The sequence below is a fragment of the Lepus europaeus genome, chromosome 7 (assembly GCF_033115175.1).
Source record: "Lepus europaeus isolate LE1 chromosome 7, mLepTim1.pri, whole genome shotgun sequence".
NCBI lineage: Eukaryota > Metazoa > Chordata > Mammalia > Lagomorpha > Leporidae > Lepus > Lepus europaeus.
The window spans coordinates 9,696,781-9,800,145 of NC_084833.1; the positions used below are offsets into that span (position 1 = coordinate 9,696,781).

Consider the following 103,365-nt stretch of genomic DNA (forward strand, 5'->3'; position numbering starts at 1 on the left):
CAAGAGGTGGAAGTAACCTAATGTCCGTCAACACATAATGGAATGTTATTCAGCCCTCAAAAAGGAAGGAAAAGCCCACCATATGCTGCAGCACGGATGAACCTTGAGGGGTTTTTTTTTTTTAATTTATTTATTTGACAGGTAGAGTTATAGACAGTGAGAAAGAGAGAGAAAGGTCTTCCTTCCGTTGGTTCACTCCCCAAATGGCCGCCACGGCCGGCGCTGGGCCGATCCGAAGCCAGGAGCCAGGTGCTTACTCCTGGCCTCCCATGCGGGTGCAGGGCCCAAGCACCTGGGCCATCCTCCACTGCCTTCCTGGGCCACAGCAGAGAGCTGGACTGGAAGAGGAGCAACCGGGACTAGAACCCGGCGCCCATATGGGATGCCGGCGCCACAAGGTGGAGGATTAACCAAGTGAACCACAGCACTGGCCCACCTTGAGGGTATTTTACTAAAGGAAATGAGCCAGTCGCAAATAGACATTGCATGATTTCCATTTACCTGAGATGTCAACAGTAGCTAACTGGTTTTTTAAGATGTAATTATTTATCTGAAAGAGAGATGTCTTCCATCTGCTGGCTCACTCCCCAGATGGTCACAAGAGCCAGGGCTGGACCAGGCAGAAGCCAAGAGCCTGGAACTCCATCCTAACCTCCCTCGTGAGTGCAGCGGCCCAAGCCCTTGAGCCATCGTCCGCTGCTTTCTCAGGCGCATGAGTAAGGAGCTGGGTGGGAAGTGGAGCAGCCTGGAAGGCACCAGCACCTGTGTGGGATGCTGGCGCTGCAGGTGGTGGCTAACCGGCTGTGCTGCCAGTGTGGCCCTGAGAGTAGCTAGCTTTGGTGAGCATGTAGAGCTGTGTTTCTGCTTCCAGAGGCTGGAGGTGGTGGAAAGTGGAGACAAGGCATAGAGTTTCAGTTTTGCAAGGTGGCAAAGTCCCAGAGATCTGTTGCACAACATGGTGGGCACAGTGAATGCTACCGTGCTGAACTCCTAAACATGGTTAAGGGGCAGGTATCTGTCCTGGCAGTTAGACAGTGGTGAGATGCCCCCATCCCATGTCAGAGTGCCTGGTTTGAGTCCTGGTTCCACTTCCAAAACAGCTTCCTGTCAATGCAGACCCTGGGAGGCAGCAGTGATGACCCAAATAGCTGGGTCCTTGCCACCCACATGGAAGACTCCGATGGAGTTCCCAGTTCCCAGCTTCAGCCTGACCCAACCCCAGCAGTTGCAGGCATTTGGGGAGTGATAGGAGATAAATAAGTTTTTTGAATGGTTACAGTGACAAATTTGCTGTCTTTGGCTGCAACACTAAACCATAAGAGGCCGGGATGCTGGGTCTTCCTTCTGGCTCCCGCATTTCTGTGGCTTTGCCTTATTCTGGATCTTCCACCACTCCTGGTAGAATTGGTCAGTTCCAATCGGGTCTCGCCCAGGGTAGACGAAGCACATCACCACCACCCCAGATTCTTCTTCAACTCCCCCAGGGCACAGTCTCCTCCCGGGATGTCCTGCACTGCCGGGGTGCCAGCCTCTTCATGGTTGCCATGGCAGCCAGGTTCTTTAAAGCCAGCTGGGGGGCATGACGAGGGAAGCAAACAGCTGCACCAAAGGGGTGCACCTTGCCCTGCACTGGAGCCCGGGTCTGTCCTGCAGGCTGGGCACGGAAGCGCAACCTGGGACGACATAACCAGGACAGTAAGGGGCAGAGGCCGTGTGTCCAAGCCAGCACCGCCAGAGGGCGTGCCTGGTGGCAGACTTGGTGCCCTTGCGGTATCTCCTCGCTGCAAGGTGTAAGGCGGTAGCGCCACATCATCTGATGAGCTAACCATAGCTACAGGTTGTGGAGACCTGGAACCAAGCCATGCCTGCAGAGGAAGAATTATGTAAGGGACCAGGGAAGCTACAGGGAGGCCACGGGGCTGATTTAGCTTCCTCCAAGTAACCGAAAGGCCACCTCCCTGAACGTGAACCCATGAGACCTGAGTGACACCCATGTCGCCAGCCCTGCCTGTCCAACACCAACAACTTCGCCTGGGCTCAGGATGCAGCAGGGAGCCTCAGCACATGTGACGCTGCCCTCGTGGAGATCACAGTCGGGGGGCTCTGGGTACAGTATTGGGGTGTTGGGATACTAGAGAGGGGGTCCTGGCAGGGACACAGGAGCAGAGGGATGAGCAGGAGGAAGACAGCCATGGGAGAGTCTACTTGAAAACAATGAGGACGGCCCCTGTCGGATGGGCACTGGAGTGGGCACTGAAGCCCTCCAGTGCCAGATCCCTTGGCGACAGAGCTGGGGACCTGAAATGTGGATTCCGATGAGATCAGGGGACACTTTTCCCATGTGTCTGCCCCAAGGAGAAGCTGGCATCTAAGGGTCTCTGGAGCAAAACAGAAGTCCAGATTTCTACAGGAGTGGTCTTCAAAGTCATTTTCCTCTACCATTCAGTTAGAAAATTTTAAAACCTAAGCACGGGGACCAGCACTGTGGCGAAGTAGGCTAAGTCTCTGCCTGCAGTGCCGGCATCCCATATGGGCACTGGTTCAAGTCCCAGCTGCTCCTCTTCCATCCAGCTCTCTGCTATGGCCTGGGAAAGCAGTGGATAATGGCCTAAGTGATTGGGCCCCTGTACCCACGTGGGAGACCCAGAGGAAGCTCCTGGCTCCTGGCTGTGGATCAGCCCAGCTGCAGCTATTGTGCCATCTGGGGAGTGAACCAGCAGATGGGAGACTTTTCTCTGTCTCTCCCTCTCCTCTGTAATTCTGCCTCTCAAGTAAATAAATAAATCTTAAAAAAAAATTTAAAAAGATACCTGAGTGTGGGGGAGGGCACTTGGCGCAGCTGTTAAGTGGCTGCGTGTGGGAGCCCTTGCTGGAGTCTCAGACCCTCTGCTTGAGTCTTGGCTCCTCCACCTCCGATTCTGTTTCCCCCTGATGTGCACCCTGGGAAGGCAGCTGATGATGGCCCAAGTGCTCGGGCCCCTGGCACCCATGTGGAGGACCAGATGGAGTTCTTGGCTCCTGGCTTCAGCCTGGCCCTGCCCCAGCTGTTGTGGGCATTTGGGGGGTGAAACAGTAGATGGAAGATGTCTGTCTCTCTCTCATGAAAATAAAGAAATTATTTTTTAAAAGAAAACACAGCACTAGATGGGCTTTAATGATAAAAATATTATTTATATAATTATTAAGTTAATTATTAATGAATTATATAATTAATAATTATAGATATGCATTCTGGAAGAAATGCATATTCCACTGTGTCAAATAACTATTCTAATATAATATCTGTGAGCTTTTAATTTACTGTCATATAGTAATTCTCTGAGACAAAAAGTATGTAAATGGAACATGTTTTTCTTGTGACCATAAAGCTCTAAATGCTAAAAGTTTCTTTTCTGGATTTAGTCATTCCAATTATTACTTGTATTTAATTGATAAAAACAACATAAAAGGGGTCGTGGCTGTGGCTCAGTGGGTTAACGCCCTGGCCTAAAGCGCCGGCATCCCATGTGGGTGCTGGTTCAAGTCCCGTCTGCTCCACTTCCGATCCAGCTTTCTGCTATGGCCTGGAAAAGCAGTAAGAAGATGGCCCAAGTCCTTGGGCCCCTGCACCCGCTTGGGAGACCCAGAGGAAGCTCCTGGCTCCTGGCTTTGGATCCGCGCAGCCCCGGCTGTTGCGGCTAATTGGGGAGTGAACCATCAGATGGAAGACCTCTCTCTTTCTCTGTGTCTCCTCTCTCTGTGTAACTCTGACTTTCAAATAAATAAATAAATCTTTAAAAAAATAAATAAAATAAAATATAATATAAAACATTTTAAAATACATTTTAAAATGTAAAAAATGGAAATGAATCTCAGTGGTCTAAATAGGCCTTTTTTAAATGTTTTCATATTTGTATGAGTGGTGCATCAGTGTTACTAATTGATAGAAGGAGACTGGGCTCAGCATAAGACGTACTTCCATCATTCCCCTTTTCCTTGTTTCTGTCTCTGGAGGAGCAGGAGGCCGTCTCCACCCCTGTTGGTGCTGACTCTGAGGTGACTCACCCACAGGAAGCAGGAAATGGAGCCTCAGATGCTGCGCAGTGGTTAAGAGACCTCTTGGGATGCCGACATTCCACAAGGAGCCCGGCTCCACTCCCAACCCCAGCTTCCTGCTGATGTGCACCCTGGGAGGCATCAAGGGGTAGTTCCTATACCTGGGCACCTGCCATGCACTTGGGGGGCCTGGATGGAGTTATTTGTCCTCAGAAGAGCAGGTGCAGGGCTGCCAGGTTCCTCTCCTGGGGCATCTGGAGGCTCTGTCTTAGACAAGGGAGATGCAGAGAAAGCCCCTCCCTGAGTTTGTGGAAGTCAGCCCGGTCATTCCAAATTCTTGCACTGCCTTTTGCTGCCCACAGAAAGAGAATAACTCAGGAAAGTCTAAAGAAACAGTTGGAGGGAGGCCGGTGTTGTAGTGTGGTGGGTTAAGCTGCCACCTCTGATTCCGGCAGCCTATATCACAGCACATATCAAATCCTGCTATTCCATTTACCAATGAGATCCCTGCTAATGTGCCTGGAAAAGCAGTAGAAGATGGCCCAACATGGGCCCCGCCACCTATGGAGGAGGCCAAGCTTTGGCCTGGCCCAGACCTGGCCATTATGGTCATTTGAGGAGTGAACCAGGCAATGGAATATATCTCTCCCGCATGAACACCTGCATGGGCTCTCTCTCGCTCCCTCTCTTGCTCTCTCTCTCTCTCTTTCATATATATATATATATAAATCTTACCACTAACAGAAATACTTGGAGAACAAGAAGAAGCCTGAGGAAGCTGTATTGTGAGGTAGTAGCGTGGACCCCAGACTTAGAATCATAAACCCTGGGCCCAGTTTTTTGGCTTAAAGAGCCTGGGTCTCCATGTGGAAAATGCAGGCGTTGAAACAGCTGTCTTCTGGGATTCCTCCTGCTATAAAGATGTGCGGGGAAGCCAAGCATTCAATCTCTGGGTTCAGGACTGCACCCATGCTGGAAGTCCACTAGGGGGCAGTAACTGCCTGCATTTGGATCCATGGCCCTTGAAATCGGTGACGCCTTTATGGGAAAAAAAAGGAGGGTGCATAGGATAAGGAATCTCTTTGGTTTTCCCCTGAATGCCAAGTTACTGGACAGTAAAGGCTTGGAAGTCAGGGCCATTTAGGACAATAAGAAAAAATGAGATTACTTTTTGGATCCACCTGAATTTCCCTACCCTTGACCCTGGACCCTGGACCCAAAGGAACCCTTTTTCCCTAATGTGTTAAACCTGGAGGTCAGAGCGGGAAGGCTTGCAGCTGGGAACTGCAGTTGGAGAACAAAGACAGCACAGCGGAGGTTCCTGGCTGTGTAATGACAGTGATCTCTGACGTTCCTCCCGGCAGCAGCGTCTGACTCCAGTCCTGCTTACCCAGCCAGGGCACCAGGGGCTTCTGCTCCCCCGTGCTGGTCCCAACCAAGCACTCAGGCATGCTGGTGGGTTGACTTTTGAAATCGATGGAGCTTAATTCTTCAAAAGCTTCCGCCTAGGCCGGCGCCGTGGCTTAACAGGCTAATCCTCTGCCTTGCGGCGCCGGCACACCGGGTTCTAGTCCCAGTTGGGGCGCCAGATTCTATCCCGGTTGCCCCTCTTCCAGTCCAGCTCTCTGCTGTGGCCCGGGAAGGCAGTGGAGGATGGCCCAAGTGCTTGGGCCCTGCACCCGCATGGGAGACCAGGAGAAGCACCTGGTTCCTGGCTTCAGATCAGCGCAATGCGCCGGCCGCAGCGGCCATTGGAGGGCGAACCAACGGCAAAAAGGAAGACCTTTCTCTCTGTCTTTCTCTCTCACTATCCACTCTGCCTGTCAAAAAAAAAAAAAAAAAAAAAAAAGCAAAAGCTTCCGCCTCAGAATGAGATTGAGTTACATCTCATTAAATCCGATGAATTACATCTCAGGTTGAGTCCCCTAAAGCAGCATGTGTTAGCTTATTGACACTATAACAAAATACTAGAGGCAGCGTACCTATAGGGAAAGAGGTTTACCTGGGCTGGCGGCTTTGGAGGTTCGAAGGCCGGGATCAGGTAGGCTCCCCTGGTTCACCCCCTTCTCGCTGGCAGAGTCCAGTAGCAGCAGAACATGGCTTGCCAAGAGAGTGAGCTTGTACCTGCCTTTGTCTCTGACCTTGTCAAGGCACCAGGATTTGGCCTAATCCAATCTGATCACTTCCCAAAGACCTCACCTGTAAATACCATCATCTTATTTAGCTTCCACCCTCTTAGTTCCTTTATGCTAAGACTTTGGGGGTTAAGTTCCCAAAAGCATTCAAACTAGAGCCTTCTGCCTGCCTCCACACCAAAATACATGTGCTTCTTGCACACAGCACACAATCATTGCACCCCAATAGCTCCAAAGTCATCATTCAGCTCAGCATTCATTCAGAAGTCCAAGGTCTGATCTGAGACCCCAGGCAAATTCCTTGAGCCGTGAGCCTTTAAAAGTCCAAGTTACACACTGCCAAAATATAACAGCAGGATAGGCACAGAGCACATTTATCCACTCCAAAAAAGGGGCTGGAAATAACTGAGCCAAAGCAAGACCAAAACCCAGCAGGACAAACACTGAATTTTTTTAAACATTTACTTATTTATTTATTTGAAAGGCAGAGTTACAGAAAGAGAGGGAGAGACATAGAGAAATCTTTCATCCACTGGTTCATTCCCCTAATGGTCACATGGGCTGGAGCTGGGCCAGGCTGAAGCCAGGAGCCAGGAGCTTCTTCTGAGTCTCCCATGTGGGTACAGGGACTCAAGCACTGCTTTCCCAGACCATTAGCAGAGAGCTGGATGGAAAGTGGAGCAGCCAGGACTTGAACTAGTGTCCATATGGGAAGCCGCAGAGCAGACTGCAATTTAACTCATTATGCTACAGCACTGGCACCTACATTGAATCTTTTTTATTTTTTTATCTTTTTTTTTTTTTTGGACAGGTAAAGTTATAGACAGTGAGAGAGAAAGGTCTTCCTTCCATTGGTTCACTCCCCAAATGGCCACTATGGCCAGCACTGCGCCAATCCAAAGCCAGGAGCCAGGTGCTTCCTCCTGGTCTCCCATGAGGGTGCAGGGGCCCAAGCACTTGGGCTCCATCAGAAAAAGCACCACGCTGGGACAGTCTGGAGAAATAGACCAGCAAGAGGCATGAAAGGCGATGCAGAGACCCCACTGGGAGCAGCACCTGCCTGACTGTGGGACAAGGGGGACAGTCCCAGGCTAAAGGACTTTCCAGTAGGATTAAGCAAAAATGAGCAAAGAAAGTGGGAAAGTGGGCAATTCTTCCACCCAAAGATAGTACCAAGGGAAAAACAGAAGCGTTAAAAAAGACGGAGGGGAAAGAAGAAAGCGCGGACAAGGACAGTCACTGATATCAGGTTCATTGATGACGCCTGTTTGCAAAAACTACCTTTGTAGCAAAGCTCTTCCAGGTCAGCAGGCTTACGTTTCCAGGAGGCTCCTGCCTCCGTCTGGTCTGTGTCGCCATTGAGCAACCCCTAAGGTAGAGCACGCTATAAAGAAAAGATGACTACAGGGCTCCTGATGCCGGTGCCAGCGTGGAGCCAGCACCTGTGCAAGGCCCCCTGCCTGTGTCCCAGCACAGCAGCGAAGAGGCCAGGAAACAGGCCATGGACAGAAGGGGCCACGCATGCGGATGACCCCTCTTTATAACAACCCACTCTTGTGGAAACTCTCCCACTCCCGGGAAATGGACCTGAAGCCCCTCCAAGCACGGTGACCCCTGACCCAGTCACCTCCCACTGAACCCCACCCCTTAGGTCAGCACCACGACCTTGGGGACCAAGGTGTGTGTGTGTATGTGTATGTGTGTGTGTGTCCATCAGCAGACAGACCACAGCCAAACCATGGGCATCCAGGCAACACACACTGACCCCAACGCCACCTCTTGCCTGTGCAAGTTTGGTGTCAAGAGAACACTGGGTGTCAATACCAAGGGTGTAATCGCTGAAGTGAAACTGAGTTGGGCCTTGTGATGCAAGGAAGCAGGCTGATCTGGGGGAAATAAGGCTAGATCGCCGGCGATCCTGGAAATTAGGGATGCACACACAGTCTTACTGATGTGACGGCAGTGTTCTATAAGTAATTCTGCTTATTAGGGAAGACAACACAGCAAGCAGGGCACACACCGTCCTTGTGTTGTTTCTGGACACAGCAAACAGCCTCACACGTCTGCCATCATCCACAGACTGTGAAAGACATTAAAATGGCCAGTTTTATAAATTTGGTCTCCATTCGGGGATCTGCTTAGGGGTTAGAAGTTCATAAAATCAGAGGCCAGCACTGTGGCAAATAGGTTAAGCCTCCGCCTGCAGTGCCATCTTGTGTCCCACTGCTCCTCTGCTAATGGCCTGGGAAAGCAGTAGAAGATGGCTGAAGTGCTTGGGCCCCTGCCCTCACGTGGGAGACACGGAAGAAGCTCCTGGCTCCTGGCGTGGGATTGGCCCAGCTCCAGCCTCTGCAGCCTTCTGGGGAGTGAACCAGTGGATGAAGACCTGTCTGTCTGTAACTCTGCCTCTCAAATAAGTAAATAAATCTTTTTGAAAAAAGAAGGATTAAAGAAGCAGTTATATAAATCTCCTGCTTTGTCAGTATCTATATTAATGAACAGGTAACTCAGCAATGCGTCATTACTGAAAAAACTGTCAGTGTAGTTGAACACATCTCTTTTTCTACAAGTTAATTTGCACATTTCAACATGGGGCCTAGGCTAGGAAACTGTCATGTCTGAGATCTTCCCTGAAATCTATTCCACCTTATTATTCATCATTAAATCTTCTTTTAAGATTGATTGATTAATTTGAAAGGCAGAGTTACAGAGAGAGTTAGAGAGAGAAAGACAGATCTGCTGGTTCACTCCACAATTGGCTGAAACAGCCATTGCTGCTGTCAAAGCCAGGAGCCTGGAACTCCATCTGGGTCTCCCACATGGGTGCAGGAGCCCAAGCACTTGGGCCATGTTCCACTGCTTTCCCAGGTTTGTTAACAGGGAGCTGGGTTGGAAGTGGAGCAGCCAGGACTCGATCTGGTACTCAAATGGGATGCCAGCATTGCAAACAGTGGCTTAACCTGCTGCACCAAAGTGCCAGTCTCTGGTCATCTTTATTGCTAAGAAATGGTAATATTTGGAAAGTTCGTAAGGCATTTACCCTAAAAGTCTTGAGAGAAGGCACACTGCACTAAATAGAGATGCAGTTCAGAAGAACTTCCCACCTCTGTGATTACCCTAAACTTCTTCATCAGTAAGTTGGGAAATTAGCATTGTAAATATTTCCCCTCTCACTCATCATATATAGTAATACCTACTGGTGCTATATTTTCTACCTGACACATGAATAAGAAATATACAAACATATTTAATACATTTAGTATTTTAACATGTTTAGTATTTTCTTTATTTTTTATTTTAATTTTTTTTTTATTGTTTTGAAAGGCAGAGAGACAGAGACAGACAGAGATTTGCCATCCCCTGGATCATTCCCCGAAATGCCCAGCATGGCTGGGGCTGGGCCAGGCTAACATTAGGACCCCAGGACTTAATCCAAGGCTCCCATGTGGGTGGCAGAGACCCAAGTACTTGAGCTAACATTCGCTACCTCCCAGTATGCACTAACGTCGGCAGGAAGCTGGATAAGAAGCAGAGAAGTGGAACTCAAACCTTCCATACTGATATGGGATGCAGGTATCCAAGCGGCCAAACACCTGTCCCACCTTTAGCATTTTCTATATTTAAAACCTAGAAGAGTGTATTTATTCTTTCAGAATGAAATTAAAATTTGCTTATGGGGCAGTGTTGTGGCACAGAGGGTTAAGCCACAGTTTATGACACTGGAATCCCATATCAGAGTGCTGATTGGAGTCCCAGCTGCTCTGCCTCCAATCCAGTTACCTGCTAATGCGTGTGGGAAAGCAACAGAAGATGGCCCAGTAGTTGGGTCCTTGCCACCCACCACGGAAGACCCAGAGGTCCTAACTCTTGGCTTCAGCTTGATCCAGGCCTGGATGTTGCAGCCATTTGGGGAATCAGCAGATGGAAAATCAATCTCTCCTCTCCTCTCCTTTTCTCTTCTCTCTCTCTCTCTGCCTTTCAAATAAAAATAAGTAAATCATTTTTAAACTGGTTTAAATAACTCCAGTTTAGTTTTTTTTTTTTTTAATGGGATGAGGTGGGCTTCTCTCTCTCTTTTTTTTTTTTTTTTTACTTATTTGAAAGAAAGAGGCAGATAAAGGGGTTTTCCCTTCACTGGTTCACTCCCCAAATGGCCACAACAGCCAGAGTTAGGCCAATCTGAAGCCAGGAGCCAAGAGCTTCCTACAGGTCTCCCACGTGGGTGCAGGGGCCCAAGGACTTGGGTCATCCTCTACTGCTTCCCCAGGCCATAGCTGGATAGGAAGTGGAGCAGCTGGAACTGGAATCAGCACCCACATGAGATGCTGGCACTGCAGACCAGGACTTTAACCCACTGTGCCACAGCACAGGCCCTCCAGCCTAGTTTTAAAAAGAAAAAGACTGTACTGATGCCCTTTACAGAAATTTATTTGCAATTCTATATAAAAGTTCATGCAGGCTTGCAAGTTTGCCAAAGCACTTTTTGGTCTGAATTATGAAATTGTGCTTTAAGATCTCTACACAGAACACTAATCCATAATCAAAAACTAAAAATAAAAGCACTCTGTTTATTTTTGCCCTTTTTGAGAGGAATTGTGGTGGAAGAGTTCTTCTCCTTGCCCCCTCCAACAGTGTCCATGGTCTACCCACAGGAACCTGGGACTGTGACACCCTACATAGCAAAGGGAAATTGGGGCTCCACAAAGAATAAAGGCTGATAATCAACCGGGTATAAACAGGAAGATAAGGTGGGCATTTGGCTTAGCAGTAAAGACGCCAAGTAGGATACCCACACCCCATATTTGAGTGCCTGGGTTTGAGTCCAGGCTCTGCTCCCAATGCTGGCTTCCTGCTGGTGTGTGCTCTAGGAGGTAGCAGGTGACAGCTCAAGTAGCTGAATGCCTACCACCCATGTAGGAGACCCAGATGGAGTTCCTGGCCCTGGCTTTTTCCTGGTCCAGCCCTGGCCATTGCAGGCGTTTAGGGAGTGAACTAGCAGGTGGGAACTCACTTTCTCTCCCTCTCAAATAAATAAATTAAATTAAAATAGAAAGATGTCTGATATTATCCAGGCATTTTTTAAATTAATTAATTCATTTATTTGAAAGTCAGAGTTACACAGAGAGAGGAAGAGAAAGCGAGACCTTCCATCCACTGGTTCACCTCCCCCCCACCCAGATGGCAGCAATGTTCAGGGTGGGGACAGGCCAAAGCCAGGAACCAGGAGCTTTTTCCAGATCTCCCAAGTGGGCGCAGGGGCCCAAGCACCTGGGCCACCCTTCTCTGCTTTCCCTGGCACATTAGCAGGGAACCAGATGGGAAGTGGAGCAGCCAGATCTCAAACTTGTACCCATGTGGGATGCCAGCATCACAGGCAGCAGCTTTACCCATTTCGCCACAGTGCCAGCTCCATCTTTATTTTTTTAACTGACTACTTTCCTTTTTAGAAATATATCTGTATTGATTTATCTTTATTTGGTTTAAAAGATCTTCCATCTGCTGTCACTTCCCAAATGCCCACGACAGCCAGGGCTGGGCCAGGAGCTCAGAACTCACCCCAGGTTTCCCACATGAGTGGCAAAGATTCAAGCACTTGGGCCGTCATCTGCTGCCTCCCAGGCACATTGGCAGAAAGCTGGACCAGAGGCAGAGAAGCGGGGACCAAAGCAGCCACTGCGATGTGGGATGAGGGCACCCCAAGCAGTGACTCAACCACTGGGCCAAACGCCCACCCATCACAATCGGCTGTGAATGTGGCCAAGGGAGGCCGAAGGGGAGGCTGGGACAATCAGACTCAGCCCGCCGGTGCCGGCTTTGAAACGGGAGGCGCCCCCGCCAGGGAACACAGGCTGGGAACAGCCATGAGGATGTGGATTCTTCACTAGGATCCCAGGAAGAATTTCCCAGAAAGGAACACAGCCCTGAGATGCCCAGGTTAGCCAGGGAAGACTTCCAACCCACAGGGCTGTAAAATAATAAACACGTTCTTCTGAAGCCACCACGTGCGTGGTAACTTGTAGCAGCAAAAGGAGACACTCAGGAATGAACAACAGGGAAAGCGCTAGGCAGGGACATGGCACAGGGCATTGATTGTCCCTCGAGCCAGGCTCGCACCTCGTTGGCTGCTGGGGTCCGAGCGTTTTCCCCAAAGCTCTGTGTGCTGCAAGTTTGACCCCGGGTAGTGCTGTTGAGGGGGTGGAATCCTTGAGAGGCGGGGTGAAGAGGTCATGGGGTCACGGGCACCCTGTACTCCCAAGGGATTCATGCAGCCAGTTCCTTTCCCTTTCCTCCACTACGTTGTGACACAGCCGGGGGGGGGGGGGGGGGTCCCTCACCAGGACCCTGGTGCTGTGTGCTTTGGATCCTCCAGCTACAAGAACCCAGAGTCAAATAAATCTCTCCATAAAAGTACCCAGGCTTGGGGATTTTGTTACTGCAACAGAATTCGGATTTTCCTACATGATTCCTCCTCTCACCTATAGGATACCACATTCACCTTCATCCCAGAGGGTTATAAAAATGGAACTTTCTAGAACATAGAAGATCTGCAACTGCCTCCATCCTAACTTGAATGATAGGAGAAAGCATTACCCATTCATGGACACGACTCGGTGGAGCCAATCTTGGGGACAGAGGGGCAGTGGGGGAGTGGCTTAGCTTGATCGGCCAACTCTAACAAGGTGCCTTAAACTGAGTGTTTATAAATAATGGAAATCTATAGAGGCTGGCAAGCTCAAGGTCAAGGTGCCGGCAGACTTGGTGTCTGGTGAGGGTTCGTACTCTGCTCCCGCCTCGTTGAGTCCTTGCCAGGTGGAAGAGGGCGGGGCTGCTCCCCTGCTGTCTCCTTTGCGAAGGCACTAACCCCACTGCAGGACTTAGTCACATCCCCAGAGGCCCCACATCTCCACACTGCCACACCAGGGGTATACAAACACCCAGACCACAGTAGGGAAGAAATGGACGGCACTCTCAGTGCACCGCCCAACGCAGGACGATGACCCAGGGAATGCTAGACTTCTAGCCAGTTTATAACTTACCTATGTGACTGTTCCTCCTCCTTGAAGGGTCTCCCATTCGGCTTCACCCTGCAGTGTGATAACAAGGGGACCACCCAGTAAAGAGCAGGAACTTGAGGCAGCCTGAGTGGGTAAGACGCTGCTGGGAACCTCACGTCCTTCCCAGGAGTGCCTGGGCTCTAGCCCCAGCTCCACTCCTGATTCCAGCTTCCTGTGTATGCAGGCCTGAAGAGGCAGCAGCTGGTGGCTCAGGCGCGGGTCCCTGCCATCCATGTGGAGACCAAGACTGAGTTCTGGGCTCCCAGCTTCAGCCCAGCCCGGTCCGTGCTGTTGTGGGCACTCGGAGAGTGAAGAGCAGAGGGCTCTCTCTCTCTCTCTCTCTCTCTCTTCTCCCCCCTCTCTCTAACTCCCTCCCTCTGCCTTTCTAATAAATACATTTTAAAAAAAGAAAAAGACATGATCTCAATCCTGAGCCAAATCTGTTAATTTAATCATTGGAGACTTCCCAGGCCAAGGTCTCTCCACCTCCCCCTGTCTTCCCACTGTCTGCAGAGCTCTGTGGTTTGAGTCTTAGCTCTTCTAGGGTTTCAGATGGAGACATCAGATGCTCTTCGTCCATCCTTCAGCCAAACGTCCCTTTCCATAACGGACTCTCCTGAGCACCAGAGGACGGGGATCTTCAGGTTAGTGTCAAAAGGATTTGTGTGTGTGTGGTTTGAATATGGAATGTATTTTTAAGTCAAAGTATGCAACCAAAAAAACCTACAGAAAACAGATTCTCCCATCACAATCTGCTGCTTTACTAAATAATATTTTGAAAACACATTCCTTCAATCACTATAAAGTTTTTAAAATACAAAAGAAATCTGTAAGGAAGTCTAGTAGACCAGATGCTGTTGTTGGGACTTGTATGTTTGTTGGTGGTGATGTTTTCAGTACGTCCCACACCACCCACCTCCACTCAAGCCACCTTGTCCACAGTACACTCCACTGCCTCCACCACCACGGCCATAACCACCCAAGCCATCAGGAGGGCCGTATCCTCCCCTGTCATTGTTCCCCATCCCCATTCTGCCAACAGATCCATACCTCCCCGATTACCCATTCCATCTCTGCCATAGCCTCCCACTCCAGAACCTCCGATTCCAGAGCTGCCGGTAGAATTCAGGAAGAGTTCTATGTGTCGATGGTGCACACTATTTTTATCTTTAGATATGGCAGCTACTGAGTCTTCACATATCACAAACTCTACATTTGCTTCTCCCGTTGTTCTGCCATCATCTCCAATATCACTATGAACTTGTACTGGATTTAGTAGTGAGAAGAAATTAGCAATGTCATTTTCAGTTGCATAAAAAAGTAATGCTCTCATATATACAAAATGACCACCATAAAACCCTGAACTTGCATCACCAGCTCCACAAGAGCCATGTCCTCCCATACCACCTCCGTCTCTCATTCTATCATCAAAGCTCTCGTTTCCATAGCCATAATTATTACAGCCACCACAGTCATCAAAACATCAAATCATCCAGCTCCCTAATAACCCCCTCTACTTCCTATTGTTCTATCATATGCTCCCGGTCGCTGTCCCAGCAGTCTTCTTGGTGGGTCTTGATTTCACTCCTGCTACTTCTAAAGATCTCAATAGACCTTGAAAGAACCGAGCTATTTCCCCTTTGCTGCAGTCAAATGGCAGTCCATGAAGCTGTACCACCCCATCACTAGTGTCATTTGGACGATCAACCTTAATCCACTGAGAACCCGCCTGTGCATGTGCACCGAGGACACAGGTCCTTGGTTCTAACTGAGGGAAAGAGGAAATTAATGCGTCAGCACAATGCCAGGAGTTTACCTAGACTCTGCTAATGCAGACACAAAAGAAAAATCAGACAGATATCACGGTCCTCATCCCCCTACCCACCACAAACACTCAGAGAGGATGGGAGCCTCCATCAGGGATGGGCCCTCGCCTACAGTAGCACCAGCTTCCACAAACATTTCCACACCTCCTACTGCCAACAGAATCTGGTGAACACTTAGCTTGCCAAGCAATCAGAATACACAGCTAGTTCTGGAAATGACAAGTGTTTGGCCTAGTGGTTAGACTTTAACAGGGAGGCCCACGTCCCATGTCCAAGGTGCCTGGAATGATCTCGGCTCAGCTCCAGGTCTAGCTTTCCTACCAGGTGCAACGTGTCCCAGTCTTGCCTTTTCCCGTAGCCTTATTCCTTCATATTTTCTTGCTTTTGGCTAATGGTGCATTGTCCATCTCCTGCTCTAGAATGGAAACTCCACGAAAAACTGGAGCCTGCGCCGCTGGGTCCTCGGCACCTAGAATAGTCCTGGGCACGTGACAGGTGCACAACTATTGCTGAGTGAATTGGGGGGGGGGGGGGGGAATTAAAGTGCATTTTCCAAACATCAGAAATATCTCACACAGGGAGATGATGGGGCTCCCCAACAAGTTACACCCCTGCCCCAGAACCTGTGAATGTGCTCTCACTTGGAAAAACAATCTTTGCAATAGAATTAAGGGTCTTGGACCCTAAATCCAGTGGCAAGTATCCTTAGAAAACACAGAAGAGGAGATGGCAAGCAGATAATGGGCTTTGTTCAGGGTTCACGTGTTCCATCTGCCGGTCACATCCAAGACCAACAGTGCTCGCCAAGGCCTTCCCATGCAAAGAAAAGGGACAGTGGAAGAGAAAATCAAGGGGCAGGGGACAGGGAATAGCCCACAAGGAAACAGAAGAAAAGGAAAGTCCAAGGCAAATGTAAGAACTCTGCAGTCGGTTGGTCAGTAAGAGCGGCTCTGGACGAAACAGCTCTGACCTTGGGGAAGAGCCAGACAGAGGGAGTTCCTGTGTGCAGTTAGGAGACGGCAGCCAGCGAGGAGGGGGGGGGGGGGGAGGGGAGGGGGACAGCAAGCGCTTTCTTCCTGAGCCCACACCCTTGGTGGTTCTTTCTTTTTTGATTCTGTTTTTTTTTTTTTTTTTTTTCTCCCCCGCTTCCTCTTTCCTGTGCAGGCTTCTCTGGGGCCCTCGTGTTGCTCCACAGCTGGGTTGCTTCTGCTCACCTTGTCAGAGAGGAGGGACGGTGTCTGTGTCCCACAGGGTGCACGGGGACAGAGGGCCCCCCATGGTACCTGCTGAGGGTGGAGGGCAGGGTGGGTTGACTTTTCTGTACCAGGACCATGGAGGACACAAGTGGCCAAGGGGACAGCATCTGGGACAGAGATTGGGAGGGGGGGTCTTTATATTTCCCATTGCTTTCCTTTTTTTTTTTTTTTTTCAAGATATATTTCAAAGTCAGAGTTACAGAGAAAGGGAGAGAAAGAGAGAGAGAGAAATCTTCCATCTGCTTGCTGACTCCCCTAAGCCAAGAGCCAGGAACTCTATCCTAATCTCCCACATGGGCGACAGGGGTCCTGGTCTTTGGACCATCCTCCACTGCCTTCCAGGGCCACAGCAGAGAGCTGGACTGGATGGAAGAGGAGCAACCAGGACTAGAACCCGGCACCCATATGGGATGCCGGCGCTGCAGGTGGAGGATTAGCCAGTGAGCCACGGTGCCGGCCCTTCTTTTTCTTCCCAAACACAGAGAGGAGCAACAATTAGTGTGAAGAGAGATGAAGAGAGGAAAATAGCAGGTGGAGGTAAGAAGGTGGCGCTCATGTTATACAAATGGGAGGCTCACATGATGATCGGGCATAAAAGGTCTTTATAGTCCCTGCAATGTAGAGAAAACTTTACTCCGAGTCACATACAGGGGGTGGTCAGCAAGCTGACAGGGCGCTAAAGATGTACCAGAGTTAAGACTAGCTGTGCAACTCTGGGATCCCATATGAGCACTGGTTTGAGTCCTGCCTGCTGCACTTTGGATCCAGTTCGGCTCCTGCTAATGTATCTGGGAAAGAAGATGACCCAACTGCTTGGGCCCTGCCACCCACCTTGGAGACCCAGAAGGAGTTCTAGGCTCCTGGCTTCAGCCTGGCCCAGCCTGGCCCAGCCCTGACTGTTGCAGCCATTTGAGGAGTAAAACACTGAATGGAAGACTCTCACACACTGCCTTTCAAATAAATAATCATTAAAAAACAAATCTCAGGTTGGACTCCATCTTTAAGAGTCAGTGTTTTTCACCATCAAGATTGGAAGTGGCCACTGAAAATGCGGATGATGGGAGTCAGGCAGATGATGGGAGTCTTGGCAAGTGGTCTCTCTCAGGCCTCTCTTACATGGACACTAACCCACTCACTTCACCTCCAGGACCTACTCACCTCCCAGCAGCATCAGCCTGCAGGTTGGGTTTCAACTTACTCCTGGAGAGGACACAGTCAGATCCCAACACCTTTCTTTCAAATGCAGATGTAAGGTCAACTTGCTTGGCACTAACACTAAGTGGATCAGCAAGGGCTGGGAAATGATTGTGGCCATCCTGGCCTGTGAGGCTGTGAAGACACAAGAAGGGACAATGTGAGGTCTGGAGGGGGGGTTCAAAGCACAGGGACATCCTGGTATCACTGGCTTAGAAACCCTGAGAAACTGGCCTGGGCTTTGTATCAACACCCCCATCCCATATCACACTGTCAGCTTCGAGTCCCGGCTGCTCCACTTCCAATCCAGCTTCCTGCCGATGCCACTGAGAAGCAGCAGATGTGGCTCAAGTACTCGAGTCCCCTCCTCCCAACTGGGCAATCAAGATGGAGTTGGTGGTTGGTGGCTTTAGCTTAGCTTAGCTCCCACTGTGGGAGTCATTTGGGGCAGTGAACCAGAGAATGAAAGCTCGCTCATTCTCTCTTACCCTCTCTCGCTCTCTCTCTGCCTCTCACTCTGCTTTTCAAATAAATCAATTATTTTCCAAAAAGCCTGAGAATCTCCTGCTTCTCTTAATTTCTGTCTTTCTCTCTCCCCACTCCCTCCTTCCTTTGAACGAGCTGTGAAAGCCCTTGGCAACTATCAGGGTGGTTTGGGAGGGTCCCCAAAGGCTCCCATGCTGGAAGCTGTCTCCGGTGTGCTGGTGTTGAGTGGTGGAACCTTTTTAAGAGCTGGCACCTAGGGGAAGGCAATTCCATCAGAGGCACCGCCCTCAGAAGGGAGCCTCATGAGACTGAACTGGTTCCTAGGAGGATGAGTTGCTACACACAGAGTGAGGCTGGCCCCTCCCAGGTCTAACCCTGTGAGCTCCACGGGGTGCTCTCCCCATTGTAATCCCAGTCACCATGAGGCCTTCACCAGCATGAGCAGAGGCCAGCACCATGCTCTTGAACACCATACGTGCTACACTAGTCCCCTGTAACCTTATAAAGAACCAGCCTTGGGTATTTTGTTTCAGCAACCATTTGAGAAGACCCTGCCTGTAACAGAAAGAGCACTGAGCTAGGATCTGGGTGATGCCCCAGCTCCATCTCTAACGGGGAGACAATCTGGTGCAGCCAGGAGACAAAGAGTGGGACAGTCAGGGGCCCGGGCCACGGAGGTCGGCCGAGGAGGGAAACGTCCCTGGTTCTGTGTCTGTTTCCGCATCTCTGTGAAACACTGCTCTTTATCTCATGGCGAACTTGTGCAGATTCGGTGAGCAAAGCCCTTTACGCTCCCTACTGACACAGAATAAGTATTTTGTACTCCCGTTATGATTTACTCTACTCTGGTTACTAGGAATTACTTTGGGGAAATAAGCTCACCTCTGTGAACCTCAGGTGTCTTCAAGAATCAGTCACTCTGTTTCGTGGTTAAAAATGCATGCCTTGTAGGTACATCCTACATCAAAATGTGTGTCTGCTTTCCCTCTGCCTGCAAGGCCTTGCTCCTCTCTGTTTGCTTTGCCGTTTGAACCTGTTTCAGACAAATGAGTGCAATGAGATGAGGTCGTTAATTCTCTGGAGCCAGACGTGTGTCAGCCTTCCTCTGGGGAGAGGGCGGGAGGGAGCATCGCTCAGTTCCTACCTGGCCAACAGTCACCGGTGAAATGACCTTAAAAACGTGTCCTGCCTTCCCCGGGGACGTCTTGGGGTTCGAGTGAGACGACAGGGTAGGCATTTGGTGTAGCGGTTAAGACACTGACACCCGCATCCTGTATCAGAGCTCCTGGGTCCTAAGGAGTCCCTGCCACTCCAGATTGAGTTCTCAGCTACTGGCTTCAGCCTGGACCAGGCCTGGCTGTTGTGGGCATTTGGAGAGTGGACCAGTAGATGGAAGATCTCTGTCTCTCTCTCTCTCTCTCTCTCTCTCTCTCTCTCTCTGTCTCTCCCTCTCTGTAACTGTGCTTTTTCAAAGAAATAAAATAAACCTTTTTGAGAGAGAGAAATGGTGAGAGCCTGGGTCGTGCATGTAACGCAGCAGAGGGGACCAATCTAAGAAACTTTACTTGTTGACCTTTTCTTCTATTTTCCTGTTTTGGAAGGAGTTGGCTTCACCCACAAGCAGAGCCTCCGCTGTCACCATTTCACAACGAACGGTTGTAGCTGCTTCACTGGTTAGACCATGTGGGTGGGCCGGGGGTGGAGGAGGGAAGAACCAGGGTGGTCTCCTGACTGGGTCCAGCAGGGAAGGGAGGCAGCCCCTCTGGAGCGGAGCTGGGGACAAGGCTCTCAGGAGGGTGGTAGCTGTGCTGTTTGCACCTTCAACTCCCCATTCTTTACACTGATATTTACTGGATAAATAAGCCAAGGACTCACACAGGGCTGACCCAGCCTAAGCGGAGCCGCCGGCTGCACATCCCACCTAAGAGCCACGCCTTTGTCCTTTCTGGCTTTACCCCTTGAGGATCTCTGAAATGAAAACGTAAGCTCACAGCCAAGAGACATTTGGGACATAAACAGGACACAAGACAGTGTTCTGGGAAAGGCCTGGGCGATGGGAAGCTCGGGGGGATGGTTGTACCTTGTGGGCTGCAGCCTGGCCTCTCCCTGGAGGGCCTCTTTGCTGGGCACAAGAATAAAGCACCACCTAGTAGTCACCCACACCCTGTCTCTGCTGTGTTTCTGGGGATCCATTCAGGGAATGCGATGAAATGGACAGGAGGGACCCCAGCAAGCCAAGGACAACGGAGGCCACCTTGACCTCCAGAGGGCCTGGGGTGAGAACCAGGTCTCCTCCCACACAGCACAAACAAGAAACTGCCTGTCCTACTCCGGTCTGGCGACAATGACAAAGCCTCCTTGGATCCAGGGAGGCTCCTGCTTCTCTGCCTCTATTTGTAATCAGGAAGGCAACCACCTGGGGGCTGCTCTGAGCCATTCCAAAGCAACTCTTCCTTACTGCAAATAGGGCAATCACGGGCAATAGCCGGGTGCTCTTTGAGTCTGGTTTTATAACCCTTGGGGTGTAAATAACTCTGAGAGAGGGAACCGAGTCGCTTCATGTGTTTTCATTACCCAAGAAGCCCCTTGGCATTCCAGCCAGTCCTACACCGTTGCATTCTTTCCTGTGCCTTCCAGCCAGAAAACAAAACTGACAAGTTGTCCCATCCCTGTTCACCATGTACCAGCCTTCTAGACACATCTTGTGATCCTCAAAGTAGCCTCTGTCTACTTGGGAACATCAGTTTGAACTCAAAGGACCTGCTGCTTTGAGAGGGCCGCGTTTGATCCATTGTCCCATTGTTCTGGGCACTTTCAGTCTTGTTTCCCAATTGGATCCAAAGCTCCTTGAAGACTTGTATCCTCCTCCTGCCCTATTTAACGACGTACGGGATCTTCACCGAGTTTGTGTCAACCAGAGGTGGTTCGTCTGATGTTTGATGTGGGAAACCTCAGGCCCAAAATATTGAGATGGAAGCCTTAAGGAAGAATTTCCTTGGCACAATCCATGACTTTGTTTGAGAGGCAGAGAAAGAGAGCTCCCATCTCCTAGGTTACTCCCCTCCTAGTACTCTCCCCAAATCCCCATGTTGGCCTTGAGCCGGGCTGGGCTGAAGCCTGGAGCCAGGATCACATTCTAGATCTCCCACACATGCGGTAGGAACCTAACAACTTGTGCTATCACACCTCCCAGCATCTGTTTTAGCAGGAAGCTGAGGTCAGGAGTCTGAGTTAGGAATTAAACACAGACACACAATGGAACTGGGAGATGCAGGCATCTTAGCCGCTTCACCTAGGCCAGACGCCCACTCCTAGGACATTTTTTTTATTTTTAATTTTTATTTAGTTTTTAACAGATTCAGTGTGATGTGCAGACACAACTCTAAGAACGTAATGATATTCCCTTCCTCCCTCCCACCCTCCCTCCTTTTCCCTTTTTGTTTAGTTTTTGAGACCCCAGGACATTTTTAATTGATTTCAACAGCAATGCTTGGGAAGATGTGGCTCCAGGATGAACTTACTCTTAGAATCTCGTTTGCCTATTAATACTTGCAGCATTTAAGAACTTTGATCAAATCCCCCCTCACTCACCCAGAAAGCTACACCTGGATTGAATGTGGCTGGGGGAGGTGAGCAAGAAGGGAGCCCTACTTCCTGCACCCCTTTCCTCTTTTTTTTTTTTTAAGATTTATTTATTTAAAAGTCAGAGTTACACAGAGAGAGAAGGAGAGGCAGAAAGAGACAGAGAGGTCTTCCATCCACTGGTTCACTCCAAGTTGGCTGCAATGGCCAGAGATGCACCAATCTGAAACCAGGAGCCAGGAGCTTCTTTCAGGTCTCCCACATGGGTGCACGAGCCCAAGGAATTGGGCCATCTTCTACTGCTTTCCAAGGCCACAGCAGAGAGCTGGATTGGAAATGGAGCAGCCAAGGACATGAACCAATGCCCATATGGATGCTGGCCTGCAGGCAGCAGCTTTACCTGCTACACCACAGCACTGCCCCCCCCCCTTTACTCTTAGGACAACAGTGGGGACATGTGATGGTTCTCTGGGACTGTCCATCCTCTGTTCTTTGTGAGAGTCCCTCCCTCCTCTCTACCTAATCCCAACCCACCAATCTCTTCATAGAGCTCACATACGAATCCCACCTCTTCCAGGGCGTCACAGTTCCTTCTACAGCTCCCCAAACTGGGCTCAATGTTTCTCTAAGTCCCTGGGCTAGTGGACCAGGCAGTTCTTATTTCTGTATGATGCATTAAAAATTTACTAGGATGATGAAACACTCAGAAAAGACTTAGAAAACACAAGCCCTGTTTTCAGTATTAGAGCCACCAGACAAAAAAAACTGTGATTCAAACTGCTATGAAACTTTCTAAAGAGTTTCTCTTAACTTCTGTTCTGACTTCTTCCTAGACTGGCAACAAGCAGTCTGGGATCAGCTCCCATCCCAGCACATGGTGTGTGTAGCACTGGTCTAGCCCACCTTGAAATAATATGCTGTGTTTTACTAAAATAACTTAGCTGTTACAGTAGTTATATATTTGTCTCCGGTTTTTTAATGTGTATCCTTGCCCTAACCCTTACTCTCCCCAGCCAGCACTACTTCCTCCTCCTCTTCTCCCTCTGCCATCCCCCTCTTGTTTTCCCCAGAATCCCAACAGCAAACAAACTGGATGCCTTGGCCTTTTTGCGAGCTCCTTTATCTCTGTGTGTCGCAACTTCTCCAAAGAGCAGGTGGGAGCAAGCCAAGAACATGTTGAGTAGGAGTCGTGCCTCGTGGCTCGTACACTGGGGCAGAGGCAGTGTTGACAGCCACTAACATAGCTGACATTGCTGCAGGAGAGATAAGAGACACTCACTCTTTGTTAAGTAACCGCAAGATGTGTTTCCAGCTTCCAGCTCCCGTGGCAGACAGATTCCGCCCTGGGTGCCTCTAGCTCACCCCTATGGCACAGCATAGATGCCCACTATCCATGAGGCTGCCCATCTCATCCCCACCTGCCTTGTCTCTTGTGGATCCCAGCTCTGGCTCAGCCACCTTACTAGTCTGTGGCTTTCCCGGTGACCCAGCCTGCAGGCTCCTCCTGTGGTCGTTTCTTAATCTCCACTGTCTGGTTGGTGCCTGCCCTGCCCATCTCCAGGCTGGGTGGCAGATAACAGATTCAGTGGCATGTTCTTTCCTTCAGGCCCACTCCGTGGTCTGTGGTAGGCAGTAGGATAAAGATAAGAGCCAAAGAGAAGAGTTGTCTCAGAGAGGGAACAGATGTGGGGCAGGCGTCCCACTTGACCCCTGTCATATGGCGTGGAGCCACCTAATTTGGGGGAAGGAATCCCAGCAGGCAGTGTGTCTGAAGTGTGTTCCTGGGGTGGAGAAAGAGAATTGCAGAAATGGTTACGGGATGTGCAAGGGATGAGAGCAAGGAAGGTTGAGAGACCCAGCCAGGCACCAGGAGGATGGAGCTGTGGGTATCCAGAGGTGACACAGACGACCATATGGAGAAGGAGGTTGGCCCACGCCTCTGTTAGTCTCATGGGACCCCTGCAGGAGCCTTCTGCCAGTTCTCTCCACCTCCTCTCTCGTGAGCCTCTGAAGGATTAGCTCAGGTTTATCTCTGCTCCACTTCACACTTCCCCCATTGATTCCTATTACACAGAGAATCAAATCCAAACTCCCCACCCAGCCTCAATGTCCAGCATGGCCGGCCTCTGTGCTGCCTTCTCCAGTTCACTGCCACCAGGAGTGGGAGGGGAGCGAGAGCAGAGTGGCAGAGGGCCCAGGTCCCATGTCACTTTCCCCAGGAAGCAGGGTCCCTCAGGCTCCATTTGCTTGAGGAGACACAACTTCCATTTTCCACAAGTGAACCTAAGCTTGGGCATCGTCCTGTGAGGCTACAGCTATGCAAACCATTGCAGTTGGTGAAATGTTTATCACATGCACCAAGCAACACAGACAGCAGAGGTCAGCAAACTACACCCCAGGCCAGACCAAGCCCAGGATGGGTTTTGCACAGCACAAAAGAAGCTAAGAACAACTTTTACATTTTTACTTCTTTTTAAGTTCTTTTTATTCTTTTTTTTTTTTTGACAGGCAGAGTGGACAGTGAGAGAGAGAGACAGAGAGAAAGGTCTTCCTTTTGCCGTTGGTTCACCCTCCAATGGCCGCCGCGGTAGCGCGCTGCGGCCGGCGCACCGCGCTGATCCGATGGCAGGAGCCAGGTGTTTATCCTGGTCTCCCATGGGGTGCAGGGCCCAAGGGCTTGGGCCATCCTCCACTGCACTCCCTGGCCACAGCAGAGAGCTGGCCTGGAAGAGGGGCAACCGGGACAGGATCGGTGCCCCAACCGGGACTAGAACCCGGTGTGCCGGCGCCGCTAGGTGGAGGATTAGCCTATTGAGCCGCGGCGCCGGCCTAAGTTCTTTTTATTGTTGTTGTTATTTATTTGAAAGGCAAAGTTACACAGAAAGAAGGAGACACAGAGAGAGAAAGAGAGAGAGATCTTCCATCCACTGATTCACTCCCCAAATGGCCACAGCTGAGCCAAGCCAAAGCCAGGAGCCTGGAACTCCATCCAGGTCTCCCACATGGGTTCAGGGGCCCAAGCACTTGGGCCATCTTCCACTAATTTCCCAGGCACACTAGCAGGGAGCTGGATCAGAAGTGGGGCAGCCAGGTCTCAAACCAGCACTGAGAAGGGATATTGACATTACATGTGGCAGCTTAACTGGCTGCACCACATCACTGGCCCTTTTTTTTTTTTTTTTTTTAGATTTTATTTTATTTATTTGAAAGAGTTACAGAGAGAGGTAGAGACAGATAGAGAGGTCTTCCATCCACTGGTTCACTCCCCAGATGGTGGCAACGGCCAGAGCTGTGCCGATCCGAAGCCAAGAGCCAGGAGCTTCTTCCGGGTCTCCCACATGGATGCAGGGGCCCAAGGACTTGAGTCATCTTCTACTGCAATCCCAGGCCATGCCAGAGAGCTGGATCAGAAGAGGAGCAGCGGGACTAGAACTGGGGCCTATATGGGATGCTGGCCCCTCAGGCCAGGGCTTTAATCCGCTGCGCCACAGCACCAGCCCCTGGCCCTATTTTTACTTCCATTTTATTATTTTGTTTATCTGAGAGGCATAATGAATATTAATTTGCATATCTATATATATTTTTAAATGTATTTATTTTATTTGAAAGGCAAAGCAATAGAGAGAGGGAGGTACACAGAGAGAGATCTTCCATCCACTGGTTTATTCTACATCTGCTGGGACTGGGCCAGGCTGAAACCAGGATCCAGGAACTCCATCTTGGTCTCCAACATGGGTGGCAGGGGCCCAAGCACTCGGGCCATCTTCCTCTGCCCTCCCAAGTACAATAACAGGGAGCTGGACCAGAAACAGTGCCTGGACTTGAACTGACACTCCAAAATGGGACGCTACCAGCACAAGCGGCCGCTTAACCTACTGTGCCACACCACAGCCCCTACACCTTATCTTCATGTAAGATCGCATTGGCTGGCTACTGCTACACTAACATCACTGAGGAGGCTACCACGATATCTAGGGACTTAAAATCGTAACCTCTATTCTCACAGATGTGGGCTCAGCAGTGGCCCTGGTCCCTCCACTCTGCTTCTTGCTTTAGATCTGTAGGTTGGTGAGGACAGCTTTGCCCCTGGGAGTCAACAGCTCCCCGGGGAGCCTCTTCTCATGGCTGCACCAGGGCACACTGCCACATCCACCCTCACATCACTGGCCAAAGCAAGTTGTACAGCCAACCCCAATCAATGCATGGGGTGAAGAATTGGGGCCAGTAATGCAACTGTATTTGTCCTCCACAAAAGCTTTAACTTTAAGGGGGATATTGGGGTTGCTTTGGGGCATCCAGTTAAGCAGTCAGAACTTCTTATCTGGAATATCTGGAGCTCAGAAAGATCTAGAATGCAGACCTAGGCTCAGCTCTTCTGCACGAAGTGGCAAGCAAAGCCCCACAGGTGACTGCACCTGGATGAAGTAAGAGCATCACCAAGGTGATCAGCCCAGGAAGATAATCCAATGAAGGAGATTTAGACAGGGAGAGGCAGAGCGGCAGGAATAAGAAAGGAGAGAGTTTAGAAACTGGGCAATGCAGGGGCAGGCGTTGGGCACAGCAGCTAAGACACTGCTTGGAATACCCACATCTCCTATCAGAGTGCTTGGGTTCAAGTCCTGACTCCACTGCCAATTCCAGCTGCTTGCTAACGCTCACCTTGGGAGGCAACAGGTTATGGCTCAAGTACTTGGGTCCCTGCCACCCATGTAGGAGACCAGGATTCGGTTCCAGGATCCTATCATCAGCCTGCACAGCCTTAGATAGTGCACATATTTGGAGGATGAAATGGCAGATGGAAAATCTGTCCATCTGTCTTTGTTGCCTTTCAAATAAATTTTGAAAGAAGGCTAAAGAAAGCTGGAGAATGCAAACAGTACCGAATGTGCCAGACTTCTGCTCATGGAACATCACCCTTAGAGGAGGGACTCCCGGCAGCTCTGACGGGGCCAGATCCCACTTGCCGTAGGGTGCGGCAATGCTGGGTGGACCGGGGCTTTTCTTTCGAGCTGCGTAGCGCCAGGCATTTCTTCTGCTCCATCCCACACCAGATCTGTACCTGCCACTTGCATCAGGAGCAGGGATGACTTGCAACTCTGTTACAAAACCGGGTAGAGAAAGGGGGTGGCTAGGAAAGGCTGCTGGGCTCGGGGAGGATGTGAGGATATCTATTTAGACGCATCTGGTTCCTGCCCTGCACGAAGCTGAATCCCTGGCCGGTGCCCTTAAGGACCTCACCACAGGGGGTGAGGGGGGCAGGGGGCAGGCAATACAGAAAGGACGATCTCAGGGGAAAGATCATGAACTAGACCTTCCTCTGCCGGCTCCTCTACTCAGGACCCACCAACCCGAAGTCGGTTTGGTCCTTGTTCACGACACTGACCTGAGGACCCTGACCTCCAAAGTGAAAACATGGCTTTGTGTTACATAAAATAATCCTCCTTTTCCGCCCGTCACGATGTCTGGGCGGCCCCCTTTGGCTCCTCCTGTAGCTGCTGAGACGGGTGTCACATCCTGTGGGCGTCAGCTGACTGCAGAGAGCGCCTGCTGACTTCAGCTTTCCTGATGAACCAGCGAAGCTGTCAGATGTCTCTTCACCCAGAGAAGCCAGCAGCCCCTTCTGTTTTGAAATCCATGTGTGGCAAGACTCTGACTCACTTCCCTCAGCCTACTGAGTCCCACTGCTTCCTTCTTAATCCAGACTCTGGGGCACCCTCCGCCCCAGAACTCACTGCCCGGGGTGGGCGGACTCTCAGACTGACAGGGAGCCCACCTGCTCCTGATATAACAACTCTCTGGGTAAAAAAAAGTATCATGTGTTTATTTGAAAGGCAAAGATACACAGAAGGAGAGGCAAAAAGAGAGCTCTTGAATCTGCTGGTTCACTCCCCAACTGGCCACAATGGCCAGAGCAGGGTCAGGCAGAGGCCAGTATTCTGGAGTTCCAGCTGGGTCTCCCACGTGAGTGGTGGGGACCCACCTACTTGGACCATCCTCCTCTGCTTTTCCAGGAGCATTAGCAAGGAGCTGGATTGGAAGCAAAGCAGCTGGGACTCAAACAAGTGCTCATTTGGGATGCCAGGCGGGCATAGCAGACAGCAGCTTCACCCAGTGGGCCTTAATCCCTCCTGAGGGCAGCATCCACCTGTTAGAGGTGCCATCACCCCCCAGTAGCACCACACTGAAGACTCGTGGGGGACATCCAAACCGTAGCACCTGTGCCTCACATCTCTGAACCTCTCTCTCCACTCACCTAAAGCCTGAAGTGGACATTTGGTTAACCATAGAGCCCCATGTCTTGGCCCAGCCACACAGCAGGGCACTCGGCATTGTGTTCGGCAGAGGTTCTTAGTCCCCTTTGTGTCCCCGAGACCCGGGAACAGCAGAAAGGCTCCTTTGTTCCTCTCTCCCAGGGTTGTTGTGCTCAGATCCTCTGCTCCGGCTTCATCATCTTGCTTTGACCCCATGATGGTTACTGATCGTTCCCTTCTGGTTTCCCCCACTGTTCTCTTATCTCCAGTTTTTTTCTCTTCTTGTTACCTCTGTCCTTTTCCTGTTCGAATAGCATTGATGTCTACCTGCCCTTTCTTCACCGTTCTTGTTCCTGAGCCTTTAATTCCCACTCCCGTATGGAGCTGGCCTGGGGCAATGCCAGGTCTTCGGCTTCCGTCCCTGTCCCAGCTCCCCCCACCCCCCCCCCCCCCGGGAAGCTCCTACTCCCTGGCTGCTGAAGCTCCCGTTCAGTGCGCCTCTGCGGATGGGCTGTGACCCTGGCTCTAAATTGTCCTTGGATCAGACCTGAATGCAAGCAACCAAACAGTTGTGGCTGCAGTTCTGATGGCTCGCTCTTCTCGGGGGGGGGGGGGGGGGGGGAGCCTGCACATGCATCCTGCAGTATCTCTTTCACTTCCTGGGAATAATCTCCCTTGCTCAGCTGTCTTGCTTGACCTCTGCTTAGTCTTCACTCCCCGTCTCCAGCGAGCCTTTCCACGCATGTGATTAGAAGCCTGAGGCTTCTTTCTCATCCTCTTCAGACCACCTGCCAATGCCAGTGCTCTGCCCTACCCGTTCTTCCTCTCTCTTGCCTGAAGACTGAGGGGGTACTCAAGGGCCTAGACGTGCCACTGAAGGCACACTTGGGTTTGATATGGGTTTAACTTAATAGACTAGACGTTTCCTACCACAGAACCCTGCCCGCCCTCAACTACTCCTCACCCACCCAGAATCATGAACCCTGTTTGCTCCAGCACCTTCAGACTTTGGCCCATCCTGTCCTTTTTCCTCTTAAAACTCTGACAGCACATCCCCAGTTCCCGACACCATCACCCCACCACTACCCCTACAGCTTCAATGCCCCCGTGCCTCTCCCAGTACAATTCTAGCCCCTTAAGCAGGAGCCAGCTGGAGCCCCAGGTCCCCTGAAAAGCCCTCACTGCTGTTCTCTGCCCCCAGTAGCCTTCTCTGCAAGGCATAGACCTTACATTGTCACCACTAACACCCAACGTGGCCTGGGCAGTTTTATTTACTTGAAAGGATGTTTTTTTATTTGTCTTTCCCCATCTCCACCATATTGACACCCAGCCAAGGGTGCCCTTACCAGATTCAAGCAGGTGCTGACACCATGTTCTTTTTTTTTTTTTAAGATTTATTTATTTATTTGAAAATCAGAGTTACACATAGAGGAAAAGCAGAGAGAGAGAGAGAGAAAGAGAGAGGTCTTCCATCTGCTACTTCACTCCCCAGTTGACCACAACAGCTGGAGCTGCACCAATCCGAAGCCAGGAGCCAGGAGCTTCTTCCAGGTCTTCCATGGGGGTTCAGGGGCCCAAGAACTTAGGCCATCTTTTACTACTTTCCCAGGCCATAGCACAGAGCTGGATCAGAAGTAGAGCAGCCAGGAGTTGAACCAGAGCCCATATGGGATGCTGGCACCGTAGGTGGTGGCTTTACCCACTATACCACAGCGCCAACCCCACCATGTTCTTAAATTCCCAAAACTGGGGCTGACCTGTGGCACAGCAAGTTAAGCCTGCAGCACCGCATCTTATATGGGCACCAATTCAATTCTTGGCTGCCCCGTTTCCAATCCAGCTCCCTGCCAATGTGCCTGAGAAAGCAGCAGAGGATGGCCCAAGTGCTTGGGCCCTTACACCCACACGGGACACCAGGAAGAGGCTCCTGGCTTTGGTCTGGCCCAGCTCTGACCATTGCAACCATTTGAGAAGTGAACCAGCTGATGGATGATCTCTCACTCTCTCTGTCTCTCCCTCTCTCTTTGTAACTTTGTCTTACAAATAAAATGAACAAACCTTTAAAAAAAAAACCTCAATAAAAAATTCCCAGAACTTTCTTCATTGATACTCAACCCCAGGTTTTTTGCTATAGCCACAGAAAAGTGACAAACACGGCCATCCTATGTTGCTGCTGCTGACCACATGCTTGGTCAGGAGACTTAGGCGTCCTTGCGTCCCTGCAACAGACATGTAGAGCTGTCCAGACCCTAGTGCAAGCACAGGACTGGCAATCCCGACTCAGAGATGCCAGCCCTGCCATCCTGGGGCAGAGGAACACCTTCGTCCTGCTGCCACACTGAGAAATCATGACCACCGCCTGGCGTGGTGGCACTCCTGTATGAGCTGCTCACCGGGCCTCTATGGGTCACCCATTGCTGCTGCAACAAACCGCCACAAAACTGTGGCTGAAATACACAGATCAATTATCTGTGGCAGGCAGAAGTCAGCAGGGCCGAGCTCCTCCTGGAGGCTGCCCAGCCATGTTCACTGGGGACTCGCGGCCACGTCACCAGGGTTCTGCTTCCGTCTTCAGATCTCCCTTGGCTGAGCCTGCTGCCCACTTCTCACAACCGTGTGCTTACAGACAGCATACCCAAGTAACCCAAGCTAATCTCCTCCATCTCAAACCTGTAGCTTCATTGTATCTCTGAGGCCTCACTGGGCACATGAGGCAACATATTCACAGGTTCTGGGATAAGGACATCAACATGTCTGGGGGCTACCACTCAGCCTCCCACAATGCCCCACAGAGGGACAAGCACGGCCATCACATTAGTACTTGGGAACTAGTCCAGACTAACGGGAAAGATGAGAATGTAACAGAGATCTCTGTCCTCACCGCTCAGCTATGTCCAGTGTAATGTCCAACATTGCACCATATTTGCTGCCTATTGTTTTCAAGTATTAAAACAAAATATTGACGATTCAGTGAAAGCCCCCAGGGTAGATCTCCCCAACTTTTCCTCTTTTCAAGGGAGTTCAGAAGCCAGCGTTGTGGTGCAATGGTTTATAGTGCTGGCTGCAATGTCAGCAGCTATTGCACAGCAGAAGATGGCCAGGTTCTTGGATCCCTGCCACACATGTGAGAGACCAGAATAGAGCTCCTGGATACTGGCTTCTGCCTAGCCCAGCCCTGGCTGTTGCAGCCATCTGGGGAGTGAACCAGTGAATGGAAGATCTCTCTCTCTCTCTCTCTCGCCCCCCCTCTCTCTTTCTCTCTCTGCCTCTGTGTGTGTGTGTTTCTCCCTCTCTTCTCCATCACTCTACCTTTAAAATAAACAAATACTAAATCTTTTTTTAAAACATGTATAAAAAGAAAATTCAGGCATTTTCTTAAATTTAGCAATACCACCTGTAGGCATACCTTCATATTTTATATTTTAGAGTCTCTTCGCCAAATACAACTCGAAGTTGAAGTCTAATCAGTTACAGGTACACATGATGCAACCCCACAGTAATCACCTTCAGGAATGTTCCTTGGCTCCACCCCTCCTGCCCCGGCCGCCACTCCACTCAGAGAGCGCCAGTCCCAGGGTGGGGGTGACGTGGAAGTTGTTTCCTTCGAGACAGCGGTTGCCACACAGAGGAAAATTCTAATACATGACATAGCCCCTAAATGCCTGGCAACCACCTCACGTGAGGCTCAGCAGGAGGAAGACAGGTGGCGCAGGGCTGGGGGAAACCCTGGCTGAGTCAGCTCCACACTCAAGCAGGACGATGGCTCCCGCGGGGGAGTTCCACCTTGTTCTTTGTGGAACTTAACTCTCCCCTGAGATGCAGGCCCAGGGGAAGGAGTCAAGCCTTAAGGCACTGGCAGAACTTACCCAAGAGGAACGGGAGGAGTGGGAGGCAGGGGTGTCAAGGACACTGCTGGCATAGGGAATAGCTCCTGCAAAGAAAAGGTGGCCTGGGGCATGTGTCTGGGCTGAAGCATGGAGCAGATGAGAAAGGGGGCGGATCAGATCTTTTTGGGCCCTGTGTGACCCCCTGCAGAGCCTGGATCTTACCCTCCAGGTGATGGGGAAGGTGGGCCTGACGTAGGGGAGGGGGTCAATTTACCTGAGTGCGGATTCTGGCCATGGTAGTTGATTGATGTTTATGTGGGGGAGACAGACATGAAGATAGGTAGGAATAGGTGAGCTGGAAGATGTTCCTAATAACGTCTGCCTCTAGTCCTTCATTGTAACTCCACCCCTTACCCATCAATCTAGTATACCCACTTTCCCATGATGCACCTGGGTCTCATCCATGCCCAGGAAGGAGGAGACGCCATTATGGCTGTGTGAAGGAGCCATGAAACTCCCAGAAAGCCTCACACACACTAAAACTCACCCAGGCCGCACTCTATCTGTATATTCAATTAGGGCACCACTCCCTACCCCATAAAAGAGACTGGGAGTAGCCTGTTTGCCTTTTGGCTTCTTGGCCCTTGGTGGACCTTCTCTAGCCTCTCCCCATCCCCATGGTCCTCACAGGCGATCCTCTGGCCCACTCACAATAGTGTCTCCCTGTGTGGGGCAGCCTACTCTCACACGGGAATGGATATTCACTCTTAGATAAATCCTGCTGTCACTTGCAAGCTGTATTTGTGCCTCTGCTTTGAATTTTTATCTCTGAGTGGGCAAGAACTTGGAATAAGAAAATAGAGATAGGCTGGCACCACGGCTCACTTGGCTAATCCTCCGCCTGCAGCGCCGGCACACCGGGTTCTAGTTCTGGATGGGGCACCGGATTCTGTCCCGGCTGCTCCTCTTCCAGGCCAGCTCTCTACTGTGGCCCAGGAAGGCAGTGAAGGATGACCCAAGTGCTTGGGCCCTGCACCTGCATAGGAGACCAGGAGAAGCACCTGGCTCCTGGCTTTGGATCAGCACAGCGCATCGGCCGACTGTAGCAGCCATTTGGGGGTGAACCAACGGAAGGAAGACCTTTCTCTCTGTCTCTCTCTGTCTAACTCTGCATGTCAAAAAAAGAAAGAAAATGGAGATACAGAGGTCCATCTGATGTGACCCTTGGGAGGTCACTCGGGCTCTGTGATCCTGCCTCCTTGGTAGAACCACCACAGCTTGCTGAGACAAGTCCCCGAGATGATGTAGTAAGAACTGCCCGGAACGGAGAATCCTGGCACTCAATGTCCTTTGCCTTCCTGTTTGTTGCTGTTACTAGAGGCGTCCACCCAGGGAGGGGCAGGAGCTTTTTCCTGGCTCACTGCCAGGTTAGAGAAGCGAGGATTTGTAGCCGCAGGGCTCTGTGGGCAAATCCTTTCTTGGCTCACCCTACAGAAGGTTCCAGGAAAGTCGCCAGGCGGCGCAGTGTGTGGTGGGAATTTCCCAGCAGCTCAGCCTCCCAGGGAGCCACAGAGCAGAGCTCAACAAAGCAGTCCCAGAGGCCAGGACTCCCAGCTTTCTGGGCTCCCCAGCCCTACCTCCGGCCCCCATTGCTGCCAAGCGGGTCTCACAGCAGAGCCTTGATCTTAGGAATTCGGGGCCTTTCCTTACTCTGTGTCAATCAGGGCAGAATCCACCTCTGATTTGTCTTTGTCTCCCAGTCGCACCTCCCCCATCCCCCAGGCACGCTAGCCGAAGCCCGCCCTGGAAGTCGGGTGACTTGGAGCTGCTGGCAGCCTCTGGGGGAGTCTCTTGTGGAGCTGGGTGCTTGGGGGCCACTTGCTGAATGCTGCATGTGAAGCAAGCCCATTAGTGACTCCCCTGGGCCTCTCACCTGCCAGGATTACTCATGTTTCTGAGAACCGGCACAGAGGCCAGCGGAGGGGGGCAGCAGCTTCCCCGTGAACACACAGCATCCTATTCATGGCTGCGAGCTCAGGGTACTGGCCCTGGGGAAGAGGTTAGGGTTCTGGGACAGTTAGCCCAATCTCCTGGCTTGATTTGCCATCCACAGCTAGTGCTGTCTCCTGCCCCTGCCCTGGCCACCAGCAGTGTCAGGAAAAGCTTCCTGGCACCCAGTTCCAGGGGAGACAACTCAGCCTAGGAACTGGAGCTTAGGGAGACCCCCCGCCCCCTGCCCCACTCCTGTGGTGGGGAGAGCAAGTACTGGCCTTCATTGTCATAAATTCCAATATCCCATCTGTTTTAATCCTAGTTCAAGTTCGCCTCGTGACTTTGTGGGTGGGCACAAGTCACGGGGTTAGATGGAAACAGGTTCTCTGGTGATCTCCCCTTGGTAAGAAACTGTGGGCCTCAACCCAACTGAAGCCAGGTGAAGGAGTCTAAGTGTTACCGGTGAATGGCAGGGTTCTTGTCTTCGCGCAAGAAAGAATTCAGGCGTGAGACAGAGAGTAGTGGAAAGCAAAGTAGCAAAGTTTATTAGGGAAGGGACATCCGTAAGAACAGATGGGCACCTCTCCAGACAGAACCTGAGAGAGCGCCCAGTCGCTCAGACTGGGGGGGAAGATCGAGGTTACATGGTTGAGTGGAGAGATTACACCTGACCAGGCCAGGCAGGCGGCTCAGCATGGAGGCAGAGGGCTGAGCCCGCAGTCCGGTTGAGGCCAGGGGTTTTTAAGGAGATGGGTCTTTGTCTTCACACATCTCCTCCTGAAACAAAAGACTTTATGGATGTAAATAGAACAACTCCTATCTGAGTTTTCTCCCTGAAGTTATCAGACAGGGGGAAGTCTGGCTGCCCCACCCCTTTAGAGGAAGGGCAGGGAGGGCGTTTGAAGTGCAGATACTGGGCTGCACCTGGAAGGTTATCAGGCAGAAGGGGCGGGGACCCCCACCTGGCAGGTTATCAGGTAGGAGGGGCCAGGGCAGGATGCGAACACTGGGCTGCCCCTGAAACGATGACTTTGAGATGCATATGCTGGACATAGACGTCTTCCCTTTAGACCTTAGTCACACACACATGAGCTCATACCTGACTTCCTACCTGACATAAGCATGAGCAGCAGCCCTGTGCAACTCTACCTTCCGGGCAGAGAAAGCCAGAACATCCTCATTCTGTGAAATCCACCCCCAGCTTGTTACCAAATTCTGCTCCTTATCAACAGTGCTGGATCAGAATCCCAAGGACAAGGTTTGGGACAAGAGTCGCCTCTATCTGTAGATGAGGAGGTAGCAGATGGACGTCTCGAGAACTACCACCCTCCCCTAGGAGGGCAGCTCAGGGTTTGTAAGGAGTTTGGAGAGGGAGGCGGCACCTGGGAGCCATGACCCACAGCTCATCAGGAAATAGAGATGGGGGAGCAGGAGCAAACAGCCAGACACTGAAATTGGTTGCAGGCCTAGTAGCAAAGTATTTTTTATGAATTTCAAATATCGGTGCAGTTTCTTAAGAAACATACTGAGGGAGAATTGATAGCTTGATCTTTTTTTTAATTTTATTTATTTGAGAGGTAGAGTTGTAGACAATGAGAGGGAGCAACAGAGAAGAAGGTCTTCCTTCTGCTGGTTCACTCCCCAGATGGCTGCAATGACCAGAGCTGGGCCGATCTGAAGCCAAGAGCCAGGCGCTTCTTTCCAGTCTCCCACATGGGTGTAGGGGCCCAAGGACTTGGGCCATCTTCTACTGCTTTCCCAGGCCATAGCAGAGAGCTGGATTGGAAGTGGAGTAGCCGGGACTAGAACCAGCTCCCATATGGGATGCCAGCACTACATACTGAGGATTAACCTACTGCACCACGGCACCAGCCCCAGATAGCTTGATTTTTTTAAGATTTATTTAGGGGCTGGCGCCGTGGTGCAGCAGGTTAAAGTCCCAGAATGCAGTGCCAGCATCCCATATGGGCACCAGTTCGAGTCTCAGCTGCTCCACTTCCCATCCAGCTCTCTGCTATGGCCTGGGAAGGCAGAGGAAGATGGCCCAAGTCTTTAAAAAAAAAAATTATTTATTCATTTGAAAGGTAGAGCAACAGAGAGAGGGAGAGACAGAGACAGAGAGAGGTCTTCTCTGGTTCATTCCCCAGCTGGCCACAACAGCCGGAGCCAGGTGGAATCCAGGAGCCTGGACTCCATCTGAGTCCTGCGCCATCTTCTGCTGCTTTCCCTGGTGCATCAGCAGGGAGCTGGATCAGAAGTGGAGCAGCCGGGATTCAAATCAGCCACTTTTACACCAACTTCATTATCTATTCCTAGATAACAAACCTCTGAAAATACAGTGGCTAACCTCATCAATTTTTTTTTTTTTTTTTGACAGGCAGAGTGGACAGTGAGAGAGACAGAGAGAAAGGTCTTCCTTTTCCATTGGTTCACCCTCCAATGGCCGCTGCGTCTAGCATACCACGCTGATCCGAAGGCAGGAGCCAGGTGCTTCTCCTGGTCTCCCATGCGGGTGCAGGGCCCAAGGACTTGGGCCATCCTCCACTGCCTTCCCGGGCCACAGCAGAGAGCTGGCCTGGAAGAGGGGCAACCAGGACAGAATCCGGTGCCCCGACCGGGACTAGAACCCGGTGTGCCGGCACCGCAGGCGGAGGATTAGCCTAGTGAGCCTCGGCGCCGGCCATCAATTGTTCTTATAACCTATCAGTCAGCTGGGCTCAGCAAGTCAGTTCTCATCTGGAGTCTCATGAAATTGCAGTCAGATCACCGTGAAACCACAGTCATCTGAAAGCTTCCTTTAAAAGAAAAAAAATATTTAGCCGGCGCCGCGGCTCACTAGGCTAATCCTCCGCCTTGCGGCGCCGGCACACCGGGTTCTAGTCCCGGTGGGGCACCGATCCTGTCCCGGTTGCCCCTCTTCCAGGCCAGCTCTCTGCTGTGGCCAGGGAGTGCAGTGGAGGATGGCCCAAGTCCTTGGGCCCTGCACCCCATGGGAGACCAGGAGAAGCACCTGGCTCCTGCCATCGGATCAGCGCGGTGCGCCGGCCGCAGCACGCCAACCGCGGCGGCCATTGGAGGGTGAACCAACGGCAAAAGGAAGACCTTTCTCTCTGTCTCTCTCTCTCACTGTCCACTCTGCCTGTCAAAAAAAAAAAAAATATTTATGTATTTATTTTGCAAGTCAGAGTTACAGAGAGAGAGAGATTCCATCTGCTGGTTCACTCCCCACGACCACCAGATGGCCACAATGGCCAGTGCTGGGCCAGCCCAAAGGCAGGAGCTTCATCAGGGTCTCCCACATGGGTGGCAGGTACCCAAACACTTGGGCCATCTTCCACTGCCTCTCAGGCCATAGCAGGGAGCTGGATCAAGTGTGGAGCAGCAGGGACATGAATCAGCACCCATATGAGATGCAGACATCACAGGGGACCACTACCAGCTATGCCACAAAGAAACCCCTGAACGTTGTTTTTTTTTTTTTTAATTTTATTTATTTTATTTGAAAAGCAGAGAAAGGAAGAGAGAGAGAGGCATTCACATCTGCTGGTTCGTTCATTCTCCAAATGCCCACAACAACCAGGGCTGGGCCAAGCCAAAGCCAGGAGCCAAGAACTCACTCCAGGTCTCTCTTGTGGGTGCAGGGACCCACGTACTTGAACCAACCCCCGCTGCCCCCAGGGTGTGCATCATCAGGAAGTTGGAATCAGGAGCAGAGCTGGGACTCAAGCCCAGGAACTCTGGTGAGGGGGACACAGGTGTCCTAAGCAGTGTCTTCACTGATGCTCTACGTGCCTGCCCCGGAAGGTTCCTTCACTTCGTAGTCTGGCTCCTGGGCCAGGGTAGCTGGGACAGCTGGAGAAGGTCATGCATCTCCCTTTCCATGTGTTCTCATCACTTGGCTACCTTGGGCTTCCTCCCAGCATGGTGGTCCTAGGATGGTTGAGCTCCTTTCCAGACAATTGGCTTTGTCTTAAACAAGTGTCGGTAAGAAGTGCTCCATAAGAACCCGCAAGGATGGGGCCGGTGCTGTGGAGCAGTGGGTTAAGCCGCCGCTGCAGTGCCAGCATCCCATATGGGCACCGGTTCGACACCCTGCTGCTCCGCTTCCAATCTAGCTCTCTGCTAGCTCTCACTGGGAAAGCAGTAGAGGATGGCCCAAGTCCTTGGGCTTCTGCATCCACATGGGAGACCTGGAAGAAGCTCCTGGGTCTTGGCTCCTGGCTTTGGATTGGCACAGCTCTGGCCGTTGCGGCCAACTGGGAAGTGAACCAGCAGATGGAAGACCTCTCTCTCCCTCTGCCTCTCCTTCTCTCTCTGTGTAACTCTGACTTTCAAATAAATAAAGAAATCTTAAAAAACAAATAAACAAAAAACCCTGCAAGGCTTCTTATAGCCTTGCCTGGAAGGATCTGGAATGTCACTTCACTTCTGATGGGAAGTCTGCAACAAGGTTGGGAAGGGGTCATTGAACTCCTGATGTGAGGAAGGGAAGGCTGTTGGTACCCATCTTTGGATTCTATCTGCTCTGTCATCTTAGGGCCATAAGGTGATCTCAGCATGGACATGCCTGAGCTAATCTGTAGCAAGGGAAGGAGGAAGAGTGTGGCCTTTGACTCAGCCCTGAAAAGAAGGAAGTGAGCAAGGAGTGGCAGGAGAATAGGGGCTTGCAGAGTCCACAGAAAGGTATGGGTGCCGAAACACTGAGCTGGCCCTAGGGGCTAACCCGGAGGGGGGCTCTGATTCTGTGAAACTTAGCAGAGTTGTAGCCAAATCTCCCTCAAAACCCACGGAGGATAAAAAATCACCCTGGGAAGTCCTAACCAGGGCAACCCATGGTTGGAACGGTGATGATGAACTGTGGACAAAACGAAATAACAGAAAGGGTAGGCGTTTGGACAGTAGTTGAAGTCACTGCGTGGCACGCCCGCCTGCCATATGGGAGTGCCTGGTCCAAGTTCCAGGTCCTCTGCTTCTGGTCCAGCTTCCTGCTAATGCACACCCGGGAGGCAGTGGTGATGGCTCCAGTGCTTGGGTTCCTGACACCCATGTGGCAGATCCGGGTTGAGTTCCTAGCTGCTGAACTTGACCTGGCCCAGTCCTGGTTGTTGAGGTCATTGGAGAAAAAAAAAAAAAAAAAAAAAACAAGGGATAAAACCAGTGAATGGAAGACCTCTCTCATCTGTCTGTATGTCTATCTGCCTTACAGATAAAACAATGAAGATAAACAAAAAATTTTTAAGTTGAGCAACAGAAGCGCTTTGTGATGCGTGCTCTCGTATCTCTTTGGAGAGCTGCTCTTCCATCCATCTTTTCAATCAGGGATTGGCTAATTGCAACCTAGGGGCCAAATCCAGTCCTGAGCCTGATCCTTTACAGCTGGGAATTTACGATGGTTTTATGAGATTATAAAAAGAAGAGGGGAAAGAGGAGGAGGGAAGTGGTCTTCAAAACCTAAAATACTCACTCTTCAGCCCTCTGCAGAAACAATTTGAGGCCCCCTGTTCAAACAGGGCATATGTTACAGCTGACAGGAACCCTGGGAACTTGCTCTGTCTGCCACAAGGTATGAGGCGGATGAACAAACCAAGAAGGCAACTTTTAGCACATGAGTTTTATTGAAAAGAGCAGAGGGAAAGCAGCCAGGAGGGGCGCCTTCAGCAAAACGAAACTCTTTGTGTCTCTTTCATTATCCCAGCTAGGTTAAAACAATGTTCCACATTACCCCCTCATTCTCATTTTCGCGCTAACGGACTCAGGTATAGCTCCTGCTAGTGCTGGCGAGCTGGTGTCTCAGCTGGTTTTAGCTTGGCAACAGGAAAGTCATTTCCTCTTCAGTCATCTCCCACTCCTGAGTTCTTCAAGGAGCAAGTCCCAGAAGGGGACTGGTACATCTTGAATGCCCCAGGAATCTTTGCAGGGACCAAAGGAGGCACAAGTATCTGGCTAGCATTGTACAGTGTTGTTTTCATTTCCTTGTATTTACGGCAACTCTGATGATTTCTCATTTATTAGGTAAATTTCACTGATGTATAAACTTGCATCAAGCTTAAAGTGAGGCAACTTAAAGAAAAACATTAGATAGAAAATAGTAGAGGTAGTCTACTGATACAGCAAAGTGACGATGGCAAATGAGAGACGGAGCCCAAACACGGTCCAGGATTCAGTCTGCTTCCTCCTCAATCCCTCCATATCATTCCCGGCAGGCTTGTCCACTCACAAGGTGCTAGGGTCTGAATTTTTAGTGTCTCCCCAAAACGCCTGGTTGAAATCTAAACCCTAAAAATGACGGGGTCAGTAGGTGATGTAGTCATGGGGCAGAGCTCTTATGAATGGGAGTGGGGCCATAGAGATGAGACACCCATCATACCTCCCCGACGTGAAGACACACAGAACGCCTCACCCATGAACCAGGAAGAGGGCCTCACCAGACACCGGATATGTCAACACTTTTTCTTTTCTTAATTTTTATTTATTTGAGAAACAGAGAGACAGAGAAAGAGGCAGCGACAGACAGAGACCTTTCATCCGCTGGTTTGTACCCCAAATGCCCACGACAGCCGGGTCTCAGCCAGGCAGAAGCTGGAGGTAGGAACTCCATCTGGGTGTCCCATAGGGTGGCAGGGACCCAAGCACCTGAGCCACCATCTGCTGCCTCCCAGGGTGCACTGTAGCAGGTGGCTGGAGTCAGAAGTGGAGCTGGGATCTACACCAGACACTACCGTGAGACGGAGGAGTCCCACGCAGCGTCTCAATCCATGTGCCAAATGCCACGCCTGACAGTGCTTTGACTTCCCAGCCCCAGAACTGTGACAAATACATTTCTGTTGTTTATAAGACACTTGGCGTATGGCCTCAGTCCATAATCAATGTGGATGCCGCAAAGCGTAAAAGAGCTTTATTTGGGGGAGATCTCAGGGATGGCAATCCAGGAGACACAGATTTGCATAAAGCCAAAAGAGTGTTCTGAAAAGAGAACAAAGGGGGCACACGTTGTTTTGAAAGAATTCTGATGGCTGCAGGTGAGCGCTACATCCACGAGGCCGTAGCAGATTGGTCAACGTGCAGTGATGGCTGCAGGCAGCTGAGCCAGTGCAGCTGTCAGAGGCCTCTGGGCTCCACTTAGAACGCGGTCTCTGACCACAGTGATTCCAGCCTCGGTAAAACTGTCCATGGTTTCACAATTGGCTTGTTTGTTTTGTTAGTTTTTAATTAATTTATCCATTTGAGAGACAGATGCAGAGAAAGAGAGCTGCCACCCGCTGGTTCACTCCCCAAATTCCCACAACTGCCAGGACTGAGCCGGGCCTAGACCAGGAGCCAGGAACTCAATCTGGGTTTCCCATGTGGGTGGCAGGGACCCAACGACTTGAGCCATCACTGCTGCCTTCCAGGGTGTAGATTAGCAGAAAGCTGGCATTGGGAGCAGAGCCAGGACTCAAACCCAGGGACTCCAATATGGGATGCAGGCATCCCAAGTAGCATTTTAACCACGGCACCAAATGTCCACCTCTACAATAGGGTTCTTTTTTTTTTTTTTTTTTTTTTATTTTTTTTGACAGGCAGAGTGGACAGTGAGAGAGAGAGACAGAGAGAAAGGTCTTCCTTTGCCGTTGGTTCACCCTCTAATGGCCGCCGCGGTAGCGCGCTGCGGCCGGCGCACCGCGCTGTTCCGATGGCAGGAGCCAGGTGCTTCTCCTGGTCTCCCATGCGGGTGCAGGGCCCAAACACTTGGGCCATCCTCCACTGCACTCCCTGGCCACAGCAGAGAGCTGGCCTGGAAGAGGGGCAACCGGGACAGGACCGGTGCCCCGACCGGGACTAGAACCCGGTGTGCCGGCGCCGCAAGGCGGAGGATTAGCCTGTTGAGCCACGGCGCCGGCCTACAATAGGGTTCTTATAAGGATCTGTAAATCTAAGGTTATGAAGATCTCCCTCTGTGTTTTCTTCTAAGGATTTTGAACTTCTAGCTCTTACCTGTAGGTCTTGGATCTGCTTTGAGAAAATTTTGTACACGGCGTGAGGAAAGGATCCAATTGCTTGCTTTGACACACTAAAAGCCAGTTGTCCCGTGATTCACTATTACTGACTAGTGTTGGCAGCCTTTCTGAAAAGCCAGTTGGCCTTATTTGTGCAGGATTATTTCCATTGATCTACACCATTCACCATTAAGGCGTGGGAGAAAGAGACAACTAAACACAGCCTTAACTCCTGAGAGAGACAAATTCAATAAAGCAGAACACTCTTCTCATTGGACCTGATTGATGTGGGCAGGAGTTTTTAGATTTATGACGGAGTTTGAGTCAAAATATCCTATTCGAATCTGGAGCATTGTGGCCATGGTTTCTATTTTATTCGCAGCAGAGAAGTTTGCCTGGGAGGTAGCCATACATCTACTGAGGACTGTCTCTCCACGTTCCTTCCAACTGGCTGTCTACATCAGATGGACGGAGAGGTCCTGGCCTAGAAGGCACCCTCCCCAGCAGCTGGTCACTCTAGCGTTTTGTCAGTGCCCCTCCTGCCAATCCTCCATAGGGCTTCCTAAAAGAAAAAGCACCGAGTTCAACCGTATGGTTTGAGGGGGACAAAAACTCTTGGTGGTAGCAAACGGCAGACCCAAGGGCTGACATGGGTGTTTGGCTGAGGTCACCTTGACATTGGCGTCTGACATTGGTCTGAGCTGAGGTTGCCTTGTGCTGTGTGACCTACAGCTTGCTGACAGCTGGCGGGGCGGAGACCAGCAGCCAGTACACCCACTGCCCCCTCCACACCTACCCGGGGCAGGGAGGCTGTTTGTGGCCGTGAATAACCTCTTTCTTTGCACTCTTCCTCCAGATTGGTTTGGCGGCACAGCTCAGCTGCTGCCTTGGCTCTCGGTCGAAATCATTGCCGCTGGGCCTGAAATGTCCTAGCGCCATTAGAGAGCAGGGAGACAGTCCTGGCCTCTGAGTCATCTTGGGGGCGTCTTCTCTGCCTTTTGGCTGTCCTTCCATACATGCCTGGTTGCCAGACGGCTGGCTCTGAGGGAAGCCACTCACTTGGGAGTGAGGGAGGAAGAGAGAGACCCTCTTCGGCGTCAGAAGTATGAAGTCCCTGGTGAAGTCCGTGGCCAAACCCCGGTGTCTCTCTCAGGTCCCCCGGCCCTCAAGGCGCACACTGTGACCGTGGTGCTGACGTGTGGCCCAGCCCTGTGGACTGCTGGGGGCTCGTACGCTTTGGTTCAGGGGAAATAAGCTGAGTCTGGGTGGAGAAGCAAAGCTGACAGTGGAGGCGGGCTGAGGCCAGCTGGTCTGGTGTCCATGCTAGTGCTGAAGGCAGACTTTCACTTCCTCTGGAAATACAAAACACTTGACCGCTGAGGCTTCTGCAGTGTGCGTGTGTGTGTGTGTGTGTGTCTTCATTGCCCTGGGGATTTTGGAGCACGGGATTTCCGAGCAGCGAGTCAACTCCAATCAGATTACACGCAAAGTTAGAGCTTTCCAACCCGGGAGGGCAAAGGTGACAACCCCAGCAAGGGTAACACCCAGAAACACAAAACACACTGAAACCTGATGAGTATGTCAGAAAATATGCATCCTCACCCTAGCACTTGGGCCGTCTCTGCTGTTTTCCCAGGTGCATTAACTGAGAGCTGGATTAGAAGTGGAGCAGCCAGGACTCGAACCAGTGTTCATATGGGATGTCCACGTTACAGGCAGAGGCTTAACAGCTATACCACATCAGTCCTCCTAAAAAAAATTTTTTTTTTTTTTGACAGGCAGAGTGGATAGTGAGAGAGAGAGACAGAGAGGAAGGTCTTCCTTTTTGCCGTTGGTTCACCCTCCAATGGCCGCTGCGGCCAGCGCATCTCGCTGATCCGAAGCCAGGAGCCAGGTGCTTCTGGTCTCCCATGCGGGTGCAGGGCCCAAGCACTTGGGCCATCCTCCACTGCCTTCCCGGGCCATAGCAGAGAGCTGGCCTGGAAGAGGGGCAACCAGGATAGAATTCGGCACCCCAACCGGGACTAGAATCTGCTGTGCCGGCGCCGCAAGGCGGAGGATTAGCCTGATAAGCCACGGCACCGGCCAATAATTTTTAAAAATTAATTTAAAATATAGCTCAACATATCACTACAGATTTGTCCCAGGCAGTCCACTCCCCAGTCCTCCCCTCCTCCCAGAACTTGTTTTCCTGCCCAGTGGAGCTGAGCCTGGAGCGAGCGCACGGGTTCACGGGTTTATGTAAGCACATTGTTGACCGTTGCTCAGATTTATTGACCATGCCTCTTTTTATGATGTTTTCAGCACTCAGAGTCACGGAGCCTCTGCTCTCATCTCCCTGGGGGAGGGGGCCGTGGGCAGGAACAGCAAATCCACTCTCTTCCCTCGGACCAAGCCTTGTGTTTGCTGTGGATGTGTGGGTAGCTGAGAGATGATTGTTCTTTCTTTCTTAGGAACAAACGCTCCTTCAGGGGCCACTGCTAGCTGGGATCTGATCCTGCCCAGGCCCCAGCATGGGCTGCAAGCCTAGAGCGTTTGGTACCGCCCACCACTTCCTCGGGGGACAGAATAGGGGTCTCCTTATGCAGCGAGACCTCCTCCCTGAAGGGGATTCTCCAGCACCTCTACCCGCACGGTGGGCACCCATGCGCATCCAAGCCTTGCAGACCTCAAAGCCGTTTGCTCCCAAAGCTTAATCTCCGAGCCCTCCCCTGCCCAGAAGCCAGCCCTGCACCTCCCCTACAAAGGCTGGGCCTGGTGCCGTAGGATCCACAAGAGGCTGAGATTTCCCTGGCAGAGGCCCCTGAGCAGGGGTGAATGAAATGAGGTGATTCCTCTAGGGAGCAGGGTACAAATCCACACAGCACACTGCCCCCACCCCTGCTCAGGGCCTATGGAAAGGAGTTACATGACGAAGGCAGCGTCACAGCTATGACGGGTGACAGTAACTTAGTGGGTGCTGTTGGGTGCTGGGGGAGCCACGCGCACTCAGAGACAGTTGGAGGTGCTCCTCATGCTGGGCGCCAAGCTGTGTTGCAAAGGGACTGGAGATTAAAATGCAAAGTTTTGCATGCAAAAAATAATAATAATAATAATAATAGTCAAATTAAAATAAGCAAAAACACAATGACCTAGAGGTAAAAAAAAAAAAATTTACAATCTACAGTCATGAAGTGTATGAAGAGCTAAAGTAGAGTAAAAGGTTAACAGCCTGATAGAAAAATACACTAAAAGGGGCTGGCATTGTGGCATAGCTGGTCAAGCCGCCGTCCACATTGTCGGCTTCCCATATGGGTGCCAGTTCGAGTCCTGGCTGCTCCACTTCCAATCCAGTTCCCTGCTAAAAGCAGCAGCAGAGGAGATCCCGAAGAAGCTCCTGGCTTCTGGCTCCTGGCTCCTGGCTTCAGCCTGGCCCAGCTCCAGCTCTTGCAGCCATTTGGGGAATGAATCAACAGCTGGAAGATCTTTCTCTCTGTCTCCCCTCGCTCTTGGTAATTCTGTCTTTCAAATAAATAAATCTTTTAAAAATGCACTAAAAGTACAGTTTACAGGAGAAGAAAGGCAAATATTTTAAAACTATATTTAAAAAAACACTCAACCTCACTTTACAGTAACAGAAATGCAAGTTGCTCCAAGAAACTATTTCAAGCTGATCAGATTGGCCCAGATCCACAAGTTCAACAAAATACTCTCTTGTCCAGGGTGTGAGAAAGCCCAGTCTCACAGGTTGCTGGCGGGCGTGGGAAATGACACAATCCCTGTAACAGGGACTTGGACAACATCTAGAAAAACGCCTGTGTTTGCCTTCGGATCTGCAGCAATCCCACTTCTAGGAATCTGCGGCTCTCCGAGCAGCATACGAAGCTACTGACGCTGTAGCAGCCGAAGCCCAGAGAGAAGCCAAGTGTCCCTCAGAAGGATTGGAGAAATAAACATCCACACAATGGAGCACTTCACAGCCAGACAAAGAACAAAGATCTCCGCAGACAATTCCAGTGGGATTCTCAGGACACTTTGTCAAGGAAAAGAACACGGTGGAGAAAAATGTGCATTATGTATTCTTTAAGAAGGGACAATAAAAATATAAGCAAAAATGTAAATTATAAATCCTTATAATTAAATTATAAATATTAGTGGCTTAAAAAAAGAAGGAGTAAGTTAGGCAGGAAAAAAAGATGCTAGATTCCTTTTAATGTCTTTTTTTATTTGACTTTGACCACACGCACATTTTGTATTAATTATAAAACTAAATAAAATGATTGGAAGCAAAATGAAATAAATACCTCCAACTATGTAATGAATTGGTAGCATAAACACAGAGAGGAACTAATCCAAGTAACATTAACAAACATTAATTTGACTGTAACTTTTTAGTGGAATTTACCCCCAAGAAAGAAAACTACAAAGAGAAAATATTAAGCTGTTTTCAATGACTGTTTAGTGGCAGTCTTGGGGTTGTTACCCTAAAATTGCTGTGTACGTGAAGGAGAAAATGTTCCTTCGGAAACGGAGATTTAGAGCATGGGCGAGCTGTAATTCAGATGCGAATCCTGTAAAATTAAGCAAAACCTCCCAATTCTGAATTGAATCAAAAGCCTCAGAATGAATTCATATTTCTTCTTAAAAAAGAACGTCCTACTTCTGTCCTCTGAGAAGGCCTGGCATGACAACACAGGAATAATGAGTACTTCTACTATCCAGATGTGGCTTCTTTTTGTTTGTTTGTTTTTAAAGATTTATTTTGGGGGCCGGTGCTGTGGTTTAGTGGGTTCAGCTGCCATCTGCAGTGCCAGCATCACGTATGGATGCCAGTTCGAGTCCCAGCTGCTCCACTTCCAATCTAGCTCCCTGAAAACAGCCTGGGAAAGCAATGGAAGATGGCTCAAGTGTTTGAGCTCCTGCACCCACCTGGGAGACCTGGATGAAGTTCCTGGCTTCTGGCTTCAACTACTGGCCCTGCTCCAGCCATTGGGGAGTGAACCAGTAGATGAAGATCTCTCTCTTTTCTTTTCTTTTTTTTTTTTTTTTAATTTGTTTGACAGGTAGAGTTAAGACAGTGAGAGAAACAGACAGAGAGAAAGGTCTTCCTTCTGTTGGTTCACCCCCAAAATGGCTGCTACGACTGGCACTGCGCCAATCCGAAGCCAGGAGCCAGGTGCTTCCTCCTGGTCTCCCATGGGGGTGCAGGAGCCCAAGCACTTGGGCCATCCTCCACTGCACTCCCGGGCCACAGCAGAGAGCTGGACTGGAAGAGGAGCAACCGGGACTAGAACCTGGTGCCCATATGGGATGCCAGCACCACAGGCAGAGGATTAACCAAGTGAGCCACAGCGCCAGCCCCAGATCTCTCTCTTTGTATCTCTCCCTCTTCCTCTCTGACTCTGCCTTCAAATAAAGAAATAAAACTTAAAAAGAAAAGTTGATTCCTTAACCAACAAAACAAAAGACTTGTACACTAAAACATTAAAAGACACAAAAACATTAAAAGACACAAAAAAAAACATTAAAAGACACAAAAAAATAAAAAAATTATGTGTGAATTGGAAGAGTTAATGTTGTTGAAACTTCAATAACACTCAAAGTGATCTACAGATTCAATGCAATCTCTATTACAATCCTAATGACATATTTTGAAATTCATATGGCATTTCAAAGTACCCCCAAATAGACAAAACAATCTTGAAAAAGGATAAGGCTAGAGCTCTCACACTTTCTAATTTCAAAACATATTACATGGGGCCAGCCTGTGGTATAGTAAGTTAAGCATCCACCTGCAGTGCCAGCATCCCAGATGGGTGCCAGTTCCAATCCTGGCTGCTCCACTTCCAATCCAGTTCTCTGCTGTGGCCTGGGAAAGCAGTGGAAGATGGCCCAAGTCCTTGGGCCCCTGCACTCAAGTGGGAGACCCAGTGAAAGCTCCTGGCTCCTGGCTTCGGATCGGCACAGCTCCAGCCTTTGGGGTCATTTAGAGAGGGAACCAGCGGATAGAAGACCTCTCTGTCTGTCTCTCCCTCTCTCTGTCTGTAACTCTCCCTCTCAAGTAAATAAATAAATCTTTTTAAAAAATATATTACAGGCTGGCGCCGTAGCTCACTTGGCTAATCCTCCGCTTGCGGCGCCGGCACCTCAGGTTCTAGTCCCAGTAGGGGTGCCGGATTCTGTCCCAGTTGCTCCTCTTCCAGTCCAGCTCTCTGCTGTGGCCTGGGAAGGCAGTGGAGGATGGCCCAGGTCCTTGGACCCTGCACCCCCATGGGAGACCAGGAAGAAGCACCTGGCTCCTGGCTTCAGATTAGCACAGCGCGCCGGCCGTAGCAGCCATTTTGGGGGTGAGCCAACGGAAGGAAGACCTTTCTCTCTGTCTCTCTCTCTGTGTCTAACTCTGCCTGTCAAAAAAAAAAAAAAAAAATATATATATATATATATATATATATATAACAAAGCTACAGCAGTCTCAATAGTATAGTATTAACATATAGAGGGAAGAGCCCAGAAATAAACCTCACATTAAAGATCAAATCTTCTTTTCCCGTTTGAGTACCCAGATTACACAATGAGGGAATGACGGTCTCTTAAATAAGTGGTAGTGGGAAAACCGGGTATCCATGTGCAAGAAAATGAAGACAGACCCTTATCGTACACCATTTACAAAATTAGCTCAAAAGATTTGAAGACCTAAGCACAAGACCTGAAATTATAAAACTCAAGACAGTAAATAAGGGAAAATCCTCATTGGACTGGGCAAGATTTCTTGGCTTTGATACCAAAATCCTAGGCAGCAAAAGCAAAAATAGACAAATGGGACTATATAAAATTGAAAAACTGCTACACGGCAACGAAAATCATCAACAAAATGAAAAAGCAACCTACAGAATGGGAGACAATGCCTACAAGCCATGTATCAGATACAAGGCTAATATCCAAAGCATATGAAGCAGATGTAGGTGTAGGCACTATTGGAACAGTGGTTAAGACACTGCTTGGGGCCGGCGCTGCAGCTCAATAGGCTAATCCTCTGCCTGCGGCGCCGACACACCGGGTTCTAGTCCCGGTCGGGGCGCCAGATTCTGTCCTGGTTGCTCCTCTTCCAGGCCAGCTCTCTGCTGTGGCCCGGGAGTGCAGTGGAGGATGGCCCAAGTGCTTGGGCCCTGCACCCGCATGGGAGACCAAGAGAGGCGCCTGGCTCCTGGCTTCGGATCAGCGCAATGTGCCAGCTGCAGCGTGCCAGCTGCGGCAGCCATTGGAGGGTGAACCAACGGCAAAAGGAAGACCTTTCTCTCTGTCTCTCTCTCTCTCACTGTCCACTCTCCCTGTCAAAAAAAAGAAAAAAAAAAAAAAAAGACACTGCTTGGGTGCTTGGGACATCCGCATCCTATGTTGGAATGGCTGGATTCAAGTCCCAGCTCCTGACTTTGAGCTTGGCCACTGAGGGTATTTAGGGATGGCAGTGCTCACTCTCCTTCTCAAATTAAAAAAAAAAAAGAAAGAAAGAAAAAAAGGAAAAGGAATGAAGAAAATCCTGACATGAATAAGCTACAAAATGCCTGAAACTTGAAGATGTTAGGCCAAGTGAGAAGAGCCGACCACCAACAACCAAATGCTATACGGCAACTTGCATGAGGTTTCTAAAGCAATCTTGAGACAAAAAGTACAATGGTGGAAGCCATGGTGGCATGAGGAAGATATGGGGAGATGTTCAACAGGTGCGAGAGAAAGATGTTCTAGACAACTGTACAATAATGTACCCAGAGTAAGCAACACCGTGACACACACTTACAGGGTATAATGAGGGTAGTTTCCTGTTACATATTTTTACCGCATATTTAAAAGACGTACATAGTGCCTATGCTGTAGAGGCTGGTCCTTAGCCTCAGGCTGGGTATCCTACCTTTCCCTGGAGAAGAGGCATCGAAGGAGGTGGAGTCCCCGGCTGCGGCAGCAGGGCCACAACGGGCCAGGAGACCACAGTGGCTGGAGCCCTGCAAGAAAGCAAGGGGCAGATCCAAGAAGGAAGGGGGCTGGGCACTGTGGCCAGGAGAGGCAGCGGGAGCCGTGGTTCTTGCACCTGAACACCCCCAGATGTCTGCCTGTGATATGGGGCCCAGAATAGGCAGGGAGTTGGATTAAACCCTGCCCAAACTCTACTCTGTTTGTATATTCAATTGGGGCTCCCCCCTACCCCATACAGGGGACTGTTGGACCTGGAAGCCGTCTCCCCATGGGTAGCTCTCTGGCTCTCTCATGGCAAGCATCTCGCCTGAGTGCATTCTCGCTTCCTCACTTCAAATATAACCTGCCTTCATGTATGCACTTTACTTAGGTCCCAGCTTTGAATTTCTATCTCACGCTGGGGCGAGAACTTGGAATGGAAGCTGGAATATACATTCCCACAACACCCGACTACTCCTTGAATTGACTTGGCTTGGGGATTTCACTCCCTCCCCACTGCACCCCCCACACACAGTCAGGACGCCTCTGCTGTTGAGCTCCTCTGTGGCGCTCTCGGGCTCTCAGCACACCCTGAATCACCTGCTCTGTCCACACATCTCTGCTGATTCCAAAGCCACCAGCCTGGGCCGCAGGGAACACACAAGCTCGGGCTCAGTGAGCTCTGCCTCTTCAGAACCTGGCTGTGAGCTTGGCTTAGCACAGGGCCGTCGGCCAGCGTTAAATGGATCCTGGGGAAATTGAACTTACTTGGCGCTCTGGTCACACCAGCTGGAAGGGGAGAAATGGAGGCATCTCCATCTCCAGTTGATGAATGACCATGCAGAGGCCCAGAGACGTTGGCAACTGTCCCAAGGTCGCTCTGCTAGTTCATGGCCTGGGTCCATCTTCTGCAGGTCTGGCTCCTGGCCTGGAGTTCTTTGGGAGTGCACACAGCCATCCTGACCCACTGCTCTCACCCGGAAAGCTTACTCCTTTAGGCACAACAGGCCCAGGTCCATGAGCTTTGCAAAGAAATGAATTGGTTCCTAGATTCAAAAAGAAAACAGCAAAATCCATAAAATCAAATGTATATGAACTGGAAAGCTGTCATCTACTGCAATTGAAATCCACTCTTCTCTAATTATTTTTCAATCACATTGAACGTGGGATGTAGACGTGTATTAAAGAATTTGCCATGGTGTGCAGGGGATCCTCCAGAACTGAAGTGCTGAGCCCCTCCAGGTCCTCAGACAGACCCCTGAGGGCGTGGCCTGGGGGTCCCAGCTCCAGTGTTCTGCCCCTGAGCTCACTGTATTATTCAGTGGAATTAGATTCCAGCAAGTCAGAGCACAGGGCACTTGGCAGAAACTCCTCCTGTCTCCAGGGAGCCCTGGGGCCCAAAGGCCACTTAGACCTGCACATCGATTGCATTTCCCTGGTTTTGTTAAGCAGGCATGTGCAATCAGATACTCTGAGAGGCGGTGCTGGCTCAAGGACAACAAAACCCAAGGCCTTTTTACAATGCTTGTGAGGGCAGGGAGAGGAGCTGCAGCCCTGGCTGCTGCTGGAGAGTGGGCCTTAGGATGAGACCCCAAGGTGGGAGGGTGGACCCCAGAGAATCATCGAGAAATGGGCCCAGCACCCTGATGGAACCTAAAGTCCACCTCCTCTGGGTTTTTCATTCTACATGAGCCAATACACCCACTTGGCTGCTTAAGCTGTACAGACTAGGTTCTATCTCTTGAAACCAAGATCACCAGACTTATGTGACACCCGCCATCCCTCTCTTCTACCCACCCAAGGCACCACGGGTACAAAAATTTATGAAATCCATGCATAGCATTCTCAGATTATGGATTTTCCATTAACTTTGAAGACTCATTATTAATTATTAGCTTAACTTATCAAGTCCTACTTTAAGAAAAGACTGAGTGTAACCCACCCAGCTGGGTGGACCTTGAGCTTGAGGGGAAATAAATATAGGAGTTTGGAGATAAAGGGCTCATTTAACTGCCTAAGCTTAAGGCAAATTCCAGAGGCCAGTCCCAGTCCCTGAGATTCTCATTCAGGCCCCTCAAGGAGAACCTGCAGAAGTGTTCCAGGGTTACAGGTGTCTTAACTTTCATTCCAAGTTCTTGTCCGCACAGAGTTCAAAGCGGAGGCGTAAACACAGTGCACAAGCGAGAGCAGGATTTATTTAAAAGAAAGAGAGTGAACATACATTCCCACATGAGTGTGGGCTTCCCCACACGGAGCGGGGTCCGCCCTGAGTTGAGCCAGAGAGCCGCCCCTGAGAGGGAAGGGGAGGCCAGGGTAGGACCCATAAGCATGGTCCAGCAGCCAAGAGCCAAAGAAGGGCCCCTCCCTCCCTAACAGTCCCTTTTAAGAGATGGGGTTATGCCCTAATTTAATATACAAGTGGAGTGGAGTTTAGCATGCCTGAGGTTTCATGGGAGCTCCACATGGAGCTAACATCCATGTGGCCATCATGGCATCGCCTCCCTCCTGGTCCCGGATGAGACACAGGTGCACCATGGGAAAGTGGATGTACTGGATTGACAGGAAAGGGGGTGGAGCTACAACACAGAGCAATACAGAAATTGTGAAAAACAATTCTTCCAGCTTTATTTGTTCCTACTTGACTCCTTGCCTTGTTCACCCATATCAGGAGAGGCCCTCCCATCCAATGAGTTAGTGCAAAGAACCATATCTCAAGGAATGAAGGGCTCCTCCCTTTCACAACAACTCAATGACCTCCAGCCCCAGCTGGGGCCGGTGTGTATGGGATCTGTGTACTGGGAGCAGAGGTGAAAATGAGGCCCCTGTGTCCTTGATCCCAGTCTTCCTGTGGCACCAGAGGAATGGTGACGCCATGGCACAAGGGTCTACTGTCACTAGGTAAAAACTGAAGGAGTGAATGTCAGCAAGAGAACATGGCAGAGAATTAGCTCCAAGTCCAGGAAGACTCCTTGTCAGAGGCAGGCTTTGGGTGGAGTTTAGAGAAATAATAAAAGAAAACAGCTTTGGGAGCAAAGACATAAAAAGACAGAGTAGGGGCCACTCAGGACCTGGGGGTGCTCTGCAAGGGGCTGTTGTGGATGAAGCAGAGAGCTGACGGGGCTGAAGGAGCCACGCCAGGAATGAGATCCCGGCAGCCCAGTCTGTTCTGCCATTGGCCAGGCACCCGTGCCTGGCACACAGCAGCAGCTGCCAACAAGCAACAGCTGAAGAGTGAGGACACTCAGCAGTGGAGCTAGCGGCACCAAAGAGAAGGGCAGGCCAGGTCAGGGTGAGCACACCAGGAGACCTCCCAGCGGCTCCCTCCCTGGCCTGGGCTCTGCTCTCATTTCCCCCACTGACTCCTGGTTGGAAACCCTGCACACTTGGACCTTGTTCTGCTCATCAGGAGACGGTGCTGCCTCAGGCCTCACTGGGTTGCTCCTTGCTGCTCACTTAACCCCGGGGGTCCCAGTGAGGAGCAGCACGTGTGGGCTCCGTGCGGTCCTGGCTGCAAGCCAGCATGGTAGGGCACTGGTGGGAGAAATGGCTGTGACCACCTGAGGACAGATATGATCTGACCACTGTGTCTTCACTACCTGACTCCAGTGCTCGACCCAGGCCACTCCCTTGGAAGACACTTACTGAATGAATAGCTTGATTGATTTTTTTAACATTTTTATTAATTTGAAAAGGTAGAGCGAGACAGAGAGGCAGAGAGAGATGTTCTACTTGCTGGTTCACTCTTCAAATGCCCACACAGCTGGGACTGGGCCAGAACAAAACGAAGAGCTCAGTCCAGGTCTCCCACACAGGTGGCAGAAAATCAACTATTTGGGCCATCGGCTGCCTCCCACTATGCACATCAGCAGGAAGCTGGATGAGAAGTGGAGCTGGGACTCAAACCCAGGCACTCCAACATGGATGTGGGTGTCTGAAATAGCTCCTTACCTGCTGTGCCAGATGCCTGCTCTGCTTGTTGAATCGCCCCCTTCCAGTCATTCACTGCATGTGCAAAGGAAGTTGTGTATACAACTTTCATGTCCACACACAGTCACGCATTGCTTAATGGCATGGGTCATTCTAAGAAGTGTGTTGCACCACTGTGCAAACATCATAGAGTATGTTTACACACACCTAAATGGGGTAAAGGTGGCCTCTTGATGCAATCCTGAGATACAGATGAGATGCATGGGGAACTGGTGTTACGGTGCAGCGAGCTAAGCCGCACGAGTATCCCATACCAGAGTGCCAGTAGAGTCCCAGCTACACCACTTCCAACCAAGCTTCCTGCTGATGCACCTCGGGAAGCAGCAGATGATAACACAAGTACTTGGGCCCCTGTCACCTATGTGGGAGAGCATGATGGACCGCTCAGGGATGCAGAGAAAGCTGAGGGTGGGCTCAGGCTCCTTTGAGGAGCTGGCATTGCTGTGGTTCACGAGTTGGTCCCACTACACTCCCGGGGTGTGATCAGAGTCAGCTCCAGGGACCCTCAAGGCTCTTTCAGGCAAGTTTCCCTGGTCCTCAGCTCCCACCCAGGACTGAGGAGCCACGATATCCTCCAGAGGGGTTACTCGCAGCTCCCTAACATGCTAGGAACTCCAGCGGACGAGCTGGAGAGGCACCACGGTCCAGACGAACAGCCAAGCCCATAGGAGCATTGTATTGTTGAGCGAGTGCAAACAAAGGAGCTCCACACATTGATAAAATTTGATGGTCCTTTATTGCCGGAGGTGGAGAGTGGGCTCATACCCTAAAGAACTCTCGACCCTGAAGCCTAAAGCAACAGGGTTTATAAAGGCAAAAACCACAAAATCGGGAGGGGAATACATGGTTGCTAGGAACAGGGGGAATACATGGTTACCGGGGTCAAGCTGACCTAAAACCTATGCGAAACTAGTATCAATTATAATCTTGACAATACCAGTTACAATCTTATAATCCTGACATTAATCCAGGTATTGGTTTTAATTATATGTAGGACATAGACAAATTACATTTTTATCATTAACCCAGGTGCAACCTTTCTACTTTCAAGCTTGAACAATTATGCTAGGGGGTTCCTATGCTCTGCCAAGTGTGATGCAGTGGACTGCTATTGTTCTACTGTTTTAGATCGTAGTTTCAGACCAGAGTCTCACGGTGGGGGGGGGGGGGGGGCACCTTCCCAGAATGGAGTCTCAAATGCTCCAAAACGGAGTCCCTACTGTCAAGGTGCTACTTCAGTATTGCTGAGCCTTGAGCCCTATTGTCAGACACTAGAAGATGTACCCTCAGGGCTCAGAGTGGGCCCCTGCACAGCCGCCCTGCTCGGGGACACCAGAACAGCCAGGGGCCTGCAGGTCCCCCACTCACCTCCTGGGAGTGCCGGCCACCACCACCATGCTCAGGAGACAGCTCAAGACCAAGCCCACTGTCTGATCCCCGATGGGGCCTTCCTTCTGAGGAGCCCCAGAACCTCCACCAGACAGGCCCGAGTCACTGACGGAATCAGCGTGTTCATTTTAAAAATCACCGGTTACAGGCCGGCGCCGCGGCTCACTAGGCTAATCCTCCGCCTTGCGGCGCCGGCACACCGGGTTCTAGTCCCGGTCGGGGCACCGATCCTGTCCCGGTTGCCCCTCTTCCAGGCCAGCTCTCTGCTGTGGCCAGGGAGTGCAGTGGAGGATGGCCCAAGTGCTTGGGCCCTGCACCCCATGGGAGACCAGGAGAAGCACCTGGCTCCTGCCATCGGATCAGCGCGGTGCGCAGGCCGCAGCGCGCCTACCGCGGCGGCCATTGGAGGGTGAACCAACGGCAAAAGGAAGACCTTTCTCTCTGTCTCTCTCTCACTGTCCACTCTGCCTGTTTAAAAAAAAAAAAAGAAAAAAAAAAAAGAAAAAGAAAAATCACCGGTTACAGCTTGGCCGTCGACAGAATCACAGACTGCTACAGAAGTGCCAACGGTCAGGTCAAAGGCAGGCGTCGGCTGGCCTGTGCCTGAGAGTCCAGGCCTCGGGAGCCGCTCCCCACCCACAGGGATGCAGTCGGCCCTGTGGCTCTCCTGTTCTGCACCCTAGCTTTCAACTAATGGTGAACCAAAAATATTCGAGAAGAGAAGAATCATAGCTGCACAGAAGATGGCCCAAGTGCTCAGGTTCCTGAGACCTGGATGAAGTTCCAGGATCCTGGCTTTGACCTGGCCCAGTCCTGACCATTGCAGCCATCTGGGGAGTCAACCAGCAGAAGAAAATCAGTTTCTCTCTCTCTCTCCCTCTCTCTCTCTCTCTCTCTCTCTCTCTCATTCTCCATTTCAAATTATTTAAGTAAATATAGTTTTTAAAGATTTATTTTTATTATTTTACTTGAAAGAGTTATACAGAGAGAGGAGAGGCAGAGAGAGAGAGGTCTTTCATCTTATGGTCCACTCCCCGGTTGGCTGTGCCGATCTGAAGCCAGGAGCCAGGAGCTTCTTCCAGGTCTCCCACGTGGGTGCAGGGGCCCAAGGACTTGGGCCATCTTCTACTGCTTTCCCAGGCCACAGCAGAGAGCTGGATCAGAAGTGGAGCAGCCGGGTCTTGAACCAGAGCCCATATGGGATGCCGGTGGCGCTGCAGGCAGAGGATTAACCAAGTGAGCTGTGGCGCCCGGCCCCAATTATTTAAGTAAATTTTTTTTTTTTTTAATTATGGAGACCGGCACTGTGGCATAGCAGGTAAACCCACTGCCTGCAGCACTGGAATCCCACATGGGCGCCAATTCAAGTCCTGGCTGCTCCTCTTCTGATCCAGTTCTCTGCTATGGCCTGTAAAAGCAGTGGAAGGGCCGGCGTCGCGGCTCAATAGGCTAATCCTCCGCCTTGCAGTGCCGGCACACCGGGTTCTAGTCCTGGTCGGGGCACCGGATTCTGTCCCGGTTGCCCCCCCTTCCAGGCCAGCTCTCTGCTGTGGCCTGGGAGTGCAGTGGAGGATGGCCCAAGTCCTTGGGCCCTGCACCCCATGGGAGACCAGGAGAAGCACCTGGCTCCTGCCATTGGATCAGCGCGGTGCGCCGGCCGCGGCGGCCATTGGAGGGTGAACCAATGGCAAAGGAAGACCTTTCTCTCTGTCTCTCTCTCACACTGTCCACTCTGCCTGTCAAAAAGTAAAAAAAAAAAAAAAAAAAAAGCAGTGGAAGATGGTCCAAGTGCTTGGGTCCCTGCACCTGCGTGGAAAACTTGAAGAGGCTCCTGGCTCCTGGCTTTAGATTGGCCCAGCTCCAGCCATTGCAGCCATTTGGGGAGTGAACCAGTGGATGGAAGACCTTTCTGTCACTCCCTCTCTCTGTAACCCTACCTCTCAAATAAATAAATAAATATTTTTAAAAAATAATTATGACTGCATGAAACATGTACAAACTTTATTTTCTTATCATTCCCTAAACAATGGAGTATAACAACTATTTACATAGCACTTACATTGTATTAGGTATTATAAGCAATCACAGTATACAGGAGGGTGTGCATGGTTTCATGCAAATGTTTGAATCATGTTATACAAAGGATCTGAGCATCCTTGGGTTTTTGTACCCTCGGGGGAGTCCTAGAACCAGCCCCCCATACACCTGCAGTTCACAGACCTCCAGGCAACGGACTCTCCAGGGTCATCTTTCTCCGTGCCTCAAGATCCAGGGTCACAGACTCTACTGAGTGTCAGGCTTGCAGTCATGGCTGCCTCGTTTGCCAGGGCTGGAAAATTGCCCTACATTTAGAACCCAGGTTCTGGTAAGGTAGCAAGGTAGATAGTAGAGTCCAGAGCTGTGGCACAGCAAATTAAAGACCTGGCCCACAGCACAGGCATCCTATATGGGCACAGGTTCCAGTCCCAGATGCTCTACTTCTGGTCAAGAACCCTGCTAATGCAGATGGGAAAGCAGTAGAGGATGGCCCACATGTTTGGGCCTCTGCACCTGTGTGGGAGACCTAGAAGAATCTCCTGGCTCCTGGCTTCAGATCAGGTCAGGCTGTAGCCATTGTGGCCACTTGGGGAGTGAACCAGTGGATGGAAGACCTCTCTCTCTCTTTCTCTGTCTCTACCTCTCTCTGCAACTCTGTCTTTCAGATAAATAAAAATAAATCTTTTTTTTTTTTTTAAAAAAGGTAGATAATAGATATTTGGCTGGTTTACTCCGCACATGACTGACTGGGCCAGGCCAAAGCCAGGAACCACAGACGTCATCTGGGTCTCTCACAAGGGTGGCGAAGATCAAGGACTTGGGCCATCTTCTGCTGCTTTCCCAGGCCATTAGCAGGGAGGTGGATCAGAAGTGGAGCAGCCAGGACTCAAACCGGCATCCATACGGAATGCTGGCATTGTAGGCAGTGGCTTAACCTGCTGCACCACAACGCTGGCCCTGTCACGGGAGAAAAGAGCCCTGGAAGCCGTGGGGAATTCTTGTCTTCACGCAAATGTCCTTGTTCAGTAACCCTGTTAGCTGGGGTTCAGCCCTCTCCCTGGGGGCAGCTCAGGGGACTCCCCCTGCCCTGCACCAAGAGGGCCATTAGGACCAGCAACAGTGTGCTAATAATGTCCTAGGAGGATTTTTCCAGAACTCCACAGCCAGACAACGCCCTACCCACAATCTCCCAGAAGAGGGAAGAGGGGAGAAGAAACGGGGGCTCCACAGTGGTGTAACGGGGGTCCACAGTGGTGTGCCTAACGGCTCCTTTACCAGGCCCTTCACTGAGCAGCCCGCCCGGTCTCTCAGGTTGTACTTCTCCTCGTTAAACCTCGCCACCTCTCTTACCGCTGCTGTCTCACAGCTGAGCCTCCCAACAGCCATCTCGGGGAACAGCTCCACACAGAGCCCTGTGTGTCCCCAGCTCTGCAAGTGGAGGCCGGGAGCCGCTTGACCTCTCTGACCTGGAGCTTTCTGATTCGAGAAAGGGAGCCGCTGCAAATCTGCTGCCCAACCTGCTCCTCTTACGGGCAGATTTCTGCCCCAGGGTGTCAGCTTGCTCTGGGCGCAGTCATCCTGCTCGGCCCATTCCGTTTCTGAAATGATAACGACGCCAAGAATGTGCTGGTTCATCCCCAGGAAGCCCGCGGTGTTGTTTTCTAGTAGTGAGCTGGTCTTTCGCCAATCCTTCTGCACTTCCTCCCAGACCCCTGTTGACTGTCCATGAGTTCCCCCAGCTGAGGAAACACGGTGACCACAAAAGCAACCAAAACAAGGCTGTGACCACCGCCTCCCTCTTCCCACCACCTCGCTGCGTCCTCGGGCCTCTGCTGGGGACGCATCCTCCAACCCCAGAAAGACTGGCTTACAGTCATCTGCCACGTGGGTGTAGGTCTTAAGTAAAGATGGAAAAACCAGAACTATGAGGCAAGGGGTACGGGGTGGCCTGTCCCTCCATAACAGGAAAGGTGAGTAAGAGCTGGGCTGTGCGTTCCGGCCAAGTTAAATCCAGCCCGAAGTTCTGGGCAGCCTGTGAGCCCAGTGCTGTGCTGGGCACTGGGGTGGGGAAGGGAGGGGGAATGCCCGGATGGGTAGGACAGGAGCCCCTTCTCCTTGCACCATGACAGGGCAGTGAGACATGCATGGTCACAGTGCTAGAGGCACAGAGCGGACACTCTCAACCCTGTAGGGAGATGGCAGCCTCTGGGCAGGTTTTAGACAGAAAAAGTCAGGGGCAGGGGCTGGCGTTTTGGTGCAGCAGGTTAGGCCGCAGCTTGGGACACCCACATCCCATGTCGGAGTCCAGGCTAAGAGTAGCCTGGATCCATATCCTGATAATGCATGGGGCGGGGGAGAGGGAGGGCAGCAGATGACGGCCCTCTGCTGCCCATGTAGCAGGATGAAGTGTCGGACTCTCGGCCTTGGCCTCGTCCAGCCCTCGCTGTTGTGGGCATTTGAAAAGTGAACCAACAGGATAGAGGATCCCCCCTCCCCCATCACTTTGCCTTTACGTTGTGGCAGGCAGTGTGGGCAGAGTAACCCAGCTGCGCCAAGTCCTGGGTATGAGAGGAGCGCTGGCAGGCTGGAGAGAGGCCCCAGGAGGTGAGTGGCTGACAAAGGGGACCCATGTCAGGCCACTCGAAAGGGCTGCAGTTGTATCTCTAGGGCAGTGGGGAGCCCGTGAACCTTCGCGTTTCATAATGCTGAGATGTGCAGGAAGGGACAAGCGAGAGAAAGTGAGGCCGCCAGAGGTGGCAGAGGCGGGGAGAGAGGAGCCTGGGACACCAGAAGCAGCCGCAGGCTAACCGAGGCTTCTTCCGCACTCATGGTGAGGTGTTGGGGGTCCCGGCTGCCTGGTGGGACGTTGCGCTCCGCAGTGCTGGTCATGAGGCCTCAGCTTCCGGCCCAGCCAGATTTGCGGGCGTGCTGCGGCAGCACCTAAGGCAGCTTCCTTGTCGTGGTGAGGAGGCTCCCGGGGGCTCTCACCAGCGGCTTCATTCTGCTGACTCCCAGCACTGTCCCCAGGCTGCCCTCTGCTTCCGCCTCCCCTGGGCCTCAGGCTGCCGACTCTCACATTCCTAAGGAGCTTCCGTGTCTGGTCCCCTACTCCCTACACCTGCCACGAGGGAGTCTGGGAGTCTCCCCACCCCCACCTGTGCAGCCCGACCTCCCGCTCAAGTCTTCTCCCTCAGCAGCTGAGCCCCCACCGTCATTCAGGGCACTGGGTTTGTCCAGGCGCCCCCTGGGTGTTGGCAAAGTGAATGAGAGCCAACACCATGAAAGGTCAAGGCAGACATTGATGTGGGAAAAGTCAGGGAGACAGAGAGTTCCTGAGCTGGAGGCCACACCTCCCCTACCCCCATGTAATGCTATCAACCCACCTGTCAGTCAGATGACCCCTTACCTGGGGCCAGGGGCAGTACTATGTAAGCACTCCCCTTTTTGAAGCTCATAAGAAGACTGATATAGGGGAGGGGGCTCTCTCTCTCTCTCCCCTCCCGGACCCAGGGAAAGCAGGGTAGGGAAGTCCCTCTTCACCCTTCCTGGCCCACGCTCCCTAAATAAAGCCCTCGTGTGCCTTAGTATTCTTCCCACTTTGTAAATAAACCTTATCACGCTGCATGCCGTGTTTGGGCACTACAATTCTCTGGGGCCACCACTGTGGTGTAGCGGGTAAAGCCGCTGCCTGCAGTACCAGCATCCCATATGGGCGCTAGTTTGAGTCCTGGCTGCTTCACTTCTGATCCAGCTCTCTGCTGTGGCCTGAGAAAGCAGTGGAAGATGGCCCAAGTGCCTGGGCCCCTGCACCCATGTGGGAGACCCAGAAGAAGCTCCTGTTTCCTGGCTTCAGATCGGCACAGCTCCGGCCGCTGCAGCCATTTGGGGAGTGAACGAGCGGATGGAAGACCTCTCTCTCTCTCTCTCCCCCCCCCCTCACTTCCTCTCTGTGTAACTCTTTCAAATAAATAAATCTTAAAAAAAAAAAATCTTCTCTAAGTAAAAGGCAAAAGCCTGGAAGAGGAACTTGGGCCTAACTTACTCCACAGCTACACGCGTCTCCATATCCATGAGGAGGCACTCTTAGGTCCCAGCTACCCAGGGCCCTGGCCAAGCGTGCGAGCCATTTTTCTCTTTTCTCCTCCTCTGTGGCTGCTGGCTGTTGGTCCTCATCTGTCACTTTGTTTTGTTAGGCTGGCCTGTCCTGAGCACAGACAGCCGTGTGGACATGCCATGTGGCTAGGTGCCAGTTGCTAGGGTGCAACATCTACTGTCATGAAGGGGGCACTTGGGGGGCAGGGGGACACTCAGCAGAGCAAGGAAGTGACCTGGCCTCAATGCTGTAAAGAAATGCAGGACTCAAAGTTCAGAAAGTCAGTGGAAGGATACAGCAGGGGACAGGTGAAGGCGGGACCCTTGGCCTGCAGGCGCCTGTAGTCCTAAGGTAGGGACCACACATGCAACCAGGGAGAATTCCAGGACAGCCACCAAGCTACAACCACTAGAACTGGAAAGGCCCTGGCTGGCGCTATGCTGATATCTGGGGACATAGCCCATAGCTCGAAGTCCAGGGGGAAGGCAGCAAGCAAGCCAACAGCCAGGGCCCAGGTGATAGGTCGATGGCAGGCGTGTGGAGTGCTGGCTCTCCCAGCCAGAACTCAGTCCTGCCTCTCAGGAAGCCCCAAGGTGACTTAAACACATGGGTCTTCCTTCCACAGGGGTCCCTAACATTCTAGGCAGCGGCTTTTGGCACCCTCTAAGAAGACAGGAATTCGATTTTTTTAAAGTAATTTAATCTTCATATACTTATGTGCTTTTTGGGATTTTTAAATTTTCATTTACTTGAAAGGCAGAGAGGACAGAGATAGATGGACAGAGAAAGATCTTCCATCCATGAACTTGTTCCCACAGCCAAAGCCAGGAGCCAGGAACTCCAGCCAGGTCTCCCATGTGGGCAGCAGGGACCCAAGTGCTTGAGCCATCATCTGGGGCATCCCAGATCGCACATTAGAGGAAGCTGGATCAGAAGCAGAGCCAGGTCTTGAAACCAGGCACTTCAATATGGGACACATGCCTCCCAGTGTCTTAACTGCTACATCAAACACCCCTCCCAACAGGGGAATTCTAAGTACCTAGACTTTGAGCCTATATGGTCTCATAGGCACTCACTAATGATGTAAGGACAAGCTCTCCAAATCAGGGCAGCATCTCTAGAGATGTATCCGAGTCGGACTGAGCATTGCTTTTCCCAGTTCCTGAGTTTCTGAACTTCCTACATGCTTCACTTTACTTGACTCCAGGGGAGTTCCATATGAAAACATCGGCTCTTGGGTTAAAATGTCGCCCAAGGGGCCAGTGCAGCTGCTCAGTAGGTTAATCCTCCGCCTGTAGCATCGGCATCCCATATGGGCACCAATTCCAGTCCCGGCTGCTCCTCTTCCGATCCAGCTCTCTGCTGTGGCCTGGGAAAGCAGTGGAAGATGGCCCAAGTGCTCAGGCCCCTGCACCCACACAGGACTGGGAAGAAACACCTGGCTCCTGGCTTCAGATCAGCACAGCTCCAGCTGTTGTGGCCATTTGGGGAGTGAACCAACGGAAGGAAGACCTTTCTCTCTGTTTCTCCCTCTCACTGTCTGTAACTCTACCTCTCAAATAAATAAAAATCTTTTTCAAAAAATGTCGTCATGCTCTCCCAGTTCCAGCCCTGTAGCTTTTGTTCCTTGTGACCGGCTTGCAGGGTGCATTCTGGGCTCTGTTGTTCACTTAACATTGTTCCGTGTACACATTCCCACACCACATTTACTGTGCCGTTTCCCACAGGGGCTCCATCCTGCCAGGTCTCAGCCACCTTGGACAGGCCTCGCCTCCCGATCTGTAAAACACGGGGCTTCAGGCGCCCGAAAGCCCCTTCCAGGCCAGGCCTTAATTTTCTAAGAGTCTACGTTCCCTAGCTGTGGAATCCCAGATTATATCTGCAGAGCCTCCACCCCTGGAAAGGAAAGAGACCCAACATCTACTGAGAACTCACAGAGGTGGCAGGGCACTGGGAAGGCGACAAGGAGGAAAAGTGGCACCCCCACCCCACCCCCAGGGACCAGGCTGGAATTCCCCAGACACCCCAGGCCAGCCTCTGGTCTTTGTCCCATTAGGAAATGCACACTCTTTCCTCCCTCTTCCCATAGTTAGGCCACAGCCCTCCAGGCCTTCCGACTTCCCCTCCCCACCATGACAAAGCACTTTTGCAGGCCAGCCTCAAGCCCTGCAGCCCAGCAGAGTGCTGAGTCATGCAGGGGCAGCAGCTCTCCACAAGAGCCCCCACCACTGCCCTCCTGCATCGGCAGGCAGCCTGGGCTGTTCTCCTCCAGAAACAAGGGGCTGGCTCTTCCCGCCACCGCAGGCCCTCCCGCTGGGAGCGGTTGTCCCGGGAGGCCAGCCAAACTCCACGCCTCTCAAAATCACGAGGAGCTGGGGCGGCAGTGGGGGTGGGGACAGGATACTGCTCAGCAAAGGTCCAAAGACCAGACCGCAGCTTCAGGACAGTCTAGAGGCTTGGATGTAGCAATTTCGACATGTAGCGTTCCCAAAAGGTGGGGAATGGTTGTACGTGCGTGCGTGCACACACACACCAGCCAGCCTTTCCCAGCGCTTCTGCAGCAGTAGTTTTGCCAAGCACTGCAGCTACCTAGGTGTCTAACCAAGTGGGGAGCCAACCCTAATTCATGAGACCTCCCCTACAACACACCAGCTTCCCTCCTGTGGGTCCAACTCTATGCTGCCTCTGTCTACCTGGAGGCCCTGGAATTCAGCACTTCCAGGCCAAAACCAAACCGGCCTCCCCAGCAGCCTTTTCCCAGACCTGCAAGTCCTGGTGATGGCAGCCGCAACCCGGCTGCCAGTCTCCAAAAAGCTGGGGGCCTCTCTGACCCACTCCCAACCCCCACATGATCCATTCAGCCACCTCATCCTGTCTTTTCCTTGCCTCTCAAATCTGCTCTCTGCCCCCTCTGCTCTTTGAGAACTAGGATAAGTGTCTCGCAGCTGGTACGGGCCTTCTTGTCCAACTTCACTCCGTCCTGAACATGTCAGCCTTGCATCCATCTGTTTGTGCAAGAACTACTGAGCACCAAGTGATAAGTCTTTTGCAAAATGCTAAGAGGGCAGGGAGTGCAGAGACCAAGAAAGAAACAAGGCCCCTCTTCCAGGGGCTCACAAGTGGCAGGAGCAGGGAAGACAATCAAAAAGCCCTTAGAAAAAGGTGTGGTTTATATGTTTATAGCATTATATAAGGGCCTTCAGAAAATGCATTTTATGAAAAAGATATGCATGGATTTACAAAATTTTTGCACCAAAATAAACTTATCTTTTAATTCTACTTTCTCATGAACGTTTTTTGAAGTATTATCATGTATGTAAACATACATATACATATGTATGTATATACCTTGGTTATTGTTCAACACTTATATGACCTACAAATAGCACTCTTAACTGTTTACATCTTCTGACTTACAGTTTTCCATTTGTAAGTGGTCAAATCTGCCAGCTATCCTTCTGGCAGCCTTGGAAGAACACTCCCAAGTGATAAAAGATAATGTCTATATATTCTTCTCGAACTTCATGGGGTTTTTTTTGTTTTAAGGCTTGGATTTTTTAAAAATCCATCTGGAAATGTATTTTTAAATACAGAGTGAGTCACCTTTTTCCACATGACTATCAATTGTTTCAGCATCGTTTGCTGAAGCCGTTCTTTCTTGAACCTGAAACATCACTTTAGCACACGCCAAGTTCCCATATATATATATATATATACACATATATAGTTAGCGCTCTTACTGCATAAGCGAGTCGTCACCTGCTGTGCCAGTCCCACACCGCGTATAGTACTTTCTTGTATTTTAAGTATCAGGAGAAGCTAATCTACTCTCATAATCTTTTTTTTTTTCCAAATATCTAGCGGCTCTTCTACACACTGACTCTTCCAAATGAACTTTAGATCCTTGTGTCAAGTTTCCTGCCTACACACACACACACACACACCTAAAACAAACCCCACTGTTTTATGGAAATTGTGTTGAATGTATAGGTTTATTCAGGGAGAATTGACATCTTTATAAAACAAAGACTGGCCACTCATTTATAGAAGTTTTTACTTTTTTTTTAGTCCAGCGGTAAACCTTTATAGCTCTCTTATTATCTGCTTTTCAAAAATTGATTTGATAGCAGTTACAGAGAGACAGACACAGAATGAGAAGAGAGATTTTCATCTGCTGGCTCACTCCCCAAATGGCCACAACTGCCTAAGCTGGGCCAGGCCAAAGCCAACAGCCAGGAGTTCAACCTGAGTCTCCCACAGGGGTGCCAAGGGGCCCAGGCATGGGGACCATCTTCTGCTGCTTTCTCAGGTGCATTAGCAGGGAGCTGGATGCCAAGTGGAGCAGCCGGGACTTGAGCGGGGCCTATATGGGATGTCGGAGTCACAGACGACAGCTTAACCTGCTGCACAATGTCTTCATACATTACATACCAACTTCATTCTTAGGTACTTTGAAATGTTGCTGCCAAGAGAAGTGAAATTGGCATTCTTTCATCCACACTTTTCTTTTATTACCCTTTCTAGCTGCTGGTTACTTTAACACAGGAAGACTCTGCGTCCCGTACAAGCATACGCTGGATTTTTATCCTAATAGTTTTTCCTCTGATTCAGTGCAAAGTTTCTAATAACAAAACCAATGTCGCTATTGTGCATGTTGTCTCCTTTGCTCTTTACACATGCTGTTCCCGCCGCCTGGCTGCCTGGCATTCTCTTCCCACCTCCGTGCCCTATTGCACCTTCCTGCTAACTTTTTTCTTCAAACCCAGCTCAAGGATCACTGGCTTAGGGAAACCTTCCCTGAGCTGGCCAGACTGGGTAAGGCGCCCCATTGCCTGGCAACATCTTTCTGCTCACTCTTCCGCAGCCCTAAAGCCAGTAACTTTTTTTTCCCGGTGAAAGTAGCCTCGGTTCATTTTGAAATGAACGTGGTAAAAACCCCCAAGGAGACATCACCCTAATTCTAGCTCTTCTAGTATTTCCATAGAGTTGCTTTTCAGTGTGTGTGGGGGGGGGGGGGGGGTGTTGGAAGTCCAGCTTTTCTGAGGATCTTTTTGTGTGAAACAGGCCTGCTTGGAAAACTTGTCACCTCCCTGCCAGGGCCTCGCCCGGAGCCAGCTCCAGGTCTGCCACCCACAAACGCACACTGGCCCGGCGCCGCTGCAGGACGCAGCTGCAAGCCACAGATGGTGGCCCCGCGCGCCGGGCACCTGCCACCAGCCCCGCGGCCCTCTCAGCCTCTCTCGGAGAAGAGCCCGTGAGAAGAGGCCATCTTGCAGCCTGCCTCCAGCTCCAGCGGCTTCTTCCTCCTCGGTGACCCCGAGGTGTGCCTCTGAGTCCCCAGCGCTCGCCCCGGTCACCCCGCGACTCCCTCTCCCTCGGGACAGTGGTCGCTCTCTAACACGGCCCGCCCAGCTTTTGTCTGGCACGAAGCGCGCCAGGAGCCATGTTTGCTTTCGGCTGAAGGCAGCGAGAAGGGCCGGAGGGGAGCGGGGGACCGGACCCCAAGCCGGCGGCCGTGGGGCTCCCTCCGCTTCTGCTGCCCTGGGCCCCTCGCCAGACTCGGGGGAGGAGAAAGTGGCCGCTCCCAGCCCAGCCTGACTCACTGGGCCAGCGAGGCCCAGGCTGTTACCTCCCATTTCCCAATTTGCTTTACGAGGTAACTGCCTCGGGGTATGGTAACTGCTTCCCCACTGCCACGATTGCAACACCAGGTCCCTGGACCCCCCCACGCAGTGTCGGGACCCCCACCCGGGCTCGGGGCTCCAGAGTCGTCCCGTTTCCCCCCACCCCAGTTCTAAAGCCCCCAGCCCCACTGGGCTCCGCGATGGGCTTCCTGCCTCTCCAACCCCACTAATCGGGGCCTGGGGGCCCAGGGACGCCCCCCCCACCTCGGACCCCGGGACACCCCCGCCCCCCGCGGGGCGGGAACGGCGCGCCCACAGGAAGGGGCGTGGCCCGGCGGCGGGCAGTGCCGATTGGCCGAGGCGGGCCTGACGTCAGCTCCCGCTATAAGGCCGCGGCGGGCCGCCGTCAGCGCCAGACGTTCTTCGCCGAGAGTCGCCGCGGCTTCCTGCTTCAACAGTGCTTGGACGGAACCCGGCGCTCGACCCCCGCCCCGGCCGGCCACGCAGAGCCAGCCCTCCGCCAGCCTCTCACACGCCCTCGGACCGCCCGCAGGCCCTCGCCGCCGCCCCCGCTCCGTGCAGCCGCCGCCGCCGCCTCGCCGCCGCCCGCCATGACGTCCGCGTCTTCCTCGCAGGTGCGCCAGAACTACCACCAGGACTCGGAGGCCGCCATCAACCGCCAGATCAACCTGGAGCTCTACGCCTCCTATGTGTACCTGTCCATGGTGAGCGCGGGCGGGCCTCAGGGGCCCGGGGCGGGAGCGGGGCCGGGGGCGGGCTCCCCACCGCCGCCTCCGTGCGCCCTGCTGGAAGATGGAGGCTGCTCGCCTCGTCCCGGGCCGCCGCTGGCGCAGGAGTCCGGGCAGTTGGCCCTTGGCACCGTCGCCTCGGAGGACTCCCTCTTGGCCCTGACACCTCTGTATAGAGAGCACGGCGTCCTGAGACTCCAGGGTTGCAAGATTTGCAGGCTGTACAGTCAAGGAGGTGGGCTTCTGCACCCCCATGCCGGGCCCCTGCCCCCGATCACGTGTCCCGGAGCAGGATCCAGCTGCGATCCCCCTGGGTGCCGCAGGGCCCTCTGGGTAGTGGTGTCTCATGACAGCCTTGGGGGCTGGTGCACAGTGGCTTATCTCTGGGGGCAACCGTCTCCACCTCTCTGCTTATCTCCAAGTCCCACTTGCATTGAACCGTATCTCCAGAGATCTCCCCTCCTGTGTGCGCCTTGGAGTGCTTTATCTTTTGTCCTTTTCTTTGGAAGAGAACTCCGAGTACTTGGTTCCAGTTGGTTCCCGGGGAAGGAATCCTCCCATGCAGGTGGCGTGGGAGGGCGGGGAGTTGGGTCTAGAGTTGCCTTGTGGTTGTGCGAATTGTCCAAGAAGAGGCAGGTTCCAAGCAGAGCTGAAAATGGACCCTGGGTTTCGGTGACTTCCCATTCTCTTTCAGGATCTCTCAAACACAGCAAGTGTCCAAAGCTGAAAAATCTAATTTTTTTTTTTCCTTTCTGCTGATAATATGTGTATGCCAATGTATTGCCCACAGATAGCATCTTGGTGTTAATTTTTAACTCGGCAGCCTGCTGTGCACGGTTGGCAGGTTGTAGCATGGTCGATCAGGGAGGGAGGGAAGAGGGGACAGAAGTGCCAGGTACATACTCTGCCACCCTCTCCAAACATGGCACTGTGTTAATACAGATCCTCAAGACATTACTTGGGGCCGGTGTTGTGGCACAGCCGACTCCGCCTGCAACCCCGGCATCCCGTATGAGCGCCGGCTCCAGGCCCAGCTGCCTGACTTCCAGTCCAGCTCCATGCCACTGTGCCTGGGAAAGCAGTGGGCCCCTGCCACCCCCATGGGAAACCCTAATGGAGTTCCTGGCACCTGGCTGCAACCCGATCCAGCCCCGGCCACTGCAGCCATTTGGGGACTGAAACAGCAGATGAAAGATCTCTCTCAGCGCTCCCTCTCTTTCCCTAACTCTGCCTTTCAAGTAAATCCATCTTTAAAAAAGACACTCTGCCTAAGGCAGTTCCCTGGTGTACTGCCTGTGGGTCCCTGGGGAATCCCTGACGGACTGTGTCTGTGTTCTCCTTTCAGTCTTACTACTTTGACCGTGATGATGTGGCTTTGAAGAACTTTGCCAAATACTTCCTCCACCAGTCTCACGAGGAGCGGGAACACGCCGAGAAACTGATGAAGCTGCAGAACCAGCGAGGGGGCCGGATCTTCCTTCAGGACATCAAGGTGAACTGCTTTTAGGGTGCTTTGTAACCAGCAGCGTCCGGGTGTCAGAAATCACTTGGAGACTAGCACTTCCCCTCATTTATCAAACGGCGACACAGCGGCCTTATGCCCTTTGTGTCTTCTTGGCCTGCCATCAAGACTCAGGTTGATAAACAGTAACGGTCAAGGACGGGAAATTGGAAGCCGTTGTCAGGGGCAACTTGGATGCCCCTTTGACCAAAGCGTGGTGGTTAAGTGTTAGGTGCCTGCTGCCCTGAGTTGGGTTCATTGGCAGATGCATTGACCTGTCTTCCTCCCATTCAGAAACCAGAGTATGATGACTGGGAAAGTGGGCTGAATGCGATGGAGTGTGCGCTGCACTTGGAGAAAAGCGTGAATCAGTCACTACTGGAACTGCACAAACTGGCCACTGACAAAAATGACCCCCACGTGAGTATGGGCAACCCGGGGAACACGTGGAGGAAAGTGTTTGCCTAAGGGGTTGGAACGCTGACCAGTGGACATTCTCCCTGCCCTCTTTTCTAGTTGTGTGACTTCATTGAGACGCACTACCTGACTGAGCAGGTGAAGTCCATCAAGGAATTGGGTGACCACGTAACCAACTTGCGCAAGATGGGAGCCCCCGAATCTGGCATGGCAGAGTATCTCTTCGACAAGCACACCCTGGGACACAGTGACAACGAGAGCTAAAGCCTTAGGCTAACTTCCCTGGCTGTGCACCAAGGCAGTGCCTGCATGTTGGGGCTACCTTTACCTTTTCTAGACATTGTACCAAAACATCCACTTGCATACTTTAATTTGTACCATTCCTTCAAATAAAGAAATTTGGTACCCAGCTGTCTTGGAGATCGTGGGATGGGCCCTCAGTCTCTTCAGGCTGTCTTCCACATCCATTAAATGTCACAGTCCAGGAACAGTCAACACCAATCAAAGTGAGACGCCTAGGAGAATATTTGTTTTTATTATATTAAACTCTTTAGTTTGGGAAAGATACTAAGGTACAGGTATGACCAATTCAGGTAAGAGTAAGGACTTGGGATTCGGATTCTGTTCTGAATTGTGTGTTTCCAAAGATTCATTCTCACTTCCACAGTATGCAGGGCAGAAAGACTGAAGTAGTCCTGGACTGCTTCCTTTGTTAACCGTTCAGCTAACCGTTGGTAATCCAGGCCATCATAGGAATGTGGTCTTCAGCACGGACTGCTGTGTGGCTGTAACTGGATCAGTGTCCTCCTAGCGGACACGCGGGTGAGGACCAGGCCAGAGAGGAGTCTCCCCTAGGAAACAGGTCAGGAACGTGCTTCCTCCCTGTGGGTAATTTGAGACAGTTAACAGCATGCCTGTGGGCTCCCCCTTGATTTCAGTACTAGTTTTGTGGTGGGAGGGCTAAGCTAAGGTTGAAACATCTTAGAATTCTTAACATTATTCCCTGACTGACACCCCAGGTCATTTAGAGAATTTCCTGTCTAGCCCTAGGAGCAAGCCTAAAATTGGTGCCCTTTTTAAGTTTTTCCAATCATGATAGCGTCTATGTGTTCTGACCACCAAACACCTGCTTGTCAATCAAGAAACAGGAAGTTACACTTCCTCCCCACACAAATGTGGATTGGATGAAAGTCCCGAGGGGATCTGAAACCTGCTGAGAAGTTTTGGGGAAGCCCACAAAACAGGAAGATAGCTCAGGGGCATTGGATGCCTTCCACCCCTACCATCTGCCGGTCGCCAGGGCTGGCCACCCTCAGTGCTTTGCAGCCGTTGCCATCTAACCACATGCAGCAAGTCAAATCCTGGGCTACAACCCAGAGCACCCCCAGTTGTGCCCTGGAGTTTTGTGTCAGCCACACCTGCCCGTCTAGGCCTGTCGGCCAGCCCTTCCAGCATCAGTGTCGGCGCAATCTTCCTTCACCTCACTCCCAGGGAATTCTTCCTGGTGATGTCAGCTCCCCAACACTTGGCCAGGGTTCCCTCCCGCTGAGGTAGGCAGGTAGGTATATACCCTAAGCCGGTGCTGGTATAGGCCCAGCATGCTGGAACAGGAGAAAGCAGTGAGGGCATGGGGAGGAGGGCCATGCCCAGGGGGAGGCAGTGGCTGCTTTAGGTGGAGGACATACCTGCTTTCCAAGCTGGAATAAGGATTCCCATGATCTTTGAGTATAGAGTGTATGTTGCCCCTTGAACGTTCCACATGGGGTTCTCTTGGATGGCCTTCAGGGACTTCTTGTATGTCAATCAGGTTAAACTCCACGGTTTTCCTCCTCACATGACCTGCTGGGTACTCTGTCGAGGTCGCCGTACTCGCCTTGCTCACCGAGGCCAATTCCAAACTGCTCTTGGTCCCAGAACTCATGGGCTTTAGGCTTTGGTGTTCAGCATCCATGCCTGGGACCCCATAAGGCCATGAGGGATCCGACTGTTCTGGGGGGAAGACTGTGGGCGTGCTGCTGGGGGGTGTCTGAGGAGCGCTGGGGTCTGTTGCGAACAGTGGAGCCATCTTGAAGGCCTGCACCAACAGAGGCTTCCAGGACTTGCTGTCTTCCCGGTCCCTGGAGTTCTGTTTGGTGTTCTTGGACTGGCCCTCATAGACACAGGACTCCTTCCTGGGCCACGGTGGTTTGGTGGTGTCGGGGGCCGTCCTGGGCGGAAGGTGGTCGTGGGACTGCTGCCCTAGGAAGCGGCCAATGATGCCACTGTGCATGTTTTCCTCCGGATTTGGCTGAAACTTCATCTCTTCCTCCTGCAGACTAAAGGGGGTCTCTCAGCGCTGAGTGTGGGGACACAGGATTGAAGCCTGACCTTCCTTCACTCTTACACCCTGCACTGCCGCCCCTTGGCCCAAGGTCAAGGCCACACAGTCTTCCTCACGTTGCACAAGCTTGTGCTCCTCTCTTGGTCACCTCCCAACGAGTGCCTCGAGGCCCAGCTCACCTCGCTGTACCCTAACTGGCCCGTGGCTGCAGCCCACAGCCAAAACCCTCAGCCTGGCATGACGGGGCCTCCTCTTCCTCCAGGCAAGCACAGCTGGTCCCCGTTATAAGTGGTTCAGATAAGGCCCAGGAGCCACTCCGGGCAAGGACGGGGATTTGCCATTCCACCCGGGGAGCAACATCTTCCCAGAGAGAAGTTTGGCTTCCTGGGAGCACAACAGCTTTGCAAAAGAAAGCTGACTGGGGCGGGGTGGCACTGTGGCACAGCAGGTTAAACCACTGCCGTGCATCCCATCCCTTATGGATGCTGGTTCGAGTCCTGGCTGCTCCACCTCCAATCCAGCTCCCAGCTAATGCACCTGGGAAAGCAGCAGAGGATGGCCCAAGTGCTCAGGCCCCTGCACTCACATGGGAGACCCAGATGAAGCTCCTGGCTCTGGGCTGGCCCAGCCCCACCCCGGCCTGATGCAGCAATTTAGGGAGTAAAAGAGTTGAGGGGCCGGCATGGTGGCACAGCGGGTTAGTCGCGGCCTGCAGCGCCAGCATCCCATATGGGCACCAGTTTGAGTCCCAGCTGCTCCGCTTCCGATCCTGCTCTCTGCTATGTCCTGGGAAAGCAGTGGAAGATGGTCCAAGTCCTTGGGCCCCTGCGCCCGCGTGGGAGACACGGAAGAAGCTCCTGGCTCCTGGCTTCAGATCGGCACAGCTCCGGCCGCTGTGGCCATTTGGGGAGTGAACCAGCAGATGGAAGCCATCTCTCTCTTTCTCTCTCTCTCTCTCTGGCTCTACCCTCTCTGTAACTCTGCCTCTCAAGTAAATAAATCTTTAAGAAAAGGAAGCAAGCTCACTTACCCCACCCTTGTCCGTGACCCCGTTACCCCTGTGTCCCAGCTCTCAGCTCCAGGCACGGCCAAGGCAGCCGGAGGTAACATCTGTTTCATGTTCTGTCCCTAGGTGCCTAGTATTTTGTCCCCAGAGCTGGGGCCTTGGGCTTGAGCTCCCTCACTACCTTGTATATCGCTTGCAAACAAGGCCTATGGGTTTTGCATCTATGATCCACGCCTCCCAGCTCCCACCTTCAGCTGCTGGGACACAGATCACGTAAGGCTCAGAGACATCCTCTAGAAATGTTTCTGACCTCAGCGAGCCCCCAGCCTTCATGGAATCACTTTCCCAGCCTCCCTCACACTGACTATGGACTCCAGTTTAGTCCCAATTACAGTTGCATAGGCCACTTGTTTCTTCAAAGAGCAAGGAGAAAACTGTGGAAGAAAATCTGAGTAAAGTCCCGACAGGTGCCAAGCACTCTCCAATGCCCTCTCAACTCTGTCAAGGGACACAGGGACACTGGACCACCTGGGAAGGCCTTCCTGCCCAACGGCAGCCCAGGAGGAATGCAGACTGAGCCGGGGAATGCAAATAGGTGACTGACAGTCTGGCTGCTGTGGGAGCCTGTAGGGCGAAGTTCACATTGGGAAGCACCTGTGATTGCTCAGCCCCCACTGGCTTGCTGCCCCTCCCCCCGTCCCCAGGCCGTCCCACTTCCGCTTCCCAGCCAAACAGCTTGGTTCAGAAAACTTTGTTCTGATCAGAGACAGGAACCAGGCCTTCATATCGATTGCATCACCCACTGGCTGCCCTGGAATAAGTCTCTTTCCTCTCTGGACAAGGGAGAAAAGCCCTTCCAGTTTACAGGGTCCTTAAGCAGCGCAGGTAAGGGTTAAAAATGTGGAGGCAGAATCAGGGGCCTGCTCTGTGGCGAAGTGAGTAAAGCCGCTGCCTGCAGCACCGCATCCCAAACGGACTGGGTTTGACTCCTGACTGCTCTGCTTCCAATCCAGCTCCCTGCTAGTGCGCCTGGGAAAGCAGCAGCGGATGGCCCAAGTGCTTGGGCCCCTGAACCCACATGGTAAACCCTGACGAAGCATCTAGCTCCTGGCTTTGGATCGGCCTAGTGGCCATCTGGGGAGTGAACCAGCAGATGGAAGACCTCCCTCTCTCTCTAACTCTGCCTTTCAAATATATGGTTTTTTTTTAAAAGATTTATTTATTTATTTATTTGAAAGAGTTACAGAGAGGCAGAGGCAGAGAGAGAGGTCTTCCAACTGTTGGTTCACTCCTCAAATGGCCACAATGGCCGGAGATGCACCGATCTGAAGCAAGGAGCCAGGAGCTTCTTCTGGGTCCCCAACGTGGGTGCAGGGGCCCAAGGGCTTGGACCATCCTCCATTGCTTTCCCAGATCATAGCAGAAAGTGGGATTGGAAGAGGAGCATCTGGGACCTGAACTGGAGCCCATATTGGATGCCGGCACTACAGGCTGTGGCTTTACCTGCTACGCCATAGCGACGGCTCCATAAATAAATCTTTTAAAAAAAAGGATTGGCCTGGCTTAAGTGTGCTCTTTGTCAGTAATGGGCTGGACAACTTACCCTCTCTGAACCTGTACGTGACCACCAGAAAACCGGGGGTAACGAGCCGGGGTTATTTGGAGGAGGAAATAGGTGCTGTCTGTAAAGAGCGCAGCAGGTGCCCAGCCCTTACAAGGCACTCAGTAAATGCTAACTAGTATTGTTCTAAGTTCCTGCACTTGGTGGGGGTCTCACCCAGCTCCCTGGCATTGCCTACCTGATGTCGAAAGCAGAGCCCATATAGGAGGCTCGCCGGGTCTGGGAGGCGGCCACCGTGTAGGGGGGCTGTGGTTCCGGGTCATCCCAGTATATGTCCTGCTCCAGTGGAGGCAGGTCCTGGTGCATGTTGTCCACAGACAGCAGGGACACCTGGTCAGCAGAGACAGAAAGGGAAGTCCCCAGGAGAGGTCACCCCAGGCAGGACCGTGAACTTGCCTGATGACTCAGAAAACTCCTTCCCCTCCCTCCGGACCACAGTCTCGGTGCTTGTAAAGTGCAGAGAGGCTGTTGCCCACCTGCAGCCTGGGACTGTGAGTGAAAGGTTGGCTGTGGAAACGTGGGGTCCCCAACCTTGGGTCCAGTTTGGGCAGGGCCCAAGGTGTAGCTTCCCTTCCCCCACCTCATACCTGCAAGTTCCTGTCAATTATCCAGTTGACCTCAAAGTCATCATCATCCTCACCAAAAGGGTTGATGAGCTGCTCTGCCACCTGGGGGATACGTGAGGCTCTGCAAACCCTCAGGCAGACTTCCTCCACGTCCTGCCGCTCCCTCGGACCCTGCCATTTCCATACTCCCATGATGCTCTTCCTGCCTGAGCACTGTCTTTAAAGCCACAGGGCAGGAGGGAACCACACCCATGCCCCTGCGTTGCAAGGCGCTGAGCCAGTTCTTCCCTTGATGCTCACTGTCTCTCAGATGAGTCACCACCTTTGTCTCACCTCACTTGTCTGGATTGCATAATTTGATTTGCTCTTTTGAAAGGTTGATTTATTTATTTGAAAGTCAGAGTTACAGAGAGGGAGAGGCAAAGAGAGAGAGAGAGAGAGAGAGAGAGAGAGAGAGAGAGATCTTCCATCTGCTGGTTTATCTCCAAACGGCCACAACGGCCAGGGCTGGGCCAGACCAAAGCCAGGAGCTTCATCTGGGTGTTGCACATGGGTGCAGGGGCCCAAGGACTTGGGCCGTCTGCTGCTGCTGCTTCCGCTGCTTTCTCAGGCACATTAGCAGGGAGCTAGATTGGAAGTGGAGCAGCTGGGTCTTGAATCAGTGTCCATGTGGGATGCTAGCACTGTAGTTGGCGACTTTACCTGCTGTGCCACAGCGCCAGCCCCTCTTCACTGTTTTCTGATGTCACACGGATATATGCTCTGGGGCTGGGCTGAATTAAGGGGTGGTCCAGGGGAACAGAAGCCTGGATGCTAATCTCTAAAGCACCCTGAGGGGCCGGCATCCTGGGGCAGCAGGTTAAGCCACCACCTGAAACACAGGCATCCCATATCAGAGCGCCAGTTAGAGTCCCAGCTGCCCCATTTCTGGTCCAGTTCCCTGCTGATGCACCTGAGACAGCAACAGAAGTTGGCCCATTACCCACGTGGGAGACCCAGATGGAGCTCCTGGCTCCTGGTTTTGGCCTGGCCCAGCCCCAGCTGTTGTGGCCATTTCGGGAGTGACTCAGAGGAGGGAGGATCTGTTTCTGTCTCTCCCTCTCTCTCTGTTACTCTGCCTTTCAAATAAATAAAACACATCTTTGAAAATAATAATGAAACATCCCCCACAGAGGTGATGAGCTGCCTTAAGGGCCTAGAGGACATTTTGCAAGCCACTGGTGCATCTTAGAGAACATCTAGCATAGACGTGCTGAGATCCGGAGATCTGGGGGCAGGTATAGGAGGAACGGCAGTGCGTGTGCGTGTGCGTGTGCGTGTGCATGTGTGTGTGCGTGTGTGTGCATGCATCCCACATCACCACTACCAAAATGTAAAGGAAGAAAGGAAGAGGGGGTGGGGGAAGAGGGCTGTGCTCTGCAAACAGGCCTCTTGAGTGAGGAGTGGTGGTGCCAATCTGCCCTCTACAGGACGCGCTGGGGTTGGTCAACCTCAGAGCTTTTGCGTCACTCAGCAGGGGACCCATCTGGGGCCAGAGCTGAAGGAATGAGGTTGGGCCTCTTTCATTCCACGCTATCCCCCTGTTTTGGACACACATGTGACGGCACCAAGGTTAGAGTAACCGAACTTTCCCTGTTTCTCGTGCCGGCTGACTTCCGGGCCTTAGGTCAAGCCTGGGAATCAGACCCAGGCCTCGAGCACATCCCCCTTTTCCTTGGGTCTCCGTAGCCTCTTAGGCACGTGTAGACCAGAGGTCTACACCCTACTGTTCCCGTTTGAGAGTCTCCTTTCCTGGCTGTCCATCCTCATCCCAGGCCAGCTGGCCACGCCCACAGCTCCCCAGGTCCTGGAGAGCTCACCTTCAGCCAGCCGACATAAAAGAAGAACTGCAGGAACGTGAAGACAGGCACAATGAAGTCCAGCTCATGGCCGGGGTAGCCCTTGATTGGGTTCAGAAATTGCCGTCCAAGCAGGCAAGCCAGGAAGAAGCTGTACACGGCCACGGTCACCACCTGGAGGCAAGAGAGGAAGGGGTGGCAGAAAGGGGCTGAGTGGGGACCCTGGGATCAGGAAGCTGCCCAGGTTGGGGGCCTGAGGCCTTGCCGTGACTTTCACACGCCAAGTCATGCATGTGACTCCCTGTCATCACCCCTTTAAGACCCAGATAATCCAACTGCCGCCTCTGGGCTGCAACAGGCAGGAGCCCAGACACTCTGAACTTGCCACTGCCTCCGAAGTCCAGACCCAGCTCCCAGGATGAGTGCTTCCTTAGCCTCCAGGTGAGCCCTTCTTCCCATCACAGGCTGTTTCCTGGGTCCTCCTAGCCTGTTTCCCAAGAGACAGCCTCACCAGCCTGGTCCTCACCTGGGTGTACACCAGCGGAATACTGATCCAGTCGTAGGCATAGAGGTGTCCACACTGAGTACGCAAAGTGCCCATCTCCTGCGGAGCAGGAGGCAGGGATGGGGTTCTGACCACCACCTGCTCTCTTGGGCTCAACCTCAGCTCTTGCCCCCCACCCCACCCCCAAAACCAGGATGTGGTGCTCGTGGTCCAGCTCTGGCTGTGTGGTCATGGGCAACTCACTACACCTCTCTGTGCCTTAGCCTCCTAATCTATCAAAAAAGAGTCAGGTTCTTACAGTCTCACTCGGAGAGCAGACAGGAGGGACCTTTGAGGAGGGGCCGCTTTGGGTTGGGAGCTCCTGTTGGATAAGATGCTACAACCCCATTGCAGACTCTGGGGAGACCCTCCGGGGCTTGTTCCACCTGAGGTCCCATCCATGTATCAGGCTCACGTTCAGCAGGCCCTGGAGCAGGACGGGGTCCCGGATTCGACCTTCCACCCAGATCTTAAACGCCAGGTTGGCAAACCACACCCAGGGCACCCAGAACATGTTGTGTGGTAAGGTCAGTTTCTCCAGATGCTTGTGTTCCGCAGGGGTCATAAAACCTGCAAGGTGGAATGAAGAGGACATGGGTGGAAGGAGCCGCAGAAGCGGGGCCGGCATCAGGTGGCCAGGCCCGACCTCCCGGAGCCCGCCGAGACCTCCGCGCCCCTTCGGCGAGCTCTTGCAACAAACATGACCGAGCCGAGCGTCTGCTGCGTGCTGTGGAGGGCTGTGCGCTTCGAAAGGGCCCTACGTCTTTAACTGGGACCCGCCAAGGTCAGGACCAGGGCGAGGCCAGAGACTGACGTCATGGACCTCCACAATGGAAACCGGAGTCGGGAGGAGGAAGGTTGGAAGGAGGTAGACCCTGGGGCCTCACCAGTGCTCAAGCCCCCACCCCTCCTTATCCCCCGGGAGTCCCAGTCCTGGCCTCCAGTTGCAGCAAGCACCTGACTCCGCCCAGCCCAATTCCGCCCCAGGTCGTGGCCCCGCCCCGCCCTCAGACCCACCCAATCCTCAAGTCCGAGGGACTCGGACTCCGCCCACTGGCAGCCCCCCTCCAGCCTCCGGCCCCGCCCCGTTCGGGCCTGGCCCCGCCCACCTGCTTCCACCAGGTGTTGGGAGGTGGGAAAGCGCTTGTAGACGGCGCGGCTGACGCTGCGCAGGATGAGCAAGATGCCCAGGTTGGCGTAGCGGATGAGCGTGCGCCGCAGGAGCCGGCCCTGCGCGTCCCTGCCCTCCACGCAGCTGGACACCAGGCTCATGAGACGGTCCGGCCACGGCAGGTTCTCGTACTGGTTCCACCAGCGGGTCACCACCAGGGTCACGTAGAAGCCTGGGCAGAAGGGACGGGGGCGAAGGCCGAGTGCCCGGGCTGCAGCCAGAGCCCGTGGCACCTCGCTTTCTCCTTGGTGGTTGTGAGCGGGCCCAGCCCCAGCCCTCCTGGAAGGCACAAGGGCCTCAAGAGTTATCTCAGCGTCCGGCCGGGCCCAGAAACCCGCCGGCCCCTCCCCTCGGGCAAGGGGCTTCCCTCGAATTCCGGGGTCTCCAGGGCTAACAGCTGGACTCGCTCCTGCCGTCTAACCTGAGTCTCCTGTGCCCACCACCGAGCTGCGGCGGCCCAACCCCCGCCGGCTCCTCTGGCCCACCCCAGGGCTTGTCTGGAGGCCCGGGGCGACCGAGCGGTCCCAGGACAGCTGGTAGAGGGAATCTCACCCAGTACGAAGGATATGGGGATGAGTTGGATGTAGCTGTCGCAATACAGAGTCAGCTTCTCAAAGAACAGCTGCTGGTTCTCCTTGAGGACCTTTCTGGGGATGTGAGGAGACAGCCAAGGTGATTGTCGGGGCCATCCTCCTGTCCCACGGCCCCAAACCCAGAGAGCCTGGCGCAGGCCCCCTGGGGAGAACCCTGACCGTGACCCCTGGCTCAGCAGGAGGAAGAAGGTCCAGGGTCCCACACTGCTGACCTCTTAAAAGGTCAGTGTTAAAAGCAGGTGGGAGGTGTGTTTGGTCTTTTTGCTTTTGTAAAGATTTATGTATTTGAAAAGCAGAGTTACAGAGAGAGGGAAAGACAGAGAGAGAGGAGAGAGAGAGAGAGAGAGAGTTCCATCTTCCATCCACTGGTTCACTCCCCAAATGGCCACAGTGGCTGGGGCTGGGCCAGGTGGGGGCCAGGAGCCAGGAACTCTATCTGGATCTCCCCCACAGGGGTGCAGGGGCCCAAGTACTTCCACCATCTCCTGCTGCTTTCCCAGGCCCATTAGCTGGGAGCTGGATTAGAAGTGGAACAGCCGGGGCCTGCACCATGGCTCAACAGGCTAATCATCCGCCTTGCGGCGCTGGCACACCAGGTTCTAGTCCCGGTCGGGGCACTGGATTCTGTCCTGGTTGCCCCTCTTCCAGGCCAGCTTTCTGCTATGGCCCGGGAGTGCAGTGGAGGATGGCCCAAGTGCTTGGGCTCCTGCCCCCCCCATGGGGCCTGCGGTGCGCTGGCCACAGTGCGCTGGCCGCGGCGGCCATTGGAGGGTGAACCAATGGCAAAAGGAAGACCTTTCTCTCTCTCTCTCTCTCTCTCTCACTGTCCACTCTGCCTGTCAAAAATAAAATAAAAAAATAAAAATTTTTAAAAAAGAAGTGGCACAGCCGGGAATCGAACCAGCACCCCTGTAGGATGCTGGTGTCGCAGGCGTTGTGACCACTGCACCACAACGGTGGTCCCATTTGTTTGGTCTTTTAAACAATGTGTGGTGGACAGGGATGAAAAGGTGGGGCATAGAGGGTTTCTCCCCCAGTGAGAGTAACCCTGGTGCTGCTGTAACCATGGATACAAGCCACATTTGTCCAGACTGGAGAATGGGCCTCACTGAGAGGGAGCCCCAACTGTGGCCTTTACGTGACAGTGATGTGCCAGTGCAGGTTCACCGAGGGTCACAAACGGACCACTGTGGTGTGGGTGTCGGGACAGGGACACGAGGACTGTCTCCACTTTATGTTCCATTTTGCTGTGACGTCAATCCCTAAAGTGTAATAATCAAAGAAGAGCCAGGGGCTTTGTCGTTAGTGTTATTATGAACTCAAGACTGTTAGGCTTCAGTGCTTTTTAGTCCATCCTTGTCAACAAAATGCTTTTTCAGTCTAAAATACTATTATATATTCTGGTATTGTATCTGTCCCTCCTATTATTGAAATTATATTGTTATTTAAAAATGTACAGTGTAGGCTTACAAGCCAGTGTGGGATACAGTGAAACAATGCTGACCAGCCGGACCAGGTAAGGCCTGGGTTCCAGATCCCTCCCTGGGTCGGAGGAAAGGGGGTCTGGGACACCCCACCAGGGTTGAGCTGCCCCCCCCATGACCTGCCACGAGCTCATTCTGGTGGTTCACTGATACACTGCCCGCCCCACCCCCACCCCCGCTGCCAGCCACCCCAGCTGGCTGGGAGGGCACCAGGCCCCTCCCTCTGAGGCTGCGGCCCCTGGCTCTGCCGCCCGTACCTGTAAATGAGCCGAATGATGTAGTAGCAGAGCACGAAGATGAGGAACTCGCCGTAGAGCAGCTTGTAGATGCTGCCGCGCCAGCACAGCAGCAGGCGGGAGAAGGAGCCTAAGCGGGCGTTCGCCACTCGGTTCGAGTAGGTGACGGTCATGGCCAGGCAACAGGCTGCAGCAGGTAGACAGACAGACAGAGACTGAGGCTGGGGGAGGGGAAGGCTGGAGGGATCAGAGGCTTTGGTGGACTCGTGTTGGCCTTTAGCCAGGTCATCCTGCTCAAGGCCTCGGCTCTCCTGTGTGGACACTGGGAGAGGCACGAGAAGGTCTCTCAGATCCGCCCAGCTCTCACTGCCGGTGGGGGGCAGGACCCAAGAAAGGGATCCCAGAGGCTACCCAAAAATCCTTGGCATGGAAGACGTGTGAGCCCCGAATTTTGCAGATTGACACAGTCAGCGACAACCACAGTGCCCGTGCACTGAGCTCGGGTCCTCTGAGCTCCTCATTCTGTGCCTCCCCAGGCTCCCTCGGGAAGGGGCCAGGTCAGCCCTGCCCGCCACTGGACCCCTGTTCCCGGGACAGAGCCTGGCAGGCAGGGAGGCACATGTGCTGTCCACTGAATGGTGGCCCCCCGAGCCTTTGCACCTGCTGATCCTGCTGCCTGGGCATGCTCTCCCTGAGACAACTGCAAGGCTCATTCCTGCATCCGGTCGCCTCCTGAGAAAGGATGCCCCAGCCACCCACCTGGAAACAGTACCCCGTGGGTCCTCTGACTTTGCTTGATTTTCCTACAGAGCACTTATCATTACTCCAGATTACACTATTTGCTGTTGATTGCCTGCTTCCTTCTCAGAATAGAAGCTTGCATTGTGTTCTCACTGGAGGTACTCAATAAAAAATTACTGAAGCCATGACTGATGCTCCCCCACCTCCACCCCACCCCCTCATTCCGATGCTGCAGCACTGACTCCCTCTGTTCCTGGTGCACACCAAGCTCATCCCTACCTCAGGGCCTTTGCACATACAGATGCCCACACCCCTGGATGTGGGCCACATACACAGCACCCCCTCAAGTACAAGGACAGTCATCCACTCCTGAAGCCCTCATAGACCCAGCCCTGTCCACCGGGTCACCCCCTACTCACAGGTAGGGCTCCAGCTGGTCAGGTCATTTCCCAAAAGGTCTGGCTGTTGGGCTGGTAGATCAACAGGTCTGGGACCCAGGAGGTGGTGCCCCTGCCCACACTCAGGGGCTGGCCCTGCCCATGAACAGGTGTGTTGAGCAGTCAGTTAACTCCCTAAGCCAGCGTGTCCACAAAAGAGCCCTTGTCTTGGTCCACCTTATACTCTGCTCATGAGGCGCTGCCCACACAGCCTGGCCAGGGTCCCTCAAATTCCTTCCCGGGGAGCAGTAGGCTGAGACCAGGACTGGAACCCGGAGCTGCCTCGCATGGATCCTGACCTCTGAGGTCTAGCCAGGGGAGCTGGCAGGGGGCCCGAGGGCCTGAGCCTCATGCCGGGAGCAACCCCAGGAAGGGGAGCCCCTAACTGGGCTCTCAGCGGTCTCATGGGCCGCGGCTAGAACGCTGGGCTAGGTCAGAGGTCCTGGCTTCTGTCCCGGCTCTGCGGTGAACCACTGAGCTTCTGCTCCTCTCTCTCTGTGTCCCTGCCTGAGAAAGATGAGGTTGCTTTGGAATTTCATGGCCTCCGTGAAGAGGGACAGAATTCTGCATCTACTGGTCAGGAGCTCTGATTGGCTACTAGTGACATCATGGGTTACTCTGGCTGTGATTGGTTGGTAGGACCTCTTTGTGGGTTGCTTCAGAGCTGTGGAAAGAGAAGGGGGCAGGGAGCTGGGTGCGGGGCCGCCTGCTGGGAGATGACATAGCAGCCTTGGGATGTATGCTGCCGGCTCCCAGCCAGCTGGTGCGATGTGGGAGCCTGTGCCCAGATCCCCACGGGCAGCTGGTTAGAATCTGAGCGGCTGACGCCATACATTCCCGTGCTCATGCATCAGTGCCCGGAGTGTCTCCTGACACACTCATGCACACCACAAAGCACAAAGAGCAGAACTCCGGGCAGCGATGGTTCTCGGTCTTTAGCGTCACTGAGAATTTCCCGGAATGTTTGTTCGGTGCGCAGCTTCTCAGATCTTTTCCCTGGAGCCAGAGCTGTGGTCTTGGGGATGTTGCATTTTTATCAAGCACTGCAGAGGATTGTGATGGGAGTGGCCCTGGTTTGCACTGTGACTCTGAGCTACAAAACAAATCCCTCCTCCTCCATCCCTCCTTCTCTCGCTCTCCCCTTCTCTGCTCCCACCCCTGCCATACTGAGTTAACCATGCTAAGATTACAGGTGATTTTTGCATATACCAACTTTACCCTTATAATTCTCTTGAAAAAAAAAAGGTGCTATTTCACAGTGACCTTGTCTACTTTTCTATTCATAGCAAACAATAAAGCTGTTGTCAGGAGATAGTCTGTCTCTTCCCACATCAGAGGAGTGTTAGCTGCCTCGCCACTGCCCCCACGGAAACAGGGAAAGGAACACATTCACCTGGCCTCGATCTTCTCACCTGCGAAATGGGGTGGCAATGCCTACCTTGGCAGCCAGCTGAGAATGACGGATGGCAAACATGGTGGCTGTCTGTGCACTTTTTCGGGTTGGGGGAGGAGGGAGGGAGGCACTTACAAATCGCCAATCCTTGTGCCCCATCCTTATGCGTTTGGATTCAGGAGATCTGGATGGGGTCCAGGGGGTGGTCCATTCCCAAGTTCCCCGAGTGACCCAGATGTACACATAGCCTGGGCTGTCTCTGACGTAAAGAATTACTTTCCTGTCTGTACTCCCTCTGCCCTTCCAGCACGTACTAGAACCCAGGAGACAGGTTTTCACTTAGCAGATGATTAATGGACATATTTTTAATTAAAGTTAAGATGTGCCTGGCAGCATGCCGGCACAAAGATACTTGCCTTGTATTAGTTGAAGGAACCATAAATTAAAATCCTGCCTTTGTGCAGATAGGCTCCTGCCTCCCCTGTGGTGACCACCAGAGGGCGCGCTTGACTAGCTGGCTCTGGCCTGGGTCAGGGTAGATCTACAGGGTGAGTGTAGACTGAGGAGCTGGCAGTGGAGGGCTCCATTTGCCTGAGGCTGCCCAGCAAATGTGGGGCTTTGAGACAGAGCTGGGAAACAGGCAGTCGGTCCTTCCTTTTCCTAACAGTGTGAACCCAGTCTCCACCCGCTCTCAGGTGACCCAAAACACCCCATGAGCAGCTGCTCCTGGCCTCGCCCTGAGACCGGCACATCCAGGCACAAGTCGTCCTCTCTCCTACCAGGTGTCCGCCAGGAAAGTGTCCCCAGCCAGCCAGGCACAGCTCAGGCACACAGGACAGCCACCGTAACGAGCCGCGTGGCCCCCGGACTCAACTCTGCAGCTCCCAGCTCAGTCGGGGACGCCCTCTTCTGCTTGCTGTTGCAAAGACAATGACCATCTCTGACGGCGGAACTGGGCTTGATCTGATCCCTGGCTCCGAGAACGCAGGGGCAAGTGACAATCGGGAAGCACCTATGCAGCTCCAACACAGACCGGCAAGGCTCAGGATCTGCGCCCGATGCAGAGGTCGGGGAAACTCTTACAGAGAAAGGGACATTTGATTTGGGACTTGACGCACGAGTAGGAGTCCACCAAGCTGAGGGTGGAAGAGCATTCGATGTCAGGGAACAGCCCACGACGAGTTACAAGACATTCCCCAGGGAGGTTCAGAACCGTGTTCCTGCTCGGGGAGGGCACGGGAGCTCCAGATCTGCTTGGCTCAAGGTCACGGCTGTCAATGACTCAGGCTGGAATCTGGGCCTCCGGGCTTTGAACCCTGTGCCCGTTCCACTCCCCACGATCACCTCTGCAGTGCAGGTCAGCTCCTGTGGGGCAGAGTCTTACCTGATAGGCAGTGGTCTCTGTTGGGGGTGAAGGGACAGCCAAGGGCAGGGGTGTAAGCAGGAGAGTCTGACTGCAGCAGAGTCCGCGCCCTGGAGAGCCGCCCAGCGGGAAGCCGTCCCTGAGGCCGGCAGAGCAGGGCTGGCGGGAGCAGAGGGTTCCACGCACAGAACGCTGCGGCCTTCTTACCTAGGGTTGCCATGGCAACAGGAGCATCACAGAGGGCCCGCCAAGGCACGCTTCCAGGCCCTGCCTCAGCTGGGCAAGCAGAAGGGGACCCGGCTTGGCTGGGGGAAGTGGGCAGGGGCCCCTGGGGTGGGGCCAGCCAGGCCTGGTCACTGCCTCCCAGGCTCTGTGCAAGGCACCTGCCAGCCCACACCCTTCTCTTGGGACAATCACAGAACAAACAGGGTGGAAGCCAAGCCCGGAGAGGAGGGGGCCTGGCACAGCTAGACAGGGAGGGGAGGGTCACGGCCAGTCCAGGGCCAGGAAGCAAGACAGATGATGACACCTCTGCCCTGAGGTCAGGCAACCCTGGTCCCCAGAGGGTCAGGGAGACTCAGCACTCAAAGGGATGAACACAGAAGCTCTGGCCACGGCAGAAGGACCACAAGGAGCAGGGGAGGCAGGGAGAGGCTGGGACACGCCTGGGTCCAGCTTCACCAAGCCCCAGCCCGCCAATGACAACAGAATAGCATGGGGTAGGCCAGAGCGGGCCCAACCGGAGACACGAGGCAAGAGGACTCACCACAGCCTTTAGGAGAGCACTGGGACCCCCATGGACTCTGCCCCACGGAGGCCAGCCAGGTAAGGCCCCGACCCTGTCCACACCCACACGTTCAGAGCTGAGGTTGGTGGCAGGTGAGGAGCAGCAGCAAGGTGGGTCAGAGAACCGGCCGTACACGCACCCTCGGCAGGCTCCGTTCTCGCTTCTCTGCTGGGCACACGGTGCACAAGCCGTGGGAGGGAGTTAATGGCTTCCCAGCCAAGGAAAATGACCTCGGTCATGACAAATCGGAGGCAGGGCTGGACAAAAGGAGCTCACCTGCCTGGTCAGTGCAGGGCCTTCTCACTGTTCCCACGTGTCCCCATGGGGCCAATCCAGAGGCAGGCGCTAAAGCCACTGTGCTCAGCGCCACATGGGGTAGATGGACACAGACGTTCCTCCCACCTTGTGGGTACTTCCTAGGTGCTAGGCAATGCGCTAAGTGCTTTTTAGGAGTGAGCACCAACCCCTGGGGATGAGGAAGGGCTGTGCATCTGGTACAGGTGCACAGATGTTGGGGAGGATGGGTAAGGGCAGGCCAGAGGGGGAGTGAGCCGTGCTGGTGACTCTGTTGGGTCAACGGGCTCACCCGATAGGCAAGTGGCCACCTGTCTCAGGTGCAGGTTGACGGAGCTCCTGCAGCTCCAAAGCCAAGGCTACCAGACCTGGAGTAAGAATACTGGACCCTCAGCTGAACATGGATTTCAGACAGTGCGTGATTTTCTAGGGTGACCTGAGGGAGAGGGTCCGGAAGCATCCGTGGTCTTTTCTCTGTTGGCCCCACCCCACCTTGTAGTCACTGAGTTACTTAAGCAGCACCCCCCCCTTCAGAATCTACATTTCAGTAAGATTCTGGGCACATTATAAGTTTGAAAGGCTGGCTTTAGACCATGACCAGAGACATGGAAGGAAGCTGTATCCAAAATGCTTGGCATCAGAAGTGTTCTGGATTTTTTGGACTTGGGAATATTTGCGTACACGTAATGAGATATCTTGGGGTTGGAAGTCAAAAAATAAAGAAAAACACCAAGTGCTGTCATATTGATATATTTCCTCCCAGTCTTTTTTAAAAAGTTGAGGAAAAATTCATCTACCATAACATTCGCCTTTTCCATTTACTTACTTATCTATCTGTATTAAAAGCCACCCTAGGAGGTGTGTGCAGTGTGGTTATGATATGCACCCCCTCAACTGACAAATGGTATTGAGCATCTTCACTGGAGAAATCTGTTTTTTTTTAATTTATTTATTATTTATCTTATTTATTTATTATTTATCTGAAAGGCAGGATTTCAGGACAGAGGGAGAGAGCAACAGAGGTAAAGAGATCTTTCATCTGCTGATTCACTCCCCAAATGGCTGCAAGGGCCAGGGTAGGCCAGGCCAAAGCCAGGAGCCTGGAACTCCATCCGGGTCTCCCATGTGGATGGAGGGGCCTGAGTACTTAGACAGTCATCTGCAGCCTTCCTGGGGCATTAGCAGGGGGCTAGATTGGAAGTGTAGTAGCTGGGTCTCAAACCCTCCGGTATAGGATGCAGGTGTTCTAAGTGGTGGCTTAATTCCCTGCACAACAGTGGCACCTGTGTCTATCCAAATCTTCTCCCCAGTTTTTTGTGTTTTGTTGTTGTTGTTGTTGTTGTTTGTTCTGTTTTGTTTTGTTTGACAGGCAGAGTTAGACAGTAAGAGAGAGAGAGAGAAAGGTCTTCCTTCCATTGGTTCACCCCCCAAATGGCTGCTATGGCTGGCACACTGCGCCAATCTGAAGCCAGGAGCCAGGTGCTTCCTCCTGGTCTCCCATGCGGGTGCAGGGCCCAAGCACTTGGGCCATCCTCCACTGCCCTCCCAGGCCACAGCAGAGAGCTGGCCTGGAAGAGGAGCAACCAGGACAGAATCCGGCTCCCCAACCAGGACTAGAACCCGGGGTACTGGTGCCACAGGCAGAGGATTAGCCTAGTAAGACGCAGCGCCGGCCCTGCCCAGTTTTTAGTTGATGTTTTATCTTCTTGTCCAGTCGCATGAATTTCTTATGTTTTTCACACTAGATCCCTATGAGATATACGATGCACAAATTATCTTCTCCAGTTCTGTAGGTTGTCCTTTACTTTCTTGAGAATGTCCTTTGATGTATTCAATTTTGATGAGTTTAAAACTCTTTTTAAAGCTGTATTTATTTATTTATTTAAAAAGGCAGAGTTACAGAGAGAGGGGGAGAGACAGAGAAATCTTCCATGCACTGGTCCCCCCTCCCAAATGGCCATGAGCCAAGAGCCTGGAACTCTGTCCTGGTCTCCCGCATGAGTGGCAGGGGCCCAAGCACTTGGACCGTGATCTGCTGCCTTCCCATGTACATTAGCAGGAAGCTGGATCTGAAGCAGAGTAGCCAGGATTCAACCAGCCTGATACGGGTGCTGGCCGTCCGTAAGCAGCAGCTTCATCGGCTGTGCTACAACACCGACCCCTACAGCTGAATTTTGGGTGTAGATCTTGTATTCCGTAACTTCGCTGCATTCGTACACTAACTGCAAACGTTTTTGGGTGGAGTCATCAGGATTTTCTGTATCTAAGATGGTGCCATCTGTGAATGCAGTTCTATTTCTTCCTTTCCTCTTTGGCTATCCTTTATTTCTTTCTCTTGTGTAAGTGCCCTTGCTGAAATGTCAAGCAGACGTGACAAAGCCGGCTGTCCTCACTTCTGACCTTAGGGGGAAAGTTTTCAGTCTTTCCCACTGAGTTCTCATAGATGCTGTCTGCATCTGGTTGAGGACATTCCCTTCTATTCCTAGTTTTGTTTTGTTTTTAATTTGAAGGGCAGGAGGAGATAGAGGTAGAGATAGAGGAGATAGAGATAGACATAGGGAGGGGAGGAGAGAGAGAGAGAGCTCCCATATGCTCAAATGCTTACAACACCTACAACACACATAGGGCTGGGCCAGGCTGAAGCCAGGAGCCTGGAACTCAATCCAGGCCTCTTACAGGGATAGCAGGGACTCGAGCACTTGGCCCACCACCTGCTGCCTCCTAGGGTGTGCAGTAGCAGGAAACTGGAATTGAGAACAGAGCTGAGCCTCAGACCCAGACACAGCAATATGGGACGCAGGCAGCAACACATCAGCCACTGTACCGAACACCGGCCCTGTGAGTGTTTCCATCAGGACGGCTGTTGGTTTTGTCGGATTGCTTTTCTGCACCAGTTGAGATGGTCATGTGGTTATTTTTCCTCATTTTAAGAGCTTGCTGTATCGCACTGGTTGTCATACATGGATCTCTGCTTGCATTCCTGGGATAAATTCCACCACCATAAATTCCAAATATGCCGCTGGATTTGATGTACCAGTGTTTGGTTAAGGATATTTGTGTCTGTGAGGCGTCTTCTAAAAGTTCATGGTACATGCATACTATGAAAAAAAAAAAACAATGCATGAATTTCAAAAAATTTTTGCACCAAAATAAGTTTATCTTTTAATTCCATTTTTCTTTTTCTTTTTTTAAAAAAGAAAATAAGTCATCTTTTTTCTTTATTATTCTTTTTATCTATTGAGTGACAAAGATAGATAGACAGATCTTCCATCTGTTAGTTCATTCCCCAAATGCCCATAATACCCAGGGCTGAGCCAGGCTAAAGCTGGGGTCCCAGAACTCCCTCCAGGTCTCCCACATAGGTGGCAGAGACCCAAGTTCTTGAGCCATCACCTTTTGCCTCCTAGACTGCATGTTACCAGGAAGCTGGGAGTGAAGGTAAGACTCGAACCCTGGCACTGGGATATGGAATGCAAGCATCCCAAGGGTAGCTTAACCCACTGCACCAGAATGCTGCCCCAATTCCATTTTTTAAAACCTACTGATTTCATCTTGTGTTTGAGGTCTAGTTTGGTTTTCTGTTTCTTCTTGAGTCACTTTTGGAAGTGTGTGCATTTCTAGAATTTATCTAGGTTGTCTAATTTAGGTTGTTTATCTAGTTTGTCTAATTTTTAAAAAGATTTATTGATTTATTTAATCATAAACCAGAATGACAGAGAGAGATAGGGAATGAAAGAGAGAGAGATCGTCCATCCACTGGTTCATTCCCCAAATGGCTACAATGGCCAGGCTGGGCCAGGTTGAAGCCAGGGGCCAGGAGCTTCCTCTACATCTCCCATATGGATGCAGGGGCTCAAGCACTTGGGCCGACCTCAGGCACAGGCATATTAGCAGGGAGCTGGACCGAAAGTGGAGCAGCCAGGACTCAAACAGGCACCTAAAGGAGATAGTGGCTGTCTGATTTGTTGACATAACAATTGTGTGTGATAGTCTCTGCTAATCCTTTTTATATCTGTAAGGTTGTAATATTTTCCCTACTTTCATTCCTAATTGAAGTAATTTGTGTCTTCTTTTTTTCTTGGCTATTCTAACCAAAATTTCTGGTTGTTTTTTTTTTGTTTGTTTTTTGTTTTTTTTGTTTTGTTTTGTTTTGTTTTTGACAGGCGGAGTTAGACAGTGAGAGAGAGAGAGAGAGACAGAGAGAAAGATCTTCCTTCCATTGGTTCACCCCCCAAATGGCCGCTACAGCCAGCACTGCGCCGATCTGAATCCAGGAGCCAGGAGCTTCCTCCTGGTCTCCCATGCGGGTGCAGGGCCCAAGGACCTGGGCCATCCTCCACTGCCTTCCCGGGCCACAGCAGAGAGCTGGACTGGAAGAGGATCAACCGGGACAGAGTCTGGCGCCCCGACCGGGACTAGAACCCGGGGTGCCAGTGCCGCAGGTGGAGGATTAGCCTAGTGAGCCGCAGCGCCAGCTCTCTAACCAAAATTTCATCAATTTTCTTGATCTTTTTGAAAAACCAGCTTTTGCTTTCATTGGTTGTTGTTTTTCTCGTCTCTATTTCATTTATGTCTATTCTAATCTTTACTATTTCCTTCATTCTACTTGCTTTGGGCTTAGTTTTACTAAAATTCAAAGTCGTCCTACTTTTTTTTGTTCCTTACACTGGAAGTTTGTGTTATTGGGTTAAGATCTTTTTTTCTCAGGGTCAACACCATGATGTAGTACCTGACATCCCATACAAGCGTCAGTTTGAGTCCTGGCTGCACCCCATCCTGATCCAGCTCCCGGCAAATAGCCTGGGAAAGCAATGGAAGATGGCCCAAGTCCTTGGGCCCCTGCACCCATGTGGGAGGCTGGGGAGAAACTCCGGGCTCCTGGCTTTGGATCAGTCCAGCTCTAGCCATTATAGCCATTTGGAGAGTGAACTAGTGGATGGAAGACCTCTCTCTCTCTCTCTCTCTCTCTCTCTCTCTCTATCTCTCTCTCTCTCTCTCTCTAACTCTGCCTTTCAAATAAATAAATAATCCTAAAAATATTTCTCTCCCTTTTTTAAAAAGGATTTATTTATTTATTTGAAAGACAGAGATAGAAGGAGAGAGAGAGAGAGAGAATCTTCCATCAGCCAGGGCTGAGCCAGACAGAAGCTAGGAGCTAGGAACTTCATGTGGGTCTCCCATGTGGGTGCAGGGACCCAAGCACTTGGGCCATCATCCACTGCCTTCCTAGGTGCATCGGCAGGAAGCCGGACCGGAATTGGAGCGGCCAGACTCAGACTGGCACTGTGATATAGGATGCTGGCATGGCAGGCAGAGGCTTCCCTTATGATGGTCCTAGTCTCAGGTCGTTTGTTATAGCAACAAAAAGTGGACTGAAATAGTTTGCTAATGTTTCTTTTAGGAGTCTTACAACTGTGCTCATGATGAAACTGTGATTTTTCCGTTGGGTTCTTGGCCTCACAGAATGAGCTGAAGTTGTCTTTTCTCTTTTCCTTCCTTCCTCTCCCCTGCCCTTCTGTGTGTGTGTGTGTGATTGCTTTCACCTCATTTTAAAATACTTTTTCTATTATTTTCATTTTTTAAAGATTTATTTATTTAAACACTACATCATAGTCTTGACCCTGAGAAAAAATATCTTAACCCAATAATACAAGAGTTACAGAGTTTCAGAGAGAGGTGGAGCCCGGGGCGGGGGGGGAGGGGTCTACCATCTGCTGGTTCATTGATCCGAACTAACCCGAGGCCAGGAGTCAGGAGCTTCTTCCGGGTCTCCCACATGGGTGCAGGAGTCCAAGCACTTGGACCATCTTCTATGGCTTTCCCAGACCATAACAGAGAGCTGAATTGGAAGTGGAGCAGCCGGGACTCAAACCAGTGCCCATATGGGATGCCAGCGCTACAGGCTGGGGCTTTAACCTGCTGCACCACAGCACCGGCCCCTATTATTTTCATTTTATTTGAAAGTCGGAGGGAGACACACACATACAGACAGAAGGAGATCTTCTGGGGCTGGCACTGTGGCGTAGCAGGTAAAGCCACCGCCTGCAGTGTCTGCATCACATATGGGTGCTCCTGGTTCCTGGCTTCTCTCTCTCTTTCTCTCTGCCTCTGCCTCTCTGTAATTTTGCCTTTCAAATAAATAAATAACTCTTTTAAAAAAAGACTATAGTCTTTAAAAAAAGAAAGCACTGGGGCCGGCGCTGTGGTGCATCCCATATGGGCACTGGTTCTAGTCCTGGCTCTCCTCTTCTGATCCAGCTCTCTGCTATGGCCTGGGAAAGCAGTAGAAGATGGCCCAGGTCCCTTGGGCCCCTGCACCTGCGTGGGAGACCTGGAAGAAACTCCTGGCTCCTGGCTCCTGGCTTCGAATCAGCACAGCTCCAGCCATTGCGGCCAACTGGGGAGTGAACCATCGATGGAAGACCTCTCTCTCTCTCTCTCTCTCTCTCTTCTCTGTGTAACTCTTTCAAATAAATAAATAAATAAATAAATATTTCTTTAAAAGAGAGAGAGAGAGACCTGTCTGCTGGTCCACTCCCCAGATGCCTGCAGCAGCCAAGGGTGGATCAGGCTGAAGCCAGGACCAAGAACTCCATCGGGTCACCCATATGAGTGGCAGGGACCCAAGTACTAGAGTCACCATTGCCTCCCAGAAGGCGTGCTAGCAGGAAGCTGGAATTGGAGCAGAGCTGGGGCGCGAACACAAGCATTCCTGTGTGGGATGCAGGCATCCTAGGCAGCAGTTTAACCACCGCACCAAGTGCCCACCCCCTTTCCTCTCCTTTTAAAAATTTTCTATTTATGTCAAAGTAGTCACCAATGTCTGTAATTTACAAAGTCAAAGAGTCTCAAAAATGGCTTATAGCAGAACAGAATCATCTCTTCAGCCCTGCATCCCACCAGTGCCCCTCCTGGGATTCACATACCTTCGTGTCTCTAGATCGCCATGTGCAGTCCAGCTGTTTATTGATCAGTCTGAGACATTTTCTATCGACCTCATATTTGGTGAGGATGTTGTTTTCTGACACCACTGTGGGTTAAAACAACAGTAGTTATTGAACATTAATATTTTTATGCCTACTCAGTGTTAGTCATAGTTGGGCAATTCTCAAACTATGATTTTTAAGGTTGATTTATTTATTTGAAAGTCAGAATTACAGAAAGCGAGGGAGAGACAGATATCTTCCAACCACTGGTTCTCTCCCCAGATGGCTATAATGGCCAGAGATGGGCCAGGTTAAGCCAGGAGCCAGGAGTTTCATCCAGGTCTTCCTTGTGGGTGTAGGGACCCAAGCAATTGGGTCATCTGCTGCTGCTTTCCCAGGCACATCAGCAGAGAGCTGGATTGGAAGTGGAGCAACCAGGACTTGAACCAGCACCCTAGGTGTTGCTAGCACAGCAGATCGTGGCTTAAACCACTATGCCACAGCTCCAGCCCCTCAAACTATGATTATATTTTCTTGTTTTAGTCTTCTCTAGTTACTAATTATCTTTTTAAAAAATTGCTCAGGTTTTCTGTGCCTATTGCTAATTCTTCCCACAGCTGTCAATGGCTTAAATCACATTCGTTAATCTCTAAGTCCCAATAGATTTCCTTGGAGGCATCATTCTTAGTGACCGCCATTCTCCTTTCTCTACCTGGCTGCCCCTTGCGCGGCTACACAGCCCTTGTTGCAGGACCTTGCTGCTGGGCTGGGCTAAGCCGAAACCAGGAACCTGGAACTCAGCAGGTCTGTCAGTGACCCAATTATTCAATCCATCACCTGCTGCCTCCCAGGGTATACAATAGCAGGTAGCTGGGATCTGGGGCAGAGCTGGGATTTGAACCCAGGCACTCTGATAGGGGATACAGCGTCCTAAGCACTATACCAAATGCCTGCCCCTGTGCCAGCCTCTTGTTCTTCTATGTTCTACTTTGCACTGATTGCCCTCTTTGCCTACACAGGATCTCAGGGCCTGCCCTCACTACCATCCTGAACACTCCCCTCCCTTTGGTCCTGGGCTGGCTTTTCTGTCTTCCAACCCTTGTGTATTTTTCCATGGTCTTACTCCATTCCTGCTGCTGGGACAATGTGCCTTAGACTGGGTCATTTGAATTTCATTTCTCACAGTTCTGGAGGCTAGCAAGTCCAAGGTCAATGTGACAGCAGATTTGGGTTTGGCAAGAGCTTCCCCTGGCTTCCAGAATGGGCCTCAAGCAGAGGCAGGGATGAGCACTCTGTCTTCACAAGACAAAGGGGAAGGGGGCTCCGTTGTTCAGGGCGCTCACGAATCCCATTCACAGGGGCTCTGACCTCACAACTAAAGTCCCCACCTCTTTTATGATTTGTTTTGCATTTTTATTTATTTATTTGAAAGACAGAGTTAGAGAGAGAGGGAGAGTGATCTTCCATCTGCAGACTCCACAATGGCCAGTAGCCTGGAGTTCCATCTAGGTCTGCCAAACAGGGAGCAGGAGTCCAAGTACTCGGGCCATCTTCCACTGCTTTCCCAGGTGCAATAGCAGGGATCTGGGTCGGAAGTGGAGCAGCCAGGACTCAAACCAGCGATCATATGGGATGCTGGCATCGCAGGCAGTGGCTTAACTTGCTGGGTTGCTGCACCGGCCGCTGGTCCCGCCTATCCCCACCTCAACTACACTGCATCGGCCACAGTTTCAGCCTGGGCTGAGGGACCGTGTGGATCACAGCAGCATTCCGCAGCGGTTTCTGAGAAATAGGCAGATTACAGAGTTAAGTCCTCAGAGACTCTAAAATATAAAAACGTCCCTCGGACTTGAGTGACGGCCTGAGTCCTCCGCAGACTGGAAGGCGTCATCCTACTGTCTGGTCACCGCCGAGAGGGCTGGGCCCACTCTGCTGTCAGACTCTCGGCTGTACCAGTGTTCCCTGAAATCGTGCACTGATGCATCAGCACGTCTCGACCCCGCTAAGCACCAGGCGAGCGTCTCCCCATTGAAAACACACGTGCTTCGGCCGGGGGACGATCTCAAGGATGCGCTGGTGCTCCGTGCGCTCCACTTTCTCGCGCTGCCTGCGGCTGGGTTCCTTGTTCCGCAGATGCTACAGCCCTGCACGGGTCCTCTACCGTGCTCACCTCTTCTCTGTTTCCCATTCCTTTCTTTTGTTTATTTCTTTGGATATCCCCTCGATGGTGCTTTCCAACCCTTCCCTGGAGGTTTTCGTTTTTGCCATCATGATTTTTTTTCTTTAAAATATTAATTTTCAAGACATCTTTTTTTCTATGCATGTTTGCTCTCAGAACTGTGTTCTTGTTTCATGGATGCAACACCTTTTGATCTCGCTGCGGATATTAAAAACGGGTCGTCACGCCCCTCCTCCTCCTCAGTTGCTCTTCTGCTTCCTGGGCTCGGCTTCTTTCATGTCAGGGCTTCTCCTTAGTTGCCTGATGGTCATTGACTGTTGGCTCCTTATTAAGAATGGGAGCTTAGGAGCTGGCAGTGATGCTGCAGGTTAAGTTGCGACCTGCAGTGCCAACATCCCATATGGGCACCAGCTCTTGTCCCGGCTGCTCCACTTCCAAGCCAACTCCCTGCTAATGCACCTGGGAAGGCAGCAGAAGACGGCCCAAGTACTTGAGCCCCTGCCACTCACCTGGGAGACCTGGATTAAACTCTTGTTTCCTGGCTTCAGCCTGGCCCAACCCTGGCCATTGCAGCCATGTGGGGAGTAAACCAGTGGATACAAGATCTGTGTGTGTGTGTGTGTGTGTCTCCCTCTCTCTCTCTCTGGCTGCCTTTCAAATAATCCTTTTTCAAAAAGGAATGGGAGCTTAAAAGTTGGCAGAGAGCTCTACAGTCAGGCATTCCGCCTGGAGCACATCTTAGGTCTGTCTCCTTGGGCTGGCCGGACTGGAAGGAGAAGGCCTGGCTGCCACCATCCTGCCTGCCGAGGCAGAGGGAAGGTCTGGGGGTCTCGGTTTGCAGCTTGTATACAACCAGCTAATCCCTGCGGTCAGCTGCTGGCCCGAGCTCCAGCAGCTCTGTTTTACAGCTCCACAGAGCAAATGTCCAGTCTTACGCTAGACTCAGACAGGAGCCTTTTCCCAGTGGCATGAACCAGGGAAGGGATCTAGGGACCTAGGGAAGGGATCTAGGGATCTAATGCCCCATGCGCCACCTTGGCCGCTGGTCTTGTTGCTGCCATTTTGTCTCCTTGGTCTCCCCATAACTGAGAGAGGTTGATGATATCTCAAACCGCAATGACAGCTTTGCCTATATTCTCCCTGCACCACTCATGGCTTTTTTTTTTTTTTCCCAAAGCAATCGGAAAACATTTATTATACTGAAATGTGTACATCCTACTATTAAAAAAACAAAGTAGCAAATCTGCTGGTGCCATAATTTATCTGAGCCTATTCCCCTGGGACAGAATTGTGTTCAATGCTATCAGCGTAATTTCCGGTGTGAGGAGCTCGTGGTGTCTCTGCTCCCACTTCTAACCCTGGCAAGGGTTCAGGTAGCACAGTGGCGGGCGCCGTCCCCTGCTCCACTGGAAATCACAGGCCTGAGGAGCAACACGAACAGACCCAGGAGAGCAGCTCGCTGCTGTCCCATGGGACTCGCACAGGGGCAGAGGGGAAAGCTCGCCTCCTGCGGGGCCCACGGGGCAGAGTCCAAATCAAAGATGCAGACACGAGACAGCGCTTCCTTGCAGCAGAAAATGAACCCCCGTCAGGAGGAAAACTGGAGATGTCCCAAGTTTTTCACCCACTCAAAGTTTTGTCTTCTGGGAGATTTCAAACTCAAAACTACTTTATTTCCACCTGAACAAAGATGAGGACCAACACCTGGATAGACGGACCAGAGATGTTATGATCAAAGTGGGAGTGGAAAACCCAAACCAGACCCCCTCAGCCTGCTCTGTGATGACCTCGGGGAGGGAGGAAACAGCAGAGGCAGAACGAGGACCGCGGTTTCCCTTGAGCGTGCGAGCAGGTCAGATTTGGTTTATGAGAGAGGCACTCTGGAAAGGGAGTCGTTGCGGTGCGCAGAGGGCCCCTAGGCGTCCCCAGGACGGTCATCTGTGACGCTGCTAAAGCTCAACAGCTGTGAGGATTTCCTGGGCATCTTAGTGTCCCATCTGTGACGTCTAGTGTTTCCAAACACTCATGGCTTTTGTTTGAAGTATTTTCAGGGTATTTTACTAGGCATATATTAACTTGGAATTGTTTGTTTAATGTCATCACTTTATTGTTATTGCATAATGACCGACTCTTCCTCTAATGACTTCTTTTGTCTTGAATTTGGTTTGTAATATAGGTATACCACCTTTTCAAAAGACTTCTCTATGTTTAATTAATTAATTTGTAAGGTGGAGTGACAGAGATGGGAGGAGAGGGAGAGGTATTCCGTTTGCTGGGTCACTCCCCAATCAGCTGCAGCAGCTGGGGCTGGGTCTCCCACGTGGGTGGCAGGAACTCAAGGACTCGAGCCATCATCTACTGCTTTCCACGCTCGTTAGCAGGGAGCTGGATTGGAAGCAGAGTAACCAGGAGTTGAACCTGTACTCTGATACAGGATGTAACATCCTAAGTGGTGGTATAACCTGTTGTGCCACAGTGCCTGCCCCCCACCACAGTTTTTGTTCCATATTTTCCCAGTATAACTTCAAATCTCAGTCTTACCATATTCTTTTGCTTAGCTGTGTGAGATCTCTCTCTGTCACCATTTTAATAATTTTTTAAAGATTTATTTATTTATTTGCAAGGTAGAGTTACAGACAGTGAGAGGGATACAAAGAGAGAGTGTTCTTCCATCCACTGGTTCACTCCCCAAATGGCCGCAACAGCCAGAGCTGGGCTGATCTGAAGCCAGGAGCCAGGTGCTTCTTCCAGGTCTCCCTCGAGACTGCAGGGGCCCCAGCACCTGGGCCATCTTCTGCCGCTTTCCCAGGCCATAGCAGAGAGCTAGATGGGAAGAGGAACAGCCAGGACTACAACTGGTACCCACATGGGATGCTGGCACCACAGGCAGAGACTTAACCCACTGTGCCACAGCGCCACCCCCATTTTAATCATTTTTAACTGTATGGTTTAGTAGCATTAAATGCAGCCATCGTCCATCTCCAGAACCTTTTCAAGATTTATTTTCTGTTTATTTAGAAGGCAGGGTTGCAGAGAGGGAGAGACAGAGATTTTCCATCCACTGGTTCACTCAAATGGCTGCAATGGCAGGGGCTGGGCCGGGCCAAAACCGAGAGCCTGGAATTCTACCCAGGTCTCCCATGTGGGTCCAGGGTCCATCTTCTGTTGCTGATCAGAAGTGGTGCAGCTGGGACTCCGAAAGATCCTCATTTGTACTCATATTGGATGATGATGTTGGCAGGCGGCAGCAGCTCAGCCTACAAGCCGCCCCTCCAGAACCTTTTCTGTCTTCCCAGGCTGAAGTCGTAACCGTTAAACAAATATTGTCTCTCCCATCCTCTGCTTTCTGTTCTTGAATTTCATAGACTTCATAAATCTGTGCTCAGTATCTTTTCAGTTTCTTTTTCATATTTTTCATCTCTGTGTCTTACTATGCTGGTTTTCTTTTCTTTTTTAAAGTGTATTTATTTATTTGAAAGGTAGAGATACAGGGAGAGAGGGAGAGGAAGAAGAGAGAGAGAGGGAGAAGAAGAAGAAGAAGAAGAAGAGAGAGAGAGAGAGAGAGAGAGAGAGAGAGAGAGAGAGAGAGAGAGAAAGGGAGGGAATCTGCTATACACTAGTTCACTCCCCACATGGCCGCAATGCCTGGAAGGCCAGGCCAAAGCCAGGAGCCAGGACTCAGGAGCCAGGAGCTTCATCAGGGTCTCCCACGAGAGTTCAGGGACCCAGACACTTGGGCCATCTTTAGCTGCTTTTCCCAGCCCATCATCAGGGAGCTGGATCAGAAGTAGGCAGCCGGAACACAAACTGGCGCCCATATGGGATGCCAGGGGCCATAGGTGGCAGCGATACCCGATATGCCATAAAGCTGAAAGCTGGCTCCCTTGTTGGTTACTTTAAAAATCTGCTTGGTTCTCCTTCATAATCCCCTGTTGCCTACTCATTTTCACATGGCCTTTCTGTATTTCATATAGGAATCAAATATCTGGAGTCCTGTAGCATCCACTATGGTTTGGAAAAGATTTGTCTCCCAAAATCATGCAGATGTTTCAACTCCAGAGTCATGAGACGTTGGAAACTTAACCTGTTTAGGATACTAGGTAGACAGACCTCGTGGGAGGACCTCAGATCTCAGAGGTGTACCCTACAAAGGTAGGGTTTGAAAGAGGGTTACTGGCTGGCGCCGCGGCTCAATAGGCTAGTCCTCTGCCTGTGGCGCCGGCACCCCGGGGTTCTAGTCCCGGTCTGGGCACCAGATTCTGTCCCGGTTGCTCCTCTTCCTGTCCAGCTCTCTGCTGTGGCCCGGGAAGGCAGTGGAGGAAGGCCCAAGTGCTTGGGCCCTGCACCCACATGGAAGACCAAGAGGAAGCACCTGGATCCTGGCTTCGGATCGGCGCAGCACGCCGGCCACTACGCGCCGGCCGTGGCGGTGGTCACTTGGGGGGTGAACCAACGGAAAAAGGAAGACCTTTCTCTCTGTCTCTCTCTCTCTCTCACTGTATAACCCTGCCTGTCAAAAAAAAAAAAAAGAAAAGAAAAAAGAAAGAAAGAAAGAGGGTTAGTTACAAAAATCAAGTTAGGGGGCCGGCGCTGTAGCACAGTGGGTTAAGCCACCGCCTGCAGCACCGGCATCCCATATGGTGCTGGTTTGAATTCTAGCTGCTCCTCTTCCAATCCAGCTCCCTGATAGTGCACCTGGGACAGTAGCAGAAATTTGCTCAAGTGATTGGGCCCCTATACCCACATGGGGAGCCTGGAAGTAGCTCCTGACTCCTGACTCCAGCCTGGCCCAGTCCTGGCTATTGTAGCCATTTGGGGAGTGAACAGTGGATGGAAGCTCTCCTCTCTCTCTCTCTCTCTCTCTCTCTCTCTCTCTCTCTCTTTCAAATAAATAAATAAGTCATAAAAAAGAGGTTTTTAGGCCTAGCCATGCCCCACTTTCTGGCTCCACCACCCTCACCAGACATGAAGCCAGTGGGATGATCCAGCCTTGAACTTGAGGTTCCAAGGTCACGAGCTAAATAAACTTTTTCCTGTTTATAGTTAGCTATTCATGAGTATCTCACCGTAGCAATAGAAACCTGAGTGACAGAGCATTTAGATGTCTTGTGTGTTCTTTCTGCCAGCACTCAGGGTGGCTAGCATCCTTATGGGCTGGTGATTTAGGACGGCAAGCTCATTGCTTGATGATGGCCAAGGGGAATTCTCCAAGCCTAAATTCGGACACTTTCCAAAGAGGACTTGCACCTGCTTCTGCCAGAGCCAGAGGGGTTCCCTCAACATGGAGCACCTCCACTCCTCTCGTGGTCCTAGTTGGATGTAGTGGCTCAAGATTTAGCCCCCCAACCTTCCTCCTGGTCAAGCTCCCAGCTTCATTCTCCCCTTCTCTTGTGGGTAAGGAAGTGGCTTTGGAGGTCGTGGTAGACAAGGCCTCAAGGAATCACAGCCTCTCTTTCCAAGTCCACCCACATCACTAGAAGCAGAAACTCTCCAATCCGTTCCACACACAGCCACACAAGCCAACTTCAAGGCACGCCACACTCTGCTGAACCTGTCAATGGCTCCCTGTGCCCCTAAGTTTAAAGTTTGATGCCTCCCCAGCATTCAGAGCCCTACTGGGTCTGGCCCTGATTGTCTCGCCAGCCACAGCACCCTGTGCTGTCCCCATCCTTGCACCTGTCTCGCAGGTGAGACATCGGAGTCTCCCTTACACACCTCTGCCTCCTAAAGTCATCCCTCATGAAGGCAGACAGTTTGTCTTGCCCCCTCAGTATATCATCGACACCAGGAACAGGTGCTCACTAAATATTTAGTGAATGAATGAGTGAATGAGCATGGCTACTGTGCTCCCTGTGTTTTTCTTATTGATGTCTGTGAGTCCTTTGTCGGGAGATGTTAACACTTTGCCATTGGCTGGGCATATTTTCCCAAGGTTACTTGCCTTTTAATTTGGGTTATTTTTTTTCATGCTGAGCTGGGGGAGGAAGAATTTTAAATTTTAATGAAAACAGATCTATTGATTTTTTTTTTTCTGTTGAGCTCTCTTCAAATGCTTCCAAGTTTAGAAAAGTCTTTCCCTCACTGGATATACGATAAGTGCTCACTTTTATTTTCTATGCACACAGTGTCAATTTTATTTCACTTCTCTGCCCCAGGATTTGTCTCCTTGGGGCCTTGAAAAAAAAACCCCAAGTTCTTTAACTTGGCCTTCAAGGCTCTTCAGGATTCCATTTGAGCCTGCCTTTGCAGCCTTTTCTTTTGCGTTCTTTTCTTCTTTTCTTTCTTCTTCTTTCCTTTCTTTCTTTGACAAGAAGGGAGGGAGAAAAAAAAAAGAAGAAGAAGAGCACCCACATCTACTGGTTCACTTCCCCAGATACAACAGCTGGGGCTGGACCTGGTTGAAGCTGGGAGTCAGAAACCCAGCCCAAGTCTCCTGCTCCGGGGGCAGGAACCCACTGCCTGGGCCATCACCCCTGCCTCCCAGAGTCTATTAGCAAGAAGCTGGAGCTGGGAGCCCAGACCAAGAACGGACTCAGGTGCTCCTCTGTGGGATGAGGCACCTTAACCTCCAGGCCAGATGCTCACCCAGAACCTTTTCTTTATTGTCCCCCAACTTAACCTGCGCTCCAGATAAAATAAAGGCTTCGGTTCCCTCTCTGTGTTCTCTGCTCTTTCCCACTCACAGCCATTGCTTCTGTGGGTCCCTCGACATAGAATGCCCGTCCTCCACTTACACTGTTTTTTTTTTCTCAATGCTTATTTTATTTCGTTTCATCTACTTGAAAGGCAGAACAATAGAGAGAGAGAGAGAGAGAGAGAGAGAGAGATCTTCCATACATTGGTTCACTCCCCGAATGCTTGCAACAGGCAGGGCCGGGCCAGGCTGAAGTCAAGAGCCAGGCACACCATCGGGGTCACCCACCCGGGCGGCAGGGCCCCCCGTACTTGGGCCATCATCTGCTGCCTCCCAGCATGCATTAGCAGGAAGCTTGATCTGAAAAGGAGGAAGCAGAACTTGAGCAGTCACTGGGGGTGTGGAATGGGGATTCCCAGGCAGCGGCTTCACACCGGCTGTGCCGCAAGGCTTGCCCCTTTTCTGCAAGCCTTACTTTCTCTGAATAGCTTCACCTTGCCCTTCCCCCTAAGGGTGAATGGTGGAGGGATGAGAAACCGAGCTCTGGGGTCACGCGAACTTGGACGGAAAGCCAAGTTCTGGGGCAGGTGCTGTGGTGCAGCAGGCAAAGCCGCCGCTGGGGACAGCCACATCCCACATCACAGCGCCAGTGTGAATCCCAGCCTCTCGGTGCTTCCAATCCAGCTTCCTGCTGATGCTCCTGGGAACAGCAGAAGACGGCCCGAGTGCTTGGGCCCCTGCCACCCTCAGGGAAGGCCTGGATGGAGTTCCTGGCTCCTGGCTTCAGCCTGACCCAGCCCTGGCCTTTGTGGGCATTTGGGGAGTGAACCAGCACACAGAAGATCTCTCTCTCTCTCTCTCTCTCTCTCTCTTTCTCTCTCTGTCTCCCCTCTCTGCCTCTTCCTCTGTCTTCTGCCTTTCTAAAAAAAAAAAAAAAAAACACTCTTTTTTTTAAAACATCCAGTCTCTTGTTGGCTGTTGGCCAAATCCTTTAGCCTTCCCAAGTGTTCTTTGTCCCTGCGACAGGAACAGAATGCTGAAGAAGCGTACAGGGGGTTAGGGGTGAGCCCGCGAGCGAGTCTCAGTGAGTAAGGGCCTGCACACTCCCTGCCACACCCGCCATCTGCCCTTTTGGAAGGGAGTCACCAGCTGTGCAGGGCCAGACCTTCCTCCACCAGCCCCATCTTCCCTGGAGGGCTTGGCTGGGTCTGGAATTCCATGAAGTGGCTGGGCTTTCCTACGGGGTAGATGGGACAGGGCTAGCAGGTTTCGCCGCTGGGAACCAGCCCAGGCCCTGGCCCCTTGGCTGAACTCCCACACCCATCCGGGCCGATCCGTTCCTCCCTTCCTTCCTCGCTCGAGCTCCCATGTCCTTCAGAGCTGCCTATCTCCAGAGCGGAGCCCCCAGGCACGCACTGCCCCTCGCCGTCTGCATCCCACAGTGGGAGGATGTGTTCACTGGAGTCAGCATCATCCTCTCCATGTTAAGACGGGCAGAAGGAGGCTCGGACCAGCTTCCTCGCCGCTGGGTCTGGAATGTGTGTTCTTTGCTGCCAGAGGAAGGTCGTACTCAAGGAGCTCGCCGAGGTGGGGAACAGGGGGCGCCTCCGTCCTGAGTAAGTTGGATCAGGCACCCTGGCCTTCCACCGCCTCCACCACCGAGGCTCTTCCCCCCGGGGCTCAGCATCCATGCATTTTGTTTGTGAACCTGGAGTACTGTGCTTAGTGGATGATTTGGCCCCTGTCGTCTGTGGAGGGCCGAGGACAAGGATTCCCTGGCACCAGTACATGTGGTCTCCAGGGCTGAGGGTGAGGCCGGGTCCTTCCTGAACAGTGAGAAGAGCAGACTTAGCATCAGGAGGCCTGGGGCCCATGAGACTGCATTGTGGAGCAC

At 52.0% G+C, this 103,365-nt stretch overlaps 2 protein-coding genes and 1 pseudogene across 5 annotated transcripts; 1 reads left to right on the top strand and 2 right to left on the bottom strand.

Moving 5' to 3' along the window:
- Positions 1-14,118: 14,118 nt before the first annotated feature.
- LOC133763554 (heterogeneous nuclear ribonucleoprotein H3-like) lies at positions 14,119-58,340 on the bottom strand (annotated as a pseudogene).
- Positions 58,341-58,878: 538 nt separating this feature from the next.
- FTH1 (ferritin heavy chain 1) lies at positions 58,879-69,747 on the top strand. The gene is made up of 5 exons (XM_062197352.1): positions 58,879-58,924; positions 66,921-67,396; positions 68,766-68,912; positions 69,216-69,341; positions 69,438-69,747. Exons 1-5 carry the CDS (start codon positions 58,879-58,881, stop codon positions 69,600-69,602), a joined length of 960 nt encoding a protein of 319 aa, XP_062053336.1. The 3' UTR covers positions 69,603-69,747.
- Positions 69,748-69,827: 80 nt separating this feature from the next.
- On the bottom strand, positions 69,828-82,427 carry BEST1 (bestrophin 1). 4 transcript variants are annotated; one of them, XM_062196014.1, is made up of 11 exons: positions 81,878-82,427; positions 80,739-80,904; positions 78,957-79,051; positions 78,343-78,576; positions 77,649-77,803; positions 77,216-77,293; positions 76,711-76,863; positions 74,873-74,953; positions 74,464-74,615; positions 71,024-71,653; positions 69,828-70,220 (listed from the first exon to the last, which is right to left on the bottom strand). In XM_062196014.1, the coding sequence occupies exons 2-11, from the start codon at positions 80,888-80,890 to the stop codon at positions 70,202-70,204; spliced, it is 1,749 nt and encodes a 582-aa protein (XP_062051998.1). In that variant the 5' UTR covers positions 80,891-80,904; positions 81,878-82,427; the 3' UTR covers positions 69,828-70,201. The 4 variants fall into 4 exon arrangements, with proteins under 4 accessions (XP_062051998.1, XP_062051999.1, XP_062052000.1 ...); XM_062196015.1 differs by lacking the exon at positions 77,216-77,293; XM_062196016.1 differs by lacking the exon at positions 74,873-74,953.
- Positions 82,428-103,365: the final 20,938 nt, after the last annotated feature.

Coding starts and splice junctions, on each gene's coding strand:
- BEST1 (XM_062196014.1), bottom strand. CDS start 80,890: ATGACCGTCACCTACTCGAACCGAGTGGCGAACGCCCGCTTAGGCTCC. Junction 77,804..78,342: donor CCAACACCTGGTGGAAGCAG/GTGGGCGGGGCC, acceptor TCCACCTTGCAG/GTTTTATGACCCCTGCGGAA. Junction 74,616..74,872: donor TAATTGACAGGAACTTGCAG/GTATGAGGTGGG, acceptor TCTGCTGACCAG/GTGTCCCTGCTGTCTGTGGA.
- FTH1 (XM_062197352.1), top strand. CDS start 58,879: ATGAGGCAAGGGGTACGGGGTGGCCTGTCCCTCCATAACAGGAAAG. Junction 58,925..66,920: donor GTCCCTCCATAACAGGAAAG/GTGAGTAAGAGC, acceptor CTGGGGGCCCAG/GGACGCCCCCCCCACCTCGG. Junction 67,397..68,765: donor CCTATGTGTACCTGTCCATG/GTGAGCGCGGGC, acceptor TTCTCCTTTCAG/TCTTACTACTTTGACCGTGA.